Source organism: Girardinichthys multiradiatus, chromosome 22 (genome assembly GCF_021462225.1).
Source record: "Girardinichthys multiradiatus isolate DD_20200921_A chromosome 22, DD_fGirMul_XY1, whole genome shotgun sequence".
Classification (NCBI taxonomy): Eukaryota; Metazoa; Chordata; class Actinopteri; order Cyprinodontiformes; family Goodeidae; genus Girardinichthys; species Girardinichthys multiradiatus.
In genome coordinates, this window is record NC_061814.1 from 42,045,661 (window position 1) to 42,160,236 (window position 114,576).

The 114,576-nt window shown below is 40.5% G+C and overlaps 3 protein-coding genes across 6 annotated transcripts; 1 reads left to right on the forward strand and 2 right to left on the reverse strand.

Moving 5' to 3' along the window:
• Positions 1–342: 342 nt before the first annotated feature.
• On the reverse strand, positions 343–8,057 carry dact2 (dishevelled-binding antagonist of beta-catenin 2). The gene is made up of 4 exons (XM_047350665.1): positions 7,694–8,057; positions 4,223–4,355; positions 2,739–3,023; positions 343–2,588 (listed from the first exon to the last, which is right to left on the reverse strand). The coding sequence occupies exons 1-4, from the start codon at positions 7,949–7,951 to the stop codon at positions 727–729; spliced, it is 2,538 nt and encodes an 845-aa protein (XP_047206621.1). The 5' UTR covers positions 7,952–8,057; the 3' UTR covers positions 343–726.
• Positions 8,058–48,234: 40,177 nt separating this feature from the next.
• On the reverse strand, positions 48,235–94,695 carry smoc2 (SPARC related modular calcium binding 2). Of its 4 annotated transcripts, none has more exons than XM_047350808.1 (14): positions 94,379–94,694; positions 84,540–84,702; positions 79,969–80,066; positions 77,524–77,623; positions 75,339–75,380; positions 73,783–73,824; positions 69,484–69,558; positions 67,710–67,778; positions 66,014–66,200; positions 64,890–64,972; positions 55,878–55,977; positions 52,485–52,732; positions 50,549–50,586; positions 48,235–48,927 (listed from the first exon to the last, which is right to left on the reverse strand). In XM_047350808.1, exons 1-14 carry the CDS (start codon positions 94,451–94,453, stop codon positions 48,904–48,906), a joined length of 1,344 nt encoding a protein of 447 aa, XP_047206764.1. In that variant the 5' UTR covers positions 94,454–94,694; the 3' UTR covers positions 48,235–48,903. The 4 variants fall into 4 exon arrangements, with proteins under 4 accessions (XP_047206764.1, XP_047206765.1, XP_047206766.1 ...); XM_047350809.1 differs by having other exon boundaries at positions 69,484–69,525; positions 94,379–94,693; XM_047350810.1 differs by lacking the exon at positions 75,339–75,380 and having other exon boundaries at positions 94,379–94,695.
• A 4,889-nt stretch (positions 94,696–99,584) lies between these two features.
• Positions 99,585–105,522, forward strand: LOC124859497 (eukaryotic translation initiation factor 3, subunit 6 interacting protein). Its single transcript, XM_047352308.1, has 15 exons — positions 99,585–99,741; positions 100,063–100,105; positions 101,136–101,346; positions 101,443–101,522; positions 101,813–101,874; positions 101,990–102,059; positions 102,150–102,223; positions 102,339–102,510; positions 102,651–102,805; positions 102,886–103,056; positions 103,143–103,276; positions 103,704–103,877; positions 103,977–104,166; positions 105,160–105,240; positions 105,346–105,522. Exons 1-15 carry the CDS (start codon positions 99,718–99,720, stop codon positions 105,421–105,423), a joined length of 1,719 nt encoding a protein of 572 aa, XP_047208264.1. The 5' UTR covers positions 99,585–99,717; the 3' UTR covers positions 105,424–105,522.
• Positions 105,523–114,576: the final 9,054 nt, after the last annotated feature.

Consider the following 114,576-nt stretch of genomic DNA (forward strand, 5'->3'; position numbering starts at 1 on the left):
CGCCCTCTAATTAAACACAACTGTCTGGTCTGATTGCTGCTGCAGCTTATTAAGATGAGCGGCTGAGCTGATTCAGAATGCCAGATAAGAGGGACCGTGAGAGCTATCTATGCTAAACTGCTCAACCCCAGTGGGATATTTGCGAGGATTAACTGGAGATTTCTTCCATTATGGAAGATAAATAGAAACCGGGAGGGGAACGGGTTAACCAGATCAGATAATTCAGTCATGTTTATGCAGAAAACCTGGGTGGTATTGTTACCAGGGCGACATCTTGATGTTTTTGTTAGCTATGTAAACATATTGGGAAAGTTAGATAATTCTCCGAGAAAACTGTCCCAGTATTATTTAAATATCAGTTTATTCTTATAAGTCAAACATCAGTTGTTACAATATGTAAGTAGAATTAAAGCAGAATAGAAAATAGTTACTTGGCAAAAGAAACATAAGATATAAAGAAAGAAACGTGTTTGAACAGTTTAATTAGAACAAAATAAGTCTTGTAGCATTAAGTTTAATCGTGATTATAGTGATATACATGCTTTGCACAATCTCAATTTTTGTGTTTGAACAAAGCAATCAGCAATTGAATGCAGTCCAGCTTAGATTCAGGGTGTTGTTCTAAGAGACCTCATTAGATGTGTCTAAACTATTTTTTAAAGCTGTTCCCACTGCACTGAGGGGTTTTCCCAGGAGCTCTCATTCTTGCCGCGGGGTAGCTTTTATCTACACTAGGGTCATGACCTTCAGGGAGGCAGGTTGGAATCGCCGGATCTTCTTCTTCAGGGCTCGGGAAGCTTTGATGCGGCAGGCTGAAGGCTCAGGGCGCGGTGGGAGCTGTCGGTTGGGCTGTCCAGCTGCGGTGGGCCCCAGTGTGGCTTCAGCCCACACCAGACCTCCCTCCTCCTCCTCGTGTATTTCCACCTGGTCCCCCTCATCCAGAGACAGGCTGCTGTCGGATTCTGAGAAGGACTGGGAGCTCTGACTGGACTCACTGTCTCCAAAGCGGTTAGTGGTGTTATCGCTCATCTCGCCTTCACTGCTTTCGGCGATGGTGGAGTGGAACAACGAAGCACACTCAGCCGAATACTCAGATTCACATCTGGGTGGGTAGTGACTGGTCATGTGGAAGGGTGCTGGAGGGTACCTGATATTAAGACTTTGGAGGAAAGAGTTGGAGGACATAGAGAAGTGGAAAGGGTGCGAAGGCCTGATCCAGTGGCCTGGCTTGGCACTAATATTCCGGACCATCGGCGTGTTTTCTAATGCCCGAGCATGCTGCTCCTTTGATCTCCGGTGTTGAACAAAGGGTGCTTGGTATATATCCACATCATATTGCCATTTGGGGGTTGCCTGTCTCCTTTTTCTTTGCTCAACTGGATGCTCATACTCCATACACTGTGGTTTACGGTTTTTGCTGAGCTTAGAAGAAGCAAGGACTGGATGCGGTTTAGGGTGGACTTTGTGGGTGATTTTGAGTCCAGGACTGTAGAGACTGGAGTCAGAGCCCGACCGCTGTCTGTGCTCCTGTGTTTGCCAGGTGCCTCCTCTCTCAATGACTTTTCCTTTTCCCGATCTCCTCTCTTCTCCTTTGGCTCCCACACTGACTTCCTTGGTTCTTTCACCAGACGAAAAGCTATGTTGTTGTCTCAGCACTCGGGGCTTGTCTGAACTTTTTCGTTTAAGTTTCAAAGCCTTTGTTTTACGGTCTGCTTGTCTAACCTTGAACCTCTGTGAGGAGGCGGGGACAAACTTGGCGTGGACAAACTCAGGTGAGCTTGTGTGACTGCTCTGTACCTCAAGGTTTGGACTCTCCTCTGTGCTTGAAGTGTGAGCAACAACCGGTCTTTGACAGTGACCCTTCCTCATCTCTCGATCATCTCCACAGTTTTCATCAGAATGATTCTTTGGTAAACCAGCATTATCTGTTTGCGGTCTGTCGTTCCTCTTTAGGGTTGAGTATGCACCCTCATTAGAGCTGTACTCTTTCATGGCAGCATGATAGGAGTACCTGCAGTGAATTTCTGGTGCTCTCAGTGACTTGTGGCTTTTCCGTTCATTAGGCTCTTGGCTGGAGTACACCATGCAGTGGTCACGGCTCACTGGAACATTTTTGGTCTTGGCTTGAGGAGGAATACAACTGGACTCGAGTTTTGGAGACATTTCAAATGACATGTTCACATTTTCTGCCAGCTTCCAGTGATAGCTGTCCTGTGTCTCCACTGTTTCTGCACCTGGACTGATTTGGCTTTTGCTCAAGTTGCGCTGGAGGAGCTTGTCAATGTAACCCTGAGTCTTGTTCTTGTAACCCATTTGGAGAGAGTCATAACCATTCAATAAGGCTCCCTGACCCTGTAGCAGTGCCGATGTTCCGTCTTCACCCCCAGTGAAATAAATAGGGCTCTGGAGAGCCACAGCATGCAAGGGACTGGGGTACTGGTAAACATCAGCCCCTCCACAGGACTCTAGGTTGCGCTGGAATTTGGGGTCCACTGGGGAGGGTTTCTGTTTTGGGCACAATGGAAGTTTCTTTGCATCTGCAGGTCTGAAGCAGCCCAATCCTTGAGCCATAATTCTTTCAAGATCTCCTGATACAAACAAAAACAGTCATCAACTTTTGACTCCACTCGTGGATTCTATGTTATTAGGCGGTAAAATATGTGTTGAGCTGCAGGGTAAAAACAACTCAGTATTACAGCAGAGGCTCTCTTAAATAAAAAAAAGGAAGATGTTATTACCTGTTGACACCGGTCTCGGTCGTGTCTGATCTGTTCCTGCAACGTTTGCTCGGATCCGGCTGCTGCCAAGATGGAGGCCTGTTGCCCGTAGAGGGTTGGGCTGACCAGGGCTCTCATCAGCAGAGCGCCGGCGGCAAACATCAACTTGTGGTGGGGGGCTAATGTGACAGCTGGTTGGGCTCAGGGGAATGAGGCTGGTCTGGGAGGATGACAAACACTCGCTGTAAACAGAAGTGCAGGAGTTGGACCGGGAGCAAGAGCCGCCGTCGCTGAGCTCATAGAAACCTGGAGAGAACAGGAAAGATTTCAAGTGGGTGTTTAGTAAGATCATGTGAGTATGCACATTTCAGTTAGCAGAATCAACGTCATACTGTTCCTATGGTCAAAAGTCTTTTCAATGAGGTGCCACAGAAAGTGCCAGAAAATCTGGTCACAAAAACACAGTCGTGTGGAAGCTAAAGACACACCATCCATCACACTTATTAAGAGAATGCTGTTTTATAATTAGAGCTAGCAAGTTGCATGTCTGTTACGCAGCTATCTGCAGGCTGGCTAACCAAGCAGACAGCCCAACTAGTTAATCAGCTAATATAAGCTTGTTATTCTCCCCTTATTACTCTATAAAAGCTGAACAGCAGGACAGGATAATATTCTGCACAATAAGCATTTTACTTGAAAAGTAAAACTAAACAGAACTACTATAGTGGTTTTTACTCTTTATTTTTGATTAAGTCTACATATCAAAATCAAAATAGCACTAAATGAATATTATAGATGACATACTATTATTGCAGTAATAATTCATAAATAATTTTAGCAGCAGTAGGAATAACTGTTTATTCTGGTTTAAATACAATCAATCATTTCACAAATTTTGTTTTAAATGTAAAAAAGCAGCAATTATTCATTCCTACAGCTACAAAAATATTGTAACATACTGATTATAAGAGGTACAGTAATTGTAGTTTACTGGCTTAAGCAAAAAAATATAATAATCACCCCTGAAAAGTAGGTCTCAAGTGCTTGTTGCACAGAATATTATTTTCTCCGCTCTTTATGGGATAATACGATAAGATGGTATTATCTGTGTAAGGTTGGGCTAGCAGTTCAGGTAGCCAGTCTGCAGTCAGCTGCTTTACAGACATGCAGCTCCTAGCAACCAAAACAGTGTTACCTTAATAAAAGTGATGCACGGCGCTGATATAAATTAGTAAAGGAGAGTGTGAGAGCCTTGCCTCAGCCAGCTGACTGGCAGTCTGTAGAAATAAATAGGGGAGGGGCCAGCACTATGTTTTTCCAATGCCAGTCTTTCTCTGGCTTCTCCTTTAAAATGAACAATGATGAAAAATGTTCAGTTTTGAAACCATGTTCCTGATTAAAGCCTTGATAAACCCTGACACTGGTAACCACTCCATCTACATTTATGTGGGATTGACTCGTTGTACTCTGTGAAACATGTAAACTGCCCATCGCTGCCTGCACACCTGAGCTGGGCCTGCTGTCACTCTCCAGCTGATCAGTGGAGACCTTGCTCACGTCCAACTTCAACTCACTGATCTGCTGGTCCAGCTGCTGCAAGTGAGTCTTCAGGCCAACATCCTGCTTCCGTAGACGAGACTGAAAAAACAAAGTAGAACACTATGGAGAGCCGTTTCATTCAAAATTAAATAAATAAATACTGTTATTAATAAATTATTAATAAATATTCCACGAAATAAAACAAAAATAATTATGTTAAAATAAATTTTCATCTTATTTTATTTAGTTTATTTCAAGATTTATTTAATATTCTCAAATATTTATTTAATTTACTCAAATATTTATTTCATTTACTTAAATATTTATTTATTTCATAATTTATTTTGACACTTTTATTTTGTAAAGCTACTTTACGTATTTCAGTATTTCAGCTCTTTTTATTTCATGTTCTTATATTCAAATGAGGGGGCGGAGTTTTATCAGTGGGCGGCGCTGGGACAGAAGGGCGGAGTTCAATTCGTGGCCGTGGCCGGCAGAAGACAGCATGCCGGAGGGAGCCAGGGGGTTCTGCGAGGATGCCAGGAGGAGCCAGACCGGCCATAGAAGCCTGCCCCGGTGGTTGCCGATGTTTTTGTGGAAGCTGTTTGTGCAATAAGTCTTTGTCATCCTTTCAGCACGTCATACACACACATAATGCTATTTATTTCCCATCTCAAGTAAATACAGCCACCTTATGTTATAGGTCTAACGTTGTTTATTAAATAAATATTTAAGTAAATTAAATAAATTTTGAAATGAATAAAATAAAATAAAATGAACATTTCTTTTAACATAATTATTTTGTTTTATTTCATGGGGATATTTATTTATTTCACGGAATATTTATTAATAATTTATCAATAGCAGTATTTATTTATTTAATTTTGAATAAAATGGCTCTCCATAGAACACTGTCAGATTAAACCACGTCTCTAAAAGAAGAGGGATACAGCAAACAGGGAGCAGGACATTTAAAGAGAGAGTCCAAGTGTTCACGTTATGCACAACAGCCCAGCCCTACAGGTGTGCAAACTAGAGATGCACAATATATGAAATCACAGTCATCATCACAATATAAGTATGCAATTGCAAAGGACTGCTTGGATGCAATATTTGGTAAGCTCTAACATTTCAAGGGCCATGCACTCATACTCTGCAACCCTGGTAGTACATTTGGTCAGGTGGATGGACTTTTTCTGTCCATGAATAGAGAATAAAAAGGGAAGAGTAGGAGAAATATGGCTTAACTGAAATAAAAATTACCATTAAAACAACGACATTGCATGTTTTTTTTTTTATATTGTGCAGCCTAAGGATAAAGAGAAAAGTATGTAGAGACCAAACAAGGTCACAATGCCTTTAAGAAAAACCTCTAATGTCCAGGTTCTCAACCTGGAGTACCACAGTGGTACTGTTGGACTGCCTTTACTGGTACTCTGAAGAATTTTTACAATAAATCATTTGCATGATAAATATAAAGTGACAACTGCAATGTAATTGGTGACAGTGAACCAGAAACAAGCTCTGGTGTAAGTAATTAATTAATTTACTTCTGAAGTCAGAACTTGGATCTGAGAATGACCCAATTAAACAATCTTTCAGATCCAAAAAAACCAGTTGTATCTGGTATTTGATGTGCTCAGTGGAGGTCCAGGACCTGGTTCGGGTACCAAATGGACTCAGTGGACCTTTCATAACAACTATTTTGATATGTGACTCCAATATAAAAATATCCATTAGTAGGCCATTAGTAGTTATTTTGGTTCTGTAAAGGATCATCTGGAATATTTTAATGAGAGTCAAAGATAACAAGCAAAACAAACAGAATTAGGTTGAAATGGTTCAAACAATTGAATGTGTGAATTTAACATTTTGGTGATTATTTACCTTCATAAATGATCAAAATAATTAGAGCAAAAGAGTAATAAAATAATATGCAATGATTTGGGTACATGTATACTTATTAGTTTGTTTATGGATATGAACTGGAAGTAGGATGGGACAAAATGGCAACACATATGTACAGAAGACGGCAGTGCAAACTGAGTCGGAGCCACTCGGACCATGCAAACTACTCTCAGCATTACAAGCTAAAACATTTATTTCTCTGACTTTGCAGAGTCAAACACTGCAGCAACAGGTTCACTAAAGGAGGTTAAAATACTTTGCTTGTAAAACATGTAATGAGTGATGATACCAATCATCCAGAGAGTAAATAAGCAGTTTTGTTACTGGGGTTAGGGTATGTTAGACTTTAAGGGCGGGGTTGGTGCAAAACCTCGTACATTCCCACCCAAACTTCCAACTTCTAGGGACTTTTCTGTTAATTTTCCAACTTTAAATTTTTGTAATTAAACTTTTGAGTAAAAATTGGATATCTAACAACACCACATCTTCATTCATAAAGCAGTGCCAAGTCCTGCTGTAATAGTGTTTTAAAATCTCTGTCGGTGTGGTGTTTCTAGGAAAACTTGGTATTTACTGAGGTGGTGCCTGTTTTAAAAAAGTTTGAGGACCACTGCTCTAATGTACCAACATAGAGAAAACTAAAGCACCTCAGCTGTGGCTGATGATTAACCCCAGCAGGACATGGGGGAGCATGGAAGAAGCAGTGGTGGGTAACTCATTTCCCCCCCACAGCGAAGCCCTGGCCATTGTGTAAACTACCACAAGAGGAGAAGCTTGGGGGGTTGGGATTAAGCACTGCAGGGCAAGTACTGTTACAGCAGACCTTAAAACTACATCTGATACTTACTTCCTGTGATTTGCACTATTTGTATATATATATATTTAATCTTCAGATTAGGCGGAATCTGCAGTGGGGAACTCAGTTTGCACAAACCCAAAACATAATTTGAACCTTATGTTGCCTGTGCACGCCATGACACATCCTTTGATGCATCTGCCCAGTTCTACCCTAGATGTCAAGCATAGCACATTAATCCCTGCACTTCCCCTGAATGATTTTACCAGCAGCGCAGGCTACATGGAAAAAGCTTGTCATGGAAAACTAAACAGAGCCAGCTGTCTGCAGCACTCAGGGGGCCTCTTAGGGATGAGACTCTCCCCTCATTCATAGCAGAAAATCCACATTTGTTTTTATTTCCTGGCATTTAGAGGTTAATAATTGAGGCTTGCCCTCGTGCACTGAGCGCGCGTGCACGCAGCAACAGTTAAAAAGTCCTCTGGGGCCTGCAATGAACCTTGATTTATGACATCTATCCTGCTTCCGACCCCCAGCTGAGAGCATGAAAGTCTTCCTGGTAATAATTGCGGAGTGAATGCGCATGAGCACCAGCTGACAAGCGGCCCATTTTATTCCAAGGACAAATAAAATATTCAGGAAAAAAGAAAAAAAATCGTGTTTTATTGAACAACAGATTAATTATACCATAAAAATGCTTTTTTAATTTTCAGATTAAAACTAAATTTCCTACCAGTTGTTGCTTTAGAGCAGTCAGGGTGGCCTCCAGCCGTTGCTCCTCTTCCTCCACCGGGTCAGCGTGCAGCGCAGTGACCGGCTCCTCTCGGTCCAGCTGCAGAGCCCAGCTGACCATGTCTCCGTGCCGGTCCCTGAGGAGGCGCAGCTCCTGCAGCCCGGCCAGCGCAGCCTGCAGCCGCTCCCGGACTCTGCCGCGGTCCATTCCGGCCGCAGCGCTCATCATCCCTGCACCGGAGCTCTTCCTGCTCAGCATGCTTTAGAACGGGGGAATGCTTTAAAGAAAGATCCTCTTCGTAGGATAATCACAGCTCTTGTCTTGTTGCAGCCGTTCACAACAAGTCTGCATTTTAAACTACCTGTTAGAATAAAAAATTGAGCGCAGAGCAGTCTAAGCTCCTCCCACGGACCAAAGGGCCCTCCTCCTCCCAGGGCAACCGGTTTTTACTGAACATCTGGTCCTAATTTAACCTGGACTCTTACAGTCTGACGTTATCTATGTAAATGAATCCGTCTAACTGGAAACATCAGGCTTCATATTCCCCTTCATTTGTTTGCTGTTATATCTCTACATTTAAAAAAAACTTGGTGTAAATTTTTAAATTACTGAACATTGAAGCTACATAAATGACTTCAGACATGCCATGCCCATTTGCCTCTCACCCTTCCGCCAACCAAAACAAACACAACAAGCTGTTTTTACAGCAAATTTAAAGCAATCCACTCAGCTTTAAATCATTATTCAATAAGCAATTTTTACTTTCTTCCATGCAAGATGCATCCATAATTCATAAATACTATTGTTGAGTACATTTTACATGTGAGATCAGTTCGCCTCAGATGCGCCTCAGTTCATCAGTTACATTGAAAAACTACAGATAAATGTCTCCCTCTTGTGGACATAAGGGATACAACAGTTTGTTTTTTCTAGCCTCTTTCAAAAGTTCATATCCATTTAATTTATCTTTATTTCCACATAACCACAAATTCTAATGTATTTTATTCTAACTTCTATTTGATATTATTATAGTATATTAAGGTATTTTACTCTATCTTATTTGTATGAACAAAACAAAGCAGTGCCTAGTTGTAAAGTGGAAGTGAATGACACTAGATTATTATCTGTTTTAGATCTGTAGAAATGTGAAAAGTGTGACAGTTTATAGCTCAAGCTCCATGAGACTGAACAGGGAGCATCTGTAAACACTGATTTTCAAGTCTTGTCATAGATTCTCAATTGGATTTTGGTCAGAACTTTGACTAAGCCGTTCTAACACATGAATATACTGTGGTCTTAACCAGCCCATAGTGCAGCTCCAGATTGCAATTTAACAATAGTGCATTTTCTCCCACCAACACATGCAGTTGATGCAGATGGACAATTTTCAAAATATACGATTTTTGAGCAGATAGAGGCATGAAAAGACCTCCCGACCTGTGTAATGGTGATGGTGTCTTCAGTACAGGAGCTTGCCCTGTTTGGTAACTGGTGAGGATGGAGTGATGAAACCAGCCTCTTAAAACATTTCATCACCACTGATGTCAGACCAAGTTTTCTGAATCTTTTTAGGCTTCTGCCGGCTGCTGGTTTGAAACACGGAATATGATTTCTAATATCAGGTGAGAGCTACGATAACAACCACAAAGTTACTTCTGGACTTTGGAGAGGTTAAAGATTATGGTTAAGATCACCAAGAGCTGGTGTGCACACCCTGATAACGTCCCCTGGTACTCTGCCAGGTTCAAATGCCATTCTTGGGTACATGATCCAAATGCAGTTCTCAGTTGGTGTTGCTGGGAAGTAGGTGAGGTGCTGCTGTAGGTTGGAGGGGGCAACGACTGAATGCATGAGCAGTGGAGATGGTCATCACCTCCACTAGTAAAGCATCAGGAACAGTTTGATTGTTTTGGCCCATTATTGAATACTAGAAACTGAAAATGAGCTCATCACATCATCTTACTGAAAAAACACACTTTCTGTGCTTTAATTTGAAAAGTTTTGAGGTAAAACTGAAAACTTATTTGGAATAACGTCACCAATAATACTGGACCAATATTACAGCCAAATCAGCTAACTATAATACACCAACCAACAATGTTTCACCAGTCTGATCAGGTTCCTTTTGGTGAATTTAGGCATTGCCTCTCTCCTTTCTCTTTTAATGCAAATGTTCCATTTCATTTATACTCAGAACCTTTGTAATGGATTTTCAAGCCTTTTCACACACCTTTTCAAAATACATGCACCATAAAAATACTATAACTCTATTGTGGATTTATCAAAAAACATCATGGACATCTCCATTTTTACTTAAATGTCTTTTGAAATGTATAAACTAAAATTTTCTGTATTCAGTTTAGGATGTGTAAAAATCAGCGGACATTTAGATCAAATTTATATGGAAGTCTACGGTCTGCATTAACATTTAAGCATCTCTCTTTGCAGCTAAATGTCACAGATGTTTGCAGCCAAACAACGTGACTCATAGGTTAAGCATTTTGGTCTTTTCCATCTGAGCAGTTGCTCATCAGACTGAAGCGAATGAGGCACTTGTTCGCAATGTCAAAAATCTGATAACAAATAAATGAGGGAATGACCGAGCCCTTATGTGAAGAGGAGATGACATGAATCACATTCACCTACGCTGCTGAGGTACTCAGTGTGTATCACAGGTCGGGAGGTCTTTTCATGCCTCTATCTGCTTCTATCTACAAACAAAGAACCAAAATACCTACCCACGGTTGGGAGCAGATAAGGTGATTAAGGTATTTAAAATTCAGATATTATCTTCTTTTTGGGATTATGAGGATTACACATAGAGCAAAATTGATCTCAGTGATGCAGAGTGGGAAATAGTTCTGGAAGAAACAGATTCTGTGAACAGGTGTGCTTCATTTACACAATGAAAAAAACCCAGAGGTATCAGTAAATGACTTTTTGTAATCCAGATGCCACATTAACTCAAAGGAATTAATGGTGGGTTGTTGGTTATTTCACTCTATGACATGCTAATTACGTTTTAACTTTAATGTCGACGTTTTGGCGGTGAAAATACAGTGTCATTAAAACAGTTTGCTTCTCTGCAATAGAGCAAATCAAGACAGCATGTGGATCAAATTAATATTTTCCCCCAGAGAAGGTTGCAAAAATATTCATACCCTTTGAACAAAAATGTGGCACACACTTAGCCCCTACTTTACTCAGATAACCTTAAATAAAATCCAATCCATCCAGATGCCTTAAGCAGTCACCCATAGTAAACGTAGACCAGCTGCATGTATTTAATCTCAGTGTAAATGCAGCTGTTCTGCGAAAGTATAAGAGGTTTGTCAGAGAACATTGGAGAACAAACAGCATTCTTTAGACAACGAAACACAGCATGGAGGAAGTCTGGAAGAAATTTAAAGCAGAGTTAGGTCATAAAACAATATTCCAGGCTTTGAACATCTGACAGAGCTCTGAGTATCCAAAATCCAACAATGTACTACATAACTGCAAGCCTACTAAGCCATGGATGTCCACCTAAATTACCAGGCAGTGCAAGGAGAGCATTAATCAGAGAATTATTCAAGAGGCCAATGATGACTCTGGAGGAGCTGCAGAGATCCACAGCTCAGATGGAAGAATATTTTGACAGGAGAACTGCTCTCCACACATCTAGGCTGTATGGAATAGTGTCAAGAAGAAGGTACTTGTTGGCAGAAAGCCGTAAGACGTTCACATTAAAGTACATGCCTTTTAGGGGACATAGCAAACATTTTGAAAAAGGTGTTCTGATCAGTTGAGACTGAACTTTTTAGCCTACATTCAAAACATTATGTTTTGATGAACACATCAACCTGAACAAACCATCTGTACGGTGGCAGCATCATTCTGTGGGGTTGCCTTTCTTCAGTATAGACAGGGAAGTTGATCAAAGCCATCTAAAGACTTGAGACTGGGATGGAGGTTCCCATTCCAGCAGAACAATGACCCTAGACATACAGCCAGAGCTACAATGGAATGGTTAAATTTGTGTAAAATGGCCCAGTCAAAGTCCATATACAGTTGCTGTAATTGCAGCAAAGGGGTGGTTCTAGTATGGACTACTGACTCAAATGCACTCCACTCCAAATTGTTTGATGTAAAAACATGAATAACCATGTATGCTTTCCATTCCTCTTTACAGTTATGTGCTGCTCTGTGTTGGTCTGTCACACAAAGTTCAAATAAAACATCGAAACTTGAGGCTGTAGCGTGATAAAATGTTAAAAGGTTGTATGTGCATAATGTAGCTGTGTAATACATTTTCTAACAACTGATTCTCGTGTTTCACTAGAGGGCAGTGTCACTCTGCTTCTACAGCCTCAGATTCCCACCAAACATATGGTGATGGCAAATTTGCAGTTCAATAAATATGTTTGGATTGTAGCTTCAGAAGTCAAGCATTCCACTCCTTCACCCATGCAGCTCAAACATTGTGTTTCAGATAAAGATCTAAATCATTTGTTTGCCCATTCCTGATTGCACCCAGACTTTAGTGAGGCCTATCATTATGATACCCAGGTTATGTTTAACACACACTGCATTGTGAAACTTGCACTATACAAAAATTGCGTCATGTCCCTGTGGTGGTGCTAGCACATAACTGCATTGCATTGTGATGCCTGGATGTCCCTCTGCCCCCATGCTCTTCAAAGATCTTCCCCCAGAGTGACATCAGCTGAGGTACCGCTCCAAAACGTGTCCTCCTGTCACAACCATGACAATCAAGAGTGTGCTAAAGAAGACTTAATCAGGCAGACTGAATCTAAACATCTCCGTCTGGTGCGTGGGTTTTTCTTTTATGCTGCTTCTTCTTTGTGTTCTCTCTTTGCATCTGACCTCTCTTTTTCCATCCACTTAAATCAGACAGTTTCTGGTAACCAAACAAAAGACACACAGGAAAAAATCTGTTTCACTGCATCCACTGTCCTTTACAATGCGTCGCAGTGAATTGAGTGGTTGTATCAACTCAGGTAGACAGAAGCAAAACAACGGTAAGACGCTACCGCAAACAGGATGCATGGGCTGCATGTCAGAGGGGTAAACACCAGCTGTTGTCACATGTGGGGTTGTGTGAGTGTATGAGAGGAGGAGCAGGGCAGTCCATCCATTGTTAGCTCTGCGTGGATGGCATAAAAACAAACAAAAAAGGGTCTGGTGTTGTCATTTAGGACTCTGACTTCAAAGGGAAATCTGATATCATAAAAAAAATACACACCGATGTTTGTTTGAAAAGAAGCATATTTCCAGAGAAGAATTTTGCAGCTTCTGAGTTATTTCTGAACTACTTTGTCTCCGCGTTTGTGTTATTTGAGGATTTCCATTCAGAGGAGGGGAAGTTCTTGTTTTATCTACAGCTTCTAACGGACAAAAGCTGCAATCATTAAAAAAAATTTCTGCCACTGAATGCATTTGGAAGTTTTAGGATACTCTTTTATGTCCCATATTCTGAATATCTAAGAAAAACGTTAATCTCACCTGTGATTCGTGCCAAGGGTCCCACCAGGCTGATTGGGAACTTCTTGGTCTGGAAGGTCTGAGACACTGAGACGAACTGACATTTGTTTTTCCATTTGATTGGTTCACTTGCAACTAAACGACTGTCAAAGCTGCCTCCAAAAAACACAACCCTTAAGTGCTCTTTTGACTTTGACTGATATCCTGATCATACATAACAGTTCCCAGGGTTTTCAAGGTATGAAAAATGTATAAAGATTTATAATAGACTTTTATCTGCTGTTGCTGCCAAACATTTGGAGTAAATATCCACCAGCGGGTCATACAATCAATCATGTCTTGTCAGTTTTAAACTCATTGCCGGTGGAGAAGCTTCAGGATTTCTCTTCCCATTAAATCCCAGGTTGGAGGTTTGAATTCGTTTTTGATGAGATTGGTTCAGAATAAAGATATTTAAGTAGTTTTAATTTTTTATTGAATGAGTCATTTTATTATTCACTGTAGGTTTAAATGGTGGCTTAGGTATTCCTGAGCTGCCTCTATAGCTATGGTGGTATAATCTGAGACATGTTGACCACTTTTCCTCACTCTACTAGTTTCTCTTGCTACTCTCCAATATTGTCCAAGTTACAATTATGAACAAAATTTTTTTCTCTGCTTTTCTTTACGTAGAAGGTATATTAACCCAGTCTTTCTTTATTTTTCCACGTCTCTTTGCTGAGCAAAGGCAGTAACAGAGCTATTGCTGTCAATGCCAGTACCTTTGTGCGTTAATTGAGTGGTTCCTTCCAATAGACGATGCTTCTTGTCCAGTGCTCATTTGTTTGGCCTTGTCTCATTGCTGAGTGGAGCCACAGATGAAGTTTTTGCTGCCAATGCCAATAATTCTGAGGAGTCTTCTTGTTTTCTTTCCAAAAGAAAGCACACCTGGCGCAGAACCTCCTTGTCTTGCTGTTTCTCATTCGTGGCCACTGCGAGTGCTGCCAGTGTCATTAACTTTTTTTTCTTAAGTATAGAAAGTATTCCTTGCTCAGTATAAATGTGTTTAGCTGTTTCTCTTTCTTGGTCAGAGCCTTGACAGAGCTATATATTTCTTTTTATGTGTTTTTCTCTACAAAAACATTCAGACTCCAGTGTTTCTTTGTATAGCCGTGGCTCTTTCCTGGAAGGGGCAATTGATAAAACTATTACTGCTACTAACTTTGTGTAATACCTTTGTGTTTTTTCTATTAAAAGTACCTCTAGCTCAGGGCATCTGTGTTTAACTGTGCCTCATTTCTGGGCAGAACCAATGACAGAGCTGTTGCCGGCATTAACTTTGTGTATTCTCCTTGCTTTTCTTTCCCATAGAAAGTACCCCTGACCCAGCACTTCCGTTCTCCTCATTATCTCATCACCCTGCTGGTTCAGGCAGATAGATTAATGGATTCTGAGCCTAGTTCTACTATGGGTTTCTTCATGTAAAAAGGGTGTGACTCCTCTCTGCTGCCACCGCATGCTCACTCAAGTCGAGGAAGTAAACCAAAGCAAAGATTTGTTACAATCTGTTGGAACTCTCAGACAACCTTTTTACTAATTGATGTTAAAAATAATGTTTGTCTTGTAAAGGATCTTGAGATAAATTTTTTGAGAAGTGGCTTGATCTTAATAAACTGAACTGAATTAGTCTCTCTTTACAGAGCTTTGCGTAAGCAACGTTTGTTTGTGCTCCTGAACTCCATGAAATGTCCAGTCTGTGGTCCTGGCTGAACAGCTGTGCTGTCTTATGGCTTTCATGACAAATCAAAAGTCCAAAAGGAGAATAACACTTTGGAAAACTGGTCTTAAAGACACAGGAGCTAAAACTGAGAGTTACAGACAGATACAGGTTTTTCAAAAATGTACAACATTTTGATAAATATTAAGATTTCAACTTATGGTAGCATAACTGATTAATAACGTCTGAAACTTGTAAATATATGATAATGTTAATAACAGAAATAGGACACTGATATGACATTTGTTGAGTCCTGCTACCTTAGTTTGATTTACTGCATACTTGAAAAGGACAAAAAGTGTTTTAACAACAGCCATTTTTGGGGGTTTATTGGCTAGTGCTGGAGCAGAGCAGTCATATCTCTCTCTGCCATCTTGTCCTTGGGGTTTTGAACCACCTTGTCAAACTTTGCATTTTTTTGCTCTCCCCGTGCACAAGAGAGGGCCCTTTATGCTGTCTGCTCGCAAAATTATCTCCTCATCAAATTTTATTTGAGCTAAGCAAATTTTGTTTATCCAGCGAGTGAGGGGAGACTCGATCCCATGGCATACTCCAGCAAATCATAAAGACATCGGTTTGAATTAACTGATTTAGTATGGCCCTCTCCAATAAACACTGTGGGCCTCTTTCAGCCAGGTTCCAGTAGATGCTCTGTACTTGTGTGACATGATGTTTTTTTTAATTAAAATGCCACAAAATTGGTCAAGGGACTCCACTATACCACGCACAATTACCACAAGGTTCATGTGAAGTTTTTATCATATTTATATGTTTACACCTGCATCACCCATCAGTTTTTATAGGCGTTTGGTGTTACTTATGAGTGTTCGGCAAAAATGTTTCCCTAAGCTTTGGAAAAAGTAACCAGAAGCAACCCAGAAAGACAACATTTACCTGGAGACTTCAAGATATAAATGTGTCACAGTCAGTATGAGGTACACTTATCACAGGGAGTCTCAAATGGCTCGCATAATTTCATAGGGAGGGAGCTGAATGTCTGTGCGGTTCTGTCTGTGGAGCTGCAGAGAGCCATGGTAATTCACAGACTCTGGAGAGTGGGAAATAAACTGAATTTCAGTTTAAGACTGGCCACACATTATTACAGCCTCTAATGTTCCCCTGTGGTTACATCTGCACTCTGTCCTGCCTTCTAAACAGACCAGATGGGACAGCTCTGACGGTAGCACCTCATTTTTTGAGTTGAGAAGCAGACTCAACCTTTGGTACAAGAGGAGCAGACCAAGACATTTCTTCTTTTGGTGTTTTGTAAAATCAGGCAAATAAAACAACAATCTGGCAGACAAGGCTGGTATTAGTCATCAGAGTGATGAGACTGGTAATAAATATAACTCCTGGTAGACAGCTGTGCTGGTGTTGACTTTGATTGAACACCATGGACTAACACCAGCAGATGACATGGCTCCTCAAATCATCACTGACTAAGAATACTTCACACTGAACCTCAAGCAGACTGGATCCTGCCTCTGGTGGATCTTCCACCAGATTGTGGTACCTGGATCATCTGAAAATAGGGCTTTTGAACACTAAGCAACAGTCCATCCCTGTTTCTCCTTAGCCCACAGAAGACACTTCTGACTGTCTGGTTCAGGAGTAGCTTGGCACAAAGAATGTTCTGGCCCATGTCCTTGATTTACCTGTGTGTGTTGGCTCTTGAAGCTCGGCCTCTAGCTGCAGACCATGTCTTGCGAAGCTCATTCAAACTCTTTAATGGGTTTTCGTATCCAATCCGAACTGACTGTCGTCTCGGCCTATGGGCCGAGCAGTAGTGCGGAGTACCCGGCCTTCTTGGTGTCCCTGTCGGGGGTGCTGGATAGTGCCCCTCCCGGGGACTCCATTATTCTGCTGGGGGACTTCAACGCCCACGTGGAAAATGACTGTGACACCTGGAGAGGCGTGATCGGGAGGAATGGCCTCCCCGATCTGAATCCGAGTCGTATCATCAGACCTTTGGCCGCATGTTTTGGACACTCGGGTGAAGAGAGGTGCTGAGCTGTCCACTGATCACCACCTGGTGTTGAGTTGGATCCGCTGGAGGAGGAAAAAGCCGGACAGACTTGGCAGGCCCAAGCGCATAGTGAGGGTCTGCTGGGAACGCCAGGCAGAGCCCTCGGCCAGGGATGTATTCAACTCCCACCTCCTGGAGAGCTTTGACCAGATGTTGGAGACATAGAGTCCGAGTGGACCATGTTCTCCGCATCTATTGTTGATGCTGCTGCCCGTAGCTGCGGCTGCAAGGTCTGCGGTGCCTGTCACGGTGGCAATCCCAGAACCCGGTGGTGGACACCGGCAGTAAGGGATACTGTCAAGCTGAAGAAGGAGTCCTATCGGTTGTGGTTGGCTTGTGGGACTTCTGAGGCGGCTGACGGGTACCGTGAGGCCAAGCGTGCTGCGGCCCGGGCTGTGCCAGTCCGTTGTGGTGAAGAGAGAGCTGAGCCGAAAAGCGAAGCTCTCGATTTACCGGTCGGTCTAGGCTCCTACCCTGGCCACGAACTTTGGGTCATGACTGAAAGAACGAGATCCCGGATACAAGCGGCTGAAATGAGCTTCCTCCGTAGGAGCACTACTGCGCCTCCCGGCCGGGCACTCCCTTAGAGATAGGGGGAGAAGCTCGGCCATCCGGGAGGAGCTTGGAGTAGAGCCGCTGCTCCTCCACATCGAGAGGAGCCAGTTGAGGTGGCTCGGGCATCTATACCGGATGCCTCCTGGACGCCTTCCTCGGGAGGTGTTCAAGGCACGTCCCACTGGGAGGAGGTCCAGGGGACGGCCCAGGACACGCTGGAGGGACTATGTCTCTCGACTGGCCTGGGAACGCCTTGGGCTCCCCCTGGAGGAGCTGGAGGAGGTGTCTGGGGAGAGGGACGTCTGGGTGTCTCTGCTGAGTCTGCTGCCCCCGCGACCCGGTCCCGGATAAAGCGGAAGACTACGAGTACGAGTATGAGTATCCAATCCTCTTAAGACTAAGGTCATCAATGTTGCTTGTGCACCATTTCTACCACACTTTTTCCTTCCACCCAACCTTCCATCAATATGCTTGGAAAGTACATTCTGTAAACAGCCAGCTTTTTTATCAATGGCCCTTTGTGGCTTAAATTTACCACACGTTTTAAAAATATTTAATGTAATATTTATGTAATAAGTTTCTGAGAAACTGAATCTGGGGTTTTCATTTTAAGTAAAGAATCCTGATAATGTATGAATTTCACTTTCTGAACTTAACTCCTTAAATAATGAATATGTTTAAGATATTCTATTTATTGAAATGTACATAAAATGAATATAAATATTCGAATAAATAAATAAAAAATATTAGGATTAAGGTCTGGGGACTGAGGTGACCATCAAAGAAGGTGGATTTTTTTATCCTGTTGAAAGACCCAAGGAGGAACCATCATCAGTTCTCTGTTACTGTCCTGGTATTTGGAAAAGCTTAAGATGGCAAGCACTTAAGCAAAGTTCCCAGGGCATTTTGAAAAATAAATGCCCACAGCATCACAGATCCTCCATCATACTCGGGGGCTTGAGGTACTTTTCCATATAATCATCCTTTGTTGTTCAATAAGCGGTATTTAGCAAACCCCAAACATTCATGTTTGCGATGCTAGGATAGAAAAGCTTTTTTTCTGGCATGCATACAGAAGCTGTAAAAGCAAGTAACTATATTGCCTGGGTCAACCTGTGCAGAGAAAATGCCTGTTGTCCTTCAGTGAATATGATTCTGAAAAGGTTGCTACTGTCACTGAGAGCTAGAACACAATGACATTTGTCCTGTCTCTGTCCTCTGTGCACTGTTTATGTATGTTTATCAAGATGGTGGCAGTGACATAAATAAACATGGTTTAGCTACAGCAACAAGAAAACTTCTTTTCTTTGGAAGAGATCATCTTCTCTCTTGGCAGGGCAAGTTTCTTCTTGCTCACAGGAAACACCAGCAGACAAAGCCATCACAATGAACCAGAGAAGATCCAAACACCCCTCATGGTTGATCAGCATCTGATTCTGGAATTACATCTTCTTCCTGTCTAAATGGGGTTTTCATTGCAATATAACAACAAACAATTTATTTTGAGCCCTGAAATTCTGCAGCCGCCGTCCAGGTGAACAACAATCTGTGTGTCACTTCATTCAGTAACCTTCCGACCTGTGCCCTGCCAGTTCAAACAGAAGCAGGTGATCTTCAGGTGATTTTCTGCTCCTTTGGCTAAGCTGAATCCACCAGAGTGGATGGAGATGTGAGTAAACTATGGTTGACTGGCTGAAGAACCGCAGCTCATCAAGGTGAATCAAACTAATACATCACAGTGCTTTAATTGAGGAGATCAAATATAGAACCTCAGAATGACCCCTGAACACTTGCTCATGAACCGTCTATTACTTACTCCGGTGCACTAATCCCTCTGAAGCCCTCAATAGGAGCTCATGAGGCCCAGTGGAGATGGGCCAGAAGGTGATGGGACTGACAGCACCAACACAGCTGCCCTGCTGAGTCCAGATTTAGGACTGGGGTGCCCTTTGGTCGCTCTTTCACACATTTCATGATCCCTTAAAGGATGAAAATCCTCAGAGTAGCCAGCGGTGGTGTCTTTAGAAACCGAGCTCTGTGGTGAACATTGTGTGCTGGTCAGTGATCCTAAGGCAGCGACTGGTGCATGTGAATCTGCTTCATTAAAGGCAGGACCACACAAGACTGTTTGCTGTATTTCCATAAACACTTGAAATAAAAGGAAACATCTATCAAATGTAGGAGATTAAAGCTTGATTTTACACAAACAAAGGCTCAGAGCTGCTTAACCACCAAGATAAAAGGCCTTTTGTTTTTGAGTGTTGACATTTGGTGGACATACATGCTGTCCTGAAGTATTCATTCCCCATTAAATTTTTCATGTTTGAGTAAATTACAACCACAAATGCCAGTGGAATTCATTGGGATTTTATGTGATAGACCAACACAAAGTAGTGCATCACTCTAAGTTAGATGGAAAATTATACAGTTTTCTCATTTCTTTTTACAAATAAAATCAGAAAAAATATTACCCCCCTTTGTTCCTCTGATACCCCCAAACAAAATCCACTGCAACCAGCTGGCTTCAGAAGTCACCCGATTAGTCCAAGGATGTGTAATTTAAACTCAGTCTAAATCCAGCTGTTCTGTTTCTGGCCTCAGACGTTTGTTAGAGAACATTAATGAACAAACAGCATCATGAAGATCAAGGACCACAACAGACAGGTCTGGGAGAACCTTGTGGAAAAGTTTAAAGCAGAGTTTGGTTCTAAAACAATATCTATTGAACATCTCACAGCGCTGTGTTCAATCCATCATCTGAACATGGAGAGTGGATGGACCAACAGCAAGCCTACCAAGACATGGACCTAAACTTAAACTGCTAGGTGGGGCAAGAAAAGTATTGATCAGAGAAACAAGAGGCCTATCGTAACTTATGAGGAGAGGCAGAGATCTCCAGCTCAGGTGGGAGAATTTGCAAATAGCAAAAGCTATTAGCCATAAACTTCATAAATCTGGCCTTTATGGAATAAATGCAAGCAGAATGACACTGATGAAGGAAAGCCAGGATGATTTCTGTTTGCTGTTTTCTACCAGCCATGTAGGGGACAAAACATGTGTAAGAGGGTGCTTAGATCAAACCAAAATGCCATGTGTAGTAGAAATCACACATAACACCCAAACCCTACCATCCCCCACGGTGAAACATGGAGGTGGCAGCATCATGATTTGGGGAATAATTTCTGGGTGTATGAAGCCGAGGAGATTTTGTTTATTTAAAAACTAATGTACAATTTTCCTTCCACTTTAAAACTAATTAAATGCTTTGATTTGTGTCTGTCTCTCACATAAAATCCCAATAAAATTAATCGAGGCCTGTGGTTGTAACGTGACAACAATGTGGACAAGTTCAAGGAGTGTGAAACAGTTTCTGTGGACTTTCCCCCCTGCAAACAGAGGGGATCAGCAGTGTTTGTAACAAGATAATGTTCAGCAAATGTTTGCAAATTCCTTTCCATTACTCTTTACATATCTAAAGAATGAGAGCTCCAAACTGAACTGGCAAGCTCCTTCTAATGCTCCATGATATCCTCCTTTGACCAGAAACTGGCACCTTATGAAGAGGAAGTCAAGGGTCAAGCTGTAGGGTACATAGAGCCGTTTAAGAAATGTCCAGCGGTACCATCTGTAAGACTGGCTGAATCCTGTATCCCGACTCATTGCTTTCTGTTTTAAAAATTCAGCTCACATGATATTAACAAAGAGATGCTAAAAATGTCCTTTCAGAGCAGTGAAAGTCTATACTTCCTGTATTTGCTGGCTTCGTGGCCCACGGCTACAAAGCATTTATGTAAATCCGACTAGTATCACATATCAGGGCTAGCTTCTAAACAAGCACAGCTAAGCGAAATCCGTACCTCAGCCCAAATTCAGATTCTTTGCTGTGTTTGGATGTCAGATGGATTTTGATGGAGTGGCTGATAGAGCAGACAGTTTTTTGGACCTGGCTGGATGCTGAGTTTTCTGGACACCTAAGCCAAAAGCTGAAATATGTGGTTAAAAAAGGAAAATTTGGGTGAAATAGAACCCTCATCCCTGACATTTTCATGTGTAAAAAAATCTGTTTCTACAGGGAAGAGGTTAGAGCCCAAAACCCCTATAATATAAGCCTTTTCTCCATGGCCAGGTCTGACGCAGGGACTCAGACACTGTGCAGGTTGGGACAGAGCAGGTCTGTGTTGTGAGCCAACCACAGAAACTCTGTCACATCTTTGAGCTTCATGGAAACCCCTGTGCACTGTCGCTGATCTGTAAACGGTTTTCCACATGCGGCTTCACATGTAAAATATCTACAAAGCTAGGAATGAACATTTCATATTCTAAACTACTACATGGAACCAGTAAAAAATCTGAAACACGACATGAAATTATTTTAAGAAATAAAATACTTCTGAACTTTCCAGGTTTTTTGGTGTCTCCTCCAGCTTTGCATATCTAGACACTGAAATTATTTCTCTTTTTTCTTTGCAAAATGGTATATAAGGCACCGTCAGATTGGACAGAGAGCATCAGTTAACATTTATGTCGATTAAGTCTTTCCGCTTTTTCTCAGTTGGATTTAGGTTTTGGCTTTGACTGGGCCGTTCTAACAAACAAATCTGTGGTGTTGCAAACCATTATATTCTAGCTCTGGCTGTATGTTTAGGGTGGTTGTCCTGCTGGAAGGTGAACCTCCATCCCAGCTCCAGTCTTTTGCAGCTTCTAACAGGTTTCTTTTAGTATCACCTTGAATTTAGCTCCTGCCCCTGTTGGAAAAAAGTATCTCCACAGCATGGTTCTGCCACCACCATGTTTCAAAGTTGGAATGGAGTGTTGTCTTGTTGGGACCACAGCCATGGATTGCAACATGAAAGCTCCGGTACAAACTTTTCTGGAACTTTCAAAATAAATTGCATTTAACCGACTTCCAGCACAACTTCAGAAGGAGAAAAGGGGGTAGCAGCGGACTTCCCATGATGCCACTGCCCGCATAAAACCCCCACCTTTCCAATGGTTCTTTCTCTTCCACTGCTCCTCTGCGGGACCGGGATAGGGGAGGCACAGCGCGCTAATGTCTCTTTGCTGGCAAACAGACATAACTCTTCAACTGGATCCGAGAGTGTCATACAATCATAGATCATATGCACTAAGATAAGTACAAATGAATCACTGTTCGTGTTTCCGGTATTCATTCATGAACGGGAATTAAGGTACAAGCCTGGCTAGACTTTTCTCTCTGAGACTTACAGAATCAAGCTGTGTTATAGAGAGTTCCCGGCGGAGATGCTGTCTCTACGACTGAGTGGAGCAATTTCCCAAAGGAGGACAACGGACGCGTCACTGTGGTAACGTGCAGTGTGGTCAGCGGATCGAATGGGCAGCCCAGCCACTGCTCTGGAGGTTAGCTGGAAGCTAACCCTTTGTTCACAGAGCTTTCTTCAAACTTCGTCGTCGCCCGGACAACTCCTCAGCCTGGTTCATACGAGGTTAGGTGTTTGGGCAGAGTAATAGATAGTTATTTAGGATGAAATGATCTAAACATTTTTCATTTTATGAAGTTGGGTTTTGTTTGTGTTGAACTCAGCTATCTTGGTGCTAGCAGGCTATCTGCAGCACACATGCTCAGTTTTGTGGTCTGTGTTAGTGTTTTTTTTTAAAGTTAAGACAAACTTTATTTAAAGGGTGATTTTAAACAGAAGATTGATCGTAACACGGCGTCCGCGCTCATGCATTTTAACCCTTTTATTGACGGTATTTTGAAGGTGTGTGCGTGTTGATTCTGGTGCTAAGCTATCAGCTTCTTTTGTTAGCTTTCACTGCTAACAAGCTAAGAACACGTGCTTGCATACTAAAGATCATTTACCGAGAAAGGTTGTTAGTTTTCAAGATAGTAAATAATATTTCCCTAAACATTATTTTACTAAACTTGATAACTAAGTAAACACCATTAAGCCCCATTTCTCCAGAAAGATTTGGCTCTTTTCCAAAATATTCCCTTAAATATTTTACTATTTACTTAATAATATTTCTTAAAATATGTTGTTTATTAAAATATTAAATATTTTAATAAACAAAGGCAGCTAATGAGACACCGTTGAGAAATGGTCATCCAGAAGGTTGGTTTTATTCAGCAGATTATTCTTTAAAACATTATTTTATTAAAATAATATTTATCTGATCTTGCATTGTGAATGGTTTTTAAAGGTGTGCTGATTATTGCCTAAGTTGGTTCCAAGACTAACTTAACTTAATTTCCAGATTCTTCAAGATAATCCTTGGTTCTCAAACATAAACAATGCATGGTAATATTGCCTCATGATTTTCAACCATCTTTGATCAACTTGTTTATATTGTACATAGCCCATTAGACTTCATTATTCTTTAATTCTGCTTGGTAGTTTAGTTGGGTGGTTTTAGCATAGTAAAGAGTTTGTTCATTGAAATATGTTTGACTTTGACTTATTTTTGTTAATAAATTCTTGTATTTTAAGAAATTGTGTAAATTCATTCCATGTTTGTGCAAAGTTTATGCTGTTCAATAATGTCAGAGCTCGTCTCACACCTTTCTATTTTGTCCTAATACCATCGCCTTACTGGGCTGGTATTCACAGGACAACCCTTAACAGACCCAAATATTATTTGATAAAATATTAAAATATTAATATTAAATAGTATTCTCAGATTCATAGTCACAACAGTGTAATGTTAGCTTCTCCTTCACAGGTGCTTTAAATATATGTAGACCTAAAAGATTAACTTTGGCGTTATCTCCCCAATTATTGTTTTATTGTTAATTGAATGTATTGCTTATGACTCCTTTTAATTCTTATTGTCTACCTCCAGTGTTCCCTAATTTATAATCAATACAGTTATGTTTTCACAGTCCTTCAAACCAATATCACCACTGTAAACTACACATTTCTAATCAAGCTTATTGTAGCTCATTATTGTTTTTGTCATTGTGTATGAAAGGTGCTGTATGATTGAATAATGATTTATTAAAGCATGCATGGATGGATGAAACATCTTAAAGGTGTTACTTTTCCTCAGGGATTTTTTCCTGTGTTTATTTATATTCAATTAGGCATTTACTTCTAAAACCTACAGAACACACCCCCTACAGACAGTCCCTGTCTCTCTGTGAGTAGATACACTCACATCTACCTGCTTCCAATGCTGGGCAAGCTCTGCACTGGTGGACCGCAGTTCTGTTGCACACTCTGCACAAGGAGTGCTGAGTTGATGCTTTCAGACCTTCCAGAGCCTTTTGTCACCACATCTGCTCTTCTGACTTTTAACTTCAAGTTGATTCAGGAAACTGATCTTGCATGTGCATTAATTACTGTTTCTTATGAAGGTACATTAGGATTGAGTGCATTTACACAAGGCTTTTTATCTTGCTCCGGGTGACAAAGAGAGCCTTTTATTCACAGAGTTACATTTGCTTCTCGACAGCGCATGTCATCTCATTTTTACACTTTTAAGACATACTTCTTAATGTGAACCTATGAAACCATTTTAAATGTTTTTATGTATTAGGGTACTGTTTTATGACCAATAAATGCTTCAATAAGAAGCAAAGGGGTCTGTTCGCCTTAAGAGTTGTTTTTAACCTAAATAAAAGCAAACTGGGCTGAAGTAAAGGAGAACCTTAAAAATAAATCTTCGTGGTGGCAGCCCTCACAATGGAGCAATGAAAGAAAGCCTTTTTATTGTTGTGATAGAATCTGTTTCACATTTAGTCAGCATGCGGAAATCCTGTGAGGTCCACGTCATGACAGATGCCCGTGCAAGTTAAAACCACCATTTACTGATTAGTTCCTATCAGTTCCCTGTGACGGATGATGTGCACTGCGTGTCTCTCTGGGTATCTGAGCTATGTAAACTCCTTGCTGTGGGTGCAACATCTCCAAACCTCTGGATCTGCACAAGAAAACAGTGACAAAAGGTAACAGATTATTCTCCTGGTCCGGGTTTGGATGAGTCACTGATAGTGCTACATCTGGAATAAGCAGGCAGAGAAGCACCAGGGTGAAATATCTTTTTTAATGGCTGTTCATCTCTCGTTAAGCAGCAAGACAACACATTGATAAATACAGTCTCTCAAAAGTTTACACCTGATAGAATGACAGGTTTATTGATGTGAAAAATAAGATCATGATATATCATTTTCATCTTTACAGATAATGTATGACATATGTCCCATATAATTCAGCTAAAAACTAAACCAAAATTATTCATACTTCTAGCAAATTCAGGTTTAGGTTGATTTTTAACTTTACCAACATATTGTTTCTGCCTGGACGTAATGCAATGTTTTGTAGTAATCCATTCATTTTAAATCCGACAAGCAATCTGTGGAGGCAGCTAAAATTTAGGGTGATGGTAAGGAGGCTTTCCAACCTCAAAAACCTGGAGCTCATAACCAAAGACAACTTGTCAAAATAAGAGTAGAAACCTGTAGAATCCTGGTCAGAATTCATAAGAGGGGTTTGATTTCCATTATGATTTCCTTAAAATGATTACTATTATTTATTCATTAAATCAAATCAATAATCAAAAACGAAAAAAAGATTTGTTCATGTTAAAAATGTATCCAGGGTAAATTTTCTTTTTGCCAAGTAAATGCAGATCTATGACTTCTTACTTTTATTACTTGTTGAGTATTACAATGCTGTTTATCTGATCTTGTGTAAGAAGTATAAAACGTACAATTTTGCAAAACGTGGTTCACAAGATTTGTGTCTGTATTTATTTATTGGACTTTTACTTATGTTCTTTTTTTATCAGTTTAAGAAATAATGATAATTGAAAGAAATTTATTATTTTCAATTTGTCTGTTTCCATGTTGAAAGGGTAGAAAATTTTCCCTCACAACAGTCTTGCTAATGTAGAGTCTTGATAGATTCAGAAATATTTTCAAGACATTTTAACAATTTTTGCCATATTTTATGTTTTTTTTTGTCTTTCTTTGTCTGTTTATAAGTTGTTGTTTTTTTGTTATTAGCAAAGTGTGGGGTCTTGTTTAAGCAATTTGTTGAGGGAAAAGTGTGATACATAGTTTGGTTGATTTATTAATTATGGTAGCCTTAGCGCTTTAGTTCCCGTGCCTTAATGTCCACCTCTGTGTGAAATAGGGGCTTTGCAGATGGGAATAGAGGCCTGTATTGCCAGAAAAATGAATAGACTCTTAGTGGGTTGACTGAAGATTTAAATTCAAAATCTAATGAAAAAATATTAATGACATGCAAAGATAAATATCAGAACTGGGAGCAGCATGGGGAGGCACACAGAAGTCACATATAAAAAGCCAATGAAAACTTAGTGAAATGAGGCATAAACGCTTTCTTGTGCCACAAAATATCAGATTTTGCAAGTAATCTTTACAGTCAACGAGGTCTTGGAATTCCATGGGGTTGGAAGCGCCAAGTCATGTCAAGCCATCAGTTCCTTTTGCCAGCTTGTCGCCACGTGGTCCCTGCTGTTTGTGATTGATGACTGTGGCTTGTGCATGACCTAGACCTGTGAGCTGCCTTTACAGCATTAACCTGCAGCAAATACTGCAGGGTTTTACTGAAGTCACATGACATCTCTTGAACATGAATATTTTCCTGTAAGCAAAACTATGCACACATAAATACAATAGGCCTTAATCAAGCGTCCTGTTTGCAAGAGCCTGAAAAGGAAGGATTAACTATGGAGATTAAACTTGACCATGAAAATATGTTTGAAGATGAGAATGAAAGCTGAACGATAACTCTGTCGGGTTTGTCAAAGCATTGACCCGGTCAAAGGTTCACACCTTTTATTGACAGCTACAGATACATTATATTGCCGAAAGTATTTGTCTGTCTATTTTTACATGTACATGAACTTTGATGACATCCTATTCTTAATCTATAAGGTCCAGTTTGTTAATGGAGCCACCATTGCCAGCAACAGCAACTTTAACTATTCTGTAAACATCTTCCACAGGTTTAGGAGTATGTTTATCGTTATATGAGAAACTCAGAACTGCAGCATCCGCTCTAATTCATCCCAAAGGTGTTCAAGAAGGTTGAGGTCAGGCCAGTCCAGTTTCTGCACACCAAACTTTATACACCTGCAGCTATGGAAGTGATTGTAATACCAGAATTCATGGATTAATGGTGTGACCCAATACTTGGCAATATAGTGTATTTTATATGCTGTAATTCATACATTCTACACTGATGGAGCTTCTTACACAGCGCCGGGTAACTGGGGGTGTTGGAAATAGGAGATAGGAGAAGAATGAAAACAATCAGTAGGATATGTCTGTCTAAGAGCATACAGATCATTTGAGAAGTTTCAACATACAAACATGTGGAAGAAGCTGCTATGGTCAGATGAGACCAATATTTAACTTTTGGCCAGCATGCAAAAAGCTGTGCATGAAGGAAAACCTAAATATACAGTCAGAGCTACATTGCAAGGATTTAGATAAAGCATATATTTGTTGGATTGGTCCAGTCAAAGTCCAGACATAAATCCCTTTAAGAATCTGAAATTTGCTCTTCACAGATGACCTTAATCCAATCTGACTGAGCTTGAACTATTTTTACCAAGAAGAATGGACCAAAACTTCGGTCTCAAGAAGCACAAAGTTGACAAAGAGATTCCGCAAATAACTTCCAGCTGTAATTGCATTGAATGGTTTTAACAAACCATTGACTGACTATGGGGGTGCCTACAAATTCACACCACATTTCATAGAATTTTATATGTAAAACAAATGACCCGCGATAATTTTCCTTCCACTTCCCAATTTCACCGCAACAGCTTTGTGTTGGTCTGTCACACTAAATTCTAGTTAAATAAATTAAAGTTTGTGGTTAAAACATGACAAAACATGAAAAGGTTTAAGGGACTTGAAAGCTTTTGTAAAAACTGTATTCTCATTGCTCATCCTTTCGTGGATGACTTTACCTGAATCAGAAAAAATCAGATCTTTCCTTTTCACCACTTCCTTATCTATGCTGAACTGGCCAGAATACACACCTTCACATCTGGGAGCTTTGTAGTCCAAACAACACTGTAGCTCCACAGCTGTGAAGCAGTAATATGACGATCTTGCTCAATTGCATCTAAAATGTTATACAGGTCCTTCTCAAAATATTAGCATATTGTGATAAAGTTCATTATTTTCCATAATGTCATGATGAAAATTTAACATTCATATATTTTAGATTCATTGCACACTAACTGAAATATTTCAGGTCTTTTATTGTCTTAATATGGATGATTTTGGCATACAGCTCATGAAAACCCAAAATTCCTATCTCACAAAATTAGCATATCATTAAAAGGGTCTCTAAACGAGCTATGAACCTAATCATCTGAATCAACGAGTTAACTCTAAACACCTGCAAAAGATTCCTGAGGCCTTTAAAACTCCCAGCCTGGTTCATCACTCAAAACCCCAATCATGGGTAAGACTGCCGACCTGACTGCTGTCCAGAAGGCCACTATTGACACCCTCAAGCAAGAGGGTAAGACACAGAAAGAAATTTCTGAACGAATAGGCTGTTCCCAGAGTGCTGTATCAAGGCACCTCAGTGGGAAGTCTGTGGGAAGGAAAAAGTGTGGCAGAAAACGCTGCACAACGAGAAGAGGTGACCGGACCCTGAGGAAGATTGTGGAGAAGGGCCGATTCCAGACCTTGGGGGACCTGCGGAAGCAGTGGACTGAGTCTGGAGTAGAAACATCCAGAGCCACCGTGCACAGGCTTGTGCAGGAAATGGGCTACAGGTGTCGCATTCCCCAGGTCAAGCCACTTTTGAACCAGAAACAGCGGCAGAAGCGCCTGACCTGGACTACAGAGAAGCAGCACTGGACTGTTGCTCAGTGGTCCAAAGTACTTTTTTCGGATGAAAGCAAATTCTGCATGTCATTCGGAAATCAAGGTGCCAGAGTCTGGAGGAAAACTGGGGAGAAGGAAATGCCAAAATGCCAGAAGTCCAGTGTCAAGTACCCACAGTCAGTGATGGTCTGGGGTGCCATGTCAGCTGCTGGTGTTGGTCCACTGTGTTTTATCAAGGGCAGGGTCAATGCAGCTAGCTATCAGGAGATTTTGGAGCACTTCATGCTTCCATCTGCTGAAAAGCTTTATGGAGATGAAGATTTCATTTTTCAGCACAACCTGGCACCTGCTCACAGTGCCAAAACCACTGGTAAATGGTTTACTGACCATGGTATCACTGTGCTCAATTGGCCTGCCAACTCTCCTGACCTGAACCCCATAGAGAATCTGTGGGATATTGTGAAGAGAACGTTGAGAGACTCAAGACCCAACACTCTGGATGAGCTAAAGGCCGCTATCGAAGCATCCTGGGCCTCCATAAGACCTCAGCAGTGCCACAGGCTGATTGCCTCCATGCCACGCCGCATTGAAGCAGTCATTTCTGCCAAAGGATTCCCGACCAAGTATTGAGTGCATAACTGTACATGATTATTTGAAGGTTGACGTTTTTTGTATTAAAAACACTTTTCTTTTTTTGGTCGGATGAAATATGCTAATTTTGTGAGATAGGAATTTTGGGTTTTCATGAGCTGTATGCCAAAATCATCCGTATTAAGACAATAAAAGACCTGAAATATTTCAGTTAGTGTGCAATGAATCTAAAATATATGAATGTTAAATTTTCATCATTACATTATGGAAAATAATTAACTTTATCACAATATGCTAATATTTTGAGAAAGACCTGTACCATAAAGAAATATACAGTTCCTGCATCACCACAGATATGGTCTGCAGTTTGCAGTTGAGTAAAATATGAACTTATAGCCATCTCTGCTATGTTTCCAAGTCAAAAGCCTAATTAGCTGTTGATGTGCATCCTTCTTCGTTGTGGAGAGGAGTGAAAAACTCTCCTCTGGGAGTGAAACGACCCAGGTAGCCCTCACATCTGAAGGGCAGTCTAATAAAAAAGCAAACACTGTGATTACCGAGGCCTCTTTACAAGGGGCAGCATGCAGTGAGAGTGCAGCTGTGCGGCTGAACAAGCTGATGTGTATGTTTTTATGCTCCTGTAAGGTACTGCTGCATACTCTCACACTGAAAGAAATCGAAAGATTCAACATATAATTTGATTACATTTATTCAGTGTGGGAAAAAGCCCAGTGTTGATATAATTGTTTCTAAATCACTTACTGTCATAATTATAAGCATCCCTAACTATCGTATAGTATTCAGTTTGCAGTGGTACCAGCTCCAGTTGGAAACCGAGACATTCCGTTTCCCAGTGACAATCTCCAGCTCATTCTGGGAAATCCCAAGGTGTTCACAAGCTGAAGGGATATGTAGTTCTTCCAGAGTGTTCTACGTCTGTCCTGGGTCTATGCTTAGAAAACCTTTACGCTGGGCATCCTGATTAGATGACTAAACCACCACAACTGCTTCCTTTCAATATGGAGGAGAGTCAACTCCACTTCGAGGCATTCCTGGATCACAAAGCCCAGCCATCCTACTGAGGAAGCTCATTTCAGCCACATGATTTTATTCTTTCAGTCACGGTCCATAGGTGATGTTTGGAACATAGACAGATGGCTAAATTGAGAGCTTTGCTTTTTGACTCTCTCTCTTCTTCTACAGACTGGAGGAGGGCCTTCATCTTGGCTGACAAGACCGTAATCCATCTACCTATCCCCTGTTTGATCCTACCATCACTCCTGAGCAAGACACAAAGACACTTCAACTCCTTCCCTTGAGGGAAAGACTGACCCTCAACCTAAAGGGAGCAATTGAATACCATGGCATCACATCCCTGCCACTCCCCCCTTGGCTGCAAGTGGCTCCATTGCACACTGAAGATCATGACTTCAAGATATCCAAAAACACACCCTCCTCTCCACGACTTTGCCTTGAAACACCACAAGGACAAGGACTGAATATCTATTAAAAGCTATGCATGTACCACATACTCCTGCAGCCCACCTCCATAATATCTCATTGAAATTATCATAAAATTTCTTCAGAGCCACAAAACACATGTGGACGAGACAACCAAACCTCCTTTAACCATTCAGCAATCCTGGAAGGATAAAGATCTGGTTCACTGTACCACAAGTAGGATGAAAGGCCCACAGCTCCTCTTGAATCTAAGGTTCAACAAACAAAAGTGTAACTTAAGTTTTTTTTATTTTTTTTTTATTTGTACTTTTTTAAGCTGATCGGAGTTTTTGACAACTTTCAGCAAGCAGGACCTGATTTCCTGTGTCTGAGAAGGAAAACTTCAGATAACTGTAAAGGACTATTCCTTCACCTTCAGGAGAATGTACAGTATATTGCTGTTTTTTCTTTACTCCCAGTCTTGGCAGCCTTCTCCTCTGTTATACCATGTCTCATGTGGGACATGGGTCTGTTGCACATAGAGGCTCTTTCTCTGAAGCACACCGGACCTCTTTAGTTCTTGTTGACTCAGTAAATTACTTGAGATGTCAAGGCCCAACCACAGCTTACCCTTGAAATGAGGAGGTGTGGGGGGCGCTGTGTGACTTGAGAAAAAAGGGACAACAAGAGCCAGAGTGGGAAAGAAATCAATGTGAAGGGTTCAAATGCAAAAATCAGGTACTGGCAATGTTTAAAGTATTCATATAGGAACAGAAGGTGTCGATACATGACTGAAAACATTGTCACTTTCTGAACAGCACCCTCATAATCATCCCGAAGCACGTAGACTGAAAATAACAAAATCAGAAGAGGAATCAGGTGAGCCAATCACAAAATATCCAGAGGAAACATGGTTGTGTGGTTTGCATGTAGTTCAGGTGAGCAAGCTGCACACCTGTGGCCCATCTGCTCAGCCCTACTTGTTTTGACATCTTGTACGCCCATCTGTCACTCTTACCAATAACCCCATCAAGCCCCTGCCAGCAGCTTCTCCTTTTTAGCACCAGGCATTTCAGGCTAATAGCTCAGAATAAACACAGATGCTGTTCCAGTGATCAGTTTATCTACACTCATCATTAGCATGCATATTAAATCAATTTGGGGCTTTCAATGATTTTTTGGCATTATCATTTTTTTTATGAACGGATATTCAGCAAAAAAACTTAACTGGATGGACAGCTATGAATTTGGTATGGATTTATAAATACAGACTCAGATGTATACATATTCCCCACAAGTTTCATGCTAACCCAACATTTTTTTGTAGACATAAACAAACGTTGATATGTTTCCAACTCTTCCTTGTAGAATTGGTAGAGTTCATTTAAACTGAGGAGTTCAGAGTTGTGGGAAATTTATTTCAGAGGCTATATGTTAACTTTTTTAATGCTAAAACCAGCTTTGTGTGATCGGGATCATTGTCTTGTCAGAACCCCCAACTTTGTCCAAGTTTCAACCATCCTGCTGATTTAAGGTGAAGTTAAAAAATTTCCTTCCTCCTTCAGTATTCCGTTCCCATACAACAGCACCGCTGTCATCAAAACAGCCACACAGCATGATGCTGCCACCACCATGCATGACAGTGTTCTTAGGTTTAAAAGTGGGAACTTTTTCTCCAAAAGGCATTTGTCTTGTCTCTGTTGGCAACTGCAAATTTCAGTTGAGATTGAATGTGTTGATTTTTAGTGCAGAGGCTTCCATTTAGCTAGGCAACCTCTCAAGTTTATGATGGTGTTTACCTGGAAGGTGACACTGGTGATCCAATATGTTTCAATTATGGCAGGCTGCTTGGGAGGCCAATTTATTTCTGCATTTGCAGACTTTCCCAACTTGTGAAAATCAGTTGTCTTCTGAGACCCTTGCCATGTTCCTTGGACTTTCTCATTGTTCTGTGTATTGGCCAGTCCTATTAGGGATGGGTAGGACTGAATGATGTTTTAGGGAGATTCGCTGGAACACATCATTGAGTCAGGCATTCCAATTAAAGAGCAAGGCCATACACAATAAAATAATTTATGGTGTTTTAATAATTAGGCACACTCAAGTATCTATACATCTTGGTGTGTTATTGATTAGCTACATACATTTTGTGTTGTTCCCTACAATTTGTCTTTCAGGTCTGTACTGACTCTCTGTCTTCAAATCTGAAACAAGGAAACATAATATACACAAGAAAGCTGATTTAATAAGTACGCTAATTTAATTTTCACTGCAACTTGAAGGACCATTAACAAGTCCGTTAGATCATTAACGCTAAATAAACACTTCTACACACGTAACGTTGTGTATCTGAGCACCAACATTCGCAGCTTCTTTTGCATATGAAAGAACTAATTCACAATTGTTAACAACTTGTCATAACCCACCTCCTCAGATCAATCTAATAATGTGTATGCAGACATTCAAGCCAGTTTGTATAGTTATGACCTTGTTGATGAGAGAAAATTGCCATAAAATTCTGAATTTTGCACCCAGTTCTTGTTGGGTTGTATCCTTAAGAATAATTATACCCTAGATGATTGAAACCTCTGACCATAACTGTATAAACCTCTACCCAACTGTGCCTCTGGACGATTTATTTATACGTTTTTCCTCCATGAAATGTGTTAGAGTATTTGTTGAGACAAGGTTTTTGTTTGATAACGTCTTTTTCCATCTACACTAGTATTCTGCACATTATTCATTTATGCTTCGCTTGCTTCTCCCAAATTCTTTGCTTTTCCCGACTTTTCTAAATAACATTTGGTCTTTATCTTTCCAAATCACACTAAGCCTTTGATGGAGATGGTGGTGAAAGGGACATGGGAGCAATGAGGGATGATGGGGGCAATGAATCCAGTGTGTGACTGTGGGTTGTGGTGTCAGTGACTCCCCAGGACCTTCTCTGTAAGGATGTGACCGAATCTCATTCAAAGTGAAGACTAAAGAAAAAAAAGGAAACTCTCAAAGAAGCACATTGTGTGCAGCCATTAAGGCATGATAGTGCCACAATTGTCTTCAGTAATTTGTCATAACATGTTTTGCCATTCCTAAACATCCCCTGCCTACCATGAAAGGGAAGGTTCTTCACTTGGCGACACATCTACTGGTGTCTGAGACTCTTGGGGAACGCTTGTATATGTATAGTTTAGTATAGTTTGGCTTCGTTCTTAAACCTTCATATTTTTTATCTTTGTAATGCACCAGCTACATTTGTGCTAAATGCTTTCACACTTTCAGAATCGCAACATTGCTATCTTTCAATTGGTTTTGTTCTCGATTCATTTTGGTCACGATGCAAAACCAGGACATTTAATCCTTTAGTGCATGTATTTTGATAGGGGCTTTGATGAATTAGTTAATATCCAAGTCCAGAATGACTGTACCACACAGCATAACCAAATATTATGATACACCGTCCCTTTTAAATAAAATTATTTGTACTTAATAGTCTGAAATTAAAAGTTCAAAACTTTCAACACAGTCTATGAGCACCCCCAAGGGGTTAGATAATTAATAGCTGAATTAATCAGAAAGTAGGTCTGAGTGCCTCAGATGAAACCGCCCCAGCCATCAGCATCGTGAGTTGAGTTGAATCTTCTTCAGTGCAGACAGAATGTCTGCATAGTGTAGTAGAGGAAATTAAGTAATCCTATTGTCGGGTTATTGTTGCAATATCTGAGCAGGACTTGCAGTGGCAAGGTAGATATGCAAAAGTGTCATAGCAGTGTAAGATGATGAGGATTCTATACTCTGTTCATCAGTTTTGTCAACATTTAACACATTGTTTTTTTCTCTTTTAAAGGGGTTTGTCCTTGCCCAAGGACACAATTGTTGTGTCCTTGGGCATGACACTTCACCCTCCCTGCCTGCTGATAGTGATCAGAGGACCCAGGGGCCCATTGTAGGGCAGCCTCACTTCTGTCAGTCTGCCCCAGGGCAGCTGTGGCTACAATGTAGCTACCACTGTAAGTGTGTGAATGTGTGTATGAATGGGTGGATGACTGATTGTAGTGTGAATCGCTTCGGGGTCTCTGGGGACTTGATAAAGCGATATACAAGTACAGGCTATTTACCATTTACCATTGGCTAAATGTGCAGTAGAAATATACTTTGACTTGACTTGATTTTGCCATGCAGTGGTTGGGACCCTAAACTGCTTTTTGGGATCAAATTGGGAAATCTATACTGATTCTGGAAATACCAGTAATTTGCGATTGATCACTCAAAAATGTTGAAAATCTGGTGAGATCTCTAAAGAATGATAAACCTGAAAAGACTAAGACTGAAGCAGCGGAAAGTCAGGAATGTTTTATCTCAACAAATCAATTAATTCTTTGTTTTGAAAGACAACTTTTGTTCTGACACAATGGAAACTATGTAAAGATCTGAAGGTGTCTGTCTCTCTGTACAAGTAAAGATAATATGTGCATGAATATTTTCAAAAGCCTTTTTCTTCACGTTTATGATAAAGAGAAGAGTGAACTGTGTTTCCCTTATATGTCGAATTTTCTCTCCCTGGACAACCGGTGCAGCTTCAACCCCTTTTCGCCGACAGTGTCAGCTGTCTGACACTGGGCATTCACACAGGCTGACTTCTAACGTTTTTAAGCCTGCGAAGGACGGAGAGCTACAAGAGCCTCTTTCAAGGGGCATTTCAGCAGGGATTACAGTGATTGACTGATCACCATATCTGAACAATGTGACCGCAAGGCCTTCAGGAGTTGCTGCTTTGCTGGATTCAGTAGATCTAATAAATTATTTAACCGTCTTATTCTGCCTGAAAGTATGAGGGGGAAAGATTAGCACAGCCTGAGAACTGTATTCAGGGTTAGAGCAGAGAAACGTGTCTTAAGTATAAGATATTCTGGCCAAAGGATTAACACCACATAAACTTTTTCTTATTTTGTCACATCACAACCACAAACTTCAGTCCATTTTATTGGGATTTTATGTGATAGACCAACACAAAGTAGCGTATAATTATGAGGTGGAAGGAAAATGATACATGTTTATTTTATATCTCTTACAAACAAAGATCTGATTAGTTGTCGTGCCTATATTAAGCCTTCCTTCCTTAAATAAAATCTAGTGTCTAAATAAATATACATTAGAGTTTATAAATAAAGTCCAACAACATGTAATTTAATCACAGTATAAAAAAAGATTTTTACGGAAAGGTCTGTTGGAGAACAATCAACATGAAGACCAAGAAGCATACTGGACAGGTCGGGGAAACTGTTGTGGAGAAGTTCAAAGTAGAGTTAGGTGGAAAAGTGGCAAGAAGAAATGCATTGTTCAAAGAAAGCCATAAAAGGTCCTTTTTGAAGTCTGACAGTTGGGGGAATACTGCAAAACTGTGGAGGAAGGTTGTCAGAATTGATGAGAAGATGGATGAAGCTAGAGACTGGACAGTCCAGGAAGAGGACCTGTTAGAGGCTGCAAAAAACTGGAGACTGGGGTGGAGGTTCACCTTCCGGCAGGAAAGCAACCCAAAACATACAACTGTAGCTACAATGGATTGGTTTAGATCAAAGCAAGTTTAAAAACAGTTTAGCCATACATCTGGTTGAGAATCTGTGGCAAAACTAGCCATCCAATCTATCCGTTGATGGTCAAAATTCCCCAAATGTGCTAAACTGGGTTAAAGACTTGCAGCTGGAACTGCAGTGTTAACACTGGGGAAGGGGGTAGTGGGGTTACAAACACATGCCACACTTTTAAGATTTTTATTTTCCTTCCACTTCACAATTAGGCTTTACTTCCTTTTAAAACTTTACTTTACTTCCTTCTAAAACATAAAATCTCATTGAAACACATTGAAGTTTGTGGTTGCAATGTGACCAAATGTGAAAAAGATTAAGTGTGTTCTTTACTGAGGCACTAGGGCAATGTTCACACATAAATAAATATATTAAAATTCATGTGACAAGTTAGAATTTAGATAAATCCACTTCTTTTTCTTGTTTTAAGCCAAATAAGAAGATGGTTCTGAACAGTGCTGTATGTGTATTTAGTTAAAGCTTGTGGGATTAATAAAGAAATAAATTATGAGATTTGTTGAATTACTTTCCTGCTTCCTCTCACTAGTTTGTGCAACGATCTAAATGTGTGCAGTGAGTTACAGCAGCAGAGTTAAAGGACCCAAAGCTGCTTCAACCCGGACTTGTTCAAAGCTAGATCTCAGCAGTAAGACTCGGGGAAAGTACAAAGCCTTGCTGGTGGTCTGCTCAGATGCCTGGATGATCTGCCCAAAACAGCCTGGTTGGTGGTGGGGCAGGGACACACCTGCTTTGTCAACATCATCTTCCTCATTTCTGTGTCCAATGGAAAATCCATCCTGTATGCCTGGAAAGACTGTAAATCGCCAGAGATTTGATGGTTCCCTTAATGTGAGAGCACTGATTGTCTGATCTAAAAACGTTAATAAACGGTTTTGGTCCACATCTGATCATGATTAATTCTTCTTAACAACTGTAGCTGCAGTGCCCTCATCCATTACTGGCACCTCTGGTAAAGACGTGTAAAAGCACTAAAGCAAATACATTTTTTAATTGCCATAGCATAATCTCACACAAAAGAAATTTTAGAAAAATCAAACTTTTATTTTGAGGACATTTATTCAGTCGAAAAAACATCATAGTTTGTGACATCATTTGTTTTATAATCATAAAACAAATGTTCATATTTATCCTCCCCTTTGGTAGCACTATATAATATAGCAAGTGCTGTCCTGCATTAAGAGATAACTTCCCCAGAAACTTCACCTAATTTACCAGGTACTTTACGCAGAACTTTCCTGGGACCCATGGGGTACGTTCCAGAACCACGCTGTTATTCGAGGTAACTTTTATGTCCTTGAAGTAGCCAGGTACCTCTTAAAGTTATTCCTGTTTCCTCAGGGTATAAATATGAGATTACACAGAGACCAGTTTTTCTTAGCCCCTATTAAAATGACAAAGACAAGATATTATGCCATTCAAGTAAGGCAAAAGTGTTGATCTGAATAAGTCAGGAATTAGTTCAATTGCTACTTACATAACTGCCTAGCCAGAGCAATAATTAAAATATTCAAACAACTGGAACAGTGACAAACAAGGCTGTGTAAAGACCCAATAGATATTGCCTCTACACACAATGAGTTTGATGGTAAGGGAGGTGAAAAATCTCCAAGGCTCATTGCTGGGGAACTGCAATAGGGTCATTAAGTCTCCATAACAACCATTAGACACTGTATAAATGTTAAATGGTTGTTTTGAAGTGACGCTAAAAAAAAACAACGTTCTGTCCAACCATCACAAACATAAACATGTGGAGTTTTTTTAAAAGCTACTGGGACATTACAGTTAAGCCAAAATTCTTCCTCTGCCTGGCAGATTTAAATTCATTAAACCAAAGGTTTGTTTCTGATAGGAAATAAGACATCTCAAACATTAATAGACATTGTAGGAGCATTGAGTTTGAAAAGATATATTTTTATTTTTATTTAAATGTATTTATACACTTCTCAATAATTAATGGAAATATTTTATTGGCATGAAACCAATTAAACCCTTTTTATAATTGCTGACCAGTTTTTTGCATGCTTCCTCTGGTGTTTTGAAGACTTATCTTTAGTGATGAGCTCCTAGTCTTAGAGGGTGGAAGGCCTCTATGCCATTACCCTAATCTTTAGCTCCTTCCACAGATTCCCTGAGATATTCAAGTTGGGATATGTTAAAAGACTACCTTAAACTTAAATCTGCAAGGTGTATGAATAATGTGTAGCTTAACTATGACAGGAACTGTCTGGTTTGGTCAGAAAAGACAGGACAGTGTTTAGTGTTATGCTACAGCAATGATATAATCATTTATTTTAGGTTTATTTTTACCATGCTTGCCAGTAGTCGTAGCCAGCCTATATGTGTAAAACTCTATGTTGCTTTGTGGACATCTTTATGTAATATGTAAAATGTAAAAATATATAATTGAGGTGTTTTACAGGAAGTCTGAATTGATTTTGAGAATATGATTCCTGTTAATCCTGTTTTATAAGGTTGTAATATTTCCATATCAATACATTTGTTCCTACACTTTTACTCTAATCTTGCAGAAAAAATATAGAAAAAAACATAAAAGACATTGATCACATAAAGATCCTTCATCTTGTTCTTGCTTCAGCATGGACAATATGAGGATTTGCAGTTATTTTCAGCAATCAAAGCTTTACAGCTCACATCATATAATTTCATTTATATTTGTAATTTTCATTTCTATATCTCAAACTTCACTCATGGTAAAGAAAAACAAGCTTTTTCATCTCATCTGAGTTTCTTTTCTATAGTTTTTTCTTGCTCTTGTAACGAAAGCTTGTGGCATTCCTCCAGAGCATCCACCTGGATGCCAGAGTGACCTTGGTTTATCATCTTTGACCTCTCAGAAGCTCAAGACCCACCACCTGAGCTCCTTGTTGTCCCACCAGATGTTTGAATAGACTACCTGCTTCTCAAAACAGGGGGAGACATGACAGGGCAGGTCAGTGGAAAGGGAGCAAAACAAAGAGTCAGATTTCACAGACCCTATATCAATCAAACATCTTAGAAGCACAATCACACACACAGGAATCCCACCGGCTTCAAAGGAAGATTTGTGTGGGATTTTTCCATTGCTTCCGAACAAGAGGCTGTTGTAGACCAGCAGCAGAGCTTATTGTTCTTTGTTGCAACTTGAGAGGTTACTATAACCGTTGTGCATGTACCGTTATAGATTTCATCTGAATAAAAACATGAATGAGGAAAATTAATCATTTGCTTCCAGTTTTCTAAGGTGATAGTTAACCAACAAGCATAGATAGGAACTCCATGCTTTCCCAGGTATGAACGAGACTGAACTGCGCCCTCCACATTTACTGACCCCCCTGGTAAACATGTCTAAAAGGCCATTTATTGTGGCAACATAATGTCATACTAATAAAAACTTAAAATTACAACCTCTGATTTAAGAAAATTTATTCAATGATAAAAAAAAGTCCCACCATCAAGGAAAAATTGTTTTTTAAATAAAACAATAATCTTCTGGGTCCTTTGTTTTTACCTATGCCCTCAACTTACTCACTTACTCACTCACTCAGTTCATTAGGTCTAAGTTGGAAGAAAGCTAATTTTATGTCTGGAGAAACATTTTTATGTTGACTAGCCATATGTTTCATTATACTGCTGAAAAATCCAGAAACAACTCGTTTACGGTCTTTTGACAAAGGACACCAGATTTTTATTTATCCTGGAAATTTTAAGCCTTGTGCTCAAACATGGTTCACAGGACCTCAAAAAACCTGGCCCACAGCATCACAGATCCCCCTCCATACTACAAAATGGGTGAATTTTCACATATTGATCTATTGGTATACTCTGAAACCACCTGTAGCGTTTGTTGCAATCTCTTTAACGCAAAGCTCACCAATCCAGCAAATTCCCTTATCAAATTCCCCAAGTAAACATTTGTGATGGTAGAACAGGAAATGCTTTATAGTGGCCATTAAGATAGTCCAACTGTTGTTCTGAAGACTTGGTGATTCCAAGAAGTTACCCTTTTCTGTGACCTCTGGGTATTTTTTTACCTACCCTACATCCTCAACCCTAACCCTAATCCTCTGTGTTTGTGATGTCAAGATATGTATGGTTCCTTTTTCAGTCAAATCTAAAGTCCAGTTGTTTTTAACTTTTTAAATTATTGCCCCAGCTGTAGAAAGGAGGAATGTGAAAGTTAGATGGATAGTTGGAGTACTAATAACTGTTGTCAATAAATGCACCCAAATAAAAGCTGGATTTTTCCAAAAACGTGGCTGTGGGACTATGCTACTGCAATAAAACATGAGTTCATTAGGTTTTATGCACATCTTCACCAGGAGGATCGATTAAAGCAGAGGATGATGTACTGTTCTCTTTCACCAAATGCTGCAGTGTCTGCTTTGTACATGTTGATGAAATGACAGGAGCGGGTGAAAATGGGCATTGTTCTGCTGTGACAGAGAGGCCTGTGTCTGAGCCTGAGTTCTAATTTTTTCCAGCTCACTTCAGTTTTCCACTTTGCAGGCTTCTCAATCTGCTTAGAATGTGTTTGGAAGAGTTTCTCAAGGCAGATCATGGATTATTTGCTAATTGTAGAAATCTCCAGAGTTGAACGTTAGCAATTTACAGTGGTTTGTAAAAACATTTTTCTCATTTTGTCAGGTTTCAAACACAAATGTCAGTGTGTTCTTCTGGAACTTTGTGTGAACAACAAAAAGTTGCGCATAAATAGGAAGTAGAATAGAAATGATTTAGTTTCAAATCAAAATCTGAAATGTAAGTATTTATATTCATCTCCCTTCCCCCCAAGACAATACTTTGTAGAACCACCTTTCGATGCATTTACAGCTGCGGATCATTTGGAATATGTCTCTGCCAGCTTTGCACATCTACCTACAGACATTTTGGACCATTGTTCTGTTGAAGCTCAGTCAGATTGGATGGAGACCATCTGTGAACATCTTCCAGTCTTTTCACAGATTTAGTTGGATTTAGCCCTGGACTTTAACTAGGCCATTCTTGGTAGTTCTGGCTGTATGTTTAGGGTTGTTGTCCTGCTGGAAGGTAAACCTCTGCCTTAGTCTCAAGTCTCCTGCTGCTTCTAACAGGTTTACTTCCAGGATCATGAATTTTGGGGGGTGTATTGATTGTCTCGGTCAATTTGGTGGACTCTGTTGTTCATTGATGCTCTTATCTGTCTGGATTCATGGAAATCTGTGCCCTACACCCCCCTCCACTCCCACACACACCCACCCTCCGCCCGCCTCGCCTCGCCTCGCCTCGCCTCGCCTTGGCCTTGCACCTGTCTGGTGCAAGCAGCTGTGGGTGGGCGGGCCTTGGCTGTCAGAGGAACATTCCTAAGAAGAAGTCACCCCGTTAATCCCCTGGGTTTAGGCCCGACAGCTTCCCCCTCCTCCCACCTTCATGGCCCCCCCTCCGTAATCTCACAGCTATTCCCTCTTCTTCTCAGCCTTGCTCTAGCTCAAATAGGATACGATTATATCATTTTAAAGGGTGGACAGGGTGAGATTAAAGGGTGGGTGCCATCCCCATGTTCATTTCCCAACTCCAGATTGCAGACCCAGGTGTTGGAATCCCTCTAAATATTCAGAGATGAAAGAAAATATCAGCCTCAGATTTGCAGGCATTGTTGGAAACATTAAACATATTATTTTACATCCTGTTATCATATCACTTCCTATTGCAATTGTAAATAGGACTCCTTGTGCAAATTGTGGGTGTATATGTTTGGTCATGGATACAAGTAATTTGCTTGTTGTCTTGTGGGAGTTTCATTCCGCTAATTACCCATATCACTCGGTCTGTATCCCAATTATTTTTTTCTCTCCCTCTCCTCCTTCTATCAAACAAAAGTCTCTTTATCAGTGCGGGAAATTCTGATGTCAGCCCAGATCCTGAACTTGGCAGCCACCCCGTTCAGCTGGAACACATAAATGAGAAACGTTGCACATCACCAGCGGGTGCACAGGATAACGTTCCTCCTTGCTTCTCCCTTGACACTGCAGACACTACAATCTTGAGAGGAGCATTTTATCTTGCATGGTTTGCTGTTTTGGCAGTGCTGGATTCTTGTGGCAATGCTGGATCCTTCGATGTCAAGTAAAGAAGCTTGTGAAGAACTGGGCAAAAGAAGCCTGAACAACAGCAGCAAGTCAGACATCGCTGGCTGGATGGACTTCTGCAGTTGGCTGGTAGTAGAATAGAGTCTTAAAGAAATTTGTCTCAACATAAAGATAATTTGATGTTGTTTACAGTACCCTGTACTTTCCTCTTATAGTTGATGGATTAATTTTATATTTTCCAGTAATGCATCATGTATTCATGTTATATTTCAGATCCTAGTAAGCTCAAACAAATCTTTATATTAGTAATTTCTTATTCAGTGGTTCTGAAAAGGAACCATCCTTACAGTGCCTTCCAAATGTATTCACACCCCTTAAACCTTCAAGAATAAAACTATAAAAAGTGTGGAGGGATTTATATTTGTTCCACTGATACCCCTAAATAAAGTTCAGTGCAATCAACTATCTTCAGAAGTCACCTAATAAGTAAAACAGGATCCCCCAGGGTGCATTTTTATTCTCCTTATAAATGCAGCTGTTCTGTGAAGGCCTCAAAAGATTTTTAGAGAACATTAAAGAACAATAGAACCAAGGCCAAGGAACCAAGAAACACAGCAGACAGGTCAGGGATAAAGCTGGAGCGAAATTAAAGCAGAGTTAGGTTATAAAACAAAAGAGTGCTTTCATCAGATGAAAGCAACACTGAGCCATTCGAACAGATTTTACTCAGTTCATCATGAATCCTGAACACACTATCCTGATGGTAAAACATGGTGTTGGCAGCATGGCACACTGGGGATGCTTCTCTTTCTCCCCATCATCTGCTTCCCCCCATCATCCCTGAGATGATGGGGAACGGATGGAGCTACATACTGGGTGGTTCTGGAAGACAAACTGTTAGAGGTTACAAAAGAGTTCAAACTGCACCACCACCCCAGAAAGACAATAAACCTACAGCTAGAGCTGCACCACAATGGTTTAGATCAATAACTATCTATTATCTAATATGTGTTAGAATGACCTAGTCAAAGTCCAACTCTTAATCCAAACTTAAAAGAAACTTGTGTTCACAGATACTCTCCATCCAATCTGACATAGCTTAAGTTATTTTGCAAAGAAGAATGAACAAAAGTTAATGTCTCTAGATCTGCAGATCAAAAAGAACAACCTTTAAGCAGTTATTAAACACACTTTTCATTGAGCCCACATTTCTGTGTTAAAAAATATTTGATTGGTCTGACCTCATTTTCTAATCTTAAATGTCATGTTTACATTAGCTGTAAGAAGAAAATCATAACAGAAATAAAGGCTTGAAAACATCACTTATTGAATTGATTTACTGAAATAAATGAACATTTCAGTAATATTAAAACGTATTGAATAAGACTGTATACCCCAAAAAACTTGCTGCTGTAACTGGAGTGAAACGTAGTTCTCAAAGTATTGGCTTAAAGGGAGTAAATATAGATGCACACCACACTTTTCAGATATTTGTTTGCAAAAAATAAAAAAAATTTTCCCCTTTACGTTTATGCTTAACTTAAAATAAAATCATGACAAAATAGGTAGAGTTTTATGATTGTAAAGGGAAAAAGGAAGAACCAGTTCTGTTGTATGGGGCTTGGGGCACCTCTCACAGAGCAGCATCACAGAAAAAGTGGCTACTGAGATGAAGATAGCTGCTCATTTCAAGGACTCTAAAGTTCTTATGGCTGGAACCTCACAGAGGTTCCAGCCATAAGCAATGTGCAGGGATCAGATTGAGACTGTGGATGGCCAAACAATCTTAAATGATTCTGATCAAGATCAGAGACCAACAAAATCATCATTGGGACATCCTAATAATAAATTTATGTTTAAAGGAAAATTTCAGAAGGTAAATAAGTTTTTAGGCTGCTTTAAGTCAGATGAAAATGTCAAAGATTTTCAGGGGAGACATAATTTATCAAAAGGCTCACTGTATGACGTGTTTTTCTTATCCACCATCTGCATAATGTAGTTTCACTTTCTTACTTATTCATTTTCTTGAGTGTAGTGTCTGTACTCTGCTGGGTTGACTGGACTCCTCAGGTGTGTTAGCCACAGTAAGAAAAGGTTTGACAGAGAAGGTCCCAGGGTGCAGGCTGTCCCCGAGCTATTTACCTACGGACCAGAACCTCTCAGGGGGGAACGGTGGAAGCCGCGGCCTGGCCAGAGGCTATTAAAGCCCTGATGGCTTTTGACAGTAATTTCTTCATGAGTCCACAGCCCACGGCCTGCCAGCAGCGCGAATGGTTGCCTCCATTTGCCCATTAAAACACACAAATGTGTGCCAACGAATCATGCTCAATAGTATCTCTGTGCTCGCAGTGTGTTTGTGCATATGAGAGTAAAAGAAGTGAGGAAGCAGGCTTAAGGAGAGCAAGATGGGGAGGCTTTGCCAATCGTGAGAAGGTCCTGGTGATCGTGCCAAAAAGTTTGGAAGCTTTTCTTCAGCCACTCCATCAGTTCAGCCTGGAGTCCAAGCCATCAGGGGAACATATTGGGAAAACCAGGCCTTGACTCCCAGCCAAATCATAAAAGTGTTTATGTGCATCGGCCGCACAGAGGAGAAAGAAAATCACTTTTGATGAGTGTTTGGCATTGTGTTGGATGGGGCCTGGATCTTCAGGAGCTTATAAACTGCAGGGTGAGTTGGCTGAATGTGTTGCTACACCTGTAACAGGCACAACCTCAGCAGATAACATGGCAGTTTGGAGAAATCCAAATTTTCTTCAACATTTGTAACGTAAACAGCACACAAACCAACCTGCCATAGATTTGTTGAACATGTCGAAAAATAAACAGAAAACCATCTATATTTAATACTACAACTTATCATAGATAATTTCTATGTTTTCTAAGTTTTTGAATATATTTAAAAACCAAAAACGTTTTTTAACATAACAAATGACAAGGTTATTACAAATTATTGTTATTTTGGAGATTTCAGGACAGCATGTGTAGAGAAAGACTTAGTTAAGACTCGGCCTGTGATCCAATGAGGACATCTGGAAGAGACCTGGGGAAGAATAATGTTGCGTTGAATGTTCAACGCAAAGTCTTTGAGAAAGAAACAATTTGTTTCTTTCTATTTATAAGCCAATATTTAAATTCTAGGGGTTCATTTGTCCTCTAAGAGTGTGTACATTGACTTTGTGGGTTTTTCTGGATGCAATAGAACTACTACCATTGCTGTGGAGGGAGTGGAAGAGAGAGAGCGCTTAAAAAGGTCAAAGGTTTTCCAGGACTAATCCACTGTCAGTAATGATCTCTCCTCTCTGTTTCCCTGGGGTGTTAAACGCAGAGCACTGGGCTGGATTAGACCACAGAAAAGAGCGCGATGTGTTAATCATAAATTAGAGGTTAAGCCATGGCAAGCGGGTCAGTCTGAGGTCAGCGGCTCAGCACCTCAGAGAATTATAAGTGTGAAAACCCACTGCAGCCCCAGCATAATCAGGAAGAAAACAATGTACAGTGGTGTTGTGTGTGTCAAAGCTGGTCTGAGCTGAATGTTGTTGCTCAACAAAGAATCTTTTCAAACCTCACAGAGTGATTGGGCTATAGGCACCCCTCGTGAAGACAGGAAAAACATCAAGAAATGTTTTTCAAAAAATACCTAGCTCAACAAACGGGTTTATTTTGTGTCTCTAGAACCATTTTTGACTTGGTTAAATGTTTTGCATCATCCTGCTAACATTTACAGTGACAGATTTACAGTTTTCTGGCACATACCACCAGATTTCTGTCTGAAATCTCTTGGTATTTCAAAGAGTTAATGATTCCTGTCTCTTTTACACAGTTCCCAGGTCCTTTCAAAGAGAAACTGTCCCAAAGCATCACAGACTCTCCACTTTACTTAACAGTGGGCATAAGATGCAGTTCCACATATTCAACAAAGGATGAACTTTGGTTAACATCAAACTGTCCCAGAGTGTTTGGTGTTGAAAAGCTCAATTTTAGTCTCATCTCACCAAATCATACAGTTCCAGTTAAAGTCTTAATAGAGTGAACCAAAGGCCACATTAGTGGTCTAACCAGGACTTTTGGAAGAGTAATAGACCGACAGCATAACAGATCCACTGTATTTAACAGTGGGCATTATGAGTTTTTCCACATACTCATTATTCATTTCAGGCTGAATCTACTTTGGGTTTTTGGTTCCGGTTAAAGTCCCAGTTGTTTTTACACATTTACAATTATGATTGTAGGACAGAAAATGCCATTTCTTTGAATACCTTTCAAACAAGAAACAACCAGTTTGTAATGACCCTAACAACTTTGGTTTTGTTCTGTCAATTTGCTCTTGCTCTGATTATTTTACATTATAGTTGATCTTTGTTTCCCTGTTGTTTGGTCTAAGATTTCATTTTTATAATCTCAGAAGTTTGTTTTCTGTGATCCCATACTTGCTCTCAGTACCTCACCCTCCTGCTTTTCCCCAGCTGTTCTTCATTCAGTATTTAGACTATTTAGACTCACCTGTTTCCCATCCCCCAGTACGTAAACATTCATTGAGTTCATTTATTGTGGGATTCTCCAGCTACTTACCCCTGTAGCCTTTTCCTCAGTAGTCACCCTTCAGTATGCCACTGTTTGCAGCACTTCTCTAACAGTGAGTTTTGCATAGTTTTTTTACTTTCCTTATGCTCAAGTATTCTCCTAATGGTGGCAGTTTGGGTCCCTATTCAGCCTGGATTCTCAATGTTGTTTTCAACTTTTTAATTATTTCCCAGACTGTAGATAATGGCAAGTTCAAGCAAATAGCTATCTTTTGTAGCGTAATCCTGATTTAAGATCAACACACATCTAGCATACTTGAATGCCTTGTTCTCTTGTCTTTCCTGTTTTGAAAAGTGGATAAGGGAAATGGGCTTCCAGGTTATATCCCAGGGTAAAATAAAGTGTTTAATTACAAACAAAAGATTCATAAACAATCTGATCAACTTTAAAAACTAAATAAAACACGATTTATAAATCATTCAAACTAATTAGGTTCCCAAATTCTCTATTTCATAGAAACGTACTTGCCACACTAATGAGGTTTCACAGTTTATGTCTCATTTGTACATGAGGAAAATCTCTAACAAGAACTGCATCACTTGTTCCAATTTAAAATGTTGCCTTAAGGGAACTGGCAAACCTTTGTTCAATGGAAAGATGCACAACCTCTGCTATGCATGACTAATGCTTGGCTCTTAAAGAAGATGTCGACAAGTTGTTTTATTAAAGGCTGCACAAGAAAATACAAAAAGGCAAAGATATTACACGATTTATATGACAAGGTATGCTGTAAAACATGAATTAAGGTTCAGGGAAACAAAGGAATCGTCTGACTTTATTTCAGTTCTTACTCATGAGACAGACCCTAAACACAGCATCTATAGAAGAGTTCTTTATTTCTAATGAATAAATGTGAACATATAAGACATTTCTGTGATTTACTGCATGGTTATTAATACATTCTTGCAAACTGCTTTACAAAATACAGAAAAAGATGTAACCGATAAGCAGACAAGAGATTATGTGGTCTAATTTATTGATGCTATGGAGCAAACTATACAAATATCCACCTTGGAAGCTAACTGGGGGACAAAATGTAGCATCAAACACAAAAAACAGTTTTTTAAAGTACATTTTTTAGACACACAAAGGACACATACATTGTATGTGTTAAGTATTTCTTGCTTTTAGAACATAAAACAGTAACTACACTGTTCACAGATTCAGCAGTCTGTTTAAATATCTAATTTCTACAAAGTGAATTTACATTTTCTTTTTTAAAGTACAAAGTGCAAATACTATGGTTTCCACTGTTGCCGATTGGTGAGGGCAGATTCTCGGACTGAGAAGGAAGGTGTCAGAAGTCGGCTCAGCCCTGCTTCCTTGAAGGGTTCTGTGGAGGAAAAATTAACTTCTGTTAGACAAACAGGTTTATGTTTTTACAGTTTACCTAAATAATTTCATTGTGCATTGCTAAACCCAAACAGATTAAATTACACAACAATAAAATTGTATATGAGGCATTGCTGAAAAGTCAATGACTTAATCCAGTCATGTGGGCTCCAAATGACTAAATGATTGTAATGAATTGGATATATTTGATTTGCTTCTTACGTTTTTCTACATTTTGTGATTTTAAATATTTTGTTATTTTAAAGTGGGTCAAATTTGTTTTTCCCTCAAAATTTAACACACCATACCCCATAATGGCGATGTAAAACTCCCATTTTCATAAATATTCCATCCTTTGCATCCTGTTTCCACAGATCATATTTCGGATGTTTCCACCACTTGATGGGAACCTACCTGTGATAAATGTAGTTGACTGGACTGGATTAGAGATTGAACAGACATGTCTAGATATGGTGTGACAGTTGACATTGCACATCAGAGCAGAAACCAAGAAATTAAGTCACAGGAAATATCTGGCTTGTTAGACACCCAAGACTGATTATGTCAAAGTTTAAATTTACAGAATAATACAAAATAAATAAATTCCAGCACTGAAAAGTCAGTCAGTTTAAATTGTTTGGAAATCGAAGAAGTTTGCAACAGCTTCCAGAGATCTGTGAGCCTGACCAAACTGTATAATCAGTGTGAAAGGGTCTTGGTCACATAAATGAGAAGTAGCATCCAGAAGGTCAACCATTGCTAATCAAGCTTTTAGGGTAGACTGGCATGATTGACTGCCAGTGCTCACCAATTTAACAACAGAAAAAAACACCTTAGAGATTGTCAGACCAGCAGAAATAACATTCTTGCTAATATCCTCGTCACTGTGAAGCATGGTGGTGGCTGCACCATATCTGGGGATGTTTCTCTATTGGAACCTGATAACAAGTCTGCATACAAGGTAAGATGGCAGCAGCCAAACGAAGACATAGTTTTCTAGACCTCAGACTAAGGTGAGGATTCATCTTCATCAAAATAACAAGGTGTGGCTTCAGAACCTGTCGGTCAATGTCATTGGGTTGCTCATCCAGAAACAGTACTTACATCAAATTGAGCATCTCTAAAAAGACTTAAAAATGGTTACCAATGCTGCAAATCCAACTTGACTGAGGCTATCTGCATAGAAGAATTGTAGATGATACCCCAGCACAGGTGTGCAAAGCTTATAGAGACCCATGCACTTATGAAGATTTGACTGTGATTGCTGCTGAAGGAGCTTCAACAAAATATTGAGCAAAGTCTGAAATGTATGAACATCTGATATTTGTTGTTTTTATTTTCAATACATTTGCAAACATTTCAAATTACCTTTTTGAAATTAAATCCATTTTGGAATAAGACTGTAACATAAAATGTGGAAAAAGTGAAGGGTTGTGAAGACTTTCCGGATTGACTGCAGCTGGGTATAATTTGGATCTTTTTGTCTGAAGTATCTTGAGATTACATTTGTTGTGAATTAGAGATATATAAATGAACCGAAAGAAGTTAAAATAAATTAGATTAGGTGCTTTTATTTTACGCCTCAAATTTTTTTACTTGTTTATGAAGAGCTTTTTACTTACTAGTTTACTGGAAGGTAGGTCTTCCCCAGATTTGGCCCCTGTAAGGCAAAAAGAGATGTTAGCTTGGAACTGCATCCAACAAGGTGCTAAAAGTAGTAACGGTTCCATGTAATTGTTACTAATGTAAAAAAGATAGTAGAGCCGCACCGAACCGACTAGTGGAAAAGGGGCATTGCAGTTTTAATTTCAAACAGATGTAGACCAACACAGACCTCCCATGTTTAACAATGGGAGATGGAGAGATTTTTTTTTACAGACACAGACTGATTAACAAAGTGATTTTTAAAGCCCACATTCCACTATAAGGCATACCTATGCAACATTTAGGGTAATTTAGGCTGTAGAATTACAATGTTAAAACTTGACCAACAGCTAAAGTCTCCAAATATTTACCAACATACTTGAGATGTGAAGTTTTCCCTAGAGGACTGTCTTCATTGAACATATTTTTAGTCAAAGGAAATTGTTAGGATAGTTTAAAAATGGGGGAAAGAGTAAGATACGTGTATCTCAACAAGTCAGCGTTAACTACCTGACTAGGAAGTGAACTCCTCTACTGGGTTGAAACCAGCACCCCACCGACCAGTAGCTGTTATGATTTGGGGTTGTTTGGTTTTTGGTTTTTCTTATGTTTTTCACAGTTAAGGTTTTGACTCGTTCTTTTGTTATTATTCTTCTTAGATTTTGAATCATGCTTCTGTTATTTTCCTGGTCATGCTTTAGTTTTGTCGTCTTGTTCTGTCAATTAAGTTTATTCGGTTCACCTGTCCAAGTTAATCTGTCTCCTTGCTGCACCTGGTTTTCACTCCATATATACACTCCTGTTCAGTTGTTCATTGCGGAAACATTTCTCATGTCTTGTTCGCAAACCTAGTCTTGTCTTTTTGATCATGCCATGCCTGTCTTGCCTGCCCGTTTGTTTTGTTCCTGCCTCCTGCTTAGTGTGAGTTTTTGTAATTAAACCTTTTTTCATTTACCATCACAATGCCTGCTCGTCTGCATTCTGGGGTCCAATATCTCGTTAACCGTAACAGTAGCTGTTTGTTCACACTGGACAAACAGCATTTTGTCTGTTTGGTGTGAAGTTGTTGTAAGACTATGTTTTCTTAACACACCACGCAGGCATGCTCAACCTCACCCAGTAAGATATTTTCAAATTGAATAGCGCTCTCATTCTTAATAAACACATGTAAAAATGTTAGGTCTATGCTTCTTGTTAAAGTTCAAACAGTTCTGATGGTTTTGGGGCCCAAAGCAGTGGCTAGGTTCGCTTATGCCTTGGCCTGGCTCTGGTTGGCACCATCCAGATGTTCAACAATTGTGCTCGAATGAACAATACCGCTGCCTTCGACCATTGGAGTGACCCTCTGGCCCATCGGATCGCAGTTTGTGCCGAGACTCAGCTGTTAGCCGGACTTAGCGAAGGATGACAGAACCACACGTCCACAGAGACCTAGACCGTTTCTAAGACAGCAGAAACAGCTCTGGGGTGCTCAGAGTCTGTGTTTTACGGTGACTGCTCACTGGTTCTGACATAGTCAGTCAATCTCAAAGGTGTTCCTTACTCAATTTTTCCAGTTTTAAGATCTTAGATCGGAATGAGGAATTACAATTCAGATTTAGACTTTAAAATCTCTTCTGCTACTGATAAACAGACAAACCACTTGTAAATCTTAGATTTATAATCAGCTTTTATTATAATAGTTTTATGATTAATAATGCATTCCTTAATAAGCAGGGTGTAGATTGGATTATTGTTGATTTGTTTGTTTGTTTGTTTTTTTAGTTTAGTTTAGTTTCTTGTGTTTTAGTTAATCAGTGTTGTTTGACTGATAATAATTGTGACTCCTAATTTTATTGGTTATTAGCCGAAATTGTAATTCTAAAGCCTTTAATTTAAAGTGCAGGGATTTTCAGACTGTTTCATTCAGTTTACCTTCTTCCTTGGTCACCCCAAGACAACCCATGAGCTCCTGCAGGGAAAGAGCCTTGTCGTTGCTGATGTCACAGTATTCCACAAACTTCTTCACACACTTCTTTGGCTTGGACTTTTTGCGCAGGAAACGCTTGAAAGGCTTGATCTCCTTCTTTCCGATGTCTCCGCTGCCGTTTTTGTCCAGCTGGCTGAAATACCAGTGGACAACCCTCTCCTCCAGAGTGTGGCTGGGGTCAGGTTCTGCCATCCTAAGGGTACAGGTGCTTTTCAGTAAGTCCGAATATCATAAAAAGTGGATTTGTTTCAGTAATTCAAACTTAGGACTCATATATTATACAGATTTATTGCACACATCGATATATTTCTAGTTTTTATTTCTGTTTTGTTTAAAGATCGAGGGTTACAGCCAATGAAAATCCATCCCCTAGTTTCTAAGAAATGCATATTATTGTAGAAGGCCCATAAAGAAAGATTTTTATGCAGAGAGACAGGCTTACTGAAATGTATCTCCATGTACGGTAGGGTATATATGCAGTTAATAGTTGGTTTGGGGCTCATTTTGCATGAACCACTGCATCAATGCAGCGTGGCATGGAGGCGATCAGCTAGTGGTTCTGCTAATGTACTGAAGTAGGCTGAAGCCCAGAGAAGATCTGGCCTTTTCACTCAATTATAGAACAAGCTGCATGTTAGAACAAGTTAAATGTTAGAATGGCTTCTTGTTTTTAAGTCACCTATTTTCGGTGACTTTGTACATAGTGTGAAATGGTTTGTTTCTCTTTTTATTTCAGTCATTTCAGTCTTTCTAGTATGTATCATGTCTGCTTTGATTGTTTTAGTTCCCATTTATTAGTCTTTGTCTTGGTTTAATCTGGTTAAGAAATGTACAGCACTTGGCTAAACAAACTGTTTTTTAAAATCTGTTTTGTAAATTAAATGGTATCAGGTACCAGGTCCTGTTGGGAATATCTGAATCTGAATTCAACAAATTTTGGAGGGACATCATGTTCTTGCTGATGTCACCATTGTACTATATTTTCTCCACTTTACTGCCTTCACCGTATTTCATGGCCTGTCTGATGTCTTGGACATGTTTTGTATACTTCTTCTGACTGATAACATTTGAGAATAAGATCTCTCTGATACTTTAAAGGCTTCCTGTGGAGCACCGGCTTTATTGTAAGGTGCAACTAAGAATATGTGATTCATTTCATTCACTTTATTTTGGGGTGTGTGGAGGCCATTTAAATGAAGGCAGGTATTAATTCGCCATGAGTTTAAATGCTGTAGTTCCTTTTCAACACAGCCACATTTCTAGTTACAGGATTATCTACAAACTTATGCCATCATTGGCAATATTTTGGTTGTCATATTTTCTATTTTTCCTCCTAACAGATTTCAGTGTGATCTCCATTGGGCAATTGGTGGATTACAACGTGGACAGGTTACCAGTCCATACACAATCCATGCATACATAGGGAGGACATCAAACTCCATGCAGAAAGACCCCAGGCCAGGATTTGAACCCAGGCTAGGATTTGAACCTAGGACCTTCTTGCCACAAGCCGACAGTGCTACCGTGTCAACACCGTGCAACTGAACTACAGATCCTTCTCAAAAAATTAGCATATTGTGATAAAGTTAATTATTTTCCATAATGTCATGATGAAAATTTAACATTCATATATTTTAGATTCATTGCACACTAACTGAAATATTTCGGGTCTTTTATTGTCTTAATATGGATGATTTTGGCATACAGCTCATGAAAACCCAAAATTCCTATCTCACAAAATTAGCATATTATTAAAAGGGTCTCTAAACGAGCTATGAACCTAATCATCTGAATCAACGAGTTAACTTTAAACACCTGCAAAAGATTCCTGAGGCCTTTAAAACTCCCAGCCTGGTTCATCACTCAAAACCCCAATCATGGGTAAGACTGCCGACCTGACTGCTGTCCAGAAGGCCACTATTGACACCCTCAAGCAAGAGGGTAAGACACAGAAAGAAATTTCTGAACGAATAGGCTGTTCCCAGAGTGCTGTATCAAGGCACCTCAGTGGGAAGTCTGTGAGAAGGAAAAAGTGTGGCAGAAAACGCTGCACAACGAGAAGAGGTGACCGGACCCTGAGGAAGATTGTGGAGAAGGGCCGATTCCAGACCTTGGGGGACCTGCGGAAGCAGTGGACTGAGTCTGGAGTAGAAACATCCAGAGCCACCGTGCACAGGCGTGTGCAGGAAATGGGCTACAGGTGCCGCATTCCCCAGGTCAAGCCACTTTTGAACCAGAAACAGCGGCAGAAGCGCCTGACCTGGGCTACAGAGAAGCAGCACTGGACTGTTGCTCAGTGGTCCAAAGTACTTTTTTCGGATGAAAGCAAATTCTGCATGTCATTCGGAAATCAAGGTGCCAGAGTCTGGAGGAAGACTGGGGAGAAGGAAATGCCAAAATGCCAGAAGTCCAGTGTCAAGTACCCACAGTCAGTGATGGTCTGGGGTGCCGTGTCAGCTGCTGGTGTGGGTCCACTGTGTTTTATCAAGGGCAGGGTCAATGCAGCTAGCTATCAGGAGATTTTGGAGCACTTCATGCTTCCATCTGCTGAAAAGCTTTATGGAGATGAAGATTTCATTTTTCAGCACGACCTGGCACCTGCTCACAGTGCCAAAACCACTGGTAAATGGTTTACTGACCATGGTATCACTGTGCTCAATTGGCCTGCCAACTCTCCTGACCTGAACCCCATAGAGAATCTGTGGGATATTGTGAAGAGAACGTTGAGAGACTCAAGACCCAACACTCTGGATGAGCTAAAGGCCGCTATCGAAGCATCCTGGGCCTCCATAAGACCTCAGCAGTGCCACAGGCTGATTGCCTCCATGCCACGCCGCATTGAAGCAGTCATTTCTGCCAAAGGATTCCCGACCAAGTATTGAGTGCATAACTGTACATGATTATTTGAAGGTTGACGTTTTTTGTATTAAAAACACTTTTCTTTTATTGGTCGGATGAAATATGCTAATTTTGTGAGATAGGAATTTTGTGTTTTCATGAGCTGTATGCCAAAATCATCCGTATTAAGACAATAAAAGACCTGAAATATTTCAGTTAGTGTGCAATGAATCTAAAATATATGAATGTTAAATTTTCATCATGACATTATGGAAAATAATTAACTTTATCACAATATGCTAATATTTTGAGAAGGACCTGTATAAGGCATATGTTTAACTTTTTGAACAGAAACATATATACTCAATGACAGTCTAATTTAGTTTTTTATTTATTGCACCTGTGCTATTTCATCATATAAACAACTAAGACTAACTTCTCTGCAAGTGACCCACTGATGTGCATAAGTAATTGCATGAGGAACGTTTACATTTCCATACCTTCCGGCGGATGCTGGATCTGTGACAGCATGCACCATGTCTGTCGACAGCGCATCAAGAACACTCGTCAAGAACTCTGTTTTCTTTGCCCCGGGACAGCCTGCAAAAATCCACCACAGAGATGTGAGTTTGTAGGAGCATGCTGTATGCGGTACACATGGGACATAGCTGAAAGCGTTGCAAGAATGAAATATAGTCACCATTGAGAGCCTAATAAATGTTAGAGGAGCGACTTCTTGCACACCCTATCATTGTTTTAACATGAAAAGCACATAAAACCAATAGAGGAGAAATTCTAAGAGCCATTGTCTTTTACTTTCTCCAATAAAGAAAACAGTGTCAGAGACATGGACTAAATTATGTCCTTCTGCATCCAAAACATGCAAAACAACCAATGCTGATATTCTGTTGTAATGTTAGGATTAAAAAGTACTAAAATAATTAAGAGTAATTTTAGCAAAACCATAAAGTAAAATCCATTGTTGTTACCTGGTTAAAACAAACAAGGAAGGATTATTACATGCGGAAAGATGCGAAAATCTGGTGGTTGAATGACCCTAAAGACAGTAATTGTCTGTCAGGCCATATAATTTTAAGAGCAACTTGACTAAGGATGTTCCAGAAGAGCTGAAGGCTATGAAGGGCTGAGATATTCTTCCCTGTTTTCTCACAGTCATGCTTCCCTTTCTGTGCCTGCATAGAACAAGAAATTCTCCACAGGTTTCTGCTGTTTTTATAGCCCACTCCTTCAGGGCCAGATTCTCCACTGCAGGAGATAATGGTATGCTTTGCGCCCCTTTAACAGGTGGTGACCAGCATCAGTGTGAACACCCAGCCTCTTCTGGCTGCTCAAATGCTCTCATAGGCTTAGCATTCAGTGCTTGGAGGTTGAAATATTTGTTCTTGCTTGCATTGTTACACATGGAGCAGACTTGGCCTTTCATGACACAGGCCCAGTAAAGTATCTGACCCTGTCATTGGACACACCGGGGCCATGTAGAGCCTCTTGTGGTGAATTAGTCTAGACAGTCACAGAATTTTACCGTCAGAAGGAAGTGTTATTATGTGGCTGCAGAGAGCTGTTGGAGAGGACTGGTGCACTCTGTAATGTCGCAGGAATCTGAACGTGTCTGCACTTCATTCAAATAGGAAGTCATCAGGTAAAGCGTTAGCTGCTTCCTCTTGGCAGTAAAAGGTTTTCTTTTGGGACTGGGACAGACTAGTGTCTGTGTCTGTCTGGACAGTGTTTAACTGTTGGGCAGGACACTAATGTGCCTGCTGTCATTGGCTTTTCTACGTACATTTTAGGGCTTCAGTGGCAAATGGCTTATGTCTCTTTTTATAATTAGTGTAGCTGTATTATACACAAGTTTGACTGATGCAGCACAGATTCATAATGAGTCTTAGCACCTTGAAAAAGTAATTATTGAACCCTTTCCCATTTGGTCTTGTTACAATCACAACTATATGTGACAGACCAACAAGTAGTGAATCATTGGGAAGTGGAAGAAATGTATGCATGCAAATGAAAATCTGGAAACTGTGGTCTGCATTTCTATATATTTTTTCTGAGTGGATAATTTGTTGAACCATCTTTTCTGGAATAGCATCTGCAGTTTCTTCAGTTATATCTCTACCAGCTTCGTACATCTAGAGACCGAAATCTTTACCCATTCTTCTTTGCAAAAATAATTCAAACAAATCAAATGGGATGAAAAGTGCCTTTTAACAGCAATTTCCAAGTCTTGCCACAGATTCTCAGTTCTATTCAGGTAATTGCCATCCTAACACATAACCATGTTGTGATCTAAACCATTCCATTGTAGCTTTGATTGTAAGGTTTTGGTCGTTCTCTTGCTGGAAGGTGAACCTCCACTCCGGTTTCTTTTGTAGCCTCTAACAGATTTTCTTCCGGTATTGTCTTGTATTTAGCTCAGTCCATTTAACCAACAGCTCTTCTCAGCTTACCTGTCCTTGCTAAAATAAAGTACCCTTCCAGCATGATGCTGCCACCACCATGTTTCACAGTAGGGATGCTGTGTTCAGGGTGATCTTCAATGTTAGCTTTCTTCCACACATAGTGTTTTGCTTTCAGGCAAAAAATAATGATTTTGTTCTCATTTGACCAAAGCACCTTCTTCTAAATCTTCCTTGTTTCCTTCATGGCTTGAAGCAATCGTGCAAATATGACTTTGTATAACCTTTGGGCAGGAGCAGCTGTTTGGAGTGTGCAACTAATAGTTCTCCTGTCTAAATATTATCATACCAGAGCTATGTGTCTTTTCAGCTCCTCCAAAGTTACCATGGAGCCTGTCAGTTTAGATGTACTTCGGAACACACTTTTCACATTTTTTGTAAAGCATAGTCAAAACCATGAATTATTGAATTCCCCTTATAAATACAGCTCTACATTGTGTTAGTTTATCAAACAGAACCCCAGTGAAATACATGGAAGTTTGTGATTTTACTGGGACAAAAACTGAAAAAGTTCAAGGGGTCTGAATAAGTTTGCAAGGCGCTGTAAATGAAAAACCCTAATTCCTGAACCAGCCTCCACATGTCTGTTTAAAAGTTGGCCAGTGAATGTGTGTTTATATATGTGCTCCTGTGCATTGCTGTTAATAAGAAGCAGTGTTTTTCTGTGGAGCCACATGGAGCAGAACTCTGTCAGCACTCACAGCCACAGCTTAGGATGCCTGGCCCAATGCTACCCAATGATCCCGCTCCTCTAAGCGAGCAAGCCAGAGGCTCAGCTTTCCTTTCCTCCCCTTTTTATGGCAATTCACTCCATTCTTGCTTCTCGCCCCATAAACCTCTCAACACCAGCGCTTCAACAGCAAATGGGCAGCAGCAATGTAAAGGCAACATTTATAATTATTTTGGGTTTACACTGTGATGACGTTTACAGTCGTTGGCGCAATTGCTTATGAAGAAAACAGGATGCTTTGTTTTTGTCTACATTTTGGCTGCTTTCATAATTGGAAAGCTGGTTCACATCATGCAAGTCAATTTGGCAGGTTTAGAATAAAGTCTGTGTACTTATATTTATCAATGAATAACTTATTACTTGTTGTATCACATCAGTCACAAGGTCTTTTCAACAGGACAGTTAGTTTTCTATCTCCATACGTGCCACTTCAGGGCTAAGATGAAAAATATTTGGGAGTTTAATGTGACCAAATTGTCAATCTGCTTTTCTCTGCTTTTCATAAAATGTTCAGGAGTCCCTGATGCTCTCTGCGCAGAGACGGAGAACTGTTCTGCTGAATTCAGCACCTGCAAGGAGAGCGTATACCCTGGAGTGTTCCCTGGCACTGTGTTACATAAACAGTTGTGGATGAGAAGGGAACAGAGGCAGCTCTGTTCATATGCCGCTGGATTATTAAAATGTTTACCAAACCAACAAAGAAAAATACATAAAAAACAGCGGATTTGCCAAGAAATACCCAGGTTTAACCAGGACTTGTTTACAGGCAGAAGCTGAAACCCACAACTCTGCTCCAGCTTGTACTGTGTTGATTGCAGCAACAACTTATAGAAATATTTTATAAAAACAAAAGAAACTTTTCAGTCCGGAGTCTAAGAGGAATCCACAGGTTTCATGTCAAAATTACTTGTCATGGTGAAAGAGAGGGACCGTGTGGGCTGCTGCAGCTTTCCCTTTGTCTATTTATGTCATGTGATCTCCACACACAGTGCTCAGGCAGAAATTACAACATTCAAAGCAAAATGACACCTTTATGAAGTTTAATCAGAGGATTAGCTGGAAGCAGATAGAGGGATGTTATGAGCGGAACTGTTAATGAGTTGTATCAAAACAAAGAGCAAAATGCTAGCGTTAGTCTAACAATTCAGCAAACCGCTCTGCATGAAAACCTTGCTAGCAGGAACAAGAAGTGAGTTTATTGAGGACTGTAACTACATGTGTCAGGTCAGATATATTCTTAGAAACAAATGAAGCAATGCAAATATTCAGTGACACAATCCTATAGCAGCCTTCCAAACACAACACAACTCCTCCAGCTCCGCGGGGAGCCCAAGGTGTTTGTAGGCCAGCTGGGAGATGTATGCTGGGTGACATTGTCACACTAAAGTAATCTGCATGAATCAATAATAAAAAAAAAAATACATAAATGGAAAATAAAAACAAATACAAACAATGTTTGTCTTATTGTATATGCAAGAATGTCTTACATATGTTTTTTCATGTATAAAATGATCCCCTGTAATAATGATCTGAACCACACCTCAGCCAGAACTTAAAATAAGGCTCAGGGATTCTGAGGGGTGTAGCAGGAAAAGCGGAGAGGAGAGACGCTGCTGTCTGGACTGGTAAAGCTCCAAAGTTTGCCTGATGATGTTACAATTTTGGCTTTCATAAGAAAGTTTTAGTCCCAGCCATGGCACTACTGAGGACAAGGACTTTAAAGTACAAAACTGCGGACCACTGAGCGCGGTTTAGTTAGTTTTACGTTGGATATTGGAGATTCGTACTCCGTGGATTCAGCGGGGTTTTCCTCCCGTTACATCCGATGCAGGCAGTCTGATTATGGGCAGCTGCTCTCTGCCTGCTCCCTCCTCCTGAAGCTGGTTCGCTTAAAGACCATCACTACATTTCTGAACCAAACACGTTGTTTTACGATGGTATTGTTTTGTGTGTTTTGGGGGAAATGTTTGTGCATCTGAACAGCTGATTTTATGTGTGATCAGCTGATTTAGGATGTTATTAAATGCAGTGCCCCCTACCTGCGTGTAATTCAGAAAACTGACTTGTCTTATTTCTTTTCTTTTAGCCGTTAGGCATGGTCTATTATTTGTAAATAAAAATGTTATTTCTGTTGGGCGCGCTTCGGCTATTGTGGTCTTTAATATTATTATAGTCGCTCTTGAGTTTTATTAACTTTTCCCTGCACTACCTCTGCCAAAACCTTCTCATTTCTCCTGGTCCCATGGCCAATCAGTGAACAGCAGTCTGTTCACGTCACATGTAGTCCCTACTCAGCCCTGGTCAGACCTGCTCAGTCGGGCCAAGTGAAGTGGAACCGTCCTAAAAAATGCCAGTGGAAAAGAGCTGGTAGTTCCTCCAGCGTGTCTTAGGCCGTTCCCTGGTCCTCCTTCAGGCAGGACATGTCTGGAACATTTTCCGAGAGAAGCATCCAGGGGGCATTCGAAGCAGATGCCCGAGCCACTTCAGCTGACTCCTCTTGTAGAGGAAAACCGTTTCTATTCCAAGTCCCTCTCAGATGACCGAGCTCCTCACCCTAGGAGGAAGCTCCTTCCACCTACTTGTATTTGGGATTTTGTTCTTTGGTCATGACCCATAGTTCTTGACCATAGGTGAAGGTAGGAATGTAGACTGACAGATAAATTAAAAGCTTTATCTTTTGGCTCAGCTTTCTCTTTACCACAGTGGACCAGGGGAGCGTCTGCAACTCCGTTACTGTGGCAGCCAACCAATCTGTCTGACGATCTCTCGTACCATTCTCCCCTCACTCATGAACCAGTGGCGGTTGCTGGTCTTTAAAGGAGGGGAAGCTCAATTTCAAGATCCCTGATTTGCTCATTTCGCTGTCAATCAAAAAGGGATTCAGACTCAGACAGATCATCCAATCATCATGCAGAAGCTGAGCGTCCGGGCCAGACAAGGCCAGCCCACTGCCCCATGGACCCCCAGAGACGGCGAGCAACCAATGGGCGGGACAAAGCCCAGCATTTATGCTTCGCTATTGAACTCACTGTTTAAAGCACTGTGAAGCTGCGGGAATGAGTGAGAGGGAAGCCGTGTCGTTACCAGTGATAAGAAGCTGATTCTGAACAAAAGTTGAGCACGTTGTAGCGCATATTTAGTCAATGACATGAACACACAACAGTTTTGATCCCTTATTTTTTGACATTTTAGGGGAAGCTGAGCTTCCCTTGCAGTCTTAGATCAATCGCCACTGTCATGAACAATACCCTGAGATATTTAAACTCCTCCACTTGAGGCAATAACTCCCCTCTGACCTGTAGAGGACAAGTCTATGAAAAGCTTAGGACAAAATTCAAATGAATAATTGGCATTGATTATTATACAAATCTTAAACCTGAAACCATCTCAAGACATAATTTTCTCAAGCCTTTAAATGAATTCATATTCCACTGCAGTAGCATGATTTCACACTAATTTAAGTTAATTTATTCAGTGGATAAAATATCCCAAACTAAGTAAATTAGTTTTTTTTTTAAATTACTGATGCCCCAAACGGGTTTATTTTGGGTTTTGCAAACCATTTGTGAGTTTATAATGATATGTGTTTTGGATCATTATCCTGCTACTTATTGATGACACTTTCAGTTTTCTGTCAGAGGTTCCCACATTTTCTTTGAATATGTCCTTGAACTTTAAAGTGTTCATGATGTCATGCACTTCAACAGGGATCCCAGGGCCGCTGTAAAAGAAGCAGGCCCACAGCACCACAGATCCTTCACCGTACTTAAAGCGGACATTTGATGCTTTTCAATCCTTCCTTTTGACACTTAAAAAAATAATTTGTGGTCTATATAAAGCAGAACTGAAATACTTTGGTCTAAATTCCTTGTTATTGTAGCTCCACAGTCCCCTATTTTACCCCTACATCTGAGAGCAACACGTTTTGATGCTGTCCCCCCCCCCCCCCCCCCCCCCCCCCTTACAGATCGGCGTTCCACTTTAACCCCTTCGGCTTTTTTTGTAGCATGATAACAGAGATACAGTTATCTAGCGGAGCAAGGACAAGCCAAATTTGGCAAAAACAATGCAAAACTGTTTATGTAATACTATTTAAAACACATTACGGTTCTGTCTTCAAGGAGCTAAAAGCAGCACACAGCACCAGCTTAAGCGAAGGTACAATGCTACTGCTCTCAGAACAATGGCCAGGACTTCATATCACACACAATAAATTCATGTCTAAAATAATGTTTGTTGTCATTTTAGCGTTACTTACAGTTTACTGCTTTTCTGTGTCCGTTGTTTCAATAAACAGTAGGATCTGACCCCTTAACCAGATGAATTCTTTCAGCAAATCCTTGATACTGGCGGAGGTTGCTGAACAACTCATCCTTAAAGTGCTTCTCGCAGATGAAGAGTAATTTCCCCACTGATAGTTCAATGAAAAATAAAATTCAACCTGGCACTTCAAAGAATATCTGATGCTGAGGGACGGTGTAATAAATAAATTAATTAATTAATACAACTAACAACCGTATTTTTAGACTTATACACTTGTAGCTTCTGCATTCTTGAGCTTGGACTACAAAATCGCGGTCAGAAATAACAATGGTGGATATACGAAAGTGGTTGGCCAGAAGTTCATGACCTTGTTTAGCTGTTCCACAGCATATAATGTGATGTAACAGTTCAAAAAACATCATAGAGGATAGAGAAAACGGATAGAAAAATATAACCCAAACAGAATGTAAAGATGCAGCACCTAAATTTTACTTTTCTGCACTCCTACACACTCCAGGTACACAACAAAATGTATTTAAGGGCTAAAAAAGTGGATTCTGTATATGTCCCCTTTAACAGTGGGCACAAGGTGTCTTCACACGTATTCATTGTTTATTTCAGGTCAGACCCAGCTGGAGTATTTGTAGCTGAAAAAAATACAATCATAATTCATCTGTACAAAGCACACAGTTTCTTTTAATGTTGATGTTGGGCTCAGGGTCTTGCTCAGGGACCCAGAGTGACAGGTTGTGGGATTTGAACCAGGGTACTTGTGGCCTCTCCGGGATGCAAATGCCCTCCTCTCTAACCACTGGGTCACCACTCCCCCACTTGTGACGGTACTAAGCTTTGGGGATTTTTTTTCCACCCCTCTTACCATCATCACCACCATGAATGATAACCAAATAAACTTGGGACCCCATCCAGCCTGGTTTCTCACATTTCCAGGTGTTTTTAATTTTTGCTCTAATAGGTGAGTCGGTGTTTTTTGTGGGTTTTTCTTATTGAATGAATAGATGACTTCTGTAATTGAATGCCATGTTCTCTTGTCTTCCTCATTTTAAAGACTAGCTAAGATTAATAGACCTCTGTGTTAGGTTTATTTATACCCCAGGAAAGCACGGAAAGATGCATTACAAATCTAGAGCTTCTTACACCATAAACTTAAAGATTTATAGTGTCAATGACTGTGGCATTGGTGATTTTATATAAAGTAAAACTACATAAATGTACTTAATAAATGTACTCAAATTAAAGATTGGTTTTCTTTTTGAGGTTATCCTGCTAACTTTAAGGTTTTTTGCATCTTCATTTGAAGTGCCTATAACTGGGATCATATTACAAGGTGATTTAAAAGGCCAAACATCCTTTACTTATTGTACTGTGTTTCTGAAATTCTCCTAAAACCCACCTTACAATGTGATACATGATCATTAAGTCCATCCAGACACATCTGCAAATATTATTTATTATTATCTGCAAAGTTTTGATGGAAGTAGCTTGATGTAATTAAGACAACTATATGAACATTGCCCCCAAACCAATTTTCTGCTTTTAATTTAGCTATCTGTATTGCTATCAGTCATAGTATCACCAGCTGTCTCTGGCATCCTATTATTCATTATCTCCACCTCACCTCCCTGCTGTTCCTTCTCATTGCTTTCATTCACTGTCCTCCATCTCCAGTGTCAGTTGAAGATTAATCCTCCCCCCAATCCGTCTCTGTCTCCCTGCTTATTGACCAGTGAAGGGTGCTATCTGGTAATCCTCAGCTCTTTATCAAGCGTTTCCTTGACCATCAGTGCTAATGATGTCCACACACACACACACACACACACACACACACGCACACACACACACACACACACACACACACACACACACACACACACACACACACACACGCACACACACACACACATACTCATTGTTATCAAAGCATTAGAAGCTTGGCAGATCTTAGAGGCCAAGTGGTTAAAAAAAAAACCCATGTGGTCTGAAGAAAGAGGAAAAATAGTAAATTCCAATAACTGGAGACATACCTTGGAGATGTCTGCTTCTATAATGGTCCTTTGGTTTAGTTGGACGGGCTCTGGCATTACCGTCACACTTTGGCTGTTCATACCTGTGAAAAAAATGTGAATTAAGCCAAGGTTGCAATGGACTAAAGGAATTGTTTTCAACAGTGCAGCCCTCATCGTAAAATCAGAGGAATCCTGTTTTCCAATGTCCCAGGTCAGTTAAATCTTAGGGATCCAAATGATCATTCTGTGGTGAACCAGGAGCTCTGAAACTCATCCAAAAAGAGGGGAAGGATTTGGAATGGTAAGAGGACAGAAAGGGGAGGGATGTGATAGAAGAAGAGAGGCAGCCAGGGAGCGTGGGATACAAGGGTAGATAGTGTTGTCCTTATAACTGATATTTGACAGCGTCAAAAAGCTGGCCTGTGACAAGAAGGAAAATCCACACTTCCATATGTGTCCTAATGTGCTACCTCGCACTCTGCCTAGAGTCTTGTTAGTGTGATACCTTGCAATGTAGCTTAATAAGAGTGTAGCCAGTCCTGAACTGCCAGTCTGTCTGACCTCTGATTTGCTGTCATCCAGACCTCTGAATCCCTTTCTGTCATCAGCAACACAGATGTCTGTCAAAATGTTAAGGTCAGATGTGCTAGTTTAGCAGTTCCTTCCATGGAACCTTAATGGAACTTAGCAGGTCGTGTGTGGAACTTTCACTGAATTTACAAGGTGTCTTTGTGAAATGATTCAGGTACTTTAATAGAACTTTCATAGAACCAGCCAGGTACCGACCTGGGATTTTAGGCGTATGTGTATGGAGTTTCATGAAAGTACCAAGTAAGTTTCATAAACGTTCCAGGAAAGCTCCATGAAAGTACCTGGGAAGTTTTGAGGAAGCTTTTTAAACTAACAGTTGCTTAGAGTGCAGGGACTTTTAATTTGTGAAATCTATCTGAGTGGAGACAGAGAGAGAGAAGAACAAGAAAACATTCAGTCTCACTCCAGAAGCGTGAGCGTTGGCAACCCTACTTCAGTTAATAGTGTTCACACAGCATTTACAGAATGAATACAGGTCCTCTAGTCAAATTAGTGCCTTCCAAAAATAGATAAATCACATTTCTCTTTGACTTAGAGTATTTGTGGCCCACCTGGTTGAAGTCCCCGGTATTGGCCGCCCAGTATCTACAAGCACACACCAACAGTAGCCAGTGGAGGGGTGGCATTGGACTGGCTTATAGAACCCGCCATGGGCACAGTCTGGCACAAACACAGCGTCAGTATTACGCTGCCTCCTCTCCTCCAGGGCGGACTGTTGCTCCTGGTCACACGATGAAGCTGGAGAGAGTTCGAAATTTACACACAAATCATCAGATATGTCTGCAATGTCAGTTTTAACTTAGGTGGTCCAAGTAGCAAGACTTACCAAAAAACGTCCCTATGCGTATGTATAAACAAAGGATGTGTTTATAGTTTATTAAGGAGAACTCTTATCAGATCTGGCAAACAATTTTGGATTTCCACCCCATGCAGTCTTTCTGATTTTTTCATTCATTACCAAAATAAAATCAGTTGCACTATCAGCACACTTGTTATATTAGAGATGCCTGTTGAGGATGAGCTTTTGGAGACATTGTGTGTAGACTGCTATATCAGCCCCCCATGGCACTGTTTATGGACATTAACAGGCTAATGACTAAGTACAGCTCCCTTTGCCCCAAGTTAAGTAAATATTTGGACACTCCTTATGCCCTTTGTAGCTTAGTACGTGTGTGTGTGTGTGTGTGTGTGTGTGTGTGTGTGTGTGTGTGTGTGTGTGTGTGTGTGTGTGTGTGTGTGTGTGTGTGTGTGTGTGTGTGTGTGTGTGAGAGAGACAGAGAGAGAGAGAGAGAGAGAGAGAGAGAGACATGAGACTAAGGCAGCACAGTGATCATTACCAGGAGTCTACATGTGTACATGCTCCAAATTTCCATTAATAAAACAATTCTTTTGATATTGTCTATTGTTTGCATGCAGAGAAAAGTGGCCATGATGGGTGAGAAGCTGCATTTTATACAACCTCTCCAGCTTGCTTTCATGCAGCTCTCCAAGAAAGATAAGCGTAATGAAGTCAGCAAAGAAAGGAGGACCTTTTAATATATGAGGGCTTTTATTGCCAAGCTCTCCCTCCCTTTGGTGCATGCCTTAAGGCTCTGAGGCTGCTGTGGGATTATGGATATTCTTTTTCTTTGTTTATTTTCATAGGGGATCTTCAGCCACACAAAAGGGACCAAATTAAATACCTCTGCACTCTCAAAACTAACTCTCTTCACTCCAGTGCCTCTTTATTGGCTCACTTTGTTGGGGCCAGGGTGTTTTTTTCACCCCAATACACCAAAGAGCAAATGGTAATCAAAACCACCAATGCAACCTTTCTCAGGCTTATTATTGGTTGTAAATTATGATAATGAGATTCATGCACAGACCCACACATACACAGAAGGTTCTCATCAATGGGCTAGTCTAAAATACAGAAACAAACATGTTTCCCCTATGTGCACGAAACTGGTATAAAGATAAACACACACGTGCGTAAAAAGAAAAGAGTGGGAGATCAAGCATTTGTGCCATGTGGCGATAATTACAGGTTTGAAGCAATACAAGAAACCACAGTGAAACAGATCCTCAAAGCATGATGCACTTCAGCACCAAGATCTATTGGTTTCACAACCCACCATCTGTCCTTAAAAGACAGGAACAGCCTCAAACTATGATTGCTTACACACGTCAGACAAACTAAATGTGGACTTTCTGCTGAGGTTTGAAGACTTTCCAAAATTTCAAAGAAAAAAGTACTGTGAAACTCACATGATGCTCTGGATCTATTCTGCCGGTTGTAGGCCTGTTCCAACAGATCGGGGTATGGGGAAGTGACGTCTAAAAGAAATCACCAAGACAGTTTTGTTAGCAGGAGCCCAAAACACAGATGTATGTTTTCTGAGTCAATCCAGGTAGTTCACCAAGTTATACTATAAAACACATGACGATTATTGTGTCACAAACTCCAGGAGTGAACATGAAAGGTCGGCTAGATGTGGCTGAAGTTACCAGGGACAGACAGCACATCATGTAATCGACGCAAGTCTTGTTTAATTTGTACATATAGTAAGAACAGGTAAAAGTGTGAAAATGTAATTTATGGTTCAATACAGAAGTGAGGTTCAATAAACCTTTGCAAAACCTGAACTGACTACTGGAGACTGAAAATTGATGGATCCTAGAGGCCCTGGAACTGTAAAACAGGAAACTAAAGGTTGCAAAGTTCAATTTAAAGCCAGTTGCAAAAGTTTATATGGAGCTGATACCCTGTCCCTGCGTCTGTTCAGCTTCGACATGACGTTCCTCTGCTAGAGCATCGCAAAGAGTTACAACAAATACCAGTGATGAAGTGGAGCAATCATCAAGCATCTTCTAGATGAATGACCTCAAGCCGTGCAATAACAATGACTCACTGATCTACCTAACTGGAACATACAGCATGGACACCAGAATCTCATTCAGACTGGAAAAGGGTGGCCTCGTAGCATCCAAAGGACGCAAGATGATCATGGCTGAGGGGAACTACCTACAAGAAGTTGACACTGCAGATGTTTAGGACAGCAATAAATAGACTGAGATCTCACAGGCAACACAAATCACAATAAAGTAATAAAAAAGTCAGCGTCTAGCAAGTATGTCCGAAGAGTAAGGCAGGTCCAGAAGAGCCAGTTAAATGGGAAAAACAAAGCAGCAACATGTTGGCTCTGTTTGCCATTAAATGTGTAGCAGCCTGACCAAAGGAGCAGAAAGTAGCCAATGGTATGAAGACAAGGAGCTTCTTACAACACACATTAGTCCAGCATCCAGAGACTGCACGCTAAGCAGACAAAGGGAGGTGGAGGACAGGTGAGCATCAAAATTACCATGGAGGATGAGGCAGCAAAGACCATCAGAAAGATGAACATATTGCATAAGCTTAGAAAAAGATGTCAACATAAAGAGATGCAACAGTCTTTTAGACTTCCTCCAGTCCTGGATCACAACATCATCAGAGTGGAAGAATAAGTAGCACCACCAAACCTGAGGAGTCAAAGCATCCAACAATTTGAGAGAAAAATCTTTATATTTCAAAGCTTATCTTTCAAGAAATTCAAATGTATTGTCCAAATTTTGGATCACTGCTTTAAACTCTACAATAAGATGATACACAAGAATATTTTTCAAGCGGAACCACTATTGTAACTGTTACTATGTCTGATGTATTTGTGATTTAACAAAACAAAAATCAAACACACTGTACACAGCTCAACTTGCCGGTGGGTTCATCGGGCTTATCCTAAAATCTGAGTCTTCAGGTTGGGTCAAGGCCCTTGTGGTTTAGGAAAGCTATGGGTTGGTTGAAGGAACATCCTTGAACATCAGATCCTATGACCTTCTTACATTTCTGGCTCCGGTTTCCTGGACTGAGTTTTTTTCTCCTGCTTCTACTCCCATCTTAACCCCTCCTGCTGGTTCACCCTGTATTTTGCCACCACCATTAAGTCAGTGTCTGATTATCAGTAAATAAAACAGTAACAGATTTTTCTGATTAAGACCAGCTTACCTTCTTCTTCTGGAGGAGATGGTGGCTCCACAGCGATAGGTTCTGCATTTAGAATGGAGAATATTTGCAAAGAGACTACAATTACAAATGTTAGCAAGATTAGACAACACATTACAATGTGATTTTGCACGTTGCCCGGTCAATAAGAATAAAGGGGGAAAGAGTGAAGAGGAGAAGAACAGAAACAGGTTGTGTTGAAGACTGAAGACTGGCTTCTGAAAAAAAAGGAAAAGACAGCAGTGGTTCCATAGCCTAGCGGCTTTATTGCTAAAAAGGCAAACAGAGATCATTCCTGCTTTTTCCATCTTTTTGTGTGAAAATAAAAGCTGTACAGAGGTGGGAACATTTCTAGGTGAGAACTGCAGTAAGTCTGAGGTGTACCAGTTACGAGTCGGAAATCTGAGTATATTTGTTTGGTTTTTGTTTGTTTGTTCTGTGGTAGAAGAGAGGCAGGGAGGGAGCCTCAGGGTGAAGACCATGACAGTCGTGGCGGTTAACCTCAGACTGGGTCACTCTGCAACACTGAGGTGTTTCAGACCCAGCTTCAGCCAGTAGGGATACAATGTATATAAAACTTTCTATAACAATGAATTTCCACAAAAAGTGGCATAAAATCCAGGGTTTTTATGCCAGTAATTTATCTTCTCATGCCTGTGCAATGTGTTGAAATGCATCCAGTTAGTGTGACTGAGTCACACATGCTATTATCCCACTCAATTTAAGGATGGAAATGCCAATTCAAAGGCATATTTATGATTTGGATTTACAGTAAACCACTAATAACAGATCTTTACTTTGTGGCCTTTTACATGAATGTAACACCTCTCTTAGAATCTGCCAGGAAACCCCCGTGCTATTTGTGGTCATAAGGCATTAGTTTAACTGCTGTTTGTCAGTCGTCAGCTGCATATGATTCTAGTATGTGAAAAAAAGTCAAGCAGCAAAATTGTGCTTAAGGCAAAGCGTTTGTTGTTTATAGCCCTACGTTCCGATTTTCAAACTGCTGCAGTGTTCAGTGCCATGCAGACGTATTAAGGCCCCTTGAACTTTGTGACATTAAAACCACTCCCTTTTGTGCATTTTATTAAACTTTTATTCACCAAAACGTAGAACATGATTACAAAGTGGAAGGAAAAGGATGAATGTTTTTTTTTTTATGTGTGACAAATAAAGGTGTGGCATGAGTTTGTATTCAGTCTCTTCAATAAATTGTAGAACCACCTTTGGCTGTAGTTGCAGCTTCAAGTCTTTTTTGGTATTTCTCTAGTAGCGTGACTAATATAGGCTGAAATTTATGCAAATGTTTCTTTTCAAACTAATGAAAACCATTTTTCAAATGTTTTCACATTTCTCGGACTTAGAATTCTGCCATTCTTCGAAATTATTTTGCTTGATCTAACCCTTTCAATTTTACCTCTGGCTGCAATGTTGTTGTCCTATTAGTAGGTGTCCACAACTAATAATCATTCTGTGGACCGTGTTGTGTTGTTCTGTTACATAAAATCCCAATGAAATACATTGACGTTTGTGGTTGTAGGGCAATAAATCATGTTGCAAGGCACTGTGTTGTAAAGCACTTTGGTCCTGATGGGGTTCTTTTAAATCAAAATATTTATGCAATCACAGCTATTTTCAGTGCTGGCATACCACAAACCTACAGTTTATTCTTCTTTTCACCACCCTGTTTATCCAATATATTCAGATTGAACCACAGCTTGTCCCTGTCCCTCCCCTCCTAACCTCCCTCCCTCTTTATTTCAACACTCCTCCTCACTTGATGCATGCGTAATGACCTGGCTAAGATGGATACTATACACTGAACTGTTAACAGAATGAAAAGCATACAGTCAACCTGGCATGAATAACCCATAGGAGAAACACAAATGACACTATCACATCAGGAATCTATCCCAATCAACCCAAATTACGCTCTTTCAAACCTCATCAGTTAAAGAAGTTGAGCAGATTTAACACTTTGTGGTACTAAAACAAAGAAAATCTTAGTGGTTGTTTATCTTGAAAGTGGCAGAAGTTTGATAAGAGAGAGTGAAAGTAGACTGGAGTTTAATCTGGGGACATTTCCTTGTACCTTATGAGACTTTGGTCAAAAAAGAACCAACCTGAAGAGAGAAAATTATTAGAAAACACGATCTTTTGAGTTAATGCTCCTCAACTTGACTCAACTGCCTGGTGAAGATAATGGACAGGTTTAGGCACTGAAGTTGGTTATGGTCTGTTACAGTGGACCATAAACTCTCTCCTAGAAACACGTTCAAACAAAACATAAAACATATTTAATAAAAATATTTTAGAGGGAAGCGTTGATACGTAACCCCTGTGGGATATCCCAGAGGCAGGACGCAGATTAAAAAACATACAGGTCCTTCTCAAAATATTAGCATATTGTGATAAAGTTCATTATTTTCCATAATGTCATGATGAAAATTTAACATTCATATATTTGAGATTCATTGCACACTAACTGAAATATTTCAGGTCTTTTATTGTCTTAATACGGATGATTTTGGCATACAGCTCATGAAAACCCAAAATTCCTATCTCACAAAATTAGCATATCATTAAAAGGGTCTCTAAACGAGCTATGAACCTAATCATCTGAATCAACGAGTTAACTCTAAACACCTGCAAAAGATTCCTGAGGCCTTTAAAACTCCCAGCCTGGTTCATCACTCAAAACCCCAATCATGGGTAAGACTGCCGACCTGACTGCTGTCCAGAAGGCCACTATTGACACCCTCAAGCAAGAGGGTAAGACACAGAAAGACATTTCTGAACGAATAGGCTGTTCCCAGAGTGCTGTATCAAGGCACCTCAGTGGGAAGTCTGTGGGAAGGAAAAAGTGTGGCAGAAAACGCTGCACAACGAGAAGAGGTGACCGGACCCTGAGGAAGATTGTGGAGAAGGGCCGATTCCAGACCTTGGGGGACCTGCGGAAGCAGTGGACTGAGTCTGGAGTAGAAACATCCAGAGCCACCGTACACAGGCGTGTGCAGGAAATGAGGTACAGGTGCCGCATTCCCCAGGTCAAGCCACTTTTGAACCAGAAACAGCGGCAGAAGCGCCTGACCTGGGCTACAGAGAAGCAGCACTGGACTGTTGCTCAGTGGTCCAAAGTACTTTTTTCGGATGAAAGCAAATTCTGCATGTCATTCGGAAATCAAGGTGCCAGATTCTGGAGGAAGACTGGGGAGAAGGAAATGCCAAAATACCAGAAGTCCAGTGTCAAGTACCCACAGTCAGTGATGGTCTGGGGTGCCGTGCTGCTGGTGTTGGTCCACTGTGTTTTATCAAGGGCAGGGTCAATGCAGCTAGCTATCAGGAGATTTTGGTGCATTTCATGGTTCAATCTGCTGAAAAGCTTTATGGAGATGAAGATTTCATTTTTCAGCACGACCTGGCACCTGCTTACAGTGCCAAAACCACTGGTAAATGGTTTACTGACCATGGTATCACTGTGCTCAATTGGCCTGCCAACTCTCCTGACCTGAACCCCATAGAGAATCTGTGGGATATTGTGAAGAGAACGTTGAGAGACTCAAGACCCAACACTCTGGATGAGCTAAAGGCCGCTATTGAAGCATCCTGGGCCTCCATAAGACCTCAGCAGTGCCACAGGCTGATTGCCTCCATCAAATGTTTAGATTTTGACAAACTATTCAGCCTGCCAAGTCCTACCTATCATCATATTTCAGAGCACAAATTCTAAAAAGCTTGACGGCATAAATCATGACTAAATCACAATCGGTCTTTAAATTATTTAAACAACATTTTAAATCACATTTTTAACATTAATGATTGTGTTTGATTGCATGTGATTTGTTTCAGATATGTGCTTTGTGCATTTTAGAACTTTGTATAGTATTCTCTTGCTAGATGCTGAAAATTCTTTTCATTTTTCTGTACATTTAATGTACAATAAAGTGTCAAATACAATCTTATCTTATTACTATATACAGATGATGATCTGTTGTTTGGAACTGCAGCGTGTGACTGCCCATTGTTCTCAACAGATTGTTCTCTGTAAAACAAAGACCTTTCTAATGAGCCTATGTTGAATGCATGTAGGAACGTTTATTGGGAAAACAGAAAAGGATGAACTGAGCACTTTTCCCTTCCCCAAAGATTCTCTACACAGATAACATACAGTAAGGAAGGTTTGTGGAACCAAAAGCAGCAATATGTATGACAATAAATGTTTGCTTCCAAGCTGCCACAAAAACTGTTTATATCAAGGGAGTGAGGCTGAACATACATTCATTAGAAGTTAATTTTTCTCACCTGGTTTTTGATCTATCGGAGTTCCTCTCTCTTGTTTTGAACCTAAAATGCAACACAGTCACAATTACAAAAAATCTGAGCCACTTTTGTTTCCAAATGACAATTGATTGAGGATTTTAACACATTATGGGCCTGAACTTCATAGAACCCAAATATCGGGTGCTAATTTGCGAGTACTATAAATAAATTGCACATGTAATAAGTGGGCATGTTGCGTGCGATTTTTTAAAGATTGCGCGTGCAATGGATAACAGATGCACAACAGGTGCAGACTGCCCTATTTAACTGCCTTGTTCCAGTGCTACTGGCTGGAACAAGAGGAAAGGCAAACAGATCCTCTGCTGTATTGCAAGAAATATGTAGGGATTGTTACGCTGCATCGTTATAAATGATCCAGTTGCTGATTTTTTCATTCCTACTGCTCAAACGTGCTTAATTCACATGCATCTTAGGACAGATGTATCATTGCCTCAGAATGGCTTGGTTACCTCAATAGTAATTTTTAGTACAGGGAAAGAAAAAAGGAACTTAACATTTTTTGAACTGATCACAACTGGCTAATTGTAATCATCCCGTCCTGCCAACCTATGAATGGCTTAGTGCTTACTTTCTGTTGGCTGTTTGTCTCTATAGCCCACAATTGTTATTGTTAACTTCACAATTAAGTGTATAAACATTGATTGGAACCAGACTAACATCATGATTCTCCTGGAATTGTTCAAACTTTTAAATTTCGGTTCCTAGTTTTGATACCCAGTTCGCTGGCCAGAAGAAGAGGTCGCCGAACACCAACAAGGAAGGATCCGCAGGAAGTGTGTACACATCCATGGACAGTGTGCGGAGGTGATCGAAAGTGTGGCTGAACTTTAATTGAAGACATGAACATTCGGCTCAGTACAATACTTGCAATAATATATATATATATCATGCAGAGGACGGTGCATGATTAAACACCTCCACATTCATAGTGTAGAAGTAATAAAATGCACCGTCTTTAACATGCTGCGCCTTCCTTTCTCCGCTGCCTCTTCCTTTAGCTCCAACATAGCCTATCACAGCACTGCCGTCAGAATCAGGTAAGTAAAACAAAAAATACATCTTATGCCAACATTAAGGCAGGTAACCAGTTATACTAGACCTAAAACGGTGGGTCAGCTCAAATGCAGATACCCAGCTAACATAAGCCTGTGTATTTTTCATGGATAAATGGTCTGGCGTTGTTAACGATAGCCAGCCAGTAGACCAGACTCCGCGATATGCTACAAGTTACAGCACACATATTGTGAAAATGTTGCATCCCTTTTTAGATGTGGACTCACCAACATTTAGGTTAGTTACAACAATAGAGCTAAGCTAATTAATAGTTTGCCCTGAGCTAACCTGGTTAGCAAGCTGCCTCGTAAATGAATTGGAATTGAGAATCTCTAGGAACTGGAATCAAAACAAGGAATTCAAGATATGCCCAACCCTAGCCACTACACCATATAATACCAAGGAAGTCCAAATAAATATGCATAACATAGGAGTCAGTGTGTTTTCTTATACAAACTTCTCACCTGGTCTTGGATCTATGGGGACTGATCTGTCTTGTTTAGAACCTAAAAGCAAAAGAGTCACAATTACAAAAAAAATCTGAACCACTTTTATTTCCAATTGACAAAAGACAGTTGATTGAGGATTTTAACACATTATATTTTCTGTTTCTGTTCCCTGTCTGTCTTAAGTGATAACTGAACAGCTTACATCCATAAAAACCAGCAGCTTAAATAGAGGTAGATTTGCCTCCATAACAACACCCCCACAAAACCCTCACATCCCCCCAACCTCCCCCCTTTCCTGATTTGACTGTCTGAATGACTTTTGGATTTGGTTTACCACTCGAATATTACCCCGGTACCCCATCTGGCCACCCTTTTGGCTTGTGAGCACAACTATCGTTAAAGTAAAGGTGAAAATTGGGGCGCGGCGCTGATGGTGTAGGGGTTAAGCGCGCGACCATATGCAGAGTCTACAGTCCTCAAAGCAGCTGTCCCGGGTTCAATTCCCAGACCCGGCGACATTTGCCTAATGTCTCCCCCTCTCTCTACCCATCTATCCTGTCTGCCCACTGATAAAAAATAAATAAAGACCACTAGTGCCGATAAAATATCTTTAAAAATTGCATTGCAGCAGCTACTGCTGGGCTGAGACCCTCTCGCTAGTGGGACACCGACACCCTCTCAGGCAGTCGCAGAGAGAGGTGCAGGCAGGACATGTGGCATTGGTTAGTGGGTTTTGTGGCAGGGACTGTCCTCTAAAAACCCTTTCATTCTTTACAGTTAAACTTTATTAATTAACTCTGCATCATGGACTTTCTACTCAGATTGTTTAGACCGCAGCCTAGAAATGTTGAGCAATACTCGGGCTTGGGAAGGACCTGGAACCCCCTGTGGCTGTCAGTCCAGCACAAATCGCTTTCCCACAGAGATGGAAATACTTTGCCCTCTCTTCACAAACATAAAATCCAATGCTATACTGTTATACTGAATTTTTAAATCATCAAAACGTAAAAATGCAAATCAAGCTTTAAAAAAACACACAAATCCTTACAAATTTTACATTTTGTCACACAACATCCATAAATTTTGATTTCTTATATTGGGATTTTATGTGAAAGTCCAAGCCCAAAGCGCTGGAGCAGAACATCTCACAGAGCTCTGTTGAATCCATCACCTGAACATGGAAAGAGGATGGACCAACTGTGCAGACCTACCAACACATGGATACACCTTTAAACAGACAGGTTGGGCAAGGAGAGCAATAATCAAAAAAGCAGCCAAGATGGCCTTGGTAACAATGGAAGAGATGCAGAGATCCACAGTTCAGATTAGAGAATCTATTGACAGGACAACTGCCAGTAATGTACACTAGAACAGCAGCAAGACATTGTTGAAAGAGTGCAATAAAAAGTACCCAGTGCAGTTTGCCACACAAACCATGTAGGGAACACAACAAGCATGAGAAGAAGGTGCGATGTTGAAATGAAGCAAAAATACAAATGTTTGGCTTACATGCGAAACACTATGTAAACAAACACTGTACATCATTCTGAATACATCGTCCTCATCGTGAGACAGGGCAGTGGCAGCATCATGAACCCCACCAAAGTTGATGGAAAGATGGATGGAGCTAAATGGTCAATGGACTGAATTTATACAACACTTTTCTAGTCATACAGACCACTAAAAACACTGTTCACTAGAACCACATTTACCCAGTCACACAGACATTTATACACAAATACACAGATCGTTGGGCAACTTAGACTTGCCCAGGGGCACAACAACATATGACAGGAGAAGGTTGGAGTCAAACCAACAACTTTCAGATTGCAAGACAACTCTTCCCATTGAGCCACAGTCAACCACAATACAGGAGAATCCTGAAGGAAAACCTATTAGAGGTTCGAGCAAAGCATATCCATATGTTAGAATGGTCCAGTCAAAGTCCAAACCTAAATCCAATTAAGACTCTTTAGCAAGACTTGAAAATTTATGTTCATTGGTGCATCCAATCTGACTGAGCTTTAGCTGTTTTGAGAAGAACATTAATACCTCACATAAAGTCCAAAAATGAAAAACATTGAAGTTTGTGGTTGTAACATGACCAAATTAAAAAGGATCAAGAGATGTGAATACTTTTGGAAGGGGCTATGATACCTTAAAAATTACAATATAAAAGAAATATTGTGAATTTACCCACCTTGGCATCGAGGCTTTTTATTGACAACAGAAGAACCACTGATTGGTCGCCCGTTGGGGGTGACGCACCAGCAGTATCCAGTGTAGCTGTGGCACTGAACCTATGGAAACATTTTCAAGTGTTACTTCATTGCATACAGCAAAGGTTAAACAATGAACGGCCTCCCTGGTCAAATGTTTTCGCTTTAATTAGGAATCTAAGCATTATTTATGTAAGTAAGTAAGTAAGTAAGTAAAATTTTATTTATATAGCACCTCTCAAGACACAGATCACAAAGTGCTTCACAACACTAATACAAAGTACAATTGGAATAATATATTTATATATGTAAAATAGAAGAAGATAAGATAAAATCAAAAATAAACTAACCAAACGCAAGTCTAAAAAGATGAGTTTTTAGCTGTTTTTTAAAAGACACCACCGAATCCGCAGTCCTTATACACAAGGGGATAGAGTTCCAGAGTCGGGGAGCTACTGTTGCAAAAGCTCTATCACCCTTAGTTTTCAGCCTTGTGTGATGTACAGCCAGTAGGACTTTATCGCATGACCTCAGAGACCTGGGGGGATTGTACGGATATAAGAGTTCACTGATATAAGTTGGGGCTTGACCATGAAGACCTCTATAAGTCAGGACCAGAATCTTAAACTGAGCTCTGAATTTAATGGGGAGCCAGTGCAGCTGGATGAGTAACGGTGTGGAGTGGGAATACTTAGAAGATTTTGTCAGAAGTCTAGCAGCAGCATTCTGAACAACCTGGAGACGTTCCAGGGAGTTTTTCCTAAGACAGGTAAATAAAGCATTACAGTAATCCAAACGTGAGGAAATGAATGCATGGATAGCAATCTCAAGTTCAGAACGTGACACAATGTGACTTAACTTAGCAAGGTTACGTAAATGATAAAAACAAGAGTGAACCAGAGATTTGATGTGGGTATCTAAGGAGAAAGCAGAGTCAAAGGTTACACCAAGGTTCCTGATGGAAGATTTAGCAAATTTGCCAAGAGGACCAAGAGCTTCCATTATCCTGGGTATAAATCTATCAGGGGCACAAACAAGGACTTCAGTTTTTTCATCATTAAGTTGGAGAAAGTTATCAGCCATCCAACTTTTGATAGATTCAAAACATACAATCAGCAACTGTAACTTAAAAACATGTTCAGGCTTAAAGGAAATATACAGCTGAATATCGTCAGCATAACAGTGATAAGAAATGCCCTCATAAGTGCTCAGGATATGCTGTAAAGGAAGCAAATACAATAAAAATAACAAGGGCCCTAGGACAGAACCTTGGGGGACACCACAAGAAAGGGAGGCTGGAGAGGACCTGTACCTAGAGGCAGCCACACAGAAGCATCGTTCAGATAGATATGAAGTGAACCACTCTAAAGCAGAACCAGATACACCCACCCAATGTCTCAGCCTATCGAGCAAGATATGATGGTCAACAGTATCGAAGGCAGAAGTAAGGTCCAACATCAGCACAGCAGAACACTCTCCTGCATCACTACGCAACAAGATATCGCTAGAAACTCTAACAAGAGCTGTTTCTGTGGAATGAAACTTACGAAAACCAGACTGATATTTGTCAAGGATATTGTGTTTGTCCATGAAGGCTATCAGCTGCATAGATACAACCTTTTCCAGAATCTTAGATAAAAAGGGTAATTTTGAAATTGGTCTATAACTGTTGAAAATAGAAGGGTCAAGCTTGGGTTTCTTTAAAAGTGGGTGACATCGTTCTTAAGGTAAGTGGGTACTTGACCAGAGGCCAGTGAAGTGTTAATTATCGAAAGCACACAGGGACTGATATGGCGGAAAACATTTTTGAACAGAGAGGCAGGTAGAATATCAAGAGAGCAAGAAGATGCTTTCGTTGAGTCCACTAATTTTTCTAGCTCAATTAAAGAAATAGGAGAAAAACTTTCTATAACATCAGGTCGAGCTGGAGCAGGTACGGTCAGTGAAGAACCAGACGGGGAGATGTTAGATCTTATATTACTGATTTTATCTACCAGAAAAGAAAGAAAATTATTACAATCCTCATTTGAAGAAATTGGAACAACAGGTAGAGCAGGAGTAAGGATATCAGTAATTGTGTCAAATAACACCTTTGGATTCCCTCTACTCTTTATGACCAGGTTTGAGAAGTAAGCGGCCCTTGCATCTTTGACTGCATTATTAAAAGAGACTAAAAGATCCTTTAAGTGAAGCAAATGAACGTGTAAACGAGTTTTCTTCCACAGACGCTCAACTTTACGACAGTCACGCTTTAAACAGCGAATGCTGTCATTTACCCAAGGTGAAGGTTTTGAAGCAGGAGCTAATCTGGATTTAACAGGACAAACTTAATCTAGAATAGACAAACAATGATCATTAAAATGATTTGTTAAGTGATCAACATCATTACAGGGAGATAAAAATAAATATGTAATGTTGTTTGTTACCTCGCTATAAGTGCCATCAGGGTTGCATACAGGAACAAAGGCATGCTTCTTGGCCTGTTGCTCTGTGTACTTCTTCTCTGCAACACATCTGGATGTTTCTGAGGACAACACAAATCACAAGGATCACTAAACATCAGAGACGGCCTCCATTCAGCCCACAGCACAACAATGTTTTTAAATACTCCACAACTATGAAACCAAGATACTAAAAGAGAACGAGAACATGAAATATGAAAAACAAGAGACAAAAAAACACACAAACAAACTGGGGGGAGAGACAGTAGGCGAAGCGATTCAAGACCTTTCGGAAGCTGCTGATGTTTGTGTGGTTGGGAGTAGAAGGAGTAAAATGAGTCTTATGAGGAGTAAGTCCAGAAAACCTGCATTGTGCCTGGTGGTAAAGCCATTACTACGTGAGGCAGCTCATTTGATCCAGCCAAATATTCCAGTCACCCCAAAAAAGGGCTGATGCACAAGGAAAACCTTACCGGTACTTAATGTCTGCATCGTCTTAAAGCTCTGCCATCTGTTACTTTCAGTTTGAATTAAAATGTTTGTCAGCAGAAATGCGGGTCAGGAACTTTTAACCTATGCACACCTTGACTTTTTCACATGTTGTAGTCAAGGCCATGGCTCATGCTGTCATTCCACAGGTACCACAGCTCACCTGGCCAGCAGCACCAGCTGTGCAAACACTTGAGAAATGTGGAGCAGCGATGAGTTTGATGGTAACTTGTTGTGACACATCAGCAGCCTGCAAAGCAGTGCCTCTTTGGCTCGCAGCTTCTAATGTCATTAAAACAATGACTCACGTTAAGCGAAAAAACATACATGGCTTTGGTCAGCAGGATAAAGGTCCCTGGCACACAAATGAGTGTCCATTAGACACTTGCTAGTGCTGGTGCGTCTCAGTCTGGAGGGTGCACACGTGTTTCAGTGGCACTGATGAGAAGACAGAGCGAGATGCAGGATGTCTCGGATGGAGGGAATGCAGAGAGCTAAGGACCTCTAAAGTTAGCTGCAGTGGAAAATCTGAAAAACCGTCCCCCAAGCAAAAACATCGTCTGGAAAAAATGACGGGACACTTGAATAATCTGAGTGCAGTGATAGGAAACAAATGTGGTGCCACCCTTACCATCCTTGAGCACAATACCATCCCTGTGCTTTAAAACCAGACTCTAGGTTATTTCTGCACCAAACTCCCTCGCCGTTGCTGTGCCTTTTAGTCTGGAGGATGGGGGGGATGAGAGGATGGTAATGCTATTGATGCATGCATAACCAATTTCATGGCTCTTGTCTTTTCTTCTTCCTAGTTGGAAGCCTCCATTTTGAGTAGTGTCACTGTCAGCTACGTCCAGATGTCTGTTAAGAAAGACTGCCATGGAAACCCACCACGGGTACAAAATCGCTGAGCGGTTTTCCATCATATGAGACTTTTTTAAAGCAAACCTTTTCACTTGCATTCCCTGCATTAGTGTTCTAACATGGTAAGAAAGGGGCATTGTCCCCAGTCTGTAGAGCATTGAACTGGTATATGAAACTGGTGAGTGGGGCAGGGGTGAGAGGGGTTGGGGCTAAGTGTTGGGGTGTATGGGTTCTTCCTTCCAAGAAGGACTATATCAACGAGAGTCTATGAGTTGTTTGACCCTCTCTGGCTTTTTATCTTCACTATTGGGTGTGTTACATGCAGTGCTTTCATACAACTCAAAGTTTATGGACTTTAAAACCTGTTTTGGAGGGGATTTTATGTAATAGACTGACAAAAAGCAGACCACTTCAGTAAATTGGATCCAAAATGATACATGGTTTTATTACTAAAAAATTTGTTTTTTGCTCATGTTTGAATTTAGCGTCCCTGAGTCTATGCAAAAACCTTTTATTGCACTTACGTCTGCAAGTTTTTTGGGGTTTGTCACTACCAGCTTTAAACATCTATAGATTTTTCCTGTTCTTTGCAAAATAGCTCAAGCTCAGTCTCAGCTCTGAACATCACTTTTCAAGTGTTGCCACAGATTCTCAGTAGGATTTAGATATGGAATTGATTGGACCTGTCAGGATCTGCTATTTTGGTTTTTGTGCTTGTTTACTTTTGACTGTTTTGTGAATTCTGTCCCTTTGGTTTATTTACTACATTTCATTGTTTCCTCTGTTTTCCTGTGTTCCCCTTTCCCCTTCTCTGTGCCCTACTAGTTCCTCCCCTTGGCCTTAGTTCCCCTTCAGTTATTATTACTCAGTGTTCTTTTCCCTTTATATTTGTAGTTCTTCCAGGCCTTATTCCTAGTATAGTTCCCTGTGTTAGTCTCTATTGTTTCAGTTCCTTCTTACAGGTTAGCCTTTAGTTATTTGTTTGCCGCTATACTTAGTTCCACTTATTGTTTACGTTTTGTTTTGCATTTATTCTAAGTCATCACTTTCTCTGCTTCCCTCCCAGTTAGTTTAGTATTTGTTGTGGTTTGTTTTTGCTCTCCCTTTTCTGTTAGCGTTTGTCATCTTTAGATCCTAGTTTTCCTTTGGTTGTCTTATAGCTTTATTTCTCTCGTGTCCCTGCGTTCTCTAGTTCATGTCACCATAGTAACCATTCATTCCCTCAGTCTCCACAGCCAGTTCCCGCACCTGTTTCTACTTCTTCTCTGATTACCCTAGCTTCTCCCTCATTGGTCCACTCCTCTCCTCTCCCTGTTTATATACCTGGTTCTGCCATTTATTCTTTGCTGGTTCCACAATTCTCCTGGTCATGTTTGTCACGTCAGTCTTCGTGTTCCCTTGGGATTATTTCTGCCTCTGTACCTCCTATGACCTGTAAGTGTTTTTTGTGCTGCCTGAATTAAAGGATTTGTTTTCAACATGGTGCCACCCAGTGCTTGTCTGCATCTTGGTTCACAACTCCCCCAGACTCTGACAAGACCATTATAGCATATGAACATGCTTTGATTTAAACCTTCACCCTGGTCCTCAGGGTCCACTGTCCTGCATATTGTAGGTGTTTCTCTGCTCCTACACATCTTACCCAAATAAACAAGTGATTAACAGACTTATGCAGCACTGGATGGCATGCAGAGGAGATAATGCAACCATTTGAATTAGGTGTGGTAGAGCAGACATCTAATACAAGACATCTAAGTTTTCTGCAGCCTCTAACAGGTTTTCTTCTGGGATTGTTCCTACTTATTCTTCCCACCAAGTCTGACCAGCTTCCCTGTCCCTGCTGCATCCCCTTTAAAAAGGGAAGCATCCCCACAGCATGATGCTGCCACCACCATCTTTGACTGTTGGAATCTTGGTTTTATTTTCCACAGTATTTTCTGTGCCAGCCAGAAAGTTGAACTGTGGTGTCATCTGACCAGAGCACTGTCTTCCATGTGTTTGCTGTGCCTCACACACGTCTTGAGACAAACTGCAAACGGGACTTCTCGTCGCTTTATTTAAACAATGGCTGTCCTCTCGCTACAATTCCATAAAGGCCAGTTATCGTGCAACTCTATTACTTAGGCTCTGGATAGATTCTCCCACCTGAGCTCTGTATCTCTACAGTTCTTCCAGTTTTAACATGAGGTTATTTGCTGCTTCTGTGGTTAATGCTCTCCTTGCCTGTTCGGTTAGTTTAGGTGGACTAAACATACTGTTTCCATTTTCTTTTTTTTATTTTAAAACATTTTTTTTTCAGTTGTGACCTTTATTTTTTTTATTTAAAAGTATGCAGACAGGAAGTGGGGTGAAGAGGGGGAAAGACATGCAGCACACGTCGCCGCGGTTAGGATTCAAACCAGGGTCAGCTGCGTTGAGGATGGGTCGCATGCTCTACTACTATGCCACTAGCCTCGCCCCACTGTTTCCATTTTCAGATGAATGACTGATCAGAGGTCTGTGAGATGTTCAAAGACTGGGATATTGTTTAATAACCTAATCTTGCTTTAAACATCTTCACAACTGTCTACTGTGTTCCTTGGTCTTCATGACACCATTTGTTCGGAAATGTTTTCTAACAAACCTCTGAGCTCTGAGCTCTTCGGAGAACAGCTGGATTTATGCTGACACATTTATGCTGACTCTCTTTACTAGGTGAAGTTTGAGGGCAGTTGGTTATACTGGATTTTATTTAAGGGTTTCAGAGTGAAGTGGGCTGAATTTAAATGCAAGCAACACAGTTGAGGTATTGTGACTTGGAATTTCAATAAAATACAGTAAAGTTTGTAATTGTCACATAAAAAAAACATGAAAAGGTTTAAGAAGTATTAAGTGAGTGTTACACGTCTGTAACACTGTAGGTACAGCTTTACATCAAGTATGATGGGACCAATATGCCTTGACAGATCTTAAATTTGAAGGACCACACCACAATTTATTATATTTACTTTAGAGAGCTTCCCCATCAGACAAAACACGTAAAACTGGGGACCCATCCAGGAAGAGGTTCCCCCCACCCACTCTCACTGTGTCAAACCCACTTGTGTTCCAAGCACTCAAAGATTCAATCATGCTGAAATAAATTTATCTCACAAGCTTCTAACAGAAACCCCCCCCAGTGTGCTTGGGAACACCAGGTATCGCTGAAGCGTGACTCGTGACCTGACCTTTGCACGGCCCTCGGCTGACCTCCAGCTGGGGGTCGCGGCACTTGGCTCGGAGGAACTCGCAGCGAGATGTGAAGGTCCGGCCGTCGGAGGCACACAGGGGTTTTCGAGGAGCTCCAGCGCATTCCATGTTGCACTCTTTATCCTGATCCACCCGCAGAAACTGCAAAAAGTAATAAAGCAGCAGATCAGCTGAGAAAACGTTTTCCAAATGAATTGTTTCTAAGTGAGGTATGAAGCTCTGAATCATTGAAGTCCACAACAAAAAATGAGACTTTCATGGGACTCACAATCGTTAGGAGATGTAGCAAGCATATAAGAAATGCATTTTATGGACGCTACAGCACCAAAATTCTTATTATTTAGAATATTATTAAAAAGTTAATATAGTTTGGGAATTCTAGTCCAATCATATATAGATTCAATAAACACACACGCATTTATTTTTGCTAATTTTGATGATATGTTCTAATTTCCTGAGAAACTGCATTTTGGGTATTCATCAGCTGTAAACCATGATCTTCTAAATAAACACTACAAATGTTTCCCTCTGCATGTAATGCATCTATATAAAATATGGGTTTCAGATTTTTTATTAAATTACTGATATATTCTACTTTATTGTGATGCACCTGAAGTTGCTTTCAGGACAGAAGTCACAGACGAATCAGTGCAAGGTAAAGTCAACAAATGTAGCCACACTTTATTTTTGTCTGTGGTACTGCAAAAGACTTGACAGACACATCCACTTGTCTTTGTCTGTGCAAACACCTGCACAGGTATTCACCTGGCCTCGCTCCTAATGATGTGCTGCTCAGCCATGAAAAAAGAAACAAGAACTTTCAGCTGAACGCTTCGGATCACCTGTGTCAATGCCAAGCTACAAGCTGCGACTGCTACAGTAAATAAAAGACAAACACACATCACTCAGCTTTGTGAGCATTTTCCTACAGTGTTTGTAAGATACATTTACCTTGGGAAAATAATGAACTGGGTAAAGTGGAAAAAAACAAACTCCACGCCCGTGCCAAACACAGGTGCAGTCACATTCAGAGATAAATACTGAGACTTTCTGTTCCCTCCTATTAAGTCTATCAACATTTGTCTTCCAGCTGTCCCCTTTTGTGCAGTACAATGTTTGTTCAGTTTTCAGCAGATGCTCACAAATTTAAAAGCTTCCTTAGTCAGTTGCCAGCAAACGTACAGAACGTTGTCTGTCTTTTTCCTCGCATGCATCAGTCCGAAGCATGAACCAGACAGTCAGTTGCAAAAATACTGGAACACAGGGTCAGAATCAGAAAAGACCCATTTCCAGGAAGGGGGTGGGATCATCACCAATAAAAAGAAAATTTGTAGTGTCTGACATTTTACAAATGAAGGGAGAGATGAGGTTTGGTGGCAGCGCCCCGCCCCCTGCACCCCATACCCCCCATGCAGACAGGTATGGCTGCAGGGCTGCATGCACCTGGGAGAGGGCTGGAAGGGGAGGTTGACCGCTCGGGGCCTGTGGGTGGGGGGATTTGAGTTCTACAGCCCACTATGTCAGCTCTGCTCATAAATCTTCCTGTGGAGAGATCAGAGTGGGGAGGCCCGTTCAGACACATCAGAGGAGAAGCCATGAGGGATTTGGGCTGAGACACATAAAGAAGTCACATTTTATGAGGCAATGCATATCGTCTTTTAAATATGTTTTACAAAGTCAAAGCATCAAAAAGCGCTCTAATATCGCAGGTGTGCACTGATGTCTCTTTTATATTCTGTTATTCACAAAACAAAACTAAAAGAAGGTATTTGGCATTTTTGGAGAATCAATGAATGATTCAATTAAACTATTAAGTTTACAACTTTCTACAAATAAATCTTAATCATGTAAAATCATGTGTCACAGTAACTGAAACAAGGGGGTAGCAACTGATTATGTTGTGGTAGAAGTGGGATTTCTTTTCTTTATGACTGGTAATTCCTCCAATTACTCCAGCTGTTGGCTGGAGGATCTGGCTCCCAGCATCTTGAACACTTCTGGTCATTTGAAGAACTACTGGGGTACTTTGATGTGAAGTGTTTAGATGTAAATATGAAATACTGTACTTCTTTCAACAGCTACATATGGACGTGGGAAAATGTATTGGCTCTTCTGGTTAAGATGTGGAAAAAGCCTTAAAATGAATCTTTTATTGCATTAAAATATTCTCAGACTGAAAATGTTTGAAAAATCCAACCTTTAAATTGAGTAGATTTATTCAGAGAAAATAGTATGATGTTAGCCAACAATTATTCTCTTTAAAATGAATTTACCTGAATAATTTTTTTAATTTATGTTTGTGCATCACAGTGTATGGAAATGTGAATACTTATTAATGCATGACATCCTGTTTCCCTGGTGTTTAAATATGAGGTGACACAGAGGCCCAGCCATTGGTTTACAGCCATTCTTAAAATGGAAAATGTTGGAGAACATACCATTCAAGTTGACCAATGTGTGCAGATCTTCAGAATTGAGGAAATGTCTTTAAGAAAATAGCTACCCTATAGGTGTCAGAGCAATAATTAAAATGTTTAATACAGCAGGAATGGAGACAAAATGTATCTTGCCTGTATGTTAAGTAAGCGACATGGCTGAGAGAGGTAAAACATTTCAAAAGCTCACTGTTACAAAGCTGCAACCAAGAGTGGTATCATTGGGTCAGTAGGTCTCCTCAACATCATTCAGATTATATCAACATGCCAAGCAGCAGTTGCTTGGGTGAGATGCCAGGAAAAACACTTTCATGTCCTACCATCACAAATATAAATGTGCAGTTTGAAGAAAATCACTGGGACTTTAGCAGTGTCAGATGAGACTAAAAATGACAATTTCAACAACAAACACTCCAGGTGGGTCTAGCGTATAACAAGGGATGAATATGTGGAGAAGCACCTCAGTCCTACTGTTAAGGTCTGGCATGCTGTGGGCCCTGGGAACCTTGTCAGAATCCATGGCCTAACCTTTTGATTTGAAATACCAGGACATTTTATATTTACATTACATGACATTTCTGACAGTCTCTGCCAGAAAAGTAAAATGAATCGTTGTTAGGTCTTTCAGCAGGATAATGATCCATAAAGCCAAATCAACACAGAAAGCCTGTGAGCCAAGTTAAAGAAAACAAAGCATGAAGTAGTACCCTGAGCCCTGGAAGATCTAGAGAGGTAAACATTTAATGACTCTCTGTCTGTTTTCTTCAACCTTATTAATGCTATTAGAAAAAAACCAAGTGCCTCATATCTTAACATGATTTTTATCCCCCTCAAAGGTACTCAGATTAAAAGTTGGATTATTCGGTATTTTTTGGCATGAGATTATGATTCTTAAATAAGAAATGAATTATTTTTAAATGGTAAGTGAACTGAATTTGTTTAGCACTTTTCCAGTTATACCAACCACTTTACACTAGAGCCACTTTCACCGAACCACACTCCTACAAATGTGTGCACACAATGATGCACATATTGGTAGGCAACTTGAGGTTAGGTTTCTTGCCCAGGAGCACATTGACATGTGGCAAGAAGAAGCTAGAATTAAAACCACAACTTTCACATTGCAAGACAACTACTCTTTAAGGTTTTTTACACATTATTAATAGAACTGCCTTCAAATCTACCTGTGTAGTATGTGTTTGCCTTCTAGTTTCGAGTCAGTAATCTAAAGTCTCGTACACCTCCTTTGTTTGAGTCCTAGTTCATCCTGATGGTACTCTGTTTCCTCTTCTCATAACTTTTCACACCATTCTCCTCCACTCTCTCTCTAACAGTTCCCCCTTCATTCGAGGGAGTCTTTTGCAAAGACACTGAAAATCACTCTGAGTGTGCGTGTCCGACCAAGGCTGGTGGTCGCCCTCCAGCACACAGCACAGCAGCAACAGGCCTCTGACTGCCAGCAGACTGACAACTCAAACTGAGTCTTTCAGCAGCTCAGCATCCTGCTAAATGGTCACTATACAGCACACAGCAGAGTGCAAAATGCCTGCAGGTTTACGATAAAGCTCTACGATCAGAGCCTGGGAAAACGCAGCAAGCTGTGAAATCAGCCAACGACAAAATCCACCACCCAGATTCACCATCAGACAAACGAGTTTTCCTGGTAAAAATCCCAAGTGGCCATGCCAAATAGGACAACATGCAGGACATGAAAATGAGATGGAACAAGAAATGTTTGAGAGTAATGGAGTGCTGAGAACCTCTTCCTCATGTAGTGAGGTGTCTGCCGTAGAGACTGACATTCCCCTGATGTCTCATTCCAGCCTCTCCAAGTTAGCCCCATCATTGTGCACTGCAACATGGTTAGAGGGCTGATGAATGGCCTCTGCTTCTACAAACAGCACAAGCTTCCACCCTGATTCATCATAAAAGATCTCCATACAAGACAGGACACATATTGAGACTAAATCCATCTCCTGCCCAAATCCTTTTCTTCTCTACTTCCAGGCAGCTGCCTCTCTTACTCTCTTTTCTCTCTTTTTTTACTTTCTTTTCAGTGTCTCTTTCTTTGTGTGATCTCACTTGGAAGAGGCTGTTTGCATCTGCTTAAAGAACACAAGAGGTTGGCGAGGGAACTAGAGATGAATAAAAGACGTTGAGACGTGCAAAGTGTGATGAAAATGTTTTTCCTACCAAATCAGCCAGCATACAAATCAAATCCTATTACCTCCCCCCGGCTCTGTGGCATTGTGGGGCTGAATGGTGTACAGCAGAGGCAAGCCTCCAGCAGAGAGCCTATTGTAGACTGATAAGGGCCTGGTGGGTTGGGAGGCCCCCGCTTCCAATGCTTGGAGAAGCCCCTCACACTACGCTCCTGAAGGGTCAATGGGGCTGAGTGCTGCAGCTAATGTGTTAAATGGCCTTAGCAGGGGTTTCCTGCATTGATGCAAGGATGCATCAACGTTTCTATCATGGTGGAAAGGGAAGAAAGTGTCAGCCTCTGAGCAGCCTTTTTATCTCAATCAGAGAAAGATGTTTCAAAAAAATGTTTTGACAGTAAGTAGACATTGATGGAGAAACAAGCCTCTTTGCACAGGTGTGAAGTGTTCTGAAGGCACACTGGTCACCGAACCCATACAGTGTCTTGCAAAAGGTATTCATACACCTGGTTCTAAAATAAAATCCCCATCTTTAAAGCTCTCACAGAGTTCTGTTCAAGCCATCATCTGAAAATGGAAAGAGGGTGGCACAACTGCAAACCTACCAAGATTCAAGTTTCTTTATTGTCATCATGACCCATAAATGAAATTTAGCTGAGACTCGGATCAAAAGATACACATGTAGGTTATCGAAACTTACAAAATTTAAAAACGCATTTGAAAAAAGAAAACATATGTACACGGAATGTGGCATTTAGTATTTACATGAGGTGCAACTTGTGCTGAAACAGTCTGAGATGGGCTGGTGGTTTGATTTTCAGCAGAGATGTTTAGTGTCTGCCTGCAGTGGGACAATTGCCTTCACTGGTGCAGGAAAGAAACTGTTTCTCAGTCTATTTGTTTTCCTGAATCATTTTCCTGATGGAAGTGGGACAAACAGCGCATTGCCTGGGTAGGTGGGGTCTGTTGCAATGTGTCTGGCAATTTTCTGGACTCGTGCTCCATAAATCAAGTCCAGATCCAGACTAACACATGGATATCCATCTCAACAGAGAGGCCAGGCAAGGAGAGCAATGATCATGGTAGAACCAAGAGGCCCATGGTAACTCTGGAGGAGCTGCAGAGATCCACAGCTCAGGTAGGAGAATCTGTCTAAAGGACTACTATTAGTTTTGTACTCCACAAATCTGGCCTGAGCAAAGACACTGTTGAAAAAAAGTCACAAGAATTCCTGCTCAGAGTTTGGCACAAGCCATGTAAAAGATGAAGATGGTGCTCTGATCAGAGGAGTCTGAAATTGAACCTTATGGCCTTCACGCTATGTTTGGAAAACTGCACATCAGTCTGAATACACCATCCACAGGGTGACGCAAGGTGTTGGTTGCATCACATACTGGTCAGAAATAATGTAAAAATGGATGGAGGTAAATAAAATTAAATCCTAGAAGAAAACCTGTTAGAGGCTGTAAAAGACTTCAGACTGAGGCAGAGGTTCACGTTCCAGCAGAGCAACAACCGTTAACATATAGCCAGACCTACAATGGGATCATTGAAATAAAAGTATGTTCATCTGTAAGAATGGCCCAATCAAAGTCCAGACCAAAATTCAATTGAGAGTGTGTGGCAAGACTCAAAAACAGATTTTATATTCTCTCTTTATCCTCTCTTCATCCAGTCTGACTGAACTTTAGCTGTATTGTGAGGACAAATGAGCAAAACTGGTAGACAGACTCCAAAACATTCAACTTCACCATGGAGAAACTGGTTTTACAAAGCACTGACTCAGGACAGCTGAAAAAAAATTGCATGCCACATTTTTCAAATTGATTGGTAACAAACTGAAAGCCATGTATCATTTTCCGTCCTCTTCACAATTCCAAAAAAAACTTTGATTTGATCTGTCACATAAATCCTAGGAAAATACACTGAAGGATCAAGGATGTGGCTCTAATGTGACAAAAACATGGAAAGGTTTTCCAAGGCAATATATATCATGTTAAATTTTGCTTTAAAAAATATGTGTTTTTTTCTGTGTGCTCCCGTATTTTCACACATCATTTTCTACTCCCATTTCCCATGGAAAAAGTCTCTTGCACGAATAATCCTGGAAAATATTCCATAAAATTAGCAAACTATTCAACCTCTAACATGCACATAATACCAAATTCAGACAGGCACATGAAACCAGAAATCAAACAGTGAGTCAGAACTCAATCAAAGAGAAAGTCTGTTGCTGAATGTGTTATTTCAGTGAAGCAGGGTTCAATCAACCATTCTGGAGATACAGATATCACCCCAACATGCAGATAAATAGGGCTGCTTCTCATTCCTGTAGTTCTCCCATGCGCATGCAAAAATACACCACAAACACTTCTGAACTGAAGATGCTCTAATTCCATTTTTGAAAAAGACATCTTGACACCCTCACACTGACTCACACACACACAGACCCTCAGGAGATTTAGTGTGAGTAGATGTGAGTATCAATGTCAGAGGAACATTGGCTTAGTGAAACAATTCCTCCCACATTCCTCAGCTTCAGAGCGCTGTCACTGAGAAAGGATTTCAAACTTTTTACTCACAGGTTAATAACTCTTGGACATCTTAACGCAAACCATAAATAATGTTTCTGGGGAGGTGGCTGCCACATCAGCCGGTAAATCGGTGGGGTGGGGAGGCTCTGACTGAGCACATTCCACTCCCTGTTAATCCTTCTTTGGCGCTGTACCTGAACTTGATCGTGATAAAGAAATTCCACCCCCTCTCAAAATGCTATTTTTTTTTTAGTTTATGAAAATCATGGACCGACTGCTGTCGTTGTAAACAATGCCATGTGTCATGGAGCTACTCTGCACCAGCTGCTCTGCCCCTGAGACGCCACAGGAGGAGTCCAGAGGACTGTGAGGCAGATAGGTGGAGAAACCAAACTAGCCTATCTGAAGTTTGTTTCTGTCAATGTTTAAGGCATGTGTTGCCTAACGTTCTTCATATGTTTGTTCATTTCAAGTTGCCAGAGGTGGTTTTTAATGTAGGTGGTATGGCTCCCCATACAGGGGTGACGGGGTGACATCTGCACCCTGAATACGTTGTCTATTCCTGATCTGCATGTCTGTGTATTGTACACGGTGTAAGCAATGTAAGAAATTAATGGTACAGTGGGATCTGATTTACAGCTTTAATCTGGCCAAATTAAAGGGCAATTACACTGTTTTTGAGGGAGAATCTGGAGTGCATTTGATCATCTCTAGTTAAAAATCTGTGATACTTAGACTAGACAAATCTGGTGAGGGATATTCTCCATTAAAAAGAGCTTCTTTAAAACAACATTTTTCTATATCATTTTAAATTCATAAAACAAGCTACTACAATTTTTTATTTATATAACTAAATAATAACAGTAAATGTGTTTTTCAGTTCATAATTTTTCTGGAAAGTCACATGATAAAAACATTTGCTTTTTGCAGAGTGAGCTTTGTTGGGGCAGTGGGTGTGTGAGTCGTTCTGAAGGGGAAGGGGTGCCCAGAAGGAGGGACTCGCCCTGGATGCCATTTATGCATTATCTGACCCTGCAGACTGCAATGCAAGAAGGGCTGTCATTGATCAGTTTGAAATGTACATCAATATACATGTAAATAAAATTATGGTGCATTTTTGAACAGCTGTGATATCTCATGGTTCTATTTAAACTAGTATGAAATTCTACATACTAGCATGTTAACATTATCAGTAAAACAGAACTTCCATTTAAAAGCTATGTAGGCTGTTGTTTAATGTGGGTGTGCTTGCTGAAAAAGGCAATCTGAGTGACAATTATTACTTTGGCCATTAATCCGTTTTCATGTTCAGTGTGACCTCGTACTCGTCGTATATATATATATATATATGCAAAAATATTTTCAATGGATAATCAGTTTATTTCTGACAACATCCTCCAATATATATTTATATGGTGCTTAAAATTTGAACAAAGTCTTTCTGTAGAACATCACTTAAAATCTGACATAAAGGTGCATCTCAATAATTTTTAGTATAACTGAAAAGTTTATTTGTTTCAATTATTCAGTTCACAAAATGTATTCCATTTAATGTGTATAAATGAATTGTGCTCAGAGTGAGATGTGTTAAGCATTTATTTCTGATATTTTTTATAATTGCGTACAACTAATGATAACTCAAAATTCAGTATCTCTGAAAATGTGATTACATAAGACCAATAAAAGATGGATTTAACATAGAAATGTTGAAATTATTATCATGACTTACACATTTATGAGCAAGACTGCTGACTTTAAAGTTGTCGAGCAGACAGTCACTGAGAATGTGTTTGTGTAAGCTACAAAAGGTCAGCTAAAGAAGCTGTCCACAGAGTGCTATATCCAAGCATACTAATAAAAAGTTTAGTGAAAGGAAAAAGTGTGGTAGAAAAAGACGCACAAGCAACAGCTGTAACTGCAGCCTTGTTAGAGTTGTGAAGTAAAAGCCAATTTAAGAGTTTTACTGCAGATACGTGCTCATGTATGTTCCACTTACAAACCATTAGAGACATCAGAAGTGTCCTACTGGAGAAAAGGGAGGTACAAAGTCCTCTATTCATATAAAAGTAAATATTGCATTTGATTTGTCCCAGAGACTGGAGGAAGCATGTAGAGTCACAGAAGCCAAGTTGCTTAAGGTCCAGTGTGAAGTTTCCACAGTCAGTGATAATTTGGGAGCCATTTCATCTGTTGGTGTTGGTCCAATAGGTTTTATCAAGTCCAACGTTAGAGCAGGATCTTGCAGGAAATTTAAGATCATCTAATGATTCCTTCTGCTTTGAAACCTAATAGAGATGCTGACTTCTGGCACCTGCCCGCACTGCTAAAAGCACCAATAGCTGTTTAATGACCATGGTATCACTGTACTTGATAAGCTGGCAGCCTCTCCTAACCTGCCACACCGCATCGAGGCGGTAATCCATGCAAAATGAGCTCTGAGTAAATGTTCAGTAAAGCCTGAAGAGTATAAGGATAAACTGTTCAGCTGGATGAAATGTATGTATTTGCAATCATTTTCTATTGGTCTTATTTAATAATTTTTCGTGAAACAAGAATTTGGGTTTTCAATAGCTGTAAATCGTAACCATCAACATTTAAAAACGATTTTGCATTTTTTTTATATTTTAACCATTGTTATGCACATAAAGAAAAGCATGTGAAACACTATGCGACTGTTGCGGCTTCGTACCGTGAGAGCGGAGAACTTCTGAGCGCGTCCTGCGCACATCATGCAGAGGAGAGCCAGCAGCGGCCAGACGCGCATCCTGACGCAGCGCAACGATAAAATCTCCCCAGAATTACGCACGGTCCAAACTGCCCTGCGCTCCACTGCGTGGACTTCACTCCCGCACCAGATAATACGTTGAGAAAAGCTGCAAAACTGGCTAAAAATCCCCTCCGTCTCTTGCGGAAAGTGCCGGTGTTGAAGAGAAACTGGTTTGTTTCGCTCCGTTTTCTTGTTTTCGTCTGCCAAACCGCTTCTGTAGAAACTCTCCTTATTTCTGGTAGAGTAATAAACCCCCCCACCCCCGCAGCCCTGACCTTTCCCCCTCCCTCCGTGTTTTGCTGCGCTCTCTCTTTTTTCTCCTCTTTCAGATTCAGCTTTCACACCCCTTTCCCTCCATACTTGACTCTATGGACGAGATTCCTTATCGGGATGCAGGCAGCTTTGCAGCCGGTGGGCAGGCAGGCAGGTAGGGGGTAGGTGAAGGACTACGTCTGCTGCTGGTAGGCGAGCCAAACACGTCAGGTATTCTTGTCTCTCATCCAACTCATTCAAAACCGAATCTTTCATTTTTCTCAAAATACTTTATGATGATGTTCATTCAGTAGATAGAAAGAGCAACAGATGCAATATTCTGGTTTTATCCAGATTTTGAGACACACACTGTCTGGATTGGATTGTTTCTAGATAATCTCTCAGTTTATATTTATATTCTCAAGTGAAAGCTGCACAAAGAAAAGCTGACAAAATAAACCGACTCGAAAAGTTATCCAACAATCTTCACATTTAGAGTCTAAAAACAAGCCCAACATATCACGTTTCCTGTTGATTAATCTGAAAATGACCCCCTGCCAAAAATAACTCCATACTTGGGATGGTGAATGCTTAGGTAGTACTTGAAGCTAAAATTATAAACTGGAGATTAATCTTGAAAACTCAACATGTCTTCGACCTTTCGAGCATCCCGTGTAGGACACCACCCTGCTGCTGTGACGCCACCTAACGGTAACTTTGAGTAGTAGCTGACCGGCAGATCGCAATAAACCGTTTTGTGCCCAGTTTAGATTTAGGCACAATGTTTTATATTAGGAATAACGTATCGCATTAACAGGTAGGAGAGTTTTGCAAACGTATTATTACTTATTAAGCTTTTCCACATTCAGTAACATCCACAAATTTCCATGTTTGTACGAGGAGTTTATGTGATATTATAACCTTTATTCCAGACATAATTAGTCCATATCATCAAAAAGAAAAGAAAAAGAAGTAAAAAAAAAAAACACAAAGCATAAAAGCAGCTATTCCAGTGTTTAAAAAAACTTGAGATATATCTGGTGTCACTATATGTTGGAATTGACAGAGCTCTAACTATTCGTTCTTCGACACATTCAAACGGCACATAAATGTATATATTATGATATTTATGATAAAACATAAAAAGTAGGAATGTTGCTCATAACAAACATTTGACTTACAGGTGTCCATCATGAATCCTGAAGAAGATTCTACTTGCATCCTGAAAGTCTACTTGCAGTTTCTTCATCACAGTTTTACTGTAGTTACACCACAGGTGAGCCGCATAGAAGGAGGTGCAATAAGCTCGGAAAATAATATCTGTGCACATGTTAAATTAACGTGCCAAAATATTAGCTTGTATATACATCTTACAACACTGACGCTTAACATCATCATCATAAAGATCACATCTTCAAATATGAAGTAAGTCTTTCACTTTGCTCACAACATCCAAAACTTGATTAGCTAAATAAAAAGATGGAAATTTCAGCTTCTGATCCTCTTTAGTTGTAGCAATCATAATAACACTCTACTAAGGATTAAACATGATGCCAAACTGGACACAATACCTACGCAGACCCTGAGTAGCTGCTGCAAACCAGCACTATAGGGAGACAAGAGAACTAAATCGTCTACATGCATTAAATGATTGACAAGAAGGTTATCCACCATTCATCCAGTCTTATGAGCACTTAATTCAACAGACACATAATCAAATACAAGTTAAAAAGAACTGGAGACAGAACTCCTCCTTGTCTTACTCCATTGGATACTGAGGAAGGTTCAGAAACCTCCAAACCCCATTTAACTTGCCTAATCTGATGAGAGTACCAGAAATGTAAAATCCTGATTAAATAAGCAGGGACCCCTCTACTTTAGAGTTTAGCAAACAACTTATAATGGTTAACTCTGTCAAAAGCTTTCAATGCATCTAAGAAACACACAAAAATTGATCTATTCTGTCTCTTATTTGCACTTACAATCGCCTTCACAGAATAAATACATAAATCAGTACTGAACTTACTTTTAAAGCCATATTGGTTTTCAGATGTTTAGCACTCTTAAAGTGTTTTTCATATAATGTGTTCAAACAGGTTAGACAATACACTTGCCAGGACAATTGGTCTATAATTATCAGAACTAGATATCTTCCAAGTTTTTGTGTTTACAACTGGCGCTAATAATACAGATAACATTGAATCAGGTAAAATGAAATAGTTGAGAAAACCTGTAAAACACAATGAAAGTAAGATACGGACTCTTCGACTAGCGAACTTCAGGTGCTCTGCTAATAATAGGTCAGGGCCACATGCTTTATATGCTGGCATTTTCTCAATAGCATGATGCGCTTCATCAGCTCAGACCAAGCAAAGTAATGCATAGTGAATAAAACAAAGAAAAATCCAAAAATGTGATATGTATTTGCATCATGCCCCATTTTACTCTGATACCCGCAAATAAAATCTGGTTCAACTAATTGCCTTGAGAAGTCCTCTAAAAAGAGTCCACGTCTATTGATTTTCAATGCAAGCTTATTTTTGAAAACTTTAGATCTTTGTTAGAGAACATTAGGGAACATGCAGCATCATGAAGACCAAGGAACATTACAGACAGCTCAGGAAGAATGTTGTGGTGAAGTTTAAAGCAGGATTAGGTTTTAAAACAATATTCCAGGCTTTAAACATCTCACAGAGCTCTGTTTAATCCATCTGAAGATGGAGAGAGTATGGACCAACTGCAGACCTACCAAGACATCTTTACTTTGGTCAAGGCTTAGATGTCTGAGAGTTTATATGATAACAAACCAATCAGGCCTTACGTGAGCACCGGCTAACCGTGTGTTGGACCAACAAACAAGCTTGACTCATCAATGAATGTGCTCCACAGACCCCCCAGGAGGTATGCTGTGGTGTGATAACAAATCAGTTTATTCTCATCAAACAAATACAGACAAACAGAATGATATTTATTAAATCAACATTAAAATCTTAGATAATTTTTACAATGTAAGACATTCAACCATACAAATATAGGAATGTGTGAATAATGTATTAATTACACAAATAAATCATTAAATAAAAAAAATCAATTAAGATTCGAATTATTCCAGTAGGTATATATGTAATGTAATTATTTTACGTTGCTACAGTCCATCATGAAATATTTTGAAACAACACCATTGGCCAGCAGACAGACGCTATCTGATTGGTTAAAGCTCACAGCAACTCAACAGTAGACCAATCACCTTGATTCAAACAGAAATGTCTCATTAGAGGCACACAATGACAGAAAATGTCGTTGTGACGACATATTTTTATATGTAATAATTTATGTATTTAATCTTTTGTTAAAATAATCTAATTATTATAGATAATTTAAATCAGAATCAGCTTTATTGCTGAGGAATAAGGAATTTGACTCCGGTACAATTTGCTCTCTTTTGTATATATAGCAGTGGAAATAAATAAAGAATATCTTTTTCAAAGTACACATATACACAATTGACTTTACTATAGAATATAATGTGAGATCAGACCCTGTAAGTTAAGTATTAGCTTATTTAATGTATTTTTTTTTTTTTTACAATGTAACCACTCTCCCAAATGAGAAACTAACTTAGAAAGAAATGTTCACTTAAATCTTACTCAGAAAATCATTTTTAATGCAACAATCAGTGGTCTGAAAAAAGTGCCTTAAGATGAGATGTGATCATTGTTTTGTTTTTTTACTTTATTTAGAACAAGAATATTGTAGAACAACATTTAGAAAACAAATACAGAACGAGATATAAACAGAAATACAATCTAAGGCCATTAAACAACATGCAAATTAACCTGCTGCTCGAGGGTTGTAGCTTTTTGAGGGCAGTTATAATTTAAATGGCTTTAGCATTTCAACTTGATTTTAGGGAGACTATATAGATATTAACTGAAGATAATATTTGAGACCAACTATGTTGTGAATTGGCACTATATAAATAAAACTGAATTGAAGTGAACTGAATTAATAAACATTTGGAAATTAGATTTTTGTTGCAGATATATGGTGGTGTGAATATAATATTTACCATAAATAATGAAAAGTTACCAACATATCATAACTCTGTATTACTGAAGTCACTTTTTTCCATTACAAATAAAACATCCTTATTTGCTAAAGTAATCTCCAGATAACATTTTGTCAAATCCGTCCAAAATATTCTTGTACATTGTATAATAATCCTAAAAACAGATTAACTACAATTTCTTCATGATTTTTGTAGAAAATGCACATGGGGTCAAACATTTTTTATCAAAAATGTTTTAACTGGATAGCACTTATAATAATTTAATATTTTTATTATTATTATTTTTAATAATTTTCCTTGGAAACAACCAGGTCTACTTCCAGTTAATATTTAAAATAATGTAGGACCAAAACATTCACAGTATGATGAAAAGATGTCTGTTAAAAGAATAGCCTATTCCTTGTAGTTTTGCTGATTGTTTTTCATACTAATAAAAAGACTTTCATAATCAATATAAATGGCACATGGATCTAAACATGGAGCAGAGTGATCTTCACTTTGAGGTAGAAATGACAAAGCACCACTGGGCATTGCATCAAAAACTACGGCATATTCTTCAGAAAACTGAAAAAGTGACATAAATTCAGTGTAAGATAACAAATTACCGTTTGGATTTAACAATTGCTATACACGATATATTCCCCGATAGAAACATTTTCTATTTAAAAAAATCATTTTTTATACTTAATTTCACAAAAAACGGATGTTTAACGGTTTCCTATTTCAAAGGTTCACCTAGCGTTGTGTCACGAGAAACCGGCAAGACACTCAATTTCCCATAATGCTCCACAGCCATTCCCTCCAGACGTCACAACGTCGTCTTTCCGCTTCCTTCCGTCTCTCCAACGCTCGCTGCGTGGTTTAGCGGCGTTAGCTTGTCGGTTCAAGCTGTTGTCTTGTTAATTTACTAATCTGCAGGTTTGGATTGATATCCACCAGAATGTCGTACCAAGAAGAGGAGGGAGTAAGTATTAATATTCTGTGTAATAAACTTCAAAACTGTTTTTGGTATATTTGTAACACCTGAACCAGCCGCTTAGCACGTAGCTGCTAGCTGCTCAAGCCGCCGGCAGAGTCCAACAGCATCTGTAGTTGGCTTGCGTGAGCGTCATTACTGTTGATTGTAACGGACATTTAACCATATCTGTAAATGTATCTGCAGTCAGATAACTGGCTTTAAAGAGATTAAGATGGTTGTACGGTGGAGTAAGCTAGCGCTACTGATCCCTGTACCAGCTTTACCGCAGCATTAGCTAAAAATGCTCAAATATATTTCTCTCCACAGTACGATCCTTACGCATACTCAAATGACTACGATCTGCACACAGGTAAATATAACTTACGATGTTTATGAGTAAATGTTTGAATTGTCGCGCCGTTTCATTTTTTATCAGGATTAACTCAAGAAATTAGAATATTTCGAAAATGCAAAATTATTTCAATTATTCAATTCAAAAAGGGAAATTCACTATAGATTCAGTACAATTAGTGATTAATTTCAGGCGTTCATTTCTGAAAATCTAATCATTATGGATTTCAGATCATGCAAACACTCAGCAAATTAAAATATTACATGGGATGACTAGGAGACATAATTTTCATACATAAATGATTATCTGTGGCCCACACAATCACAGTGGACATATCTGTCCAGCCGATAGCCATCCATGAGAAGAGTAGGTAACAAAGCTCATTGTTAAAGAAGCGGACTGTTTGATGGCTGTGTTCAAGCATAATAATGGAAAGTTGAGTGGAAGGAAAAAGTGTGATATGTCTAACTCCAAAGATAATCTGTGGAATATTTCATTTGGTTTATATTTCTCCAATGCGCAGCAAATGTCATCTCAATGCAGGTTGCAAAAAAAACTTCCAATACATACATATGCTGTCAGTTCAGCCCGATCATGTAGAAAGTTTTAGAGTTGCATACATTTTAATATGATCCTAGTTATTAAGCAAGGAGGAAGATGAGATGCACCAGACCACCTGAAGGCTGCTGAACTTTCTTTATATCCCAGCGGATTCATAACCTGATGGCCTTCATGCCACACCACACTGATGCAGTAATTCATTCAGAGGTACTCAGAGCATATACTGTATTGTACTTTGGTATACTTTTCAGCACCCCAACATTTCTATATTAAAAATTATTAATTTATTGGCTAGATGTAATAATCTGATTTGACTTTGTTTTCATTAACTGTATGCCATAATCATCAAAATAGAAATGGATGCCTAAATATTTTCACTTTTTGTTTTTAATTATTGAGGATAATGTAATTTAACGAGATGAACCTGCAGTTGTACACACCTGAAGGGCCTCTCTAAGTGAAGCTGGGTATTGACTTCCATTTGCAGGTGACCCTAAAGCAGATCTTGCGTTCGAGAGGCAGTATGAGCAGCAGACCTACCATGTCATTCCGGAGGTGATCAAGAACTTCCTACAGTATTTCCACAAAACCATCTCTGATTTGATTGACCAGAAGGTTTATGAGCTGCAGTCCAGCCGCGTGTCCAGCGAGAGCATTGAGCAAAAGATCTTTGAAATCCAAGACATCTATGAGAACAGGTACACCCGGTTCTTTGCTGGTAGCGTATGACAGACAGTTGAGATGTATGTTTACACACATTGTGTTTATCTTCATTCGATTTTGCTTCTAATCAGCTGGAACAAGTTGACGGAACGTTTCTTCAAGACCTCCCCCTGGCCTGAGGCTGAAGCCATCGCATCACTTGTTGGCAATGGTGAGAGCATCATCTAATCAATCTGAAATTTAACTGTTTCCTGGTTTTTGTGTCAGTGTGAACAATTATTAAATGGATAAAATCATATCAAAGAAGTGTCTATAAAGTGTCCTTGCAGAGAGTAGAGCCAATCTAAGCAGCCTTTCAGGTACCATAGCCACTATCCTCTGCAGGATCTCCTCCATGTCTGTGCACTGACTCCCCCATCCAAAAACATTACTGCAGTGTGTGTTTTCCATATGAGATGCATATGTATGATGTTATCCTGGTGCTGTTTGCCATTTGTGTAGATGCTGTGTTCCTCATCCTCTATAAGGAGCTCTATTACAGACACATCTATGCTAAAGTCAGCGTGAGTAACGGCATGATATGAACATCTGGTTGACTTCTGAAGCTGTAAAGTAAACTAAGCATTCTGAGAACCTTTCTGATCGTCTGTTAGAATAACGATACCTGTTTATAATTAGGGTGGACCCACTTTGGAGCAGAGGTTTGAGTCCTACTACAATTACTGCAACCTGTTCAACTACATCCTTAGTAAGTTGAATGTTTTTCCCTCACTTTTGGCTGTCGGTGTAAAATACCTGTTGATGCATCAGTTACATGAGAACATTTGACTGTAAACAGATGCAGATGGGCCCGCCCCCCTGGAGCTGCCTAACCAGTGGCTGTGGGACATCATTGATGAGTTCATCTACCAGGTGCGCTACATGAGATTCTTTTTATTATCAGCAGAGATGAAAAATAAGATGTTATAAAAACGCTAGATTGTAAAGTATTTGTTCATTTTTTTTAACTGCACCTTTCGCACCACAGTTCCAGTCCTTCAGTCAGTACCGCTGTAAAACAGCCAAAAAATCCGAAGAGGAAATTGAGTTCCTGAGGAATAATCCAAAGATCTGGAACGTCCACAGTGTCCTCAATGTTCTCCACTCCCTGGTGGATAAGAGCAACATCAACCGACAACTTGAGGTTTACACTAGTGGAGGTACACTGTGATATTTGGGTGTTTTTAAAATAGAAGCTTAGATGATTTTGAATCTTAAATATTGACCTAAAAGTGGTTGGAAACAAGTTTAAATGAAGTAAATGAAATCTAGAGCATTTAACTCCATTGGTTGGCTGCAGGGGACCCAGAGAGCGTGGCTGGGGAATATGGACGTCACTCTCTGTACAAGATGTTGGGGTACTTCAGCTTGGTTGGACTCCTGAGGCTGCACTCTCTACTAGGTGATTATTACCAGGCCATCAAAGTCCTGGAGAACATTGAACTCAACAAGAAGGTAAGAGAGAAACCTGCTGAGACAGAGTATGCATAAAACTCTGTTGACCCTTTGTGGATTCATTCCCCCTCGTCCTTCAGAGTATGTATTCCCGGGTGCCCGAGTGCCAGATCACCACCTACTACTATGTAGGTTTTGCCTACCTGATGATGCGCCGTTACCAGGATGCCATTCGAGTATTCGCCAACATCCTTCTCTACATCCAGAGGACGAGGAACATGTTCCAGAGGTCAACATATAAATACGAGATGGTCAGTAGGATAACGTTTGTGATTATGGTCTGATTTTAATCATTTAAATAATCCAATTGAAATGTTGCTCTCTGAAATGTTTTTAGATCAATAAGCAGAACGAGCAGATGCACGGCCTCCTGGCAATCGCTCTGACTATGTACCCAATGCGCATCGACGAGAGCATCCACACCCAGCTGAGGGAGAAGTACGGAGACAAGATGCTGCGTATGCAGAAGGGGTGAGACATGTAGTGAAGTGTTTAGATCTACAGACGCACTGAGGAATTGACGAATGATTGATTAACCTTGACTGGTGAGCAACTGGTTAAAAAACAAATTTTCTGTCCGATCACTCAACACATCATACCCAAACACTACCAGGCTGTGGTAACCACAACGCTCTTTAGTATCAGCGAACCTTTAAAATTTCTGTGGGTTATTCAAGCTGTGCCAGAGCAAGACTTTTAGCAGATAACAGGAAGGCTGACCAGAGTAACGCAGAGTTAATAATAATACATTTTATTTAAAAGCACCTTTCAGAGCAATCAATGACTCTGGACAAATCAAACTGCATGAAGACAATAAAACAAGATAAAACATAATATGTAGAGCTCTTGAGCCACCTATGATTTCCTCATAGAGCTGGTGTTCTGTTCTCCATGTCAGAGATCTGCAAGTGTTTGAAGAGCTGTTCAGCTTTGCCTGTCCCAAGTTCCTGTCACCTGTGGTGCCAAACTATGACAACGTCCACCCCAACTACCACAAGGAACCCTTCCAACAGCAGCTGAAGGTCTTTGCCGAGGAGGTGCAGCAGCAGGCTCAACTCTCCACCATTCGAAGGTATGGAATATTGATCTTGGCTCCAGGTTTTCTAGATTTCCTTCTTAATAACCAGTGACTTTTAAAGCTGTGTAACCCTTCATGTTGCCATGCCAACAGTTTCTTAAAGCTGTACACCACCATGCCAGTAGCCAAACTGGCAGGATTCCTGGACATGTCGGAGCAGGAGTTCCGGATCCAGCTGCTCGTCTTCAAACACAAGATGAAGAACCTGGTATGGACCAGTGGCATCTCGGCACTGGAAGGAGAATTCCAGTCTGCGTCTGAGGTTGACTTTTATATTGATAAGGTAAGTGTGTCCTTTATACAGTGCTGTGAGAAGGTTTTTACCCCCTTACAGATTTCTTCACATTTGTTTCAGATCAACAAACTAATGTTTATATCAGAAAAAGAGAACCTGAGTAAATGCAGAAAGCAGTTTTTACCTTATGATTTCATTCATTAAGGAAAAGTACCCGACCCTATGTGTGAAAGCAATTGCCCCCTAAACCTAATAAGTAGTTGGACCACCCTTAGCAGAAACAACTGACATCAAGAGTTTTCTCTAACCATAAATGAGTCTCTACCGAGGAATTTTGATCCGTTCTTCTTTGAAGAAATGTTTTATTTCAGCCACGTTGGACTGTTTTCCAGTATGAACGGTGTAAAATCTCTGAATTGGATTGAATCCAGACTTTGGCTAGGCCACTCTGAAGCTTCATGTTTTTGAGTCATTCACAGCTGGGCTTGCTACTGTGCTTTGGATCATTGTCCTGATTTTGACTTTGGTTCCCAGAGTCGGAGAAATGGCTTTCACCCTTTCCAGACAGATGGATGTCCATGACTTGTTTTTCTAGATCTGTTGTGTTTTGATATATTTCAGCTATTAAAGAGGTTAAATTGAAATAGTTTGTAATATCTGCAGGTCAGGTAATACTTGGGTCTGGGGTTGGCTTGAGAAATTGATCTCAGCTTTAGAAAGAAACTAGTTTAATCACAATTAATTCATGACTTAACAAGGGGGGCAATTACTTTTTACCAGGGGGCTAAGTTGGTTTGTATAGCTCATCATTTATAAAAATGCATTTAGTGTTAAGTGAGGTTATTTTTATCCTGTTGGAGAACAACCCTTTCCCAGCACTGTAAATGCCCATGAAGCAGAAAGATTGTGAGAAATCTCAGCATTTGCACACGAGGAAGACTTCTAAATCAGTTTAAACACAAACATGGGGTTTTTGGGTCAATGCATGACATTTTAACTGTAGATGAAAAAAGCTTTTATGTTCTTTTGTTTGACCCACAGGACATGATCCACATTGCCGACACTAAAGTTGCTCGTCGGTATGGAGACTTTTTCATCAGACAAATACACAAGTTTGAGGAAGTAAGTAGAGATTCACAAAATATAAAATGAATAATTTAAATCTATGAAATTGGACAAAAGGTACTTAGAACAAACACCTTCTTTTTTTAAATCCTTTTCTTACAGTTAAACAGGACATTGAAGAAAATGCCAGCCACTGGCACCACTGTGGCAACAGGAACCGCTGCAAGCCGAGGAGTCTGACCTGAAGAACCGGGTCTTCTTTGGTCCGACTTGGTTTCCTGATGAAAACCTTTCTATGTGACCTGGAAACAATAAAATTATGGAGTTTTCTGATACAAAGTGCTGACTCTTTATGTCTGGAGCATGTATATACTTGACCACCAGGTGGCAGTATTTACAAGCACTTCCTCTGCTGATTATTAGCAAAGAAAGAAGGTATTTCACTGCTTTACACAAAAATGTCTAAGTTTAGCTTTAGAGGTGCAGCTCGACAATTTATCTTGTCTGTTAAGTACAAATTATCAGAGTAACTGAATTTGAGATTTTCATCAAAATGAACAGAAAGCCTATAAATATGTTTCTGTGTGTAGTGAGTCCATTAATGTAGGAGTTAATTTTTTTCAGTGGTTCAGTTAAAAGCAAATTACCTTTTTAATGTTACTGAGATGCACCTGGGATCAAACTTTGCATTACCGATTATAATGACTCCAAGTATTTAATGTTTGGCTCGTCTGGATTTCAGGTTTCTTCATTCTGGTGCATCAGGCGTCATATTATTGCCGACACCAAGATCAGAGACCATTGCATATTTAATTAGCACAGATCGTCCCACAACATTTCCCAACACAGATCTTATGGCTGGTGATGACAATAAACAAAAACTTGCAAAACAGGAATATAAAAAGTCTTTTTTTCATTACACGCCACTCAACAGAAACATCTGTTATACAAGGGAAACAAACAGACATTTCACCATAGCACTATATACTCATACGCCAAACATCCAACATTAGTTCCATGGTAACTGTTGGTAAGACATTTTTTCTTCAAAAATATTTTTTAATTCTATTTTTTTAATACAAAAATAAAAATAAAGTAAATTTTCTCATTTTGAGCACAACTTTGACTCCCCCCACGTGGCAGTGTAAAGTCACTGGGCACATTGCCATCTATAAAATTGTTAATTTGTTTTTAGAAATATTTTTGTTCCTTTTTGATAAAACCATATTTTCCCTTCCTCGCCATTCTGGGGTATGATCTTAGTCCATCTATTTGGGAAGTCTTTTATTCCTGTGCTGGATATGATCCTCTGTTTACCTTCCACAGAGTTTTAAATATTTTCTTTCATCAGAAGGAGCATCACCCTTCTCTCTCTGTGATTCTTCTAAAATCAAAATGAATCTTCCATATTTGAATAGAATGTTCCTAAATTATTTCCAAACTATTAAAATATATCTGTTGCTGTTCCCGTCCTGCATCTCGTTACCAAAACAATGCCCTAAAATCTGCCTGATTATTTAATGTTCTAAGTTTCCTTTTAGAGGCCATCTGCTGGTCTGAGTGTGTATAGATTGGTTTATGCGTGTGTTTTTGTGTGTGTCTGCAGTCCAGGTCTAAGTTTAAAAAGAATTAATGAGAATGAGGCACCTTTTAGAGGATTTTAAGGTCATGGTTGTAGCAAATGTTTCCCACAAAAAGGCCCGGTCCATCTCATTCACTCAGATGTTTAATGGCTGTCAGGGAAACCTTTTGTCTTGCTGAAGACAGGCATCCTGCAGATGGAATAAAACTCTACAAACTGGTAATGTGACCATCTTCATCAACATAAGACCCAGTCAAACCAGCCCAGTGGTGAGTCTGTCCTCATGCTGGATGTGTCACTGATGCACTGGCTGATGGGTATCCCTAGACTACAAACACTCCTCCGGTCCTTCCCAGGACGTTGATGCGGAGGCATAAGGACACACACGAGCTATGGTTGCCCTCAGACCAGCGAGGCCTCGGCTAGTCATAACTCCGTGACTTCCAGGGGACTCTCTGACAGGGTGTCCCCGTCCCTGTGACGATGCATCGGGGTAGATTTAGCAGACTCTGTGCGGGCATTTCTCTCTGAATACAAACCCCCATCTGCATTCAGCGCCTCTAGAGAACGTGCCAGAGCCCGCTGGTCATCCTCCGGCAGGCTGTTGACATCGGAGGTCAGGAGGGTGCCTGTGCTGCCGTGGACCACATGCACGCCGTCAGGTCCCTTTAACTCCACAGGAAGCTTGTGCTTGAAGCGAAGAGTGCCGCGTCCTGCATTCAAGCCCAAATGCTCGTCATCGTCCAGATCACTCTGGATTAGCTTTTAGAGACAGAGAAGGAGAGTCAGTAAAAGTAGCTGATCAGTAATATGTTGCTTAAGTCTAAAGGTTTAAACACATTTTTAACCTGGTTAAGATCAGATCATTTTCATGTCCTGGCAGGCTATCTCTAGAAATAAAAGAATGAACAGCAAACCAGATCAGTAAAAAATAAAAGAGTAGCTAGATCAGAGAATAAGCAGTACATCTCCATTTAAGTAAAGTAGAGGTGGTCAAAAATGCTCATATCTTGCAACCAATCTAAAAGAGAAAACTCCATCTGATGTGGAGTCTGGTTCAAGGTAGCCATTAGGCAGGTGTGGTGAGAAGAGGCAGCATCAGAACATCAGAAAGGGAATGTGAAGAAAAGCTAGAAGACTCTCAGTGGCAGACGCAGATAAATACACACATATATTTATATTTACACGTGTACATATTAGCAGTTGTGTACATTAGTTCAATTAGATCAGTTACTGAGTTAACTAAGGTATTCTAAAGCGAGCAATTAAACATTAAATGCACCAAATTAATCCACAAATATAGCTTCGCTCCACTCAGTGAAATCATCCAATGTAGAAGAAAACACATGAAAATATCTGGATGCATAAAACGAAAAATGAAGCAGTTTAACTGGTTTAACGTCCACAGAATGACTTGTTTTGGACTTGCTACCGCATTTATCACAGACTTTTATTGCTCGATCTGCGTATGGTCCTGGAGCTCCTCCAGGCTTCGCAGCAGACCGGACCGGAGCAGAGCAGATACAGTGTAAATCTAGGGTTACAGTAAATACGGCACTGAGTGAAACATCCAGAGGCGAAGTGAGCAGCATGGAGTAGCAGCAGACACACGGGATGATTCAAGATCTGAAGACACTACCTGGTGGGTCATTTCTTTAACTTTATACTAAAATCTTTAGAGAATTGGATTGCCTTGGATCTTGGTCCCCGGCTTCGGTGCCCGGTCCATCAGTCGGGGAGGCGTTGGGCTCTGGCGAGGGGGTCTTGGCCGGGCGGTGTGCAGTGTTGATTGAGATGTGGCTTTGCTTTGATGAAGGGGCTGGCCAGCTTGCTTGGTGCGGTGGGTGTGCCATGCGAGAGGGTGGGTGTTCGGCATCCTGAGGCTCCTCTGGGGTTTGGGTGTGGGGTTGGCGGGGTGCCCGGTCCTTGGCGTGCTGTGGTGGCCTTCCTCCAATCCTTCCCTCTGTGGCTCTTGCCCCTGGCCAGGCGTAGGGCTACGGTTGACGGTCAGGTGGGTGGGGTGGTGGAGCATCTCTTGTGCCCGCACTGGGGCGGCTGATGGGATGTGCTTGGCCTAGAGCAGTTGGCCTGCCCGCCCCAGTTACCCGGCTGGTGTGTGTTTCCCTCTCACAGACTGATGGGCTGGGGCTGCTGACGGTGGCCGAATGGTTGGGCGGGCTTGGGGGTGTGCTGCTCTGCTGGCTGTTGTGTCTGGGGAGGGGTCAGGGTAGCGGGCTAGGGGGTGGCGTGGGGGACTGCAGTGTGTGGGGTGAGGGGATTGTGTCCTCTTCTTGGATGTGGGGTCACCGGCATCTGGATCGGCTGAGCAGCGATGGTAGAGCTGAGCTGGATAATGTTTCTACCTGGGCTATCGTTTCAGTGGCAGTGATGTGCTGTGTCTGTGTGGTTGCGGGGGCGGGGTGGGGGACGCCAGCCCCGAGAGCTTGCTGCTGGCCGGGGACTTCTTGCTGGGTGAGTTTGTCCCATCTTGGTGAGGGGTTGGGGGGCTCCGTTGTGAGCTCGGTGCTCGACGATGTCTGCCCTGTTGCACCTGTGGGCAGAGGCTGGGGAGGTGTTGCGCAGGGCCCTTGCCTTGCTGTCGTGGCGTGCCGTGTGATGGGGGCGGGACGCGGCGGGGGTGGTTGGAGCGGGGCTGTGTGTGGAGCTTGCGCTGTGTGGGTGTTGCTTTGCTGGCTTTTCGGAGATGAAGCTCTCCTGTGGAAGTGTGCCCATGTGCTGTGGGGGGGTGATTCATGGCGTTTGGGTTCGGGGGCATGTGTTCGATATCTGTGTCTTTTTTTGGGTGGCCCAGTGGGGAGATTCCTGTCGAGATCATTCGGGGTGGAGGACTCATGGGGTTGGGATCGGAATTCATTGGGGGTTGGGACTATTTTATTCTGTGGCGGCTCTGGTTGGCGGGCTTGTGTGGACCATGTAGACCCCTCTTTTGTACATGGGCCCCTCCCCGGATGAGGATCGGGGTTGGTTGGGGACTGGGGTCGAGGTCCAGGACGGGGTCGTCCCGGATTCAGGCACGAGCTGGGCTAGCCTAGACCAGGTTCAGGTGCTGGGGCGGTCTGCCTGTCTCCACCCCTGGAGGGAAAGGAACAAACCCCTGGGTCCAGGGGCTGGTTGTCCCTATGGGGTATCGGCACCTTGACCTGGGAGTATAGAGTATGTAGGGGGAGTGTGAGTGAGTGTGTGACTTCCATTGTTGTTTGTCTTTACGTTGGGTGCGTGGGTGTGAGTGTTTTTATGTGGGAATGTGTGATTGAGATTGTGTGTGCTTGTTTTTTGTGTCAGGTTGGGTCTTGGGCTGCTCCCTCTCCTGGATCAGTTTATTCCTTGCCACACTACCTGCCGGTGGTTGGTATCTCTGCCCGCTGGTGTACTTGTGGTTCTCGGTATCCGGGGCTGGGTGCTTTGGTGTGTGCTGGCTCACTCCCGGTGGCTGCTTGCCGGGGTCGGACCCCTGGGCTCGGTCGGGCCTCTGCTTGGGGAGTGATATGTCCTGGGGTCTCGGGTCTCTGGGTCCATGGCTGGATCTGCTCAGGCGTAGACGGCTGCCGGCGGGGCCTGTGGGCTCATCGCTGCAGCTCCCTGGGGCTTCCTCTTAGGAGGAGCAGGGGACGGTAGCCCCGGCGGTGGTTCTCCTGGTGTTTCTGTGCCCCGGGGAGCCTTTGGATCTCTGTGGCTCGGATCTCCTCCATTTCTGTCCTGGGTCCAAGGGGGCGGGTCTATGGCTCCTCAAACTCACTATTGCATGTTTTTATGGAGAAACATTGTATACACAAGTGCGCTCACACTCAGACCCACAGGTGTTTAGATTCAGGTGTTAACAGATACACAAATGTTCTATATTGAGCTGCATTTACCACTAAATACATCTTGCATTGATATGTACTGTGCACCTTTCGGTAAAAAAGCTGGTAATACGAACATTTCTGCAGGTGTAGAAGCAAGCAGGGTGTTATCTTGTATTCTCTTCATCCTTCTTTCTATCCTCCATTCTATTGTCCTTCTCTCCCCTTTTCCTTTTTGCCCCCCCTTCTCTCTTCTTTTTTTTCCTTTCCATTTCTGTCTCCATGTCCGTAATAATTGAAACAATCCCAAAGCAGTTTCTAATAAAGTTTCTTTTATAAATATCAAGCAGAGCTTCAAAGCTTTTCCAGCTCTGATCTACGGTGCCTTTTGAAAGTACTTGACCCCCTTGAACTTTTCAACCTCTTGCCACATTTCAGGCTTCAAACATAAAGATATAAAATTCTATTTTTTTGTGAAGAATCAACAAGTGAGACACAATCATGAAGTGGAATTAAATTTATTGGATGTGTGAAACTTGTTTAACAAATAAAAAACTGAAAAGTGGGGCGTGTAATATTATTCAGCCCCTTTACTTTCAGTGCAGCAAACTCACTCCAGAAGTTCAGTGAGGATCTCTGAATGATCCAATGTTGTCCAAATGACTGATGATGATAAATAGAATCCACCTGTGTATAATCAAGTCTCCGTATAAATGCACCTGCTCTGTGATAGTCTCAGGGTTCTGTTCAAAGCACAGAGAGCATCATGAAGACCAAGGAACACACCAGGCAGGTCTGAGATACTGTTGTGGAGAAGTTTAAAGCCGGATTTGGATACAAAAAGATTTCCCAAGCTTTAAACATCCCAAGGAGAACTGTGCAAGAAATCATATTGAAATGGAAGGAGTATCAGACCACTGCAAATCTACCAAGACCTGGCCGTTCCTCTAAACTTTCATCTGGAACAAGGAGAAGACTGATCAGAGATGTAGCCAAGAGGCCCATCATCACTCTGGATGAACTGCGGAGATCTACAGCTGAGGTGGGAGAGTCTGTCCATAGGACAACAATCAGTCGTACACTGCACAAATCTGGCCTTTATGGAAGAGTGGCAAGAATAAAGACATTTCTCAAAGAAATCCATAAAACAGGACGGAGATTTATCTTCCAACAAGACAATGATCCAAAACATAAAGCCAAATCTACAATGGAATGGTTCACAAATAAACGTATCCAGGTGTTGGAATGGCCAAGTCAAAGTCCAGACCTGAATCTAATCGAGAATCTGTGGAAAGAGCTGAAGACTGCTGTTCACGAACGCTCTCCATCCAACCTCACTGAGCTCCAGCTGTTATGCAAGGAAGAATGGGCAAGAATTTCAGTCTCTCGATGTGCAAAACTGATAGAGACAAACCCCAAGTGACTTGCAGCTGTAATTGCAGCAAAGGGTGGCGCTACAAAGTATTAACACAAGGGGGCTGAATAATATTGCACGCCCCACTTTTCAGTTTTTTATTTGTTAAAAAAGTTTGACACATCAATAAATTTCATTCCACTTCACGATTGTGTCCCACTTGTTGTTGATTCTTCACAAAACATTTTAATTTTGTATCTTTATGTTTGAAGCCTGAAATGTGGCAAGAGGTTGAAAAGTTCAAGGGGGTCAAGTACTTTCACAAGGCACTGTAGGTAGCTCTGATCTGATCCTCTTCACTTCAGGAAAGTAGTGCAGACTAACGGCTGTTGTCATAGTGTTGCTGCCACCACCAGCAATGCACTGTTTCACCATATTAATGCTGTTTTTAACGCAATTTGACTGTTACCTGAAGAGTTTATCATTGATGCTCACACAATAAATGACTGGAGATTCCCCCTTTCATGTAATTTCCTAGCGATTTTGGAAATGCTAATTTAACATTAAAATATGCTTATTTTGTGTCACAATTGTCTTTTATCACGTCTTTTTAGTGCCCATTTCATCAATATATAGATGTTTACTTTCAATTTCTGCATTTGCGGGAAAAGCGTGTCACGGGCATTTATAACTTGCAGATTATGCTTTGAAGTCAGGTCAATGTCAAATAAGAAGAATGGTCAAGTATCCACATACAATTACGCCAGAGGCCTGTTGAAGCTTTTTTCTTGCACCTTGCTGAAGGACATTAAGTAAGATGCTCAATGTACCAGCATGGTTTCTGGAAGTTATCTAGTCAGACAAAGTCCTGTTTTCAGGTTGGCTTTTGTCACTATGGTAAATATGGAGCTAGCCCTAAAAACAAGGGACACTCTGAGGTAGGACAATGGAACAGAAGTCCAACTTTTCAAGTGCACCTAATTAATGTGACAGATCAATGAAAAAAATGCTAAATAATTTTGCATGTAAAGGATTTGTGTTTCAAAAATACATCTGGTGGAATCTCCAAATTGTTGCTAATAAACTTCACAGTCAAAATAATAAAGCAAAAAAAACCCTCAGAAATCACAAAATTCTTGACTCTTCTAATAAAGAAAGTGTACCACTCAGGTTTGCTTGGATATAGATCTCACCCCTCAAACGAATACTTGTTGGTGTTTGGCATGTCCAGGATATCCATTAGACCTTGGTTTCCTGCATGGCAGAAGGCAAATAATAAGAAAAATTGTTATGAATTTGTCCCAAGTACCATTTTGGACGGTACATCACTGTCTGCAAAACAGGTTCCCCTCACCTGTTGATCCTGCAACAATAGCTTTAAGCTTCCTCTGGTGTCTGCATCACAACAAGAAACACATGAGGAGATAAGAATGTTACTGTGCAACTCAGGCCGACAGATTAAAACATGTGTGCCTCAACTGGCTTTAAATCACTCCGTATTTAAAAGGAATCTGCCACAGTACAATTATCTGCAGGATTCTTACACTGCGATAATGCCAGTTCATTGTTACAAACAAAATCCCTGCCAAGCACAGCAGCACGGCCAGGATAATGATCACCAGCTGTGAAAGGGAAGGAAAAACCAAAAAAAAAAAAAAAACACCAGTAAAAAAATAACTCCCAACGTGTCTGAGCTGGAAAACTCTCAGCTTTTTGCAAACCTGCAGAGTGGAGATGTCGTCAGGCAGTTCGTCACCAATAGCAGGCTGAACATCCACCACATTGTACGTCTGAAACAGTTGCTCCTTATTCTCATCGATCGTTTGGATGACTCTACAAACATGCACAGAACACAGTTAATATACGGGCCTTACTGATCCTAACATGGCTGACAACATGGGTTTAAAGCTTTTTAATAATAATAATTGATACTTTATTGATCCCCAAGGGGAAATTAGACCCTCTGCATTTAACCCATCCCATATAGGGAGTAGTGGGCTGCTGTTGTGCAGCACCCAGGGAGCATTCTGGGGCTAAGGGTCTTGCTCAGGGACCCAGAGTGGCAATCTGGGATACGAACCCGGCCCCTTGTGTCCAGAACGCAAACCTCCTGCTCTAACCACTAGGCCACCACTCCCAAGACCTTTCAACATCAAGGATGGTGTTGGTCTGATTGTTGACAACATGGATGAGCATGTCAGTCTGAGCGTAGCTCACTCTGCCCTTCTTGTCCACATGGAACTACAAATTATTAGAGGCAGATTAAAATATCATATGCAATATAAGATGCCCATGTTTTCACAATTTGATATGTTACAAGAACAAACTTCAATGTATTTTATTTGGATTGTGTCTGATAAACCAACATACGTGGTTTTTAATTGTATTTACAAATAACAAAAATCAGAAAAGTGTGTCATGTACATAAATTCAGCCCCTTTTAATTTATTCAGTGCAACCAGTCCTGTTTAAAGTTTGGCACAAGCCACAAAGGACACACATTAAACAAGTGTAAAAAGGTCCTCTGGACCAATGAGACCAAATATTGTACCCTACATGCAAAATGCTATTTGTGGAGGACAACTAACACTAAACAATACACTCACCACACCAACCCCACTGTGACACATGGTGGTGGCAACGCCATGCAATGG

Excerpts from the sequence above, each read along its gene's own strand:
- LOC124859497 (XM_047352308.1), top strand. The coding sequence starts at position 99,718 with ATGTCGTACCAAGAAGAGGAGGGA. Across the intron at positions 99,742-100,062 it reads CGTACCAAGAAGAGGAGGGA|TACGATCCTTACGCATACTC; the intron begins GTAAGTATTAAT and ends TTCTCTCCACAG. Across the intron at positions 102,060-102,149 it reads CCTGTTCAACTACATCCTTA|ATGCAGATGGGCCCGCCCCC; the intron begins GTAAGTTGAATG and ends GACTGTAAACAG.
- dact2 (XM_047350665.1), bottom strand. The coding sequence starts at position 7,951 with ATGCTGAGCAGGAAGAGCTCCGGTGCAGGGATGATGAGCGCTGCGGCC. Across the intron at positions 4,356-7,693 it reads CTGCTCTAAAGCAACAACTG|TCTCGTCTACGGAAGCAGGA; the intron begins GTAGGAAATTTA and ends TTGTTTTTTCAG. Across the intron at positions 2,589-2,738 it reads ACCGAGACCGGTGTCAACAG|GAGATCTTGAAAGAATTATG; the intron begins GTAATAACATCT and ends TGTTTGTATCAG.
- smoc2 (XM_047350808.1), bottom strand. The coding sequence starts at position 94,453 with ATGCGCGTCTGGCCGCTGCTGGCTCTCCTCTGCATGATGTGCGCAGGA. Across the intron at positions 75,381-77,523 it reads TAAAAAGCCTCGATGCCAAG|GTTCTAAACAAGACAGATCA; the intron begins GTGGGTAAATTC and ends TTTTGCTTTTAG. Across the intron at positions 50,587-52,484 it reads TGGGGTGACCAAGGAAGAAG|GGGCCAAATCTGGGGAAGAC; the intron begins GTAAACTGAATG and ends TTTGCCTTACAG.